The sequence below is a fragment of the Gouania willdenowi genome, chromosome 6 (genome assembly GCF_900634775.1).
Source record: "Gouania willdenowi chromosome 6, fGouWil2.1, whole genome shotgun sequence".
Taxonomy (NCBI): Eukaryota; Metazoa; Chordata; class Actinopteri; order Blenniiformes; family Gobiesocidae; genus Gouania; species Gouania willdenowi.
The window spans coordinates 40,513,844-40,658,022 of NC_041049.1; the positions used below are offsets into that span (position 1 = coordinate 40,513,844).

The 144,179-nt window shown below is 41.0% G+C and overlaps 3 protein-coding genes across 8 annotated transcripts; 1 reads left to right on the top strand and 2 right to left on the bottom strand.

Annotated features, from left to right (window-relative positions):
- Positions 1-43,584: 43,584 nt before the first annotated feature.
- On the bottom strand, positions 43,585-50,967 carry LOC114464187 (MOB kinase activator 2). 3 transcript variants are annotated; one of them, XM_028448217.1, is made up of 6 exons: positions 50,598-50,967; positions 45,132-45,271; positions 44,963-45,059; positions 44,616-44,740; positions 44,199-44,478; positions 43,585-44,161 (listed from the first exon to the last, which is right to left on the bottom strand). In XM_028448217.1, exons 1-5 carry the CDS (start codon positions 50,678-50,680, stop codon positions 44,234-44,236), a joined length of 690 nt encoding a protein of 229 aa, XP_028304018.1. In that variant the 5' UTR covers positions 50,681-50,967; the 3' UTR covers positions 43,585-44,161; positions 44,199-44,233. The 3 variants fall into 3 exon arrangements, with proteins under 3 accessions (XP_028304018.1, XP_028304017.1, XP_028304016.1); XM_028448216.1 differs by having other exon boundaries at positions 44,195-44,478; XM_028448215.1 differs by having other exon boundaries at positions 43,585-44,478.
- A 1,957-nt stretch (positions 50,968-52,924) lies between these two features.
- On the bottom strand, positions 52,925-110,042 carry ppp6r2b (protein phosphatase 6, regulatory subunit 2b). Of its 4 annotated transcripts, XR_003674255.1 has the most exons (26): positions 109,906-110,042; positions 104,914-105,029; positions 104,657-104,825; positions 104,478-104,576; positions 102,773-102,959; positions 96,182-96,319; positions 95,785-95,850; positions 95,582-95,694; positions 95,389-95,502; positions 92,080-92,200; positions 91,693-91,854; positions 91,393-91,620; positions 91,261-91,325; positions 91,052-91,167; positions 90,411-90,496; positions 90,155-90,232; positions 89,994-90,091; positions 89,863-89,920; positions 89,644-89,768; positions 87,698-87,861; positions 85,158-85,320; positions 84,858-84,937; positions 82,280-82,490; positions 72,779-72,879; positions 58,388-58,509; positions 52,925-56,326 (listed from the first exon to the last, which is right to left on the bottom strand). XR_003674255.1 is itself a non-coding variant. In XM_028449271.1 (25 exons), the coding sequence occupies exons 3-24, from the start codon at positions 104,782-104,784 to the stop codon at positions 72,789-72,791; spliced, it is 2,691 nt and encodes an 896-aa protein (XP_028305072.1). In that variant the 5' UTR covers positions 104,785-104,821; positions 104,914-105,029; positions 109,906-110,042; the 3' UTR covers positions 57,465-58,509; positions 72,779-72,788. The 4 variants fall into 4 exon arrangements, 3 of the variants coding, with proteins under 3 accessions (XP_028305072.1, XP_028305074.1, XP_028305071.1); XM_028449271.1 differs by lacking the exon at positions 52,925-56,326 and having other exon boundaries at positions 57,465-58,509; positions 104,657-104,821; XM_028449273.1 differs by lacking the exon at positions 52,925-56,326 and having other exon boundaries at positions 57,465-58,509; positions 89,644-89,765.
- A 20,315-nt stretch (positions 110,043-130,357) lies between these two features.
- On the top strand, positions 130,358-144,043 carry dnaja2b (DnaJ heat shock protein family (Hsp40) member A2b). Its single transcript, XM_028450515.1, has 9 exons — positions 130,358-130,502; positions 134,596-134,655; positions 134,954-135,180; positions 135,280-135,360; positions 135,872-136,005; positions 136,067-136,263; positions 136,339-136,483; positions 142,769-142,896; positions 142,974-144,043. Exons 1-9 carry the CDS (start codon positions 130,425-130,427, stop codon positions 143,160-143,162), a joined length of 1,239 nt encoding a protein of 412 aa, XP_028306316.1. The 5' UTR covers positions 130,358-130,424; the 3' UTR covers positions 143,163-144,043.
- The last annotated feature ends 136 nt before the right edge of the window (positions 144,044-144,179 follow it).

The window sequence follows — 144,179 nt, forward strand, 5'->3', positions numbered from 1 at the left end:
AGTACATAGCAGTCACGTACTGAGATTTTAATAGGAACTCAGTACGATGTGAACTCAGACCGTGACACCGGTATACAGCACGCGAACCCAATTTTTTGTAAAATAAATTATTCTTTTTTGTATTGAGTTTTATTATAATCATGTTTTTTTGGAAAATAAACTATTCCTGTTCGTTTTGAGATTGCTGCATGAGACACTATTACTTTACTCAAGTTGTTGACTGAGATAGTGCACATGCTCATAATCGATCTCAGTATGAAGTAAACTCAGTCCGTGACACCGGATTTCCAAGTGTGAAAGGTACATATTGTCTCGCTTATTCGTTGATGAGTGTAGATGTTCAGGGGGCTAACTGTTTTTTTTTTTTTTAAATGCAATTGGCCACTGCTGCTCAATAAGTTCTCAATTCGCCTGATCATGTCAAAATAGGTCAGTTTCTTCTAAACATACATATTTTTTGATTGATTGTGTCCAAAATAGCTCTGTTTGCTCTAAACAATGTTTAGAATCATGACATTTTTACCCTAAACGTAGCAGTATTTTAACCGAATAAGTTGAGGTTTAGCTTATTAGTTTGGTTTGATTAACTTTTTTTAATGTTTGGTTTGTTTTTGGTTGATTTACTAACCTTAAGTTTAAGTTTGTTAATATTTTTGTTTTTTAAACCACATTGTTTGCAGAGTTTTGTTGGTGTTTAAAGTTTTATTATTATTTGTGTCACGCTTTTAAAAACATCTCATTAATAAAAGTAGTATTTTTAATATTGCTAAGATTAATAAAAGAATACATATTATGCTACCACTCCTGCCTCAGTCCCTATTTTCTCCAGGTTTGCATAGTGCAGTGATATCTAACACATAAAAAGGGAACCCCTGCCTTCCCTCTGGTTACATAGTGGCATAATTGGTTTTGTAGTTTTAGTGTATCGAAGAGCTATTTAATGAGATAAAACATATATTGGTCCGAGACCTTTGGCTGCCAACGTCCATCCCACTAATCATGGCGGAAGAACTACAGCAGCTCCGAGACTGGGTCCTCGAGTTGGAGGCTGAGTGGGACCAGAAACAAGAGGAGCGGGATGCCACCCGGCAGATCCTAGTCAAAGAGGAGCAGAAAACACAGGCACGATGGACCGGATCATCTACCTGCCTCGAGAAAGAAAGTGCCCCATGTTCCAAGGATTGATGAGTGGGTTGAGGAAATCCGTGCAAGCATGTATGTTGGACTGCCAGATCAGCCTGGATTTATTTTTGACCATCTGGACGGTGAAGCGCGGGATGAGATCAAGTACAGAACTTTTGGAGAACATGAGAACCCTGAGACTGTTTTCAAAATTGTAAAAGAGCTTTATGGGTGTCAGAAACCTTACATTTTCTCACACAGCAAAGGAGGGTTCCCTCATTGTCATCTTACACAAAAAGGATGGCAGCCTGTGCCTCCATGTGGTCTATAGGTAACTCAATAGGAAAACCAGAAAGGACGCATTTCCGCTGCCCCAAATTGCGGAGTCTCTGGACTCGTTGTCTGGAACTTGGTGGTTTACCACCATGGACTTATCCTGTGGCTATAATCAGGTGCCAGTGGCAGAGGGCAACAAACAAGACTGCTTTCTGCACCAAATTTGGGTTATTTGAATTGAACCGAATGCCCTTTTAGTTATGTGATGCACCAGGGACTTTCCAGAGGCTCATGGAGTGAATGTTTGGTGCACAGCATGGCCAGTCACTGTTACTCTACTTGGATGATAAAGTAGTTTTCTCTTCAAGGCCACCGCTGTGTCATATGAATGGATAACAATCTGCTGAGCCACCTGGACAATGCCAAGGTCGGAGCAACGGAGCAGTGCTGGTTTGTCGAGCTGTCTGCATTCGACTACTGTGTGAGGTATCGGCTAGGAGAGATTAACCAGAAAGCGGACGCCCTCCCCAGGCAACATAATCTCATTGGCGGTGATGGGGTCGAGTTGGAGCGCTATCTACCTCGCACTCTGGTTCCTGATTCCGTTGCAGAGAACATCTGCTCTAAACATAATTTAGGATCATGATGTTTTTACCCTAAACGTAGCACAATGGCACTTTAACCGAATAAGGTGAGGTTTAGCTTATTAGTTTGGTTTGGTTAACTTTTTCTAATGTTTGGTTTGTTTTGGCTGGTGACGTGCTGGTGGCTGGTGACGTGCTGACGTGGTGACGTATCGATCATTTCCTGTTTATGCTCTACCGCTGCTTGCAGCGCTCTACTACTGTGTTCTGCTAACTCTAATCAAACTTGTTGTCATTGATATTTTAGCCTTGAAAACACTTGTTTTAATTTTTTACCGTACAGTTAAACGTACGAAGGTTAAGTAAAAAGCAATCTCGCCTCTTATAGGCAGTGTAATCTCCTTTAAACTTCCTTTTGTCCTTAGCTTAGCTTAGCTTAGCTTAAATTTAGCACCTATGGCTTCTCTCTCCTCCCCTCCGCTCTCCTGCCCGGTGTGTCAGATGTTTAGTTACTCCTCGTCCTCCTTTAGGGACAATGGTAGTTGCATAAAGTGTAGCGTACTGTTAGATATGGAGGCGAGGATCAACAATCTGGAGAAGCGGTTCCGCACCCCTGATACCAAAACCAAAGCTAGCAAGCAGGACCTTGCCGGTGCGGACCGTGCTAGCTCTAGCTTAGCCTCCCCCCCGGCCAGCAATGATTGGTTACTGTCCGTGGTAAGCATAGTCGAAGGTCAAAAAGCCGCTCGGGGACACCACCATGTTCACGTCTCAAACAGGTTCTCCCCCCTCCGTGAGGACAACACACTCACCGGGGAACAAACTCTGATAATTGGCGACTCCATAGTGAGAAACATGAAGCTAGCGAAGTCAGCGGGCATTGTGAGGTGCATCCCAGGGGCCAGAGCGGGCGACATAGAATCAAATCTAAAGTTGCTGGCAAAGAGTAACCGTAAGTTTGATAGGATAGTCCTCCATGTCGGCACTAATGACTCCCGACGTCGTCAGTCGGAAGCAACCAAAGTGAACATTGAATCAGTTTGTGCTTATGCTAAAACAATGTCGGACTCCGTAATTTTCTCTGGTCCCTTACCAAATCTGACCAGTGATGACATGTATAGCCGCATGTCATCATTTAACCGCTGGCTATCGAGGTGGTGTCCAGAAAACGAGGTGGGCTTCATTGATAATTGGAGATCCTTCTGGGGAAAACCGAACCTGATAGGAAGAGATGGAATCCACCCTACTTTGGAGGGAGCATCTCCACTATCAGAAAACATGGCACAGTCACTGTTATGACATCTCATGAATGAGACCATGTTACAGAGGTGGAGTCCTCCACGCCCCTCTGCGCTTGCCTTAGGACAGTTTCCCTCCCATTGCTATTATGATAGCTGTGTTCATCGCCATGACAACTGTTGTGATGGTGATGAATATTATTTTATGGAGATGGTGTCTGTCCCCCGACCCAAATTTCACAATGATTTTAACATAAAATCAAATAAAAGAGCTATCAATTATAAAAATCTGAAAAAAATTAAAATCTCAAATCTAGAAACACCAAAACATAAAACCATTAGATGTGCTCTATTAAATATTAGATCACTGAGATCCAAATCTCTACTAGTAAATGACCTTATCTCAGAAAATAACTTTGATTTATTCTGTTTAACTGAAACATGGCTGTATCAAGATGAATATGTTAGTTTAAATGAAGCCACTCCTCCCAGTCATTTAAATACTCATATGCCACGAGACATAGGCCGTGGAGGTGGTGTAGCAGCTATTTATCATTCCTATCTCCTAATCCATCCTAAACCAAAGGCCAGTTACACTTCCTTTGAAAGCCTGGTTCTAAATTTATCTCATACCAAATCAAAAACCTGCCAGTGTGACAGGTTAAAAATGGTTAAAAATGGTTAATATTGGAAATGGTAAGGTATTGGAATTATTATTCAAATTACTTTGTAAGTATATTCTATACGGTTTAAAAGAATATCTTTCATATTTCTAGAATTGCTGAAATATTACTAATAGGGTAAATACTGTGTAATTTGCAATTTGAGTGTTTGATGGTTTGTAAATCGATTGCTTCTGACGTGCATAGCGGTGTGTTCTTTGCGCCTGCGCAAAAAAGTGTGTGTGCTCTTTGGAATAAAGCAACGAGGAAGTTGGAAGTCGACTGCTTCTCTGTCCATTTATTTGTTCCAAAGCAACCACCTTACCTCTCCCACACTGTTGGAGCGGAGGGCGCAACATTTTGGTGGCCCGTACGGGGATGTTTGGTGAGAGAAGAAGCCAGCTGTAAGTGGAAGCTCAAGCCGAATATCCCCATCGAACCCGTGCATCGAAGACACGAGGCACCTCCGACACTCACCGTGGCTGTCAGCGCATGGAGCAGGTTGTATCTGTAGTGCGCACAACCACCGCTAGAGGGCGCCAGCATACCATAAGCTGATTGAAGCCCACATTGAACTGTCATTTGCCGTGTCACTGATGAAAATGGAGTCAGAACTGGAGGAATTACAGGTAGAAATCAAGGGTGCTTTATATGAACTGAATGTTGAACAACTGACAAAAATATGCAATGAACTACAAATTTATGGACTGGGAAAAGAGCAACTTTCAGATAAAACTAGAGGTCAGCTAATCACATTTGTCACAAGTTATGTTGAAAGAGATGAGTTAGCTGAGCTTGAAGATGAGGGAATGTCTCAATTGCTCAGTATTAAAGATTTGGTTGAAAGTGTAAAAATGGCAAAAGTGGATAAAGAGAGAGAAGACATGCAGAAAGAAGTAAATGTGTTACGAACCACACTTCAAGCCAAAGAAGAAGCTATAAACCAGTTAAAAACCAAAAAACTGAGCTTACAGAGCACACCAATGCAAAAACAATCTTTGGCACCCTCAGAGAACTCCATGTGGCGCAAAGACTTTAAGATATCAGGCCAAATAGGGGAGCCAGGACAAAAAGACAGGCTCACATTCTCTAGTTTGGCCAGGCAGATTGAAAGTGGGCTCAGTAAAGGTTACCAGGAAGATGAAATAATCGATGCAGTGATTCGTGCCATCACACCAGGTCTGCAGCTGAGAAGTTATTTGGAAGGCAAATATGATCTTACTCTTCCTGCCCTGCGGAGGATCCTAAGGTCTCACTACCAGGAGAGAGGGGCAACTGAACTTTATAAGCAGCTCTCATCTGAGGTTCAGAGCAGTAAGGAGACCCCACAAAACTTCCTGTTGAGAGCCATGGACCTTCGTCAGAAGATCCTTTTTGCATCCCAAGAGGCTGAATCGGGTCTAAAATATGATCCCAACCTGGTCCAAAATTTGTTCATGCATACTATCCTAACAGGTTTGCAGAGTGACAATATAAAGAGTGACATGCAACCCTACCTTCTTCAATCCACCACTTCTGATGAAGTTTTGTTAGAGAAAGTGAACATCGCACATGCAAACAAAAAAGAGCGACAAGATAAGAAGAAACATGCTGTCCCACTGCGAGCGGCCACTCTGAACGCTGTCCACCCCAGTGATCCCCCAGCACCAGCAGAGAGAAAGATTCCCCAAAAACAAAACAAATCTACTCCGTCACCTGATCTACTATCTGAGATTGAAGAAATGCGGTCTGGGATGGTGCTTCTAAAAAACCTGCGAGCTGAGGTGTCAGAAATCAGAGAATCTCTGCAGAAGTCTACAGCTACAGCAGCAACCATCAGCGGAAGACCAGAGGACCACTACACAGCACCGACCTTCACGCCATATGCACCGTACCAGCTGGACCCATCTACTCAGCACTACTACACTCAGCGCTCCCCAGCTCAGCCACACTACACAGCACACGGGCCAGCACGGATGAGAGGCACTACCCAGTTCCAGCAGCGCTTCGCCCCCCAGCGGTACTACACACCCCGCCCGCAACCAAGGTGTCATGCTTGTATCCAGGAAGGTGAAGAGTTGTGTCAGCACTGTTTTAGATGTGGGAGCAGTGAGCATTTTAGAGCAGGCTGTAAAGCACAGAGACCATTGAAACCAGCCAGGGGTAACCATTTAAACTAGAAGGGGTCACTCCAATGGGACATGGTGTGACCAATGACATAGGAAGGTCCCAGTGTTGTCATGGTTGTGCTATACGAAGTGAAACTCTGAATTTACAATGTTGTTCAATATGTAAGAGTGCCTTATACTGCTCCAAAAGGTGTCAAGAGAAGCACTGGTCCATACACAAAAATGAATGTAAGCTCTACACATGTGGTAGTATTCAGAAGGAGCGTAAGAAGTCCGCTGAAAGATCAGTCAAAAAAAACCCAAGTGAAAAAAATAAGATACCTACAGTCAGGCAGTTAGTGGGGAGAAAATGTGTTATTAGGTGCTTTTTAGGCAACAAAAAGATTGAAGCACTTTGGGACTCTGGCTCACAGGTTTGTGCTATAGATGAGTCATGGAAAGACACTAACTTACCTCAGGTACAACTTAAAAGTGTAAATGAGCTTATTAACCCGAACGAGCCCCTCCATCTTGAAGCTGCTAATGGTACAGATATGCCATATGTGGGGTGGGTGGAGATACCCTTTAAACTCACAGCCAACGACTCAGAGTTGCATATACCTGTTCTAGTGCTGAAAGGTGACCAGCAGAAGTGTCCAATTATTGGGTTTAATGTTATTGAGCACTTCGTTTCAGAAAGTATGAAAGATGAGACTAATTCAGGAGAAAAAACTAAACTTCTGAGAGCAGTGAAATTGGCTTTTTCACATCTTCGGAAAAACAAAGCTGCGACATTTATACACGCTCTTAGTGTGGGTCAAACATATGAGTGCAACGTAAAAACAACGAAGGAAAGAGTGACTGTGCCTAGCCAGAGTTCGTTGTTTATTGACTGTCGGCTACAGGCTAAGACATTTAAAGAGGATATGACACTGATTTTTGAACCTTGTGAAAATCCACAGTGGCCAGACGGACTCGAGTTTTGTGACACATTGGTTTTAGTGAAAGCAGGATCTATTGGGAAAATTACTGTAAGTGTACAAAACCCGACCAACCATGACATTATACTATCAGGAAGAACAGCAATTGGCACTGTACAGTCAGTGGGGTCTGTCTATCCAGCCAATATTTTCAAGGAGTCCCTGCCTGCTGCTATCAATACTATCCAAACTCAGGACATTACAGAGTACATCCCCACCAGTGAGCAATGGAGCCCTACTGTTGACCTGTCTCATCTGGATGAGAACAGAAGAAAGATTGTTCAGCAGATGCTAAGGGAGGAATCAGAATCGTTTTCAAAAACAGATGATGACATAGGGTGTGTAAAGAACTTACAAATGGACATTTTGTTAAAAGACACAGAGCCAGTCTCAAAAACATATATCTCAGTACCAAAACCACTGTACAGGGAGATGAAAGACTACTTACAAGATTTAATAGCTCAGGGTTGGGTGGAAAAATCTACTTCTTCCTACTCGTCTCCCATAGTTTGTGTAAGAAAGAAAGACGGTTCGTTGCGCTTATGTATTGACTACAGAGAGCTGAACCGCAAAACACATCCAGACCGACACCCGATACCACGAGTACAAGACGTGATGGACAGCCTGGGGGGAAACACCATTTTCTCATTGCTGGATCAGGGTAAGGCATATCACCAGGGGTTCATGTCCAGAGACAGTAGACATCTAACCGCCTTTGTAACCCCCTGGGGCCTTTATGAATGGATTAGGATTCCTTTTGGCCTTATGAACGCGCCAGCTGCATTCCAGCGGTGTATGGAGCAATGCTTAGAAGGACTGCGGGATGAGATATGTGTTCCTTATCTTGATGACATTCTCGTGTTCAGCAGGACTTTTGAGGACCACATAGAGGATGTTAGGAAAGTACTACGATGCCTCAGAGGCAATGGTATTAAACTGAAACCAAGAAAGTGTGACCTGTTTAAATCAGAGGTGAGGTACCTTGGCAGAATTGTCTCTGCTGAGGGAAGCAAAATAGACCTGGCAGATACAGCTGCAGTGCGAGCGTTGAAAACCAAGCAACCAGGTACTGTTGGTGAGCTCAGAGCAATACTAGGACTGTTAAGTTACTATAGGCAATACATCAAGGATTTCTCTCGCATTGCTAATCCTTTGTATGATTTGCTTAAAGCCCCTCCTAATGCACAGAGTCAGTATAACACCAGAAAAAGAACTTTGAAACAGAATAACAGTGTGCCCTCAAGTACACGTATTCGTTGGGGTGATGTGCATCAGTCAGTTTTAGAAAAGTTGATAGACTGTTTAGTCCAGCCTCCTGTTCTCGGTTTCCCAGACTTTACACAGCCCTTTATCTTGCATACAGATGCATCTAACCAGGGATTAGGAGCTGTATTGTATCAAAAACAACTTGGCAAACTCCGTGTGATTGCATATGGCTCTCGAACTCTAACTGCGGCAGAGAAAAATTACAACTTGCACTCGGGCAAGCTAGAATTTTTGTCACTTAAGTGGGCGATCACCGAGAAGTTTCGCGACTATCTGTATTACGCACCTTTCTTCACTGTGTTTAGCGACAATAATCCACTAACGTATGTTTTGTCAACGGCAAAGTTAAATGCTACAGGGTGTAGATGGGTTGCAGAACTTGCCGATTTCCATTTTACCGTGAAGTACCGCCCTGGAAGAGAGAACATAGATGCAGACAGTCTGTCTAGAATGCCTTTGGACATGGAGACTTACATGGATGAATGTTCAAAAGAAATGTCATACGATGTTTTGAGTGCAGCTATACAGGCGGTTAACCAGCAGGACGAGTCTAGTGCAGCCTGGTCTATGGGTATTTCAGCTAAGTGTGCCACGGTGTCTGTGAGAACGGCCATAGCGCCACTTGATGTTGGACAGCTTAAAATAGATCAAGAGACTGATCCCGTTATTGGACAACTGGTGAAATATAAACTAGAAGGGAAAAAACCCTCAGGTTCACAGCTGAAACAACTTAGTCCACCAGTTGTGTGTTCTTTAAGAGAGTGGGAAAAGTTGTACTTTGATGACAGAGGTGTTTTATACAGACAAACAACAAACAGAAAACAACTTGTGCTACCTGAAAAACACAAGTTGACAGTGTTAAAAGAACTGCATGATGAAATGGGTCACCATGGTGTCGAAAGGACTACTTCTCTGGTACGGGACCGTTTTTACTGGCCCTTCATGCAAAAAGAAATCGAGGACTATGTCATGAGGAAATGTGTGTGCCTTAAAAACAAGAGACCAAACCACGAGACAAGAACACCGCTCACAAACATAGTTACTACTCAGCCTTTTGAACTTGTGTCTGTTGACTTTTTACATTTGGACAAATGTAAGGGTGGCTATGAGTATGTACTTGTTCTTGTGGATCATTTTACGCGTTTTGCTCAGGTTTATGCTACCACAAACAAGTCTGGCAAAACAGCAGCAAACAAAATCTTTAATGATTTTGCCTTAAAGTTTGGGTTTCCCCTGCGACTTCACCATGATCAAGGTGGTGAATTCGAGAACCAGCTTTTTGCCCAACTGACAGAGTACTGTGGCGTGGCAGGCTCAAGAACCACTCCATATCACCCACAGGGGAATGGGCAAGTTGAACGTTTTAACCGGACTTTGATTCAAATGTTAAAGACACTCACTGAGAAACAGAAGAGTAACTGGAAAGACTCACTAAACAAGCTTGTCTATGCCTATAATGCGACTAAATCTGAAGTGACTGGATTTTCCCCTTTTTACTTACTTTTTGGACGGTCACCACGATTGCCAGTGGACATGTTGTTCAGTTTATCCCCAAACACAGGTCAGGGTGACAGTAACCATCATGATTACATGCAGAAGTGGAAACAGGGTATGAAAGATGCTTATGAAATCACCAGAGAGAACGCGTGTAAGGCTGCAGTTCGGAGTAAGAGACTGTATGACAAAAAGGTGAAATACTCTACCCTGTCTCCTGGTGATCGTGTTTTAGTCAGGAACTTGACCCCACGTGGGGGCACAGGCAAACTGAGAAACCACTGGGAAGATGTTGTACATACAGTGGTTCGTCAAGTAAGCAAGGAAATTCCTGTTTATGAACTGAAACCTGAGAGGGGTAGGGGCAGGTCCAGAACTTTGCATCGTAATCTTCTGCTGCCGTGTGACCATTTGCCCTTAGAGACTTCTTTGCAGCCTCGGTCGAAGAAAAGACTCACTTCAAGATCAGCGGAGGTACCAGAGATTCACTCGGAAGAGGAAGACAGCGATGATGGAGATGAGTATTATCCAGTGTCTTATCAGTCTGAGGGGACCACAGAACCAGCTTACCAGGATGACAAGCACCATGAAGAGGTACCAGAATCAGATAGGCTGTCAGAGAATGACATGAGTGAGGTGGAGGATCAGCCTGTGGAGGTGCGCCTTCCTTCACCTCATCCACCTCCTTCTCCTACTTACTGTGATCCTAATGATGCAGTCAATCAGAGACCTAGACGTGAATCTAGACGACCAAAGGTATTCACTTATGATAGACTGGGTACACCCGTTTGTTACAACGTTCAGCCGTTACCTTACTATCCGGAACAGACTATGCCATGGGTATACAGTGTGTATCCTTATTTCCAGGAGTTTCATGGTCAGTGTTGATACAATTATTCTGTTATAAGTTGAGAATGTGTACTTACATTACGCTCACTTTAATGGGCTGACATTGAGATTATATATCAATATGCCTGCTCACGGTTATGAAAAATGAATGGAGGAGAACTGTATAGCAGACTTGGACTCTGTTGTTGTGTTACACTGGATTCACTTTTGTGAGTGAAGTGGAAATTTGAGACTATGAATGAGTTCCAACTCGAATAGACTGTATGAAAAGAGTTCCAGTTTGTATTCCTTTTTTTTAATAAGTTTGACTGTTCACTAGAACTTTGCACAAAGCAAGTGATTAGCCAGTGGTTCATGTGCTACAATGCTGATGTTGGGGACAACATATATTTTGAGGGGGAGTATGTGACAGGTTAAAAATGGTTAAAAATGGTTAATATTGGAAATGGTAAGGTATTGGAATTATTATTCAAATTACTTTGTAAGTATATTCTATACGGTTTAAAAGAATATCTTTCATATTTCTAGAATTGCTGAAATATTACTAATAGGGTAAATACTGTGTAATTTGCAATTTGAGTGTTTGATGGTTTGTAAATCGATTGCTTCTGACGTGCATAGCGGTGTGTTCTTTGCGCCTGCGCAAAAAAGTGTGTGTGCTCTTTGGAATAAAGCAACGAGGAAGTTGGAAGTCGACTGCTTCTCTGTCCATTTATTTGTTCCAAAGCAACCACCTTACCTCTCCCACACTGTTGGAGCGGAGGGCGCAACACCAGCCAGTCTTATTTGCGATAATTTACCGTCCTCCAGGCCCTTACTCTGAATTTCTATCAGAATTCTCTGAGTTTATATCAAACTTAGTCCTCAGTTCTGATAAAATACTGATAGTAGGAGATTTTAATATCCATGTTGACAAAGATAGTGATAGCCTGAGCTCAGCCTTTATGTCCCTAATAGACTCAGTTGGCTTTTTTCAAACTATTAATGAAGCTACTCATCGTTTAAATCATACTCTTGATCTTGTTCTAACATATGGCCTTGATATTAATGAACTAAAAGTCTACCCTGAAAATCCTCTGCTATCAGATCACTTTTTGATATCTTTTAACATTATCCTAGAGGATCTCGCACTGTGCAATAAAATAGTTACGAGTAGAAATCTGTCCAATAGTGCTGTGGCTAAATTTAAAGAGGCCATTCCTGCTGCCTTAAACTCAGTGCACCATCCAATAAATAACTATGATATTAATTATAACCCCTCTCAACTGGATCTGCTTGTCGATAGCTCTGCTCGTCTACTAAAATCCACCTTGGACTCAATTGCCCCATTGAGGGAAAAAACTATTAAACGTCAGAGGAAAGCTCCGTGGTTTAGCTCTGAAACTCGCACACTCAAAAAAATAACCTGTAAATTAGAGAGAATGTGGCGCTCCAATAAAACAGAGGAGTCACGAATACTCTGGCAAGAAAGCCATAGTAAATACATGACAGCCTTACGACATAGTCGATCTACATACTATTCCTCACTAATTGAAGAAAATAAAAATAATTTGAGGTACCTTTTCAGCATTGTAGCCAGGCTAACACAAAGTCAGAGCTCTATTGAGCCCATGATTCCTCTAGCCCTCAGCTGTGAGGACTTTATGACATTTTTTAACGATAAAATTCACAAGATTGGAGATAAAATTAGCCACTCCCTGCCTTCACCTGGGCCTGCTGTACCACTAAATGTAAATAGGCCTAACCTAAACTGTTTCACACATATAGGACTTCAGGAACTTAACTCTATTATTTCATCCTCCAAACCATCGACCTGCCTTTCAGATCCGATCCCAACTAAGCTGTTTAAAGAAGTTGTTCCCCTGGTCTGCCCATCTTTGTTGGAGACAATAAATATATCCCTATCAATAGGCTACGTGCCACAGTCCTTTAAAGTAGCTGTAATCAAACCCCTTCTCAAAAAACCTACTCTTGATTCCAGCACTTTAGCAAACTACAGGCCTATATCTAATCTTCCTTTTATTTCAAAGATTCTTGAGAAAGTTGTGGCAGCTCAGCTCTGTGACTTCCTTCAAAACAACAACCTGTTCGCGGACTTCCAGTCAGGTTTTAGAGCTCAACACAGCACAGAGACTGCTTTAGTTAAAGTAACTAATAATCTACTCTGGGCTTCAGATGAAGGACGACTCTCAGTGCTGGTTTTATTAGATCTTAGTGCAGCTTTTGACACTATAGATCACTGTATTCTACTAGAGAGATTAGAGGAATTACTTGGAATCACAGGGACTGCCCTAAACTTGTTATGTTTTTGGCCATATGTGCCTGTTTTTGTCTCCCTCTTGTGGCTCTTTGTTTTTCTTTTAGGCTTGGTCCTGGTGGGGCGTGGACTCCGAGCAGGCACACCTGGTTCCAATTACTCATCACTGCAATACAAAAGCCTCAGACTCACCTCCACTCATCGTTGGATTGTTCCGTCTATGCTGCGGTACTTCTGCTCTAGAGATATCCTGAAGTCTATGCCTTTTGCCAAGTTTTATTTTTGATTCTGGACTTTTATTTCTCTAGTACCCGAGCCTGCTCTGGAGCCACTCCCAGGATCAAGCCAAGCCAAGAGGACACTTTTTGTTAAATAAATTCACGTCGACCCACACTTTGGGTGTTGTGTTTGTTTATGGGTCCAACTTAACAACCCTAACAAAACTGGTTTAAGTCCTACCTATCTGATAGGTACCAGTTTGTACACGTGAATAATAGGTCTTCTGTGTACACTAAAGTAAGCTACGGGGTTCCTCAGGGCTCTGTGCTAGGTCCAATCCTCTTCTGTATCTATATGATCCCCCTTGGTAATGTTATGAGAAAATACTCTGTTAACTTTCACTGCTATGCTGATGATACCCAACTGTATGTATCAATGAAGCCAGGTGAGACAAATCAGCTATCTAAACTTGAGGCCTGTCTAAAGGTCATTAGGGCATGGATGGACCAAAATTTTCTTCTTCTTAACTCAGACAAGACTGAGGTTATTGTACTGGGCCCACGACACCTTAGAGAAACCTATGCTAGCCTAACTGCCCTAGATGGCATTACTCTGGCACGAAGCACAACTGTTAGAAACCTTGGGGTTCTATTTGATCAGGATTTATCCTTCAACTCTCACATAAAACAAACTTCAAGAACTGCCTTCTTTCATCTCCGTAACATTGCTAAAATCAGATCTATCCTGTCTCAGGGCGACGCCGAAAAGCTAGTCCATGCTTTTGTTACCTCTCGACTGGATTATTGTAATTCTCTTTTAGCAGGCTGCCCGAGCAAGTCGCTTAAGACACTTCAGCTGGTTCAAAATGCTGCAGCACGTGTACTGACTAAAAGAGATCACATTACTCCTGTATTAGCCTTTCTGCATTGGCTTCCCATAAAATATAGAATAGAATTCAAGATTCTTCTTCTCACTTATAAAGCCCTAGATGGACAGGCACCAGTCTATCTCAAGGAGCTTGTAGTGCCATACAATCCCCCCAGAACACTACGCTCTCAAAATGCTGGACTACTCGTTGTTCCATTTGTCTCTAGAAGTAGTATAGGAGGAAGAGCTTTCAGTTATCAGGCCCCACTTCTCTGGAACCATCTACCGACCACGGTTCGGGGGGCAGACACCATCTCTACCTTTAAGGTTAGGCTCAAAACATTCTTCTTTGGTAAAGCTTTTAGTTAGGAACCAGCTCATAGTTAAGATGCAATAGGCATAGACTGCCGGTGGGGGGGTCTGGCATGCTCGGTTGGAGAGAGGTTGGAGAGGACGTTAAGAGAGAGGTCATTTAGGTTAGAGAGGGACCGGAGAGGTTCCCATTCCTCTCTCAAACACTCCCTCTATGTCTGCTTCTTCCCTTGTGTGTTTGCTCCTGTACTCCTTCTGGCTTTTGTCTTGCAGGTCCGTGGGATCCTTAGTGTGGAGTTACAGAGTCTCAACAACTCTGTATCCACCCTTTCCTCTGCACACACCCAACACAGCATAACGTGGATGGCTGTTCATCATAGGAATGGGATCCACACAAGGTTCCTGCTGCTTAACAGAAGGTTTTCCTTGCCGCCATGATGAATTCATGTTGGGTGTGGGATACATATGTATGTGTATATACGTATATATGCATATGTGTGTATCCATAAAATGAAGAGTCCGTCCTTAAGACTGCTCTACTGTAAAGTGTCTTGAGATACCATTGGTTATGATTGTGCGCTATACAAATAAAAGATTGATTGATTGATTGATTGATTTACTAACCCTAAGTTTGTTAATATTTTAGTTTTCTAAAGTTCACATTGTTTGGCAGAGTTTTGTTGGTGTTTAAAGATTTATTATTTTTTGTGTCAAGCTTTTAAAAACATATCATTTATAAAAGCAGTATTTTTAGTATTGTTAAAGATTAATAATATATATTTTGCTACCACCTTGCCTCTGTTACTATTTTATCCAGGCTTGCCTAGTGCAGTGATATCTAACACATAAAAAGGGAAACCCTGCCTTCCCTCTGGTTACAACAGCAAAAGGGTCCTGGGTTGAAGCCCTGGGGTGGACAATTGGGTGTTCTCTGTGTGAAGTTTGCATGTTCTCCTCATGCTGCGTAGGTTTCCTCCGGGTATTCCGGCTTCCTCCCACAATCCAAAAACAGGACTGTAAGGTTGATTGGAGTCTCTAAATTGCCCATTGGAGTGAATAGGAGTGGTTGTTTGTGTCTGTGTTGCCCTGCGATGGACTGGCGCCTTGTCTAGGGTGTACTTACGCCTAGTACCCAGTGTGAACTGGAGATATAGGTACCAATAGATCCCCGCGACCCTGAAAAACAGGAACAAGCGGGTCTGAAAATGGATGTGGATGGATAATTAAAAAGCCCCCAAAAGCAAAAACAAAACCAACCGGAACATCAGGAAGTTTTTTGCACTTACAGGGAAGTTGCAAAGTAAAAAATTAAAACTTTTAAAGGGTAACTTTATATAAAAAATAATTAAACAACTTCAGCTGTTTATCAATAACTCACAGCAAGAGTTTGATTAGAAAAAGACTGGCTTCAGAGTTCTGCAAATAAATGACATTTTCATGTCAGTTCAATGTCTTCGTGTGACATTATTAATTTTTACTCTGCTGTCAGCAGCTACTGGTGACATTTAGAAAAGTATTACAAATAATGACAAATGCCTAAAAAAATGTCACTGTCTCTATCAGGTATCAAACACAAGCCTAATAAAAGAAGCCATTCCCAGCTGCTGTTTTATTATTTATTTTATTGGAGTAACTTCCCTTTTCACTGGGGCGACCGTGGCTCAGGTGGTAGCGGGGTTGTCCTCTGATTGAGAGGTTGGAGGTTTGATCCCAGTCTATACCGGTTTATGTGTCGAAGTGTCCTTGGGCAAGACACTGAACCCCAAGTTGCTCCCAGTGGTTAACTAGCGCCTTGCATGGCAGCTCTGTCCCATTGGTGAGTGAATGATCAGATATGTGAAGCACTTTGTGACCTCTGTCTGTGAAAGGTGCTATAAAAATAAACATTACTTACTTTAGGATGAGAATCATGGTTCTGTGTCTGTCATTGTCTTTGCTGCGAAAACCACTTTTCTTTCCAATAAAAGACGAAAAAGGAGAGTAGCCCCATCTTTATTTAAAAACAGGTTCTTTATAACAGAGCTGACTTCACCTTTTAATTAAAGGCACCTGTGTGTGTGTGTGACTCAGCCTTTTCTTACCTTGCATACTTTCAATTCAACTTAGTATATAAAGTCATCTTGAAGCGCTATCAAAACATAGAACTCTTAAGAAAAAAGAAAAAACCCAACAAATCCACATGGACATGCATCAGCGACAGTGGGAAAAAACAACTCCCTTTAACAGGTAGAAATCTCCAGCAGAACCTTCAGAGGTGGCAGCCATCTGCTTCTATTGGTTGGTGGAAAAAAGACAACGGAACAGAATAGAGAGATAGACCATCAGAGTGTCCCAGACTAGTTGAGCCATGAACCGCAGATCACATGAACTGCCAGCTCCAGCATCAGAACACCTGAAACAGAAAAGAGAGATAAGGGCGAGGAGAAGGCACAGACTGCAGAAAAACATGATACACTATTAGCAAGTCTCTCTGCATGGAAACACCTGGTGCTAAACTATGTGTGATGGAATGAGAATGGGTATGGTGTGTAAGCAGTGTGGTGGGTATACAGCGAGGATCAGAAGTGGGGGGTGTCAGGGCAAAATTGTTAGTTATGTTTATTAACATATTTACTCAAAGACCTTATTCTTTTTAAGGCTTTAAGTTGAGACTTTTCATTTCTGCTGTCTCATGTTTTCTGCTCTCTTCTCGAGGTCAGCTTCCCAAAACACATCTTATCCCTCAGACACAGAGACATGACACACTCACATGCCTACACACACTCACATAGTCACACATACACACCCAATACACATCCATTCATACACACAAACACCATACACGCACACACCTCCAACACTCACGACAACCAGGTAATACCAGAGAACTGATTGTTTTGACCTAAAGAAGAAACTGTCTCTTTTCACCCTCTTCTTTCACCCTCTTCTTTCACCTCCACCCTGTCCTCTTTATCTCCTGGGGGGAGGAGGGAGGGGGACTGAGGGGGAATATACGTGATAAGTTAGAACTGTGCCACTCGATCATCGGACGTCCGCCCGGGGCGGTCACTAATTTTGTCCATCTTTGTACTCCTTTTTATTTAGTTTTATAATAAACTTTTTTTTTTATAAAATCATCAATGCCTCGCCTGGACTCCATCACTCAACCAGAGCAATAAATCATGTCTCCAAATGAGGTCAACCGCAAATTTGCCGTGACAAATTGGCGATCACGAACAGGATCCATCTTCTACTCTGGGGGGCTTCTGCCGTGGACCAGCACCGGAGAGTGGACGCACTTAAAACCCCAAAGCCAGTTTTTTATGGCATGGGACTTCCGAGTCTGCCCCTCGGACAGAGACTGGACCACGAACCATCGGTTGATCCTCAAACACCAATTCGGACTATTAAGGTAAAGCTGCCTTTATATATATATATATAAATTTTCATTTACATATATATATTCGCTCTGTGTTGATAGAAAGGCAACCAGTCGAGCACTGTATTGATTTTCATCATTCTGGAGGTTCTCTCCTCCTTCAGCTGTTCTGTGTTTTGACGCAGTGAAGGGACTGCCATGAGAGAGGGTCAAATGGTTGAAGTTCTTTGCTTTTTAATATTATAATTTCCCTATATTTTTCTTTGGGCTCGGATATTTTTGTTCAGGCATCTAGTACGGCTGGTCATTATTTACTTTGGTTTTGTTCAGGCACCTCCACGGACAGCCTGTGAGGTCCTGACTATAGGATAGACAGGCAACCAAAGTTTCCAAAACACCCCGGTGCCATGTACTGAGTTCACCTCTGTACCGATATCAAAATAGATTAAAACCCCAACCCTAACCTAAACTGTAGTGAAGACTACAGGGAGTAAAACACTGATAATGGGAATCAAACAGATGAACAATCCAATAAACAAATAATATATGCATCCGCATATACAATCTTGGTATGATGTGAACTCAGATCATGCTTTCGGTGAGTTTTACTTCTTTTTTATCTTTGTTTTTATTTTGTTTAAACGTGTGAATGGAATCAGATTTCCCCCTTTGGTTGTTTAGCTTAAATGCTTTCATTTTGGACGAGAGTTGGCTGCTGTGTTTTGTTTTTTTTTTTCTCAGCTGAACGTGCGGCACACACACAGAGAGAGAGCCCCACACACATAGAGAGAGATTAAAGATTAAGTCGGGGCTTTCGCCTTTAATTGGCCATGTAATGTTAGTACATTAATGGAATTCGTCCTCTGCATTTAACCCATCCCTGAGGAGCAGTGGGCAGCCATTTTGCAGTGCCTGGGGAGCAGTTTGGGGTTAAGGGACTTGCTCAACATCCCACAGTGACGGCCCACGTGAGGCTTGAACCGGCAACCCTCCCATTACAAGCCCAGCGTCCTTAACCACTAGGCCACCACACACACAGAGAGAGAGAGAGAGAGAGAGAGAGAGAGAGAGAGAGGCACACACACACACACACACACAGAGAGAGAGAGAGAGAGAGAGCGTAGTGCCCCTCATTGGCCAGTTTAGTGAAAGGTCACATGATTAAGACACTACATACTTGATTCCCAAAACAAACAGCGTTAGTGACACAACGTCTCACCTTTCCCTCTGCCTACAGAATAGTGCTAAGCCATTACAACACAGACACTATTTTTATTTTTATTTTAAATTTCATTTGATTTCATGTTTGATATATCTGGGGTCCACTCTAAAATGACTATGAGCAACACACACTCAAACACACACACAGATGAATACAGTATTTCATTTTATTTTATTTTAATATTACTGTTATCATCATTATCATTTTTTATTATTTTATTGTTAGTTTCTGTTGGCTTTGCGGTTGTCCCTGAAGAAACGACATCTTCAATGAAAGCTCTTAATGAATGAAATCAACCCTTATGCTAATGAAATGTCAACATCATTCAAAGGACCAAGCTTCAGAAGAAAATCGACTATCAAAGGACTCAACTCTCCCATTCAGCAAAGCAATGCTGCAACGAAATAACTCGCTCAGTCCCAAGTCAACTCTTCATTGTCTATGGAATGGGTTGCATGCCAATGCTGGGATTAACACATCCTGCCCCATCATCAAAGACTGAGAACCTGTGGGCATCGGAGTTGGTTGGACACTCCCCCACCAATGAGTTGCGGGTTAAACGCCACGATTACTGCCTGAATGATGGGCAGCAACTGCAGACTGATCACAAGTCTGCTGGAACATCTTCACCAAAAAAGACACTGTTTCAAAAGCCACGAGGATACCAAGCCATAAGAAGTCCACCACAGCCTTTGGTGGTAGTGCTATATCACTTTAGCCTTGAACTTTGGCATGGGTGGGGACAACTAGCAAATAGCCAACAAGCTTCACCTTCGATAGGACAATACTAACCCCTCTATTTTCTGACTGTACGCTAGGTTATTTTGTTTTCATTTATTCTCTCACACGCTTTGAGATACACTTAAAAGAAGGTGTGCTCTAAGCAGACAAACCAGACATACAGTCACACACTCACGTTCATAACTATGAGCTGAAACACAGGACCACCATAACTTCACACAGAACCCTTCTGTTTGCCACATGAGACCATGTGTGCCCATCATTTATCTTTGCTTTTATTCATTATGTTGCTCATTTATTTACACTGCTTTTGCCTTTATGAGAAAAAAAAAAAACAAAAGGGAGGAAAATAGTGTTACAAATGGGTTTGTTTTTGTTTGCTTTTCTTTCCTTTTATTTTCTTGTTGAGGGGAGACCCCCACAATGCAAGATATGGTTACATCTGTTGAAGAAAGAGCCCTCTGTTGCCTGAGCTTTTGGAGCTGAAGTTTTTATTTTTTTATTCTTTTATTGGCCATGATTTTTTTGAGCTCACATTTTTTTTCCTCCTTTGTTATTTCTGAACAATTCTTCTTTTACTCTTTTGTTTTTATTCAATTTCAGGAAAATTGAGACGGAGATTGAGGACTGCAGCCTCAACCAAGTTTACATTTTGACATTTTTGACCGATACCCTCGTAAACAATCTGTACCTTACCCTTTTGAAGCTGCTTGCGACAGACAGCCTAGTTCAACATTCATCGTTTTCATTTTTCGCGCTTCCTCCTTACCGCGTCGGACTGTCTTGCCGGCCCGAAGCCACTTGACAGCAGGGGGGGGTACCAAATTTTTCCTGAGAAAACTGTCCCATTAGTTGTTATGAGTGCATAGGCAATTACTCTTCAAACAAGAAGTCCTGGTTTAATGTGCAGAAAAAGGATAAACCTTGCTAGGGGAAACGCTCTTTGGGGGGTCTTTCTTTTCTGATAGGCGGAACAATTCCTGGGGAATGCTTCTCTCTCCTGGACACCATCCTTGACTCGCTGAACATGCGTCACACTGTCTTGCCAGGGGATGGCGGCCCACCTGATTTGATACATGCTTGGTAACCGAATATCATTCTGAACAAATTTCCCAGTCTACGTTCCCTTAGAGTGAGGGTTGTTAGAGGCTGGCTCCGGTCCAGTTAAAGTTGAATAATATTAGAGGTGCCCAAAAGTCCTGGCAGTTGTGTAAAGTTTTCCCCCGGTTGCAGACCAAGGTTGAGTTAAATTCCCAAGCTCTTAATTTTCAAGAGTGGTGGTTGAGGTTCCTGCTGATTCAGAGGTTTTTCTTAAATTTCTGGAATTAATGGTGGTTGAGTTAAATTCCCAAGCTCTTAATTTTCAAGAGTGGTGGTTGAGGTTACTGCTGATTCAGAGGTTTTTCTTTAATTGAGTTTGGTTATTAGTGCATGGCCGTGCCATTCCTGCCTGATCAGCAGATAGCAAACTGTCAGTACTACCATGGGCAATAAACTAAGTGTAGACTCCGCCAAGGCGGAAGTAAAAAGGACCGTACCTCTTATTAATCAGATGATACCAGTGAAAAAGCAATTAATTAACGTTAAAAGGTTGCCAAGCATGGGGGGGCAATAAGAGCTTATTGACCCCGAGAGAGGAGGTGGACTGGCTATCGCCGCTGGTGGGTTAGATGAGACCTATATTCTACTTAGACACTATGCAGCGAAACCTTGTGAATGCATGGACGTGAAAATTGAGGCATGAACGTGTGCGGTGCATGAATGACTGAATGATGACACATTACGTATGCCTGAGAGAACCGCGTTGTGCCGTGGACGTGTCATTGAGTGATTGACCGATGAATGGCTGTTTGACTACACGTGTTCCTCTGTTTCACCTTCCTTTCCTCCTGGGTTTTGATGCACTAGATCTTCTCCCTGTTTTTGCCAATTATGTTGTGGGGTGTTCAGATCTCACTGCTGCTTGTTAATAGAATTATGGTTTTAGGCCTTGGGCCTTCTAAAAAGTTTACCAGGTTTTAAAGGTTATTTTTCTGGGTCTTTAAAAACACCAAATGACGTTTTTAATATATAATACCACTTTCAGTGGAATGACTGGCTTTGACCTTGACTGACCTTACTGTTCATGTTCAGTGTCCATGTTTTTGTTGTTGTATGTGTATACTCGTTGTTGTGTACACTTGTCTATGTCTTCGTCTTAGTTGTTGTTATTGTGTTGTTTTTTCTAATATACAGGTCGCTGGCTGTATACTCAAAGGAGACGAATCAAATCCAACTAAAGAAAAGGGATATTTTAAATTATTCATTTAAGTCTTAATGTTTTCCTCTCTTTCTGTTTCTGAGTGTTTCCTAACAGACAATGCCACCGCCTTTTCGACTCTGATCCTGCCTCCTTCAGCCGTCATGCCTGGTCACTGCTTCTTATGATGAAGGATGAGAATTAAAGGGAAGTATTGTCCATAACTATAACTGGGAAGCAAAGGGGAAATAGATTGAAATAGACACGTGACAATATGACATATTGTGGATGTTCTAACATAATATCTATTCCAGAGACTACAGAGACTTCCAATCCAACTGCGAAAGTGGGGACAGATCTTCAAATTTCCAAAGGGAGCGTACAGTTGACCCTGGCTTTGACCTTTATGGCTGAGGAGGAGGAGGTCGAGGAGGCTGGAGGGCACAAAAGCAGGCGGACACAAGAGAGAGGAAAACGGAGACACATCCAAAATGATCAGATAAGTGATTTTCCAATTTATCATATGGTTTTAAGAATCCAAATGTATTCTTATGTAAAAAAGGGAAGGGAGAGGGCCAACGTCCCTCTGATATTTGATTTATATTTTATCATAGGAAAATGATATACCTCAAAACCCTCCAACCATTTTCTTCTTGTTCCACCAGCACTTAGCGTGCAAGACCATAAAACACCTTCACTGGGTTTAGACACTTTTAAGGGAAAAATTATCAAAAAAAATTCTCAACATTGGGTTGGTGGCCCAATCTGGGTTGCCTGAGATTTAAAAAGGGTCCTCCTGAAATTCTTGATAATTGATTGATATAAGAGATATAACTTCCAAGCATTTAAGGAAGCTCTCCAAACTGTGCTATGGCTCGTCACTCCTACGAATGGGATAAATACAGAGAGCAAAAGACAATATGATTGTTTGACTCAACTTAACTTTAATTCTGTCTAACCTTAAAAGGGCCAATAATCTTGCTTAACTCTGGTTCAGACATAGAATAGGAGACACTTTAGCCACCAATTTACCTTCAAAATTAAGTAAATTACATCTCAAATAATAATTATGAGGGAAAATAATGAAATAAATGAACTGACAAATTCAGCTCTATAAAATAATTAGGTTATGTTATTAGGTGTGGAGTGTTAACATTATTCAGAATAAATAAAGGATAGAATAAGATTTCTCCTTCATAAATAAGAGATAGCAAAGGAAAATAAAACAAACAATTTAAATAAATAAATAACATTATTTATTTATTTGGTTAAACTTATTTAGCTTTCTCACATCTCCATGTCTCCCAATTGTATGTATTCATCTTGAGAAGACATGTAGTCACACTCCACACTTCTCCGTCCGACTTGCATGTCCTTGTAAACAGTGGTTCTCAAATTGTTGCTTCTCACCAGGTATCAGCGTACCACTGGTAGTAGACGTACCACAGTTTGAGAATCACTGCAACTCCAGCTATGCTTCTCCTTGTCCAGGAAAGGAGAATCAAATTAATACTTCCTGCTTTTCTTTCAGCCTCATATTTTCCCACTCACGTGTGAATGGGCTACAGATAACATTGAGCTAGCATGGCTAAAAGCTCATTAACCCACACCTAACCATTGTGTGATTGTGCAGCAGCACCTTTTAGGATCTGAAAAGCTCTCAGATCCTGACCTCTGACCTGTCTCTGCCTTCCTGGAAGCTATAACTGGCACCAGAGCCACACTAACTATTCATTTAGTTAGTTAACTAACCCTAACACCCCTACTCTTTAAACTTTTTATTTTATTTTATTTTATTTTATTTTATTTCCTCCCCCCCCCTTTTCTTCTGTTAAGGTACCAACCGATCCCAAGAGAGGTTGCCAGGTGTGTGGAGACTACCCTTCCTCTGACAACAACTGATCATCTACACGATATTCGGCCTAATGACTTCGTGATCATCTACAACCCGAGACGAAAAGGGTGGACCGACCGAAGGTGGATCGGCCCTTTTCAAGTTCAACTGACGACACACACGGCTGTGAAGGTCGCAGAGCGAGCCACGTGGATTCACGCATCACACTGCAGGAAGGTGCCAACACAAGCCGACCCTGATCTTGAGGCGACTGGTCTAACGGAGGAAGAACCAACATCACCACTGATCAAGGAACCGCAGGAAGAAGGTGCGCCTTCGGGAGCAGTTTCTTCTTTTCGGGAGCAGTGCTTTGATGAGCTTTTGTTTGCTTTGAAAGTTGCAAACGAAAGGAAAAAGGAAAAGACCTCGGGGGGTCACCGGCTGACCTTTCTTACAAGGCATACGGTCTTTTGAAGCATTTGAAATACAACCTTGAGGACATCGGGGGAGAAATACCGATCGCATGCCTTTCTTGCTGTGATTGAAGCTGGTCATCGATTGACGCGATGGTCCTGTCCGCAATTCCAGTACTCCTCTGGCTCCTGGCCTCCAAGGGGGCAATCGAGGACACTGGGCTTGAACCAATAAATGCAAGTGTTGATCCTGATGTGAATGTTTCCTTTTGCAGGGATACTATTGCTAGCAGAAATAAACGTTGGATAGACGACATCGCCCTGCACGGCACTTTAGCTGCGACCAATGTTACTCATCTGTTTTTCACGAACACCTGGTACCGATACGCGCACTATCAAGCTAAAAGTAGAAGCCTATCCAACTGTTATGTTTGCTCTTACATGCCTGTGTCATCAACACCCCCCCCGCTTAACCACGATACCAATGGATGCTTCCGACTCCTTTTGTTATTTGTCTTACTCTAACTTCGGCATGAGGGACCCCAACCGTTGTTCTAAACAGCCAGTAAAAAAAACTGGCTACACTACGCGATGAGACGTCTTCCACTATGTACGTAGATTACACGTGATTCACACTTTTTCCCTTCTGTTTCTCATAAAGGTTAGGCTCAAAACATTCCTCTTTGATAAAGCTTTTAGTTAGGAACCAGCTCATAGCTCATAATTAAGATGCAATAGGCATAGACTGCCGGGGGGGGGGGGGGGGGGTCTGGCATGCTCGGTTGGAGAGAGGTTGGAGAGGGCGTTATGAGAGAGGTCATTTAGGTTAGAGAGGGACCGGAAAGGGTCCCATTCCTCTTTCAAACACTCCCTCTATGTCTGCTTCTTCCCTTGTGTGTTTGCTCCTGTACTCCTTCTGGCTTTTGTCTTGCAGGTCCGTGGGATCCTCAGTGTGGAGTTACAGAGACACAGCGGCTCTGTCTCCACCCTTTTCTCTGCACACACCCAACACAGCATAACGTGGATGGCTGTTCATCATAGGAATGGGATCCACACAAGGTTCCTGCTGCTTAACAGAAGGTTTTCCTTGCCGCCATGATGAATTCATGTTGGGTGTGGGATACATATGTATGTGTATATACGTATATATGCATATGTGTGTATCCATAAAATGAAGAGTCCGTCCTTAAGACTGCTCTACTGTAAAGTGCCTTGAGATACCATTGGTTATGATTTGGCGCTATACAAATAAAGATTGATTGATTGATTGATTGATTGATTGATAAACTAGGCCAGATTCCCGATCACAATTGCAATTATACCCTGGGTCCTGAATGCGACACCGCACATAATTCGCACCCACGTCCATACACCCGGGACTAATGGCACGTTTAATTTAGCAAACGTTTTTTGGCTATGCGGTTACAGACTGTATACACACCTCCCCAACTGGGATGGTGTGTGTGCACCCGTGCATGTAACTGATCACACATACGTAGTCTCAACTATTCCCCTTTCGTCACGACGAAAACGCGAATCCCACACTCCTTTGGGCTTTAATCCACACGACGCGATCTGGGGCACGGACGTTCCCCCCGAACATAAACTGTGGACGACAGGCCAGAAAGTTACTTATTCGCTGTTTCCCTGGGCTGGTGTGGGCAAAACACTGCTGCGCGTCGAAATCTTAGACTACAGGTTTAAGTCCTTCGTTAACGCGTCATTTTTGGCTCTTACTGGCCTCTCGGGGGAAATCACAAATATACGCTTAATGGTCCTACAAAATAGAATGGTCCTAGACCTACAGACCACGGCCAAAGGAGGCGTTTGCGCAATGGTAGGTGCATCTTGTTGCAGTTTTATCCCGAATAATACCGCCGATGGTCAGATTATCGCAGAGGCAGTCAAAAACATTTCCAGGCTACGCGACGCCATGAACAAAGACCGCCACGTCCGTATCACCCTACCGCCGCCCGAAGTCCAGCCTGAAGTGTTTATGATGCGTGTTTTTGATGTCTCAGATGATGACTCTGCTTACTGATGACACCTACATATGTTTTTGTTGCTATGCTGTGCTGATATTTTTACCATGTGTGTTTTTGCTACTAGTGATATATATATATATATATATATATATATTCCATATTCATTGCAGTTACAACATAACTAACAAAATTGTTAGTTATGTTTATTAACATATTTACTCATAGACCTTATTCTTTTTAAGGCTTTAAGTTGAGACTTTTCATTTCTGCTGTCTCATGTTTTCTGCTCTCTTCTCGAGGTCAGCTTCCCAAAACACATCTTATCCCTCAGACACAGTGGCATCACACACTCACATGCCTACACACACTCACATAGTCACACATAAACACCCAATACACATCCATTCATACACACAAACACCATACACGCACACACCTCCAACACTCACGACAATCAGGAGATACCAGAGAACTGGTTGTTTTGACCTAAAGAAGAAACTGTCTCTTTTCACCCTCTTCTTTCACCTCCTCTGTCCTCTTTATCTCCTGGGGGGAGGAGGGAGGGGGACTGAGGGGGAATATACGTGATGAGTTAGAACTGTGCCACTCGATTATCGGACGTCCGCCCGGGGTGGTCACTAATTTTGTCCATCTTTGTACACTTTTTTACTTAGTTTTATAATAAACCTTTTTAATAAAATCATCAATGGATCGCCTGGACTCCATCACTCAACCAGAGCAATAAATCACGTCTCCAAATGAGGTCAACCGCAAATTTGCCGTGACAGGGGTTAGCTACAACCCGGCATGACTGTGTCTGACTGGACATCACCCCATAGAGGACTATGTGTAGATGGTGGATAGTGTTTGAATGTAATGTTGGTGTTCTTCTATATAATCTGAGTTTTTAATTTTTGGTTTAGGGCTTTGTTCCTAGTGGTTAGGTTAACGCTATTTTACGGTATACGCTTTGGCAAATAAGTAGGTTTTGAGTTTCGCCTTAAAGGTGAAGAGAGTAGCAGCCTCCCGTACTAAGATTGGGAGCTGGTTCCAAAGGTGAGGAGCCTGGTAGCTGAATGCTATGCTTCCTGTTCTACTTCTAGACACTTTAGGAACTTCCAGAAGACCAGCAAACTGAGAACTGAGTGTTCTGCCCGGACGATAGGGCACTAACAGGTCTTTAAGATATACAGGAGCTTGATCATGTAGAGCAGAGTTTTTCAACTACTGTGCGTTTGCCGCTGGAGATCGTCGAGTGTGCTGTTTGAAATTATTTAATTTCAACTAATTGTTCTTGTGATGGAGCAGTTGTAAGCGCCTTGTCACGTCCAGTGCTCTTTTCTTTCTCTCTTTCGCTCCGCGCTATGGGTGTGCGCTCAAGCATCGTGAAGGTGACAATGTGCGCTCACATTGAGCGCAGCAGTGTTTGTGAAGCCTGCGCTGACAGACTGTGCCTTGTTTCCCGGCTTTAGTAGTGCAGTTAACGGGCACACTCGATGTCTACTCACCTTACCTACTGCTCTCTTGTGTACCTCCTCCGTGTGTGGGCATGGGGGTTAAACCGGACCATTTCAGGAAAGCCCATTCCCATTATATAGCGTATAGTGGCACGCATGTAAAACTATGTGATGTGGACTGAACTATTTTTCCACGCGTTAATGTAATTATATGATTTATTTGTGCTATTTAGATTTCATTTAAGAGGTATGAAGAGGGTGTTTGTTTCTATTATGTTTTTGTTATTTTATGTCTGACCCATGATGTGTATTTTTTAAAGAATTTATAAATATTTTTCTTTGTGTTTATTTGATTGCTATTCAAGACACTTTGATAAGAATGACTGTATATTGTTAATATCACATTTTTGGTTGGGGGTGTGCCTTGGGATTTTTTTTTCCATGAAAAGATGTACTTTGGCTAAAAAAAGGTTGAGAAATGAGAGGCATATACTGGAGAAATATGCTCTCTCCTGTTTGCACCTGTTAGTACTTTCGTGCTGCAGCATTCTGAATTAACTGGAGACTTTTTAGTGAGTTACTGGGACATCCTGACAGTTAAGATTTACAATAATTCAGTCCAAGATGGTTGTTATTTTGTGTATTTTTTTGTCGTTGTTTTGCATATGTTTTTGTTGTTTAGTGTGTTACAAACTTAGAAGTCGTTTATATACATATATTGTAGTCATTTTCTGTTTTTGGAATCATTTTGTGTATTTTTGTTGTTTTGTGTATTTTTCAGTGTTTTTCTGAGTGATTTTGTGCATTCACCTTGGGGCCACTGAGCTCCACAAATATTTTTAATTTAATGATGATGAAATTATTGGTTTAATACTTAGTCTGTTTTTTGCATTTTATTTGCTCTATAAAAAGTTAAGAATTGGTGTAATGTGTTATTATTTTACTTTTTCATAATCCTATCAAGTTTTTAACTTTTTTGTATTTTCAAGTTTCAGTCACATTTATCTGAACTATTTTTTTTTCTTTTCAAAAATATTGTCTTCTTGCATTACAGTGAAACCAATATTGTGTCCATTGTATCACCTTATTCATTGTGTTGATATTTAGAATAACAAAATAACACACACTGAATTTGAAGTTGAACCTTTTTCTCATAGAAAAGTTACACATTATATTTAAATATATTACAATAGAGTTAGTGAATCTGAAGCTTGTTTAAACATAAAGTAGAGGATTCCAGCGCCCTCATGTGGTTAAAGAAGAAAACTGCTAGTTCACGATGAAAAGAAAAAAAAACCCACAAACGAAGTAATCTTTGAAAACATAATAATTCAAAGTATTTAAAATTGCGCCATTGAGCTCTGAATGATCTTGTCTCGACCATATAAAGTGAATAGATTGCACAGCTTGGCACTTTATGTTCTTGTATTCCTGTCGTCCTGCTCATTTTTGGCAAGTGTTTGGGGAAACAAGTTTGGATGAACTATGGCCGAGCCTGCGTAACACCTCCGCGCCGAATAGCATGTACCACGTTCCCGAGAATTCTGTCAAATGACTCGGTTCCACTGAGTATAAAAATAATAATAATAATAATAATAATAATAATAATAATAATAATAATAATAATAATAATAATAATAATGAATTTTATTTATAATGCACTTTACATTTCAAATAAAATCTCAAAGTGCTACATAGTAAAACAGGCTAAAAATACAATACAATACAACAATAAAAGCAGGACAAGTTAAAATTAGCTATAGGCTTTTTTAAAAAGGAAGATCTTTAGCCTTTTTTCAAAAGCATCCACCGTCTGTGGAGACCTAAGGTGGTCAGGAAGGGCGTTCCACAGACGAGGAGCGGCAGCTTCGAAAGCCCTGTCCCCCATGGTCATGAGCCGCTTCCTGGGCGTGAGCAGACGGTGCTGTTGGCCTGACCGGGTCCTGGTTGAGGTGTGTGGTGTGAGGAGGTCAGTGAGGTAGGTGGGGGCATCACCGTGCAGACAGTGGTGGGTGTGCAGGAGGACCTTGTACTCTATGCGGGCGGAGATGGGGAGCCAGTGGAGTGTGGGGTATCGGGGTGATGTGATCGTATTTCCGCACCCTCATCAGGACCCTGGCAGCACTGTTTTGGACATACTGGAGTTTTTGGATGTTCCTGCCAGGGATCCCGATGAGGAGTGCGTTACAGTAGTCCAACCTGGAGGAGACAAACGCATGGACGAGCCTCTCTGCAGCCGAAAGGGAGAGGAAAGAACGGAGTTTTGAGATGTTACGGAGGTGAAAGAAAGAGGTTTTGCATATGTGGGTGACATGGTTGTCGAAGGAGAGGTGGGGGTCAAACTTCATCCCAAGGTTGGTAATGGAGGGAGAGAGGAAAATGCTGTGGTCAAAAATTTAAACTGAGGCACGGAGTTGTTGAGGGGTACCAGTTTGGATGGCTTCTGTTTTTGAGCCATTCAGCTGCAAGAAGTTTTGTCTCATCCATGCGTTTATCTCCTCCAGGCAGGAGCTGAGACGAGTGAGGGTGGCAGAGGGGGACCCAGAGGGGGAGACTTTGAGGTAGAGTTGTGTGTCGTCAGCATAGCAGTGGAAGTTAATTCCATGCCTGCCGACGACACACCCGAGGGGAAGCGTGTAAATAGTGAAAAGGGTGGGGCCGAGTACGGAGCCCTGGGGGACCCCACAGGTGACAGTGTGGGGGCGGGATTTAGCATTCCCCAGGACCACATACTCAGTCCTGTCAGTGAGGTAGGAACGGAACCAGTGAAGGACGGTGTCAGAGAGGCCAATGTGCTGGAGACGGTGGAGAAGGATGTTGTGGTCGATGGTGTCAAAGGCAGCAGAGAGGTCGAGAAGAATGAGGAGAGATGTGGAACCGGAGTCGGATGTCATCAGCAGGTCATTTGTGACTTTGATGAGCGCTGTTTCTGTACTGTGGGAGGGGCGGAAACCAGATTGGAATTTTTCATGTAGGCTGTTAGTTTTGAGGTGATTGTGGAGCTGAGAGGAGACTACTTTTTCCAGGATTATGGATATGAATGGGAGGTTGGAGATGGGACGGTAATTTGATAAGTTTTCAGGATCAAGAGAAGGTTTTTTCAGGAGTGGTTTGATGAAAGCTATTTTGAGGGGAAAGTGGGACGTTGCCAGTTTTCAAGGAGAGATTGATGATTTTGGTTATGAGGGGGCTAATGATTTGGTTGTGACTTTTCAGCAGAGGAGAGGGAATGGGATCCAGGGAGCAGGTGGATGATTTTGAGGTGCAGACAATCTTCTCGACCTCCTGCTGCGTTGTGGATATGAAGTGTGTGAGATGTTGTTTAACGGGTGTGGTTGAGATGTCATGGACGGAATTTTGAAGAGGTGCGAGAGATGAGTGGATATTGTCAATTTTGGATGTAAAACTATCAAGGAAAATGTTGCAGTTTATTGCTGTAGGTGTGTGATGTGATGGGATCTGTGGTTTGAGGAGATGGCTGACAGTGGAAAATAGTTTTTCTGAGTTTCCTGGGTTGTTATTGATGACTGTTGAATAGTGTTCAGACCTGGCGGTGGAGAGGGCTTTTGCGTATGTGTGTTGATGTTCCCGGTAGGCCAACTTATGCACCGTCAGGCTAGATGTTTTGCTGGCTCGCTCCAGGACGCGGCCCAACCTTTTCATGGCCCTGAGTTTGTCTGTGAACCAGGGAGCTGGACGGGTGAAAGTGACAGTCTGGGTTTTTTGTGGGGCATGAATGTCCAGGATGGAGCTGAGGTTGTCGTTGTTGTAGTCCATAAGATCGCTGACTGATGAGTACAGAGGGGGTGAAAGAAGCTGAAGGTGCTGGGTGAAGGAGGTGTGAGAGTCAATGTTCTTGGTGATCCTGTATGTCATCTGCCGTTTTGGTTTGGTGAGATGGGATGATAAGGGGACTTTGATTGTCACTGCCTGGTGGTCTGAAACCAATGTCCTGAATGTGGAGATCTGTGAGAGGGATGGAGTCTGTGATGATCAAGTCCAGTATGTGGCCCTTATTGTGTGTGGGTCCATCAACAAGCTGCTGTAGGTTTAGGCAATCCAGGACCTGTTAAAAATCGGATGTTTGTCGGGAGGTGTGAGAGTCCATGTGTATATTGAAATCCCCAATAACCAGGATGTTTTTGTGTGATGTGCATAGGGAGATGAGAAAATCATGTATGTCTGAGATGAAGGTTGGTTGTGATTTGGGGGGGGGGTGATTTGAGGGCTATAGTTGCTGAGAGGGGATGTTTGCATTGAAGGACCAAGCTTTCAAATGAAGTGACATTGGGCACAGGCAGAGGAGAAAGGTGAATATTTTCGCGGAATATTACAGCAAGCCCCCCACCACGTCCGGTTGTGCGGGCCTTTCCAGGTACGAGTTCCCAGGGGGGCATGCCTCATTGAGGACTGAGTAGACCCCAGGCTGTTGCCAGGTCTCAGAGAGGCACATAATGTCTGTCTTTATCTAAGATGTGGTCATGCATAAGTCCAGATTTATTTGACAGAGATTGAACGTTTAGTTGTTGTAGTGTGAGATGTGTTTTTGAGTCCAGTTTTTTTAGTGAGCGGAGGAGAGTGAAATCCACTCCGGGTTTTCTGTTAACTGTACCTGGGGCGGCGGCGTTCTGATGACGTAGCTGGTGATGACGTGACTGCTGTGCGACGGGATGTGCTGGAGACCAGAGGGACGCGATGGAGCCGCAACCGCCGTGTCTGTTCACAGTGAACCGGCGGCCGGATCCCCGGTGGATGTAGCGAGGCCTGTATGGCAGACCCAGTTGCAGTGGAGCTCGGGTGTTGAAGAGCCCCCGGATCCGCGCTAGGCCTTCGGACCTCACGATGTGCGGAGAAACACCGGCGCTAGCTGTTAGCCATAGAGCCGGCGAGCAGAGACTGATGACGGCGGCCATGCAGGCGGCGATAATCCCCAGACTCCACAGCAATGCCACTCCACGTATTGAAATCCATTGGGTTAGGGTTATAGAGCCCGGCGGGATCATCCACCACCAGAGCAGCGGCCAACAACAGTAGCCAGTAGCAAACCCACGATGGCACAAGGGCTCGGGGCACACGACCTGAGGGGGCCGCCTGGGTGGTGTCAGCTCTGACCTGACAGGTATGTCATCATCATCATGGGCATTCTGATAAAAATGTCAGGGGAGGACGGATTCTGCAGAGAAGCGGCAAATAGTCAGCGCCAGCGTCCTCTCCGCGTGACCACCCCTCAGCAAAAGGGACTAAAAAGGTCTCGAGAGGCTCTTAACATCCGTTCATAGAATATCCATGTCAAATAACAGCCCGATACAACAAGCATTCACGGAGGCGTACTCATTTGAAAAATAGGGCCCCCGGGGGCCCTCTGGTGCCACGTGGCACATACGGAGTAATGGGCCCCATTCATATATTGGTATGTGTTAATGATTTGGTACCACCAACTGTCGCAATATTCGACTCACAAATGAATGAGACAACGACTTTAGTATAGATTACCAAAAAAGGAGGGTGGGCCCCGGGCCCTTAATCAAATTGTGAGAGGCATAATCGTAATCTACATTGAAATACCTTTGAAACAATATATCACACGACTATGTTCCCATACATTTGGAAATGACCAGAAATGGGGGTGAGCCCCCGAGCGTCTCATTATATTCATTCATAAAGTATTCATACCAAACTGCATTCCGACCATAGTAATATTTGACTCGCAAATAAATAAAAAATCTACTTTCTTTTCTTTTTTGGGGGGGTCCCCTGGGCCCCAAATCAAAGATCAAGCTCTGAGCGTTGATGCATACATATCCATAGATTATTCCTACCAAATTTCAGCCCAATCCGTTCACGTATAACAGAGGAGTAGCGATTTTAACTAGTGTACACAACAAGAAGAAGAACAACAAAGTGAGTGGCTTTTTGAATCCGGTAGCCCGGTATCACAGTCTGAGTTTACCACGTACTGAGATCGATAAAATGAATTTTTGCTAGTTCCGCTCTGAGTTTTGTTACGTTTGCCGTGCTGAGATTGAAAAATCAATTTCAAAGCTAATGTTCAAAGCTAATGTTGAATGGTTCCTTATCTTGGGGAAGATTTTTTTTAGAATGTATTCTTCCTTTTGTGGCGTTGTCCTGAATTGTTAGTGGTGACAACACCACCATGGGAGTCTCACCCAAGGAAATAATAAATCAAAGAAAATAGAGTACTTAATAATTTGCAAACTAAATAATGAATGTATCACCCAAGGCATTCAGGCCCATTAATTAAAGGAGCTTCAGATGTGTTCCCAGTTGGACATGTTTATTACAAAAATATATTTAAAACAGTCTTCATAAAACAGAAGTAAATTAACAAAATGACCAGTGCTGAGGATTACCAGCGTGGGAAAAAATGGTTCAAACTGGGGGATTCCAGGACAATACACACCTAAAATGTGACAAATACACCCAGACACACGTGGAGACGACAAACCAGGGACGGCACAGCACACGACAATGGAAAACCCTCCGCCAGATACCAGGACCACCACTTTTGGCTCTCGGCAACTGAAGATAACAAATCAGAGGTTAAATGAGGATTTTACAAATGAGAAATAACAGCACAGGGGTTGTGGTTTAACACCAACAACAAAAGAATACAATAAATGGTTTGACGACGAGGACAGTCGCACTCTCTCTTTCTCCCTCCCTTCCATTCTTATCTCTCTCCCAGCTGCTGCTTTGTCTGGTCTTGTGAGCCTAACAAGAGCCTCTCTCTGTAACTCATCCAAAACCAGAATAATGGAACTAATTAGTTGGTCTCTCCATGCTATCGATCAGATTTTTTCGACGAAAAGAACCGGGGGTGGTGAACCCGCATGTCCAAGCGGGACGTTTGTGGCTGGATACGCACTTGACCCTTGGAACAAGTGGCGAGTTGTGTGTCTGTCCATCCTTTCCGTGGAAAACGTGGAGGACATCTACATGATTGGAATAATGATAGTAGGCATGCTGCTGATCGGAGCTGGTGGCTTCCTAATCTATCGAAAAGTCTGTACTACGCTGGCGACTGTTTTGGAAAAGCTGCCAGTGATTTCTGAAGGATGTAGCATGGCTCTGAACACTCAGACTCATGTGTTGATCGATATCAAAAGCTGCTTTTGGATCATCTACGCGTTATGGATAACAACTGGGAGAAGTTGGAGACCCGGCTTGGAATTGGAAACTAGGCCACTCATTGGATTACAGCAGAGAGACCCAGGACAGAAGGCTATTGGAAATTGACATAGCCTGTATCAAATCACATTGCTTATCTCCCTTTCGGCTCCCCAGCCAGCCAAGGCTAAAGCCAAGGTTGTCTCAACTCTTATCACCAGGACGTTTCTGCAGACGGCGGCTCTTACCTCCACTCCCTCCCCCCGCCCCTTCCCTACATTCCCACCTGGAACTGTTGATGCTGAACTTTTCCACACGTCATCTGGTTGTCAGTAACGCAGCTACAGGTCTTCAACTTCAAATGCCTCGTTGGCCATCTTTCCCCACCTCCCATCCGCAGCTGCATGGAGGCGTGGTTGCAGCGCCCATTGGCAGCACGCCCATGTCCCCAAACGGCTGGAATCTTGCTGTTCTTCCCACCTGACCCCCCCCCCCCCCAGCCAACCTCCCACCCAACCCTTCCCACATGCCTTGTCTCGAGTTGTTTGACTGTGTCATGCTTACATTTATGCTTGCGGAGGCATTTTTTTTTCCTGGTTTCACACTGCTTTCTCTGTTTAGGGAAATCAGTTTCAAATTGGCAGTTTTTTTTCCCCTCACCCCTCCTCTCCTCCTGTTGTTGATCCCTTATTCACCTAAATATGTGGGCACCGCAAATGGCTGCTCCGGTGTGTTGATGTGTCTTCTTTCACTGCAACTACCAAGTCAAATTCCTTGTATTGTTCTAAACTGTACCTGGTCAATAAAGCTCTTCTGATTCTGATTCTGAAATAAAATACAAGATAAAAACTGAGTAAATGGACAATAAACAGATCAAATTCTATTAAACTTAAAAACATTATAAAGAAAAGTATTAATTGATCTGTAATATCAGTTCAAACTGGTAGCCACAGGTGTGGCGGGAGGCCGGTTAGAGTTTGATACTCGTCAGAATGAGTCACGGGGAAGTCCAGTCCCCCAGCATGGGGACACAAAGAGGGCGGATGGACTCACACACGGTTCCACAGGTATTCAGTCCAGCGACGTGAAGCAAAGCAGCAGCGGTCTCCAACTCACTCCTATAAACAACCCTGTCAGATGCTGAAGGCGGAGAGCGAGGCAGAGAGCGAGGAGGGCGCACACAGCCACAGCTTTCAGGCGATGTCACAAGCACTGAAGGAGAGTGCGCACCAGCGCAGCAGAAAGCAAGGAGAGGCGTACACAGAGCATCAACCCAGAGCTGTCAAAGCTGCTCCGGTGATTAGAGAGCAATACAGATGGGAAACTGGGAAGTGGGTGGGTCCCCAAGCTGACAGTGCAATGAGGAAATGACACCCAACGTTCCCGTTTTATACTGCCCGCCGAACAAGGAGACCAATCAGAAGGGATTTTATCTGCAGACACCCTCGTGCTGCTACAGTCTAACCCCCCTTTCTGCATCGTCGTCCAGATGATGAGACAAGCTAGTAGCAAGGCCAAAAGAGAGCTGAAACAGAGTTTGACCCTACACTTGAGTTTACAGCGTCCATGGTCCTGGGGAGGTGATGGACATTTGAATGTTGTCCAGCAATCGACCGTCCCTTATGTTGCACAGCTGGCGGAACAGAAAATAGGACGGCCAAATGAGCAGGTGGCTGTTCTGTCCTGCCAGCAGGGTCCCTTAATGGACCTGGCACTGCGACAAATGGTAACGGCTGTAAACCAGGTGTCTGAGTCACGGCAAGAGTTTGAAAGGAATTTACAGGTGGAGGCTCTTGCCTCAGAGCAAATATATCCTCTTCACTCAACAGCTAATCCTCTGACTATGGTTGGTCAGACGAGGAGGTAAGGGCCTGGACCTGGGGAGCAATCTCCAATCACGACTTTTAGTAGCGTGCGATGGACATTTCTAGCTCTGGTATGGTCATCTGCTGGTGCAATGGTGTACACTGAGCCACCCTGTTGTGGTGCTTTGAGAATTTGGTACACCACAGAGCTCCAGCGATCCTGGATCTTGTGGCGCCCGCTCCTTCCAAAGTCACGCAGAAGCACCAACTGGCCCTCTTCCAGCAAGACATCCTGAACCTACTGGTCGTGATACTGCTTTCTACACTCTGCAGCTGCCCTCAACCTTTCACAGGCACCTTCAAAGGCTACTTGTAACCGAGTCTGGTGTTCCTGCACCCACCTATTGACTTTCCCTTCAACTGGCTCTTCCACCCTACCCAGCAAGAAGTAAATCGGGATTCTTGGCTCCTGACCAAACATTAAGACATTCTCCAGTTGCTTGATCGGGTGTGGTGTTATAGGAGTAAAGGAAGTGTGGCAGGCAGGAACCCCAATCTTGTTTGTGGGACACTGGCAGAGTGCGGAGCATATTGTGAAGGGCCGATTAAACAGTTCACACTGGCCATTGCCAGCAGGATGGTATGGCGTTTTCCGGGCTGTCTCAATGCCGTGGAGAGCACAAAACTAGCGAATGAGAGAGCTCAATTGGGGCACTGTCTCTGCACCATCAGTGCTGAATATTTTCCTATAGAGGACTCAAACCCTTTCAACCAAGCGGTTCCACTGCTGGAGTATGGACAAGACAGGCTTACTCAGCCGTTTGCGCTCCTTCTGGTTGGGCCGCTGCTTTCTCTTCAAAAATGCCCAGACTGCCCTTAGAACAGGGTCAAGTAGTTGAATTGCAACAAGCTTAGCGGATGACTGGGAGGGCAGAACAAAAACAGTGGATTGACTTGCATTCAGATGTCTGGTACCATGGCCTGTTGTAAGGGCTAGGAGATTGCTGTGCCAGGAAGCATAGTCTCCATGACCAGCAGTCCAGGAGGATGTTGGCAAGATAAGGCATCTGCATTTTTGTTGCTTCTTCCAGATTGATACTTGATCTCAAAGTCAAATGAAGCTAGCTGGGCTGCCCATCACTGCTCAGTGGCACCCAGTTTTGCAGAAGACGTGACGAGAAGAAGTGGCTGAGTGGGTTACTGTCTGTGTAGACATAACACTTGTGGCCAAGCAGATACTGCCTAAATTTTTCTGTCATGGCCCACTTAAGTGCCAAAAACTCCAACTTCATGGAGTTTAAATTAGCACTATTGCGCTCAGTGGGCTTAAGACTTCTGCTGACATAAGCAATAGGCCCCACCTGGCCCCGTTGTTCCTGCGACAGAACAGCTTCATGCCCCCCATAAGAGGCATCTACTTCCAGAATGAACTAGAGGGAGAAGTCGGCATAGGCCAGCACAGGAGCCGTGGTGAGTTTTGCTTTGAGTGCCTCAAAACTACTGCAACACTCATCTGTCCAGCCCTCAGGGAAAATGCGCCTCAATCAATCAATCAATCTTTATTTGTATAGCGCCAAATCATAACCAATGGTATCTCAAGGCACTTTACAGTAGAGCAGTCTTAAGGACGGACTCTTCATTTTATGGATACACACATATGCATATATACGTATATACACATACATATGTATCCCACACCCAACATGAATTCATCATGGCGGCAAGGAAAACCTTCTGTTAAGCAGCAGGAACCTTGTGTGGATCCCATTCCTATGATGAACAGCCATCCACGTTATGCTGTGTTGGGTGTGTGCAGAGGAAAGGGTTGAGACAGAGTTGGTGAGACTCTGTAACTCCACACTGAGGATCCCACGGACCTGCAAGACAAAAGCCAGATGGAGTACAGGAGCAAACACACAAGGGAAGAAGCAGACATAGAGGGAGTGTTTGAGAGAGGAATGGGACCCTCTCCGGTCCCTCTCTAGCCTAAATGACCTCTCTCTTAACGCCCTCTCCAACCTCTCTCCAACCGAGCATGCCAGACCCCCCCCCCCGGCAGTCTATGCCTATTGCATCTTAATTATGAGCTATGAGCTGGTTCCTAACTAAAAGCTTTACCAAAGAGGAATGTTTTGAGCCTAACCTTAAAGGTAGAGAGGGTGTCTGCCCCCCGAACCGTGGTTGGTAGATGGTTCCAGAGAAGTGGGGCCTGATAACTGAAAGCTCTTCCTCCTATACTACTTTTAGAGACAAATGGAACAACGAGTAGTCGAGCATTTTGAGAGCGTAGTGTTCTGGGGGGATTGTATGGCACTACAAGCTCCTTGAGATAGACTGGTGCCTGTCCATTTAGGGCTTTATAAGTGAGAAGAAGAATCTTGAATTCTATTCTATATTTTATGGGAAGCCAATGCAGAGAGGCTAATACAGGAGTAATGTGATCTCTTCTCCTAGTTTTAGTCAGTACACGTGCTGCAGCATTTTGAACCAGCTGAAGTGTCTTAAGCGACTTGCTCGGGCAGCCTGCTAAAAGAGAATTACAATAATCCAGTCTAGAGGTAACAAAAGCATGGACTAGTTTTTCGGCGTCGCCCTGAGACAGGATAGATCCGATTTTAGCAATGTTACGGAGATGAAAGAAGGCAGTTCTTGAAGTTTGTTTTATGTGAGAGTTGAAGGATAAATCCTGATCAAATAGAACCCCAAGGTTTCTAACAGTTGTGCTTCGTGCCAGAGTAATGCCATCTAGGGCAGTTAGGCTAGCATAGGTTTCTCTAAGGTGTCGTGGGCCCAGTACAATGACCTCAGTCTTGTCTGAGTTGAGAAGAAGAAAATTTTGGTCCATCCAGGCCCTAATGTCCTTTAGACAGGCCTCAAGTTTAGATAGCTGATTTGTCTCACCTGGCTTCATTGATACATACAGTTGGGTATCATCAGCATAGCAGTGAAAGTTAACAGAGTATTTTCTCATAACATTACCAAGGGGGAGCATATAGATACAGAAGAGGATTGGACCGAGCACAGAGCCCTGAGGAACCCCGTAGCTTACTTTAGTGTACACAGAAGACCTATTATTCACGTGTACAAACTGGTACCTATCAGATAGGTAGGACTTAAACCAGTTTAGGGCAGTCCCTGTGATTCCAAGTAATTTCTCTAATCTCTCTAGTAGAATATAGTGATCTATAGTGTCAAAAGCTGCACTAAGATCTAATAAAACCAGCACCGAGAGTCGTCCTTCATCTGAAGCCCAGAGTAGATCATTAGTTACTTTAACTAAAGCAGTCTCTGTGCTGTGTTGAGCTCTAAAACCTGACTGGAAGTCCTCGAACAGGTTGTTGTTTTGAAGGAAGTCACAGAGCTGAGCCGCCACAACTTTCTCAAGAATCTTTGAAATAAAAGGAAGATTAGATATAGGCCTGTAGTTTGCTAAAGTGCTGGAATCAAGAGTAGGTTTTTTGAGAAGGGGTTTGATTACAGCTACTTTAAAGGACTGTGGCACGTAGCCTATTGATAGGGATATATTTATTGTCTCCAACAAAGATGGGCAGACCAGGGGAACAACTTCTTTAAACAGCTTAGTAGGGATCGGATCTGAAAGGCAGGTCGATGGTTTGGAGGATGAAATAATAGAGTTAAGTTCCTGAAGTCCTATATGTGTGAAACAGTTTAGGTTAGGCCTATTTACATTTAATGGTACAGCAGGCTCAGGTGAAGGCAGGGAGTGGCTAATTTTATCTCTAATCTTATGAATTTTATCGTTAAAAAATGTCATAAAGTCCTCACAGCTGAGGGCTAAAGGAATCATGGGCTCAATAGAGCTCTGACTTTGTGTTAGCCTGGCAACAGTGCTGAAAAGGTACCTCGGATTATTTTTATTTTCTTCAATTAGTGAGGAATAGTATGTAGATCGACTATGTCGTAAGGCTGTCATGTATTTACTATGGCTTTCTTGCCAGAGTATTCGTGACTCCTCTGTTTTATTGGAGCGCCACATTCTCTCTAATTTACGGGTTGTTTGTTTGAGTGTGTGAGTTTCAGAGCTAAACCACGGAGCTTTCCTCTGACGTTTAATAGTTTTTTCCCTCAATGGGGCAATTGAGTCCAAGGTGGATTTTAGTAGACTAGCAGAGCTATCGACAAGCAGATCCAGTTGAGAGGGGTTATAATTAATATCATAGTTATTTATTGGATGGTGCACTGAGTTTAAGGCAGCAGGAATGGCCTCTTTAAATTTAGCCACAGCACTGTTGGACAGATTTCTACTCCTAACTATTTTATTGCACAGTGCGAGATCCTCTAGGATAATGTTAAAAGATATTAAAAAGTGATCTGATAGCAGAGTATTTTCAGGGTAGACTTTTAGTTCATTAATATCAAGGCCATATGTTAGAACAAGATCAAGAGTATGATTTAAACGATGAGTAGCTTCATTAATAGTTTGAAAAAAGCCAACTGAGTCTATTAGGGACATAAAGGCTGAGCTCAGGCTATCACTATCTTTGTCCACATGGATATTAAAATCTCCTACTATCAGTATTTTATCAGAACTGAGGACTAAGTTTGATATAAACTCAGAGAATTCTGATAGAAATTCAGAATAAGGGCATGGAGGACAGTAAATTATCGCAAATAAGACTGGCTGGCAGGTTTTTGATTTGGTATGAGATAAATTTAGAACCAGGCTTTCAAAGGAAGTGTAACTGGCCTTTGGTTTAGGATAGATTAGGAGATAGGAATGATAAATAGCTGCTACACCACTTCCACGGCCTATGTCTCGTGGCATATGAGTATTTAAATGACTGGGAGGAGTGGCTTCATTTAAACTAACATATTCATCTTGATACAGCCATGTTTCAGTTAAACAGAATAAATCAAAGTTATTTTCTGAGATAAGGTCATTTACTAGTAGAGATTTGGATCTCAGTGATCTAATATTTAATAGAGCACATCTAATGGTTTTATGTTTTGGTGTTTCTAGATTTGAGATTTTAATTTTTTTCAGATTTTTATAATTGATAGCTCTTTTATTTGATTTTATGTTAAAATCATTGTGAAATATGGGTCGAGGGACAGACACCGTCTCCACCTCATCTTCTTTTTGGACCCCCTCGGGTCCAGTGCAGCCACAGGCCTGTGTAGAGGCGCCGCTAACTTAGCAAACCCTTCCACAAAACGCAGATAATAACTGGCAAAGCCAAGGAACAACCGGAGTTCTGCCACAGGAGTGGGAGGCTGCCAGTTAGCCACCATTTCTACTTTGTGTTGGTCAGTGGAGACACCCCTGTGGGAAATCACATGACCCAAGTAGCTCACCTCCTTTTGGAAAAAGGCACACTTCACCAGTTTTGCTTTTAAGTTCTCTTGCTGCAGCCGCCTCAGCACCAAATCTAGCCTTGCTAGGTGTTGTTCCACCGTGGTGGAGAAAACCACATCATCAAGATACAAGAGCAAATACTGGCACTGTTGATCACCAAAGTGCATTAGTCTCTGGAATGTGCTTGGAGCATTGCAACGCCCAAAAGGCATGCGGTTCCACTCAAAGTCTGAAAGGCATACAAAAGGCTGTTTTAGGCCAATCTGCTCCTGCTTATACCTACTGGTAAGGTCCAAAGTGGAGAACCAGCAGGCACCCGTCAGTGCTTTGAGGGTCTCGTCAATGCGAGGAAGGGGGAAAGCATCCTTCTTCGTTTTGTCATTTAACTGTCTGTAATCATCACATATTTGGAGGGAGCCATCTTTCTTTTTAACGAGCACGATAGGAGAAGCATAAGGACTGGAACTGTCCCTGATCACCTGTGACTCAAGAAGTTGGTTAGTGTGCTCTTTGACTATCTCATAGTCCGATGAGGGGACCCCCCGGTAGCGTTGTTGCACCGTAACATTATCTATAAGTGGAATATCATGAGATATTAAGTCAGTGCAGGCCAGATCTCCATCACTGGTGGAAAAGACGCTGGCATACCTCCTCGGAAGTGACCTAACCTCTGCCTGCTCTTCAGTGGACAAGGAGGACAGATCATTGTTCTCGATCTGCTCCTGCACTGAATGTGAGGCCAATTGAGCTGAAACTGTAGCCACCCTAGATGGCACCTCAGAGACACCTGGGGGCAAAAGACCATGTTTACTTCTTCCAAAATGCCTAGGACTATTCGGGATAGTCTCACATTTTCCGAGCATACATTTACAAACAAGCAGCCCTGCCGAAAGGCCAGTCAGGTTCGAACAACACAGTGGTGTCTGAAAACCTCTCAGGACATGTAACTGCCACACCCCTTATTGAGCCTGAAGGGATACCAGTAGTTCCTTTGCCACGCACCTGAACTGTACCCAAGGGCTCCTGAGGGGCCTGCACACTGGCCTGATGGCACTTTTGCAGTGCGTGTAGCATGGTTTCTGGTGCCTTGCACACTACAGGCCGGTCAAAATGCTAATCCATACTTGCCAAACAGCTCTCGATAGCATTTGTAAATAATATTCATCCCTAAAACCGCAGGAACCAGGCCGGACGTGCTACGTAGCGGTCACATACTGAGATTGTAAGGAAATCTCAGTACAGAGGTAAACTCAGACGGTGACATTGGCCTAAAAATTGACTGACTTTGCATAATGTTCTACCAAAATAAAAGGGAGTGTGTATGTGAAGGTTCTCAGGCCTTAATCACATTGAGTCCAGTGCCTTTATTACTAAACAATCCAATCACAAATATTGGATTGGATTGAAACTAAATTAAAAAAAAACATGTCAATTTTGTTAATTTTCAGAAACCTTTTTTAAATCCTGAAAACTAGCAAAGAAGTTAAAATACCTTTATTAAACTTGAGTCGATTCCATTCATTGAACAGCAGGTGGCGCTGCCGTTCAAATACACACTGAAACACAAACCCATGTTGGACTGTGTACAACTTACTTTAATTATTTTATTATATGTAAAAACAAGCAGGCATACATTTGTACATGCACCTAAAACAAGAAGACGTTTATAAGCTGAATATAGACGTAAATTTAAAAAATGCTGTGCGTGTGTAACAGTTGATGTTTGTGTTTATTAAGCATTGTTCTATGAATCTGTGATAAACACATTTATATATTGATCTGAACAATACCCACTGTTATCCAGGACGTTTAGTATTTTTAAATTGGCAAATAATAGGCATGACAAATGGTGAATGTGGTTAAATTGACGGAAAAATTCATGAAATGTGGTGAAAAGTTGTTAAAAGTTACAATGATAGGTCAACATATGACATTTGGTGGAAAAAGTGGTGGAAAGGGTTTAGAAGTGCTGAAAATGTCTTGAAAGTGGAAAAGCATTGTAATTTGATGTGGCATGAGAAATGTAACAAAAATGCTTTAAAAAAACAAAAATATGGCAAAAAAAGTGAAGAAATTAAGTTAAAATATGAGAAGTTTGGTGTAGTTGCAAAAAATGGTAAAAATAAGCAAAAATGGGGTCAAAAAATATTCTTCGTTTCTTGAAGGCATCTGGTGACCCCCTCCCAGTGTCTCTCGCAATGCCAAATGGGGTCCTGACCCTAAGGTTCAGAACCCTGAATTATACAACAATGCTACAATCAGGGCTCAGATGTCTGATTGGACTTTTTTTTAAGAAATGTGGACACTTTTATTCTTCATTTATTCACAGTTACGTGTTTGACGTCCTCGACTAAAGAGAAACATTCACCGTATTTATAAAAACCTTCATAGTCGCATGGATTCACCGTCTAAGGCACAGCAATAAATACCACACTGTGTGTGTGTGTGTTGTGTGTGTGTGTGTGTGTGTGTGTGTGTGTGTGTGTGTGTGTGTGTGTGTGTGTGTGTGTGTGTGTGTCCTTCAGCTCCAGCCTCGTCGTCCTAATGCAGCAATGAGCTCCTTCATGCTGTCCATGTCCTCAGCCTCCAGCAGAGCGTGGTGCTGACAAAAGAGCGTGAGGTGGGTGAAGAGCGTGTTGAGGTGAGGATGAAGACCCATCATCACTGCTTCTCCGTAGTGGGACCAGTAGATGTGAGAAAGAGTCCTGAACAACAGCAGGAACACCTTCTGGATGAGAAAGACAAAGCCTGATGGAAAGACCGCGCCTGAGAAAGGAGGAGGAAGAGAAGAAGAAGGAGACGAAGAAGAAAAAGAAGTAGAAGACGTAAAAGAAGAAGAAAATGTCATGAGCAGCTCATTAATGTGCTGTGAGGAGAACATGTAGAACATGGAGGTTCTTTACCTGCTCTGGTGGGGAACACGTCCTCATCAGTGAGCAAGTCCTGGATGTAGGACATGGCGTAGTCAAAGTAAAGAGGAGCAGAACACTTCAGCTTCCTGCCATGATCATCAGTCCACATATACACACTGAGAACCAAAGAAGAAGAAATCACATCAAAACAATTTTGCAATCCTTTATAATCTAATAGTTTTTAAAGAATCAATAAAAGGCCTGAACTAAAATAAATAAACAATAAATACACTTGTCCGAATTAATAAAGCAGAAGAATAAGTAGAACGCGGAAAATTTAGAAGAAGAAATTGTAAAATATCAGACAAATTATAAAATCATTAAAAGGCATGACTCACGCGTTGCCAGGTCCACAGGCGCTGGGGCAGGTGCTGGGGGTGCAGAACTCTGACAACGCGCTGGAGAACAGGTTTATGTGCTTGAAGAACGCCACGGCTGCAGAACATCGATGAGAGAACCATTTTAATCACAACCATGAGATGACAGGAGGAAGAGGAGGCGACTCACTGTTGCTGGCTAGCCACTCTGCGTGGTCGACGCCCACTGGCAGCGCAGTGAGAGCCATCATGTCTGTGTGTGTGATCCTTTGGCTCACGTTCTGCTCCTGGAGGTAGAGCTGCTTTTCCAGAACGTTGTTATTGATTCCTCTACAGGAAGTAGTAAACAGAAAACATCAGCTCGTAAAACATGGAGGAAGACCTCCTGCTGTGCTCAGTAGATAAGACACACAAAGCTAATTAATGCTAATGAGGCTAATAAAGCTAACACGGTCAACTCAGAGGAGTGAAGTGCAAGCTAGCACAGGAATGTAGTGGTTAGCACGTCAGCTGCAAAGCCAAAGCCTTTGGTATAATTTCCATATTGGTGAACTTATGACCAAGGAGTTTGCATGTTCTCTTCTTACTTGCACAAGTTTCATCCATAGACTGATCGGACAAGCTCCCTGGTGGAGTGAAGCTTTCATTTTTAGAGCTCCCCTTACTGACTGGCTGCAGTATAGGTCATAAACCCCACCTCCTCAATGATAACAGATGGGATGTGGGTCAAACTGTGAACTTAAAATACTCGTCACATCATTTTTTTCCAAACCTAAACTCTGCTGTGATCATTAGTTATTATTACCCTACATTGTGTTCAAGTGCTCATTTTTATGTGAAGTTTGTTTTAAATAAGTTATTTGAGGTTGAAAAATGAGATTTTACATCCTATATGACAATGATTGACAGCCGCGGATCTTGCATAGCTCTCTTTGTTAATAGTAGTTACGTCATGAAGAAAAGCCGAGACGTCATTCAACTAGATATTTGAGTTGAAATATATCGTGGTTTTGTACTAACCTCCATGATCTGAACAAAAACATTGAGTGGGAACAGCTACAGTGCACACCCACTGGTTTCATCTGTCATAGAGGAGCAACTTTTATTACAGGGGGCGGTGCCATATAACTGTGATTTTATCAGATTTGAGGGTCACATGATTAACATTCATTAGATCATTAACATAGGAAAGAATAAAGGGTTTGTGTTTTTGTGCTTGGTTTTGTCTTTTTATGTGTATTTGTAGACAGTTTATGTATTTTTCTGTAATGTATTTTTTGTAGCATTTTGTATTTTCTTTCTTTTTGCATTTGTGTGTTATTGGAGTAATGTGTTTTTTGAGGCATTGTGCATTTTTATTTTGTTTTTCTGTGTTATTGGATACATTTTGTGTATTTATGGAGTCGTTTTGTACAATTTTTCCAGCTGTGTTTATTTTTTATTGTAGCTTTGTGTGTTATTGGAGACATTTTGTGTATTTATGGAGTCATTTTGTGTGTTTTTGTTGCCATCTTGTGCATTTGGGGGTCATCTTTTTTTTTTAAGTCATTTTGTGCATTTTTTATTGTAGCTTTGTGGATTATTGGAGAAATGTTGTGTATTTGTGGAGTCAATGTGGTGTGTTTTGCTGTCATTTTGTGTGTTTTTGGAGTATTTTTTTTGCAATTTTTGAAACAGTGTTTTTTATTGTAGCATTGTGTGTTATTGGAGACATTTGTGTATTTATGGAGTCCTTTGTGTGTTTTTGTTGCCATTTTGTGCATTTGAGGGTAATTTTTGCATTTTGTGCAAATTGTCTGACTGTGTATTTTGTTATTGTAGCTTTGTGCATTATTGGAGAAATGTGTACAGTATTTGTGGAGTCAATGTGTGTGTTCTGTCGCCATTTTGTGTATTGTGGGAGTCATTTTGTGCCTTTTTGTCATTACTTTTTTATGTATTTTGTGCATTTACTATGGGGGGCTGCACAGATCTGAATTGAATTGTTGTCCAATGTGGCGATGCACTCAGTAGTAGCAGTTCAGGTCAAGCCAACTCTCGTTTATAATTTCAGTTTTTTGTCCTATGACAAAGTGAAGAATAAAGCTCCTTTCATTCAAAGAGTCACTGGCACAGTGAACTCACTCTTTCTTTAGATCCTATGAAACCAAAATAGTCAGAATATATATAAATAAAAAAAATGTCATTGAATTTTCTGAGTGGATTAGCTATAAGATAATTATAGCAAAAGAACAAAAACATTAAATAATAAAAAAAAAGATGACATGTTCCTTTAACGGCAGAAAGGGAAGTAACTATGTTTATATCTATGGTCTAACATTACAAACATCAATAGAAATCATGTGACCTTTTCAGACTGCTACAGTTGTGTTTAGTTCACTTTTCTCCTCTTGATTCCAAATTTACAGCAGAATACCTAACCCTAATGACCATCAACTTTATTATGGGATCCCATCTGTAACATCTCATCTCCATCTTTTATACCATCTAATTAACTCTTATCAGATATAGGGAATCTCAAAAAATAACTCAAAAACACACTAAATACACAAAAGAATAAAAATATAAACAACCAAATACACAATATTACTCCAAAAACACACAAATTGACAAAATACACCATTAACTCCAAATACACACAAAATTACAGAAAAATACACTAAAGGAGAATAAAAATACACAAAATGACAACAAAAATACACAAAAATACTGCATATAAACACACAGTGACAAAAAAAATATACAAAAGGGAAATAAAAATACACATGACAACCATATTACACAAAATTACAAAAAATACACAAAAAGAAAGTAAAGATATACAAAACAACAAAAATACACAAAATTACAGCAAATATACAAAATTATTTTCAAAACACACAACAAAAATACACTGAAATAACTCCAAAAACAAAAAAATGACACACAAGGACACAAACCATCTGTGTTAATGCTCAGATCGGTCTTTATTCTAAACACTGACATTAATATTGATATTGTGCATCTTGTTGTGATTAAAGTTGTCGTCCCATCTCTGTTAGACTCGTGTGTGAATCCTGTGTGAGTCCATTATTTGACTTTATTCAAAGTGAGTGTGCTGCAGTGATGAGCGTTCACTTCTTTCACTGTTTGACTACAGTGGATCTTTCACAGTTTGGAACAGCTCAGCCTTTGCTCAGTGTGACCTCGCTCTTAGCGATAAGAAACACACACACACACACACACACACTGGTTTTAATGGTTGTAAATGAAGAACGTAAACAGATACACAAAGAGTAATCTCATGTTTTTGGAGTAATTTTGTGCATTTATGTTGACATTTTATACATTTTTATTTTCCTTTTGTGTATTATTGTCATTTTGTGTGTTTTTGAAACAAATGTATTTTTTTAAATATTATTGTATTGTAATTTTTGTCGGTTTGTACATTTTTATTTTCCTTTTTTGTATTTTTGTTTTTCTGTGTTTTTGAAGTAGTGTTATGCATTTTTGATGTGGTTTTGTATATTTTCATTTCCCTTTTGTGTATTGTTGTTGTCATTTTTGTATATTTGTATTCTCGTTTGGTGTATTTTAAGTAATTTTGTGTGTATTTTGAGTAATTTTGTGTATTTATGTCATCATTTTGTGTAAATACATGACAACAAGAATACACAGAGGGCCTATGTTACGAATGTAGATTGGATTCATCTCCGTTAGCTGGCTTCAACTAACCAAACATTCTCTGTCAGACAGAAACTGTCCTACGACCGTCGATCACAACACGCTTATTTAAGCCAAGTGTTTTCAGCCTCGCTACGTGCGCGTGCACATGAAAGAGGTGGAGAATGCAGCGTCCGACCAATCAATGGAGAGAACTGGCAGAGTGAGTGTCTTTACAATGAATGGATGAACAGCTTATGATATTAAATAAATATAATGAATATAAATCCAAGATGACAGTGAAAAGCAACAGTGATTTAGTGCAGTGTAGCAGGAGGCGGAGCTTTTATACGCGCTCAGATCTGATCCACTTCATAACTTGGTACTGACCAGGATGCTGAAGTTTAAAATGATGAATAATTAAAATTCATAATTTAGACCAAACACAACACTCTTGTTACAGAAAAGGCAGGAATGAGAGAACTTTATGATATATTTTATGATATTAATCCATTGGATGATGAACAGACAGCGCTCTGCGGTTAAACTATATTACAGCACACACGTTTTTCTTTTAAGTTCACCTATTTATCACACAGTGGGATGAGAGATGAGATCACATTGTTTAACTGTAGTATGTCCCTGCTGAGGCGGTCAGCGTATGAATTAATGAATTAATTAAATAATTCATTAATGATTTCACCCGACCGCACGCATGATGACACAGGCTTCATCAGCTGACTGTAAATCAGTCCATCAGATATACATATCTATCTTTCCTAAAGGATGCCATCAGTAAATGAAAGAATTGCATTTATCATTAACAATCTTCTTTATTAACTCAGCTGTCAGATCTGCACCAATCAGGATCATCTATCAATAGGCAGGTCGTTCTCTAAACTATCTGATTGGTCAGGAGGTGGGGCTTTAGGACTTTCCAACATCCAAGCCGGGGCAAAACCTGCTAGCGAGCAGGTTTGTTGTTCAGCATTAATTGCCATAGTGATTAAGCTCTAGCGAGCTTTGTAGTCCAGCACACAATGATAAAATCCCGGAAGTTAGAGCGATAAGAGGTAATGTAGATTTGTAGCATACCCCCAAAGGGACACCATATGTTCTTGGAGTCATTTTGTGTATTTATGTTGTCATTTAGTATATTTTTATTTTCCTTTTGTGTATTTTTGTTGTCATTTTATGTGTTTTTGAAATAATTTTGTATGTTTTTCTGTAATGTTGTGTGTATTTTGAGTAATCTTATGTATTTTTGTAGTCTTTTTAGAGTAATTTTGTGTATTTTTGTTGTAGTTTTGTATATTTGTATTCTCCTTTTGTGTATTTTTCTGTAATTTTTTGTGTATTTTGAATAATTTTGTGCATTTGTGTCATCATTTTACCATAAATGCACTAAATTACACAAAAAATGATAACTACAATACATAGAAATAACTCAAAAAATACAAAAATTACAACAGGAATTCACACAGGGACACAAAAAACACACAAACAGTTGTTTTCTGTGTTGTTGCAAAGTAAAGGCAGTGAATGGAGGGTAAATGTAAACATGAGATTAACAAAGAGTAAACTCATCTAAAGTAAACAGGAACTTCTCCTGTTCACATCCTGTTGGAGGTCAGTTACCGCCTCCTGACTGTCAGTTGTCAGCACACAAACACAACCAACCCTGACCTACTGTCAGGTTGTGTTTGTGTGCAAACACACACACCCACACGGCCTGATTCAAACACTTTCTCTGCAGCGAGTGGCTTCAAAGAACCTTTTTAACATGTGTTCCAACTGTTAGAGGAATCCACTGATGGCATCACACAAATATGCAACACACACACACTTACTTATCTGGGGGAACATTCCATATAAACCATATGCAGCGTCACATTTCCCTCACAGCAGTGAAACTTTTAACTGCTCTCCATGTTTCACTCACTGGGAAACGTTAGTCGTACAAACAATGGATGAAAATGAAGAGTTTTAGCGTTAATTTAAAGAAGTCACTCACAGTTTGTCATCGCTGATGTCAGAAAGCTGAAGAGTCTTTCCGTCTGCCTCTGTCGCCGAGGGGTAACTATGGCAACCCCCCATGGCGTAAAGCTAAGAGCAGCCACACTTTCCCATCCCAGACTAACTTAAGACACACCACAGACCACATAGGGCCCGGCCAGATTCCACAGCACACCTCAGCTCACACACAGATCCATGAAGTGGATCCTGAAGCAGAGTTGAACGATGGCGTCCTGCTGGAGGAGGAAGAGGAAGAAAAAGAAGAGGAAGAAGAAGAAGAGCGAGGCTTTTGCAGCCTTTTAGTTGCAGTGATCCAATGTCAGTGTGTTTATGTCTCCTTTGTCTGGAGTTCCACACCCACAGGCTCCGCCCCCTCTCTGAGCTCCAAGCAGACAGGCAGGTTTCTCCAACACAAACGCCGCCTTCTTTCCTTTTAGTGCTTACACATACTCTGCATACACACAGGCATATGCACAGGCAGGTGCAGGCGGCAAATTAAAAGGGAGGAAAAATCTTAAAATAGGAGTATGGAAGAGGAAAAAAATGTTAATATTCTGAAATTAAACTTGTGTTTCTGACTCTATTCACAGAATTGTGACTTTAATCTCAAATTTCAGATTTCTTTTCTACAAATTCTGACTTTATTTTCAGAATTCATATAATTCTAAATTTAAACTCAGAATTCTGACTTTAAAGTCAGAATTTAATGTCAGAATTCTTAAAATTAAGTTAAAAAAGTTGAATTTAGAATTCTGATTTTATCTCTGAAATCTGACTTTAATATCAGAATTTGGACTTTATTTTCAGAATTTGGACTTTAAAAATGTGACTTAAATTTAGAATTCAGACTTGAATCTCAGAATGCTGACTTTATTCTCAGAATTCTGACTTTATACTCAGATTTCTGACTTTAAACTCAAAATTGTGACTTTACATTTAGAATTCGGACTTGAATCTCAGAATTCTGACTTCAATCTTAGAACACTACCTTTAACAAAAAATATTGGGCCATGTTTTTTTGTGGTTTTTTTCTGTGGCCCTAATCCTCTTCCGTACGAGGCGTGAGTGCCGGGGCAGCCGGTGTGTTCACTATCAGCTGCTCTAACTATCTGGGAATGTGACGAGTACAAATTTAGGCTCAGGAATGAAACCACACATCAACGAGTCAGCAAACAACGGCACAAAGACTGGACCCCGAAGCCGAAACCAGTTCAGAATCCTGTACGAGCACAAAGGGAAGTCCTTCAGGTGTTACAGCAAGCATTGTAAACACTGTCAGCAGGGCAAGAAGATCTATGAGGAGAAAGTATGAAGGCTCAGGTTTCCTCCACTGATTTAGAGACACAACGTAGTGTATGAAGTGAATCACAACCTAATCCACAGGTTCACCCGCCCCCAAGGTAAACACACCTCACAGAGACTGTGTGTGTGTGTGTGTGTGTGTGTGTGTGTGTGTGTGTGTGTGTGTGTGTGTGTGTGTGTGTGTGTGTAAAACAAACACAGGCTCAGGCTTCTTCTCCTTTTACATATTTATTAGTTTATATCTGATGAACGTCGTACAAGCTGATTGGACAACAACACTTTATTACACACGCTGCATTTGAAAGGAAAGAAACAAACTCAGCATCAGTTCACTCAACGTAAAAAGGCATTTATTAAAATTCTCTATTCTCCCATTAGTTTTTATTGATCATGTGCACACACGCAAACACATAATCAAATATTAAATTACATGTAATAGCCTTGGTGTACAAAACAATAAATAAAAAGGATGAGGTATACGAACACACGTTTTTAATTAAAGTTTCAGGCTCCCGCTTTTTCACACAGGCAAATGTGGCTAATGTGCTAACTTAAGATGATTGCAACCATCGTTAAGCTCTACTAGTTCTCAAAAGAGGAGTACATGTTCTCAGTTTAGTACACTTTACTAGTGAAGTAAAAAGTGTTACTAGTACTACTAGTTAGCATTATATGCTAATAAGGGGGTGGAGAAAGCAAATTCAGGTTTGCATTAGGTCTACTAGTACTACTAGTGAATCTTTTGGCTTTACTAGTACTACTAGTAAACTAAAATGTATACTAGCACTAGTATAGCTTTGAATTTCTACTAGCAACGTATCTTGTACTACTACTAGTGACACAAAATTGCAGACGAGTAATGTCTACTAGTGTGCCAAAAACCTTTACTAGTAGAACCGTTTATTGTTTACTACTACTACTAGTATACTCAATATATATATATATATATATAATATATATATTAGATAATATTTAGTAATAAATAATTAGTCTACTAGTAGTACTAGTAAAGCCAAAATATTCACTAGTAGTACTAGTAGACCTAATGCAAATGAAGTAAGAAGGATTAGAACCAAATCCAGCTCTCTGATTGGTTGGAATTCTTTCAAAAGTCAATGGCAATTCTTAAATTGCTTTTCCCGCCCCCTTAGTACCACATGATGCTAACTAGTGACACCTTTTGCGCCGCTAGTATAGTGTACTTGCGCACTTGTAAACCTAAATTGAGTACTAGAAGAGATTAATCATGGTTGATGCCACTGATAACACATTTATGCTCAAACAGATTGCCATAGTAGGAGGGATTAGAACCAAATCAATCTCCCTGATTGGTTGTAATGTTTTCAAAAGCCAATGGCAAACCTGAATTTGCTTTTCCCCACCCACTTATTAGCATATGACGTTCCTAAGTAAAACTAGTGACACTTTTTATTCACTAGTACTAAAGTGTACTTGTGGTCTAATAAACCGAAGTAGACGACATGTACTGTAAATGTGAGTAACTTGTAAAGTTTAACTCATTTATACTCAGCTTCCCAGTCATGACAATAAAACATTAAATCAATTACGCACCAACGCGATGATGCCATAAACATAAAAAGTAAAAGCGCACGCACACACGCACACGCACACACACACACAATGGGTGAGGTCAGATGTGTGGGAAGTTAGCGAGAGAGGAAGTGATGGGACCCTGTACACGCCCTGGATTTCCTCCTGTGACCCTGACACACACACGTGAATCCTGCAGGCAGTTTACTTTTAAAAACTTAAAGTGCCAAAACACAAGCAAGGCTCAAGAAAAAAGGGCTGTGATCTACACGTGTGACATCATCGATCCTGGTCACCAATGCCTTGATACACGCCTTAAAAAACAAGAAGAAGTTGAAAAACTATCCTCAATCAATCTTAACTTGTAAAAAGAAGAAGAAGAAGAAACGAACCCTACTGAACAGATATGATCCCAGTTGGAAAACTGGTGGGAAGACGCACTTTGGCAGAAAGCATCAAAGTACTTTAGTATCTACATGATTTACTCATTCAAGTCAAAGATCCTTGTCCTCTGTGAGAGAGAGACGAACATGGAGGCCTCTGGTGCTGCCCGACGCAAAACAAAAGTGCTTGTTGGAAAAGGAAAGTGCTTTTGAAATAACGACTACAACAATCGAGTTATGTCATTCTTTTTTTGGCATGAAACAGAAGTTAATCCCTGCCCTGAGAAAGAGGACGACGAGGAGGAAGATATCATTGAAGCGCTGGGGTTAGAGTGTCAAAAGATAATTCTGTTAAGGTTTCAACTCTGGTTTAAATTAAGATTTAATATTAACTTTATTTACAAATAAATACCCATTTAAACTTTAGTATTATGTTTAATCTAAGTGAGCTTTGGTTTTCTCTGCCAAGAGTCTGAAAACCAGTGAAAACCATTCTGTTTGAACGAGAATAACAAGGTTAAGCAATGAGCTGGTGTCAAATTACAAACTAGTAAACTCTCAGTACTGCTGCACCTAATCTACAGGCAGCTGACAAAATAGGAATACATAAAAACAACATAAAAAACACAAGAGAAGATTAGACGGATGCATATAATGTATATAAATTACAAATTAAGATGTGATGCTTGTTTTAAAGTTTTGACTTCAAGAAGCCGTAATAAGTCGATAGTCAACCATTAACCTCATTTCTTCCCTAATACGTTTAATGATAAATATTTTATGGGACAGAAAATAAAATGTGTTTGTTTGTAAGTTTGTTTTGATCTCCACTGTAAACACTTTGTTACTGACATTGTGGGAAAGGTTTGGTGCATTGCATTGTGGGATGTTGAGTCCTATAGACTTCATTCATACTCAGATTAAAAATGACATTCTTCTGCAGCTTTAAACTACTTTAAACTAGGGGTGGTCTGAATCTCCTCATACTACTTTTTCACATCATTGCTAATACAGATTCTATATGATGTCAACACATCATATTTTTATCACCTATTTTGTAACGAGACAACAGAGAACAATAATCAGCAACAGCAGGTGTGAGAAAAACGGACCCATTTATTTAACAAATGGGTTACATATAATTTAAAATGTAAACTATTTTACAATGAAATAATAGAAAAATAGCTAAAAATGGATAGAAGTGCAGGAGTCAGAAAAAAACTGTTTTTATTGTAGATTTGAGATGCAGGACAATATAAGGGTAACATTTTTATTAGGGCCACATTTGGGAAATAATTTATCCAGGCCTGATAAATGTTTCCCACTGAAATATCAAGTGTGTATAGCACAAAAAGGTAACAGAGTGGAAAGATCTTCATCATTCAACCCCATGTTAAACAAACATTGGGAAGAATTCAGCACTGCTGCTATGCTGCTCATACAGCACAGCTAACATGCTAACATTAAGTGAGCTACTGACACCTTTACATTCAATCATTTTCAACATCTCAAATGTGCCTCTAATGAAAATTTAACCCAAAAGCCAATACTCATTTCTTCTGCTGATTCCGGACCAATATCGGATACCCTACCTTCAAAAAAAAAAAATCTGTTTTGGTTTATTAATAATTATCATTACTCTAATATTCCTTTTCTAAAATATGTGAATGCACATTTTATGTTGTTTTTATGAGTTTAGAAGTAGAATAGTCACAATTTTCCACTTTCATCAATTATACTACTATTTTAACTGATTAAACTAGCAAAACTAAAAAAAATTGGTGACTTCTTGAGTTTTTTGCTCAAAGACGGTGAAACTGAGAAGATATCATGATTTTTAAACTTAAGCTAAAAACCTATTTATTCAGCTTTTATGTAGTGCTTTATAATGTTTGCGCCATATTTTATTCTTTGAATTATGTGATATGTTAAATCTTTTCTTATTTCGTTTTTATGCTAATTTTAATGTTTCATTTTATAAATTCCTCCCTTCTTTTATTTCTTTTTTTTTTGTGCATTAGTCTCTAAACTTTTTTTTTTCTCCAATCATTTTATCACTTTTGCAAATTTCTGTGAAGCACTTTGGACTTTAATTGAATTTGTAAGAAAGGTGCTTTATAAATAAAGGTTGATTGATTGATTGATTTCTACTTTCTAAGAAGAAAGTGAGTTAGCACATCTATCTGTACCATTGAGTTCACGTCATAGATGCCAAGAAAAAAAGACCAGTGCACCGAGGTTATCTAAACATTAAGTAAAACCTGCTTGTGCATATTATTATCGTTTGCCGTCTTATTAAAAATGATCAAATTCTTCTAAAATCAGGATAAAAAAGACCAAAGTTGGTGTAAAAAAATTATCCTTTCAAAGCAAAGATTGTGCAAGACACACCAAAGGACAACCAATGTGTAGAACAAACACACACACACACACACATGAACCTTTACACACGTAGGCAGCATGTAGCAAAGGGACAGGAACTGATGCTGGCCTGCAAACCAAAAACGGGGACGTCATTATTGCCTCGTTTTATTAACAGAACGTACATAACAAAAACAAAGCGCCATCCCTCCGAGTGGATTTGTTCCACAAATAGATAGAATGTCATATATTGTTTACTGTTATGTTACGTTTACACGTCACCAAGGAGCGCCACGACCTAACACAGATTAAAATGTCACAATATTACATTGAAAACAGCTCTGAGAGGGGGCGTGAACCACATGTGCACGTCGTGTGCCGTTTTTTGCATGGGGTCGAAGATGTTGGTGTGTACACAGGTGGATTTAGTTGTGTGTGTGTGTGTGTGTGTGTGTGTGTGTGTGTGCGTCTCACAGGTGTGCTTTCTTTGTATCTGCATACGTTCCCCTTTGACCTGAGAATCAGAGAGCCTTAAAACCCACACGCACACAAACATGCACACATGTATACAAATGAAGGTTTTACACACACACACACACACACACACTCGCACATGCGTACACACACACACTTCTGACTGACATCTTTGAGTAAAGAAGTGAAACACGGGTAGAAATAAAGCACTTCAGCCCCAAAGTGTTGGAGCAAATTAAAGTGATTCAGGACAACATTAAAACCCTGGCAATTAAGTGATGATTATGGAAAGACAAAATATGAATAAGCCGTTTGAGTACAAATATGATATAAATGACAACCATTATTAAGCTCTACTAGTGCTCAGTTTCAGTTTTACTAGTGAAGCAAAAAGTGTCACTAGTTAGCATCATACAATATTTAAATAAGGGGGCGGGGAAAGGAAATTCAGGCATGCCATTGGCTTTTGAAAATATTCCAACCAATCAGGGAGCTTGATTTGAAGGTGGTTGAATGCAGACATGAACATTCAAGAACAGTCATGTGGAGACATGTATTTTAAAAAGTAGCAATAATTAGTTTAAACTGACAAACAATGGGCATAAAAAAAATCAAGAATGTGGTTAAATTGACAAAATAAAGCATGAAATATGGTGAACAAAGGTTAAAAGTGTCAATAATGGGTCAATATATGCGACATTAGGTGGGAAAAGTGGTGGAAAGGGTTTATAAGTGTCTTGAAAGTGGAAAAATATGCAGAAAAGGCATTGAAATTTGATGGAGAAATGGGAGTAATGTCGTAAAAATGCATTAAAAGGAGCAAAATTATGGCAAGAAAAAATTATGAAAATAGATTCAAATATGGAAAGTTTGGCTCAAAATGTTCATAAAATATTCTTAGTTTCTTGAAGGCATCTGATGACACCTTTCCAGTGTCTCGCGAACCCAAATGGGGTCCTGACCCCAAGGTTGAAAACCCCTTTAATAGTAGATGATTTGGCTTTACTAGTAAAATCTACTAGTGCACCAAAAGCCTTTACTCGTAAAACAGTTTTTTTTTTACTACCAGTAAACTGAAAATATCTCACTAGTAATACTAGTACACTGTTTTTAGTCTACTAGTAATACTCTAATGCAAATGAAACAGGAGGGATTAGAACCATATTCAGCTCTCTGATTGGTTGGAATACTTTTGAAAGCCAATGGCAAGGCTGAACTTAATTTCCTCACCCCTTATTAGCGTATGATGCTAACTAGTGACAACTTTTCCTTTACTTGTCAAGTCTACTCGCACACTAGTAAACCTAACATGAGCACATGTACTCTAAAATTGTAGAGCTTAATAATGGTTGATATCACTGATATCAGATTTATACTCAAACAGCTTTCCATAGCTGGACTCTAAAATCCAACCGTCTTATTCTGACTAATTTTTGCCCTTTCGTAATCTTGGTGGACTGTGGGAGTACAATGTTCTTCATCTGAGTGTAAAGACAAATGTTCTGGTTCAAATAAATACATTTAAACCACAAGTATAAATCTAAATTCTACAGTGTAACTGTGCACATTTAGTTACACTTTGTGAGAGAATAATTTGTCTTTCATATTCCGTCGTCTTCACATCATGAAGATATGGTAAAACATCATGTGGAGTGTGTGGATTCCATTCATCCAACATTAATACTGTTTAACATCAGCACTGAGGACACTCACTCACATGTCTTCTTCAGTCACTAAAGAGAGGTGACAAAGCAGAGGCAACCGGGCTGTGACTGAACCAACAGGATTGTGTCAGTACCATATCTGTAGTTGGATCCATTGCAGAGGGACTGGACGTCTCTGTGAGGTGAAAATAAACCAGGACACACATTAGAAACTATTTGGTTGACACAGACACAGCTGATCAAACTAAAGGCCAGAAACCTACAAAATACTAAAGTAAATGTACAATAATAACCCACATTGTTATTTTTTTTTTTAACAATATGTGCACAATATGTGACGCTTTTGGCTTTTTCTCCTCTAAGGAACAGCACGTGTGAGTGAGTTAGGACGTACTCAGCGAGCATCTAACTGTGCATTTCATGCTGTTCTGAGAAGTAATGAAAACACTGACTCATGAAACAAGTATTTTAATACAAAATAAGATCAAATAACAATATATCGATAGAGGCAAATTGTAATTTTCTATATCGCCAAAACAGAAAACTCAATATATTGCCCAGTGGGGCGGGGCGGGGTAGAGCGCGCTGGGCGCACCGAGCGGATCAAGTGACGGAGCGCATGTGGGGCGTGCTTATTGGACCTGGGGCGTTGGGCGGAGAAGAACACGCAAAGCGGAGTGATAGAGCGTACACGTGCAGCACATACATGATTCCACCCAACATCAGCTGCAGTCTGCGTGAGAGGCTTCTCAACACAATAAATTGTGTTAAAGTGAGATATGAGAGTCTGATACTGTAGAGGACCTCATCAGAATCAGCATTGAGGGTCCAGAACTGATGCACTATGATGCCAGGTAAGAATGTGTGATATTTTATCGTTTATGATTCATCGTCAAAAATATTCTCACTGGTAAGAATATTGTCATCCCACGATATAAACGATAAATTCCCATGGGCCATTTGTCCATCAATTTAGCCAAGAATGCCCCTAAAATCCTTGTTCCACAGGCCAAAACTGCCCCTGTTTGTTGTCAACTTATTATTCTCTGGAGCGGAACGTTGTTTACGGCAGCTCCGTAGTGAAGCCTCCGCGGCAGCGGTGTACACCACCGCCGCTTCCGCCCCTCAACCCTCACACACCACGTCTCAGCTACCTGAAGCTGCCGTGCTGTGATACATCATGGACCAGTATTTGATTAAAACCAGACAAACATCCAACAAAGTGAACCAATTCTAGTTCCTCCATCAGATCCACCCAAAGTTCCACAAACACGGGGACAGAGATGAACCTGTAGCAATGATTATGAACTGGAAACTCAACTAAAGCTAACTATGCTAAGCTAACCCACCGACACAGACTGGGCTAAGAGCTAATGCTAACCACTCCATATAAGGAACAATAGACCAAGTAAAAAGAACGTCTAACTGCCATAAAGCCACCGATTTGTTTATGGTCAGATTTAACACTTGTATGGAAGAATAAAAACTAACATGTCACACATTGTGTGAAATAAATGTTAGCATAATATTAATGTCACTATTAATCCGTCCCAACTTGTGAAACGCAATATTTTTAAATTATATTTCACGTGTTCAGAGACAAAGCTGGTCCCATTAGACTAATGTAACTATGAGATTATTACACCTAAATATACTGAATGATTAAATCATCAGCTTGATCTGGTTTAATTATAGGGAATCAGTTATTTATCAACCATAACTTTATGTAACTCATAAGATAAATAAACAAGATTCAGCAACAGTAAAAACACTAATGGAGTTATTTTTGCTTTTGATGTGCTTTTTTTAAAAAAATTTTTTTAGAAAGTATCATTTTAAGTGAGGAAATAAATGAATTACTTACAATAACACTAATAAAGTGATCCACATGCACTAACATATTCCATAAAATATCAGCTCATGAACTCTTTGAGTCAGCAGTTATTGTAGCCTTTTTTAATGTTGATGTATTCACATTTATTTGTGTTTGTAAGGAACATGTTTACACTGTAAGTTGGGAATAATTTTATTTATTTATAATTTTTTATTTATCGTGATGTTTATCGTTATCGTGATAAATACCAAAAATTATCGGGATAATTTTTTTTAGTCCATATTGCCCATCCCTACTGCCAGGTCAGATGTTCAGCAGTGGTTCTCCCAGGGGAAGAGGGTTAGGAGACCCCACTATAAGAGCTAGACCCTCTGAATTTAATTCCATGGGGTGAAGTAATGCAGATGCTAAGTTAGTTATGCTACTGTTAAGTTAATTCAAGTACAGAATTTCTGCAAAATAAAAAAAAAAAAAACTGAATACATGTAACCTGTTGTTATGCTTTGCTGTTATTTAAAACATTTTTGTTACTTCTTTTAAAATTAATTACATTAAATAAAATAAATGACCTGTTATTTCAGCCACTGTCTGTGTGTGTGTGGTTTTTTTAATGTATTTATTTACAGAATAAAATAACAAAACAGGCTTCCAGCAACCCACCCCATCCCAACCGCTCCCCTATACATTCCTACCATAATCACAACCACAATCATCCACACATTCATAGTGTTGTGATAGGAAAGCAAAATATAAATATACAGTAAATATAATTAAAAAAGGAGCACAAAGCAAACAAAAAAATATAACATAACACAATGAAAAATTAAATCAATAACACTAATCAAAAATCAATAAATAAAATACAACACAATCACCAAAACATTTATAAAATAACAAATGGCACACTTTGAAGAAAAAACACCTAATAACTATATCTCTAACTCAAGTAAGCAGACATTCCATTTCTTTTATTCTGTTATTTGTTGCTAGAATTGTTTCTAACATATACTGATGATAAACTCTATTCTTAAAGGGCTCTATTCTCCCATGTGTGTAAGTCCAAAAAGCTGCACAGCGGCGCTGATTCTGGCTGTGTGCTATTCTCCCCCTGTACTTAAGTCAGTCGATGTGCGTCTTCATCCCAGTTACGTACTGTGGGTGGAGCAGCCCTGAAATGTGGGTGTTCCCATTCAAATCTGGTTTTACGTGCATTCTCCGGTGTGAGCAAGTCCTTTTCCTCTTACGCGCTTCTAACCCTGGAATAAGTGCAGCGCCCCGATAAGGTGAAACATTGCACTACAAATATGGACTGGTTACATTTGAAGTCACAATGCAATAATCTGATCAATGATCTGATCAAATCAACCTGTTACATTGTTTATCAATGAAGGCGTTTCAAATTCAAAAAGTGAACTTTATCATTTTCATGGATTTCAATGACATTTACAAGCGTTGGGAAAACTCCAGGTTCCTTGATTTCTAGACAGCCCAAAAAATGACGTCACTACCTCCTTTCCTTCAGCCCGCCTTCATTCACACATTCGCGCTTTTGGTCTACCTTACGCGCGGTGGTCGCGTCAGCATCCTGGATCAGAGAATACGCATGGGAGAGAGGTGCGTAACTGCAGGCGCGCAAAAAAGCGCTGAAGTCCAGACGGGAGTATAGACCCCAAAGTGTTTTTCTACATAAATTTGATATAGTTTTAGCTTTAAAAAAGACATTTTACCCAGTAGGATTTTCATATTCAAAAAGTGTGCACATTTACCTTCAAAAACACAAAACTAAATATTCTGTGGTGTGATTCGCAAAACAATATCCATAGACCTTAACCATGACTGTACACTGAGCCAAAACTTAGCCATATGTGGACAAAAAACTAAAAAAAATACACTAAAACATTCAAATATTTTGTAAATATCATATCTCGAGTCACTGTCAATCTTTACATCATACAAAACTAACGTATGCCAGTTAAATCAACTATTCATCAGCATCAGCTCAAAAAAAAAAAAAAAAAGTAGTTCTATTTCATCCCTGCTGACCGCCAGAGGCGGTGCTTTAAGCACTGAATATTCCCCTTCGCGCATGCGCAGTGCGAGTATGTACACCAACAATGTCACCCGTGACCCCTGGATGACCCAGAGGAAGTTTATATCTTCTGGTATCACTCCAGGGTACTTTCCTTTTTTTCTTCTCGAGCGCAGTTACTGGAATACTGTGCATACAGCTGCCGTCGCTAGTAGCTCCGTGACCGTGGTAGGTCGGAGCAGCGTGCATTCGCCCTCCAGGAGCTGCGATGGTGAGTGTTTGGGTAGCGGTAGCTTCACCCATTAGCAACCTCTGTTGGCACAGGCCGCGTTAGCGCCGCCTCCCCCCAGCATATGGTTTGTGTTTGGTCCCGACGACACACGCTGACAAGGTAAGTAGCCGCTTATTCGGCAGATCAACGGTTGTCTTTATAAAAATGAAAGAGATGGTCGGTGAAGGCTGCATTTGAGCAGCCTACTCCCGAAATTTAAGTTAGCCGACTTTATTTGTTTGCTGGTGGGTTGTGTGCGCACGCCCGGAGCCCAGCGTGGATTTGTTTACATTAGCATCTCCGGCTAAGCTAGTGTCATCTTCTGTTAAAGAGCCCAGTCTGGGTGAGGACCACAGTACAGTGGTTGTTTTTTGTTTAGTATATTGGGCCTCTACTGTGCAGGCAGCGTGCGCGCTCCCTTCCCCAGTATACGGTCCCTATACTCGCCCAACCTACGGCGTCCGCGCTCAGGCTAAGCCGAGGAGTGCAGGGTGATACCAGACAGGCAGCGTGCGCGCCCCCTCCCTTTGTTGAATACCTGTGTTGAAATCAGTGACTTCTCAGTCAAGCTACGATGGATGGCTCACATATCTGCACATCTTGTGGGGTTTCTTTACAGCCAGAGGATGGCCACGACCTATGCCCCACATGCCTTGGCCCTGAGCACCTGGGGGAGGCGCTGTCAGGCAATCCCTGCAGCTACTTGCCTCGGGCGGCCAGGGTTGCCAGGTTGGCGGGGGTGGAAGGCTCAGTAGCCGTAATCGACCTCCCCCCAGGCCAGCCACCTCCGACCCGTCAGACACGCTCCAAGAGGCGGGCAGAGGCTGCGGCAGCTGCCCCCTCCAGGAAGAGAACGAAGTCTGACCATAGTGGGTTATCATCTATAGTTGAGCAGCTGTCTGCTGAATTGGCTCAGATGAGATCCCTGCTGGCCGACAGCCAGCCGGTTATTCCCCTGGTGGCTGATGCGGCACTCTCTCCCCCAATGCCAAAGCTGCTGCCCGAGGAGGATACACTCTCTTTGGCTGCTTCGGCTAGCCATTTCTGTGATTATGGGGAGAATTTGGATGTTGGATCCCAGGTGTCTGAGCAGGGCTCCCACTCCTCGGATCACAGTTCGGGGGCCGAGGTGGAAGACAACTCCATGCGCGCTGTCATGCGCCTGGCTCTACAGCGGCTGCACACAGTTGTCCCACAGCAGGCAGAGGCAGCATCTGCAAGCGCCTTCTTCAGGCGCAGGCCTGCCCCCACAGCTTTGGCTATTCCTCATTCAGAGGATTATCTGAGAGAGTTGCAGTCCTGGAGGGACAGTAAGGCTTGCTCCCGTCTCTCTGCAGATGGGCGGACCCTGGCAGCCATGCATGATGCAGCGGGGGCCGGCCTGGATCGCACTCCGCCCATCGAGCCTGCCATCGCTTCTCTTATTGTGCCCCCAGATGAAGCACTTCGAAGGGATGCTAGGTGTCCTCGACCCCAGTGTCGAATAACCGATGACCTTCTCACGAGGGCTTATGATGCTGGAGCACATGCTGGTCGCATGGGAAATTCCCTATCACACCTCATGTTGGCCCTCTCAGCCTCACTGCAGGAGGGCGGTGTACATGCCGATGTGGTCACCTTCTGTGATGCCTCATTGGAGGCTTTTGGGCTCATGTCCAGAGAGCTTGGGCGAATAATGTCCATCTTAGTCCAAGCTCGTCGTCAGGTTTGGCTGTCTCAGTCAAACTTAACGGAGGCAGCCAGGAGAATGCTGCGCAGCCTCCCGGTCGAACCAGGGGAGATATTTGGTCCAGCAGCCCAGGAAGCTCTGGAACGGACCATCCAGGCGGGACAGACCAGGCAGCAGCTTGCCGGGCTTAGCCGGATGCCTCCTCCTGATAGACCCCCGGCTGGCAGGCTGAGGGGCCTCCCGGCGGTTTTTCGCAGCCACATGCCGTCGACAACTCACTTCACTGGTCGTCGTGATGCCCAGCGTCCCGCATGGAGACCAGTCCGGGGTTTTCGGAGTTCCGCTCGCCTGCCACCTAGACAATTTCAAGCTCCAGAGCCTTTCCGCCCTCCCACTAGGGCCCCGAGGGGCCGGGGGGGCAGAGATTGAGGCTTTGGGGCCGGCGGTCAGACTTTTTTTCGCATCAGCAGCTCCAACAGTGAGCTACTCATGCTTCAGACCCGTGGGTGGTCGCCACCCTAACCTACGGGTACAATCTTCAATTCCGCCGTAGGCCCCCCACATCTGGCCGGGTCAGAATGACATCCATCAGCGAAGGCTCCCGCATTAGACCAGGAGCTGTCTGCCCTCCTGTAGACCCTGGGTCAGGTCACCGGGGGTTCTATTCAACGTACTTTTTAGTGACAAAAAAAAACTGGCGGATTCCGCCCAATCCTAGACCTCAGAGGGTTGAACAAATTTCTGAAGGTCATACCTTTTCACATGCTGACCACAGCAGATGTCCTCAGAACGGTGGCTCATGGGGACTGGTTCACATCAATAGACCTCAAGGACTTGTACTTTCACGTCCCAATTGCTCAGCAACACAGGCAGTTTCTGCGCTTCGCATCTCTCTCCCCAAGGGTCTTCACAAGGTGTGTGTCTGCGGCCCTAGCACCTCTACAGTCTCGGGGCTTGAAGGTTCTCCCATACCTGGACGACTGGCTGATCTGTGCTCCATCCCGGGTCCAGGCGTCACAAGACACAGAGCGTCTCCTGTCCCATGTGGCTCGACTTGGACTCAAGGTGAATGTGGAAAAAAGTTGCCTGGTGCCATCCCGGGTCACAACTTTGATTGGGGTTTTAATGAACAGTGTAACTATGACGGCAAAACCCTCCCCCCACCGTGTGGACGGTATTTTTCGCCAGCTCGCCTTATTCAGGGAGGGCCGCTGGCTGACCTATGTTTCTTTCCTCCGTCTTTTGGGCAAGCTAACGTCAGTCTCGGGGGTAGTTCCTCTGGGCTTGCTGTCGTTGCGCCCGCTGCAGAGGTGGCTGAACAGTATTCACTTGGATGCCAAGCGGCACAGGAGCAGGAGGCTCAAGGTCTCACAACAGTGTCTTTGCGCCCTGGCTCCGTGGAGGGACAGGGCTTACTTGCTCAGAGGCGTTCCTATAGGCTCCGTTCCATCTCGCAGGGAGGCCGTTACCACAGACGTATGCCCTTCGGGATGGGGTGCGGTGTGGCAGAGCAGGACGGCCCAGGGGCATTGGCCTGTGGAAGACCAAGGTGCACACATCAATGTGTTGGAGCTGCGTGCGGTTCACCTAGCTCTCAAGCACTTCTTGCCGCATCTGAGTGACAAGCATATCCTTTTGCGGTCAGACAACACATCTACAGTGTATCACATAAACCATCAGGGCGGTACCAAGTCTGCACGGCTGCTGGAAGTGGCAAGGGAGCTCCTCACATGGGCAGCCCCCCGCTTGATCAGTATACGAGTAATGCATATACCGGGAGAGCAGAACCACTTGGCGGACTTCCTCTCCCGTCGGAAACCTCCGTCAGGGGAGTGGCACCTCCAGCCGGAGGAAACGAACATTATATGGAGCATATTCGGCAGGGCAGAGGTGGACCTCTTTGCTTCGGAGCAGTCGACCCACTGCCCTCTGTGGTTCTCCTTAGCCGAGACAACCAGTCCTCTCGGCCGGGACGCATTGGCTCATCCTTGGCCGGATGGCCTCCTGTATGCCTTCCCTTCGTTTTCTCTGATTCAGCTGGTACTCCACAGGGTCCTTCAGGGGGGCCACAGGATCCTGCTTGTAGCTCCCTTCTGGCCAGGAAGGAGCTGGTTCCCGCTGCTGCACAGCCTCTGTCACGGCGCACCGTGGCGCCTTCCCGACAGGAGGGATCTCCTGTCCCAACTGGCCGGGCAGATTTGACACCCCAATCCGCAACTCCTTCAACTGTGCGTTTGGCCACTGGGGGGCCCGAGACGCTCCTGAGCGTCTGTGCCGACCCAGTTAGATATACTATAATGAATGCAAGAGCGCCGTCTACTCGCCTCCAGTATGAGAACAGATGGAAACTGTTTTCCGACTGGTGTACAAGGCGGGAGGTGGACCCTGTGCACTGCCCTGTGCCAGCTATTCTGGACTTTCTCCAGTCCCTTCTGGACAAAGGGCTTTCTCATTCAACGCTGAGAGTCTATGTCGCAGCAATATCTTGCAGACATGTAATGGTCGACAATGGCACGATTGGTAGCCACAAGCTGGTGTCCTTTTTTTTGAGAGGAGCTTGGAGGTTGCATCCTCCGAGAGCCACAAGGACTCCAGCATTGGATCTTCCCCTGGTGCTGGAGGCATTGCGCCTTCCACCGTTTGAGCCTTTGGCACAAGCAGCGCTTTGTGAGGTGCATCCCAGGGGCCAGAGCGGGCGACATAGAATCAAATCTAAAGTTGCTGGCAAAGAGTAATCGTAAGTTTGATAGGATAGTCCTCCATGTCGGCACTAATGACTCCCGACGTCGCCAGTCGGAAGCAACCAAAGTGAACATTGAATCAGTTTGTGCTTATGCTAAAACAATGTCGGACTCCGTAATTTTCTCTGGTCCTTTACCAAATCTGACCAGTGATGACATGTATAGCCGCATGTCATCATTTAACCGCTGGCTATCGAGGTGGTGTCCAGAAAACGAGGTGGGCTTCATTGATAATTGGAGATCCTTCTGGGGAAAACCGAACCTGATAGGAAGAGATGGAATCCATCCTACTTTGGAGGGAGCATCTCTACTATCAGAAAACATGGCACATTTATGACATCTCATGAATGAGACCATGTTACAGAGGGGGAGTCCTCCACGCCCCTCTGCGCTTGCCTTAGGACAGTTTCCCTCCCATTGCTATCAGGATAGCTGTGTTCATCGCCATGACAACTGTTGTGATGGTGATGAATATTATTTTATGGAGACGGTGTCAGTCCCCCGACCCATATTTCACAATGATTTTAACATAAAATCAAATAAAAGAGCTATCAATTATAAAAATCTGAAAAAAATTAAAATCTCAAATCTAGAAACACCAAAACATAAAACCATTAGATGTGCTCTATTAAATATTAGATCACTGAGATCCAAATCTCTACTAGTAAATGACCTTATCTCAGAAAATAACTTTGATTTATTCTGTTTAACTGAAACATGGCTGTATCAAGATGAATATGTTAGTTTAAATGAAGCCACTCCTCCCAGTCATTTAAATACTCATATGCCACGAGACATAGGCCGTGGAGGTGGTGTAGCAGCTATTTATCATTCCTCTCTCCTAATCTATCCTAAACCAAAGGCCAATTACACTTCCTTTGAAAGCCTGGTTCTAAATTTATCTCATATCGAATCAAAAACCTGCCAGCCAGTCTTATTTGCGATAATTTACCGTCCTCCAGGCCCTTATTCTGAATTTCTATCAGAATTCTCTGAGTTTATATCAAACTTAGTCCTCAGTTCTGATAAAATACTGATAGTAGGAGATTTTAATATCCATGTGGACAAAGATAGTGATAGCCTGAGCTCAGCCTTTATGTCCCTAATAGACTCAGTTGGCTTTTTTTCAAACTATTAATGAAGCTACTCATCGTTTAAATCATACTCTTGATCTTGTTCTAACATATGGCCTTGATATTAATGAACTAAAAGTCTACCCTGAAAATCCTCTGCTATCAGATCACTTTTTAATATCTTTTAACATTATCCTAGAGGATCTCGCACTGTGCAATAAAATAGTTACAAGTAGAAATCTATCCAACAGTGCTGTGGCTAAATTTAAAGAGGCCATTCCTGCTGCCTTAAACTCAGTGCACCATCCAATAAATAACTATGACATTAATTATAGTCCCTCTCAACTGGATCTGCTTGTCGATAGCTCTGCTAGTCTACTAAAATCCACCTTGGACTCAATTGCCCCATTGAGGGAAAAAACTATTAAACGTCAGAGGAAAGCTCCGTGGTTTAGCTCTGAAACTCACACACTCAAACAAACAACCCGTAAATTAGAGAGAATGTGGTGCTCCAATAAAACAGAGGAGTCACGAATACTTTGGCAAGAAAGCCATAGTAAATACATGACAGCCTTACGACATAGTCGATCTACATACTACTCCTCACTAATTGAAGAAAATAAAAATAATCCGAGGTACCTTTTCAGCACTGTAGCCAGGCTAACACAAAGTCAGAGCTCTATTGAGCCCATGATTCCTCTAGCCCTCAGCTGTGAGGACTTTATGACATTTTTTAACGATAAAATTCACAAGATTAGAGATAAAATTAGCCACTCCCTGCCTTCACCTGGGCCTGCTGTACCATTAAATGTAAATAGGCCTAACCTAAACTGTTTCACACATATAGGACTTCAGGAACTTAACTCTATTATTTCATCCTCCAAACCATCGACCTGCCTTTCAGATCCGATCCCAACTAAGCTGTTTAAAGAAGTTATTCCCCTAGTCTGCCCATCTTTGTTGGAGACAATAAATATATCCCTATCAATAGGCTACGTGCCACAGTCCTTTAAAGTAGCTGTAATCAAACCCCTTCTCAAAAAACCTACTCTTGATTCCAGCACTTTAGCAAACTACAGGCCTATATCTAATCTTCCTTTTATTTCAAAGATTCTTGAGAAAGTTGTGGCAGCTCAGCTCTGTGAATTTCTTCAAAACAACAGCCTGTTCGAGGACTTCCAGTCAGGCTTTAGAGCTCAACACAGCACAGAGACTGCTTTAGTTAAAGTAACTAATGATCTACTCTGGGCTTCAGATGAAGGACGACTCTCAGTGCTGGTTTTATTAGATCTTAGTGCAGCTTTTGACACTATAGATCACTATATTCTACTAGAGAGATTAGAGAAATTACTTGGAATCACAGGGACTGCCCTAAACTGGTTTAAGTCCTACCTATCTGATAGGTACCAGTTTGTACACGTGAATAATAAGTCTTCTGTGTACACTAAAGTAAGCTACGGGGTTCCTCAGGGCTCTGTGCTAGGTCCAATCCTCTTCTGTATCTATATGATCCCCCTTGGTAATGTTATGAGAAAATACTCTGTTAACTTCCACTGCTATGCTGATGATACCCAACTGTATGTATCAATGAAGCCAGGTGAGACAAATCAGCTATCTAAACTTGAGGCCTGTCTAAAGGACATTAGGGCCTGGATGGACCAAAATTTTCTTCTTCTCAACTCAGACAAGACTGAGGTCATTGTACTGGGCCCGCGACACCTTAGAGAAACCTATGCTAGCCTAACTGCCCTAGATGGCATTACTCTGGCACAAAGCACAACTGTTAGAAACCTTGGGGTTCTATTTGATCAGGACTTATCCTTCAACTCTCACATAAAACAAAATTCAAGAACTGCCTTCTTTCATCTCCGTAACATTGCTAAAATCAGATCTATCCTGTCTCAGGGCGACGCCGAAAAACTAGTCCATGCTTTTGTTACCTCTAGACTGGATTATTGTAATTCTCTTTAGCAGGCTGCCCGAGCAAGTCGCTTAAGACACTTCAGCTGGTTCAAAATGCTGCAGCACGTGTACTGACTAAAACTAGGAGAAGAGATCACATTACTCCTGTATTAGCCTCTCTGCATTGGCTTCCCATAAAATATAGAATAGAATTCAAGATTCTTCTTCTCACTTATAAAGCCCTAAATGGACAGGCACCAGTCTATCTCAAGGAGCTTGTAGTGCCATACAATCCCCCCAGAACACTACGCTCTCAAAATGCTGGACTACTCGTTGTTCCATTCATCTCTAAAAGTAGTATAGGAGGAAGAGCTTTCAGTTATCAGGCCCCACTTCTCTGGAACCATCTACCAACCACGGTTCGGGGGGCAGACACCCTCTCTACCTTTAAGGTTAGGCTCAAAACATTCCTCTTTGATAAAGCTTTTAGTTAGGAACCAGCTCACAGCTCATAATTAAGATGCAATAGGCATAGACTGCCGGGGGGGGGGGGGGGGGGGTCTGGCATGCTCGGTTGGAGAGAGGTTGGAGAGGGCGTTAAGAGAGAGGTCATTTAGGTTAGAGAGGGACCGGAGAGGGTCCCATTCCTCTTTCAAACACTCCCTCTATGTCTGCTTCTTCCCTTGTGTGTTTGCTCCTGTACTCCTTCTGGCTTTTGTCTTGCAGGTCCGTGGGATCCTCAGTGTGGAGTTACAGAGACTCAGCGGCTCTGTCTCCACCCTTTTCTCTGCACACACCCAACACAGCATAACGTGGATGGCTGTTCATCATAGGAATGGGATCCACACAAGGTTCCTGCTGCTTAACAGAAGGTTTTCCTTGCCGCCATGATGAATTCATGTTGGGTGTGGGATACATATGTATGTGTATATACGTATATATGCATATGTGTGTATCCATAAAATGAAGAGTCCATCCTTAAGACTGCTCTACTGTAAAGTGCCTTGAGATACCATTGGTTATGATTTGGCGCTATACAAATAAAGATTGATTGATTGATTGATTGAAGTGGGTTACCCTTAAGACTGCGTTCCTTCTGGCCATTTCCTCCGCAAAGCGTGTCGGTGAGCTGCACGCCCTGTCAATCAGCGACACATGTCTGAGGTGAAATTCGGACGGCTCGGGAGTCACTCTGTGGCCGAACACAGCTTTTCTCCCTAAAGTGCTGTCCCGCGCTCACCTCAACCAGCCCATTCGGCTGGCACAGTTCAACCCTTCTTCCGTGGAGCCAGAGGCTCAGTCCGACCTGTTGTGCCCAGTGCGCGCCCTGGAAGCCTACATTGCAGCTACTGTAGGTTTTCGGGGGTCTGATCAGCTCTTTCTTTGTTATGGTGGCCCTAACAGGGGTGGTGCTGTCTCCAAGCAGCGCCTGTCCAACTGGATTGTCGATGTGATTGCCCATGCATATCGGGAAAGTAACCGTCTCATCCCATCTGGTGTGCGGTGCCACTCTGCCAGGAGTGTTGCTACGTCATGGGCTGCCCATAGGGGAGTGCCCCTGGAGGACATCTGTGCTGCGGCCTCATGGGCGTTGCCAGGCACTTTCTCCAGATTCTACAGGGTGAATGGAGCCACACCCCATCCATTGGCTGTGGTCCTTCGGCCAGAGTCCTCTGACCCTACACACTGAAGGGTGGTAAGCAGGATTCTTCGTGACTTTTCTGGTATAAGTCATTCAGTGCTTAAAGCACCGCCTCTGGCGGTCAGCAGGGATGAAATCCCGAATGACCGCCAGAGCTCTTTGTCACTCAGAACCCTCGTGTGCTCGCGAGAAGATTCTGTAGGAAAGTACCCTGGAGTGATACCGGAAGATATAAACTTCCTCTGGGTCATCCAGGGGTCACGGGTGACATTGTTGGTATACATACTCGCACTGCGCATGCGCGAAGGGGAATATTCAGTGCTTAAAGCACCGCATACATTCGTAACTCTTCGTTACTTACATATACAGTCCATGCACTCAACTTTGGTTTAGGACATCATATGCTAATAAGAATACAGTATACTACTTCATTTACTAGTACTAGTTGTAGACTAAAAACCTTCTATCGGTACTACTAGTGGGATATTTTGAGTGTACTAGTAGTACTAGTAAACAATCTATATTTTACTAGCAAAGGTTTTTAGTGTACTAGTGTACTAGTCGACTTTACCAGTAAAGCAAAATCATCTACAAGTAGACTTAAAAAATCTGTTACTAGTTAAAATTCAAAGCTTTACTAGTACTACTAGTACACTCAAAATAGCTCACTAGTAGACTGTTTTTAGTTTAATAGTAGTATTAGTAAAACCAACAGATTCACTATTAGTACCAGCAAACCTCATGTAAATGAAATAGCAGGGATTAGAACCAAATCCAGCTCCCTGATAGATTGGAATACTTTCTAAAGCCAATGGCAGCCTGAATTTACTTTCCCCACCCCCTCATTAGCATATGATGCTAACTAGTGACACTTTTTACTTCACTAGTAAAGTCTTCTTGCATACTAGTAAACCACAGTTGTGTATGTGAGTAACTATTGCTTGAGATCAAACAACATTCTATGTAAACAAATACAAAAGATGAACTAGTTTCTGTTTGGACCAAAGCCTTCAGTTATTTGATGTTCATTGTGTGATTACATTTACCAGAATAATAAATGAACCTTTCTTTTGAGTCAACTATAGTCAGCTGCATTGATTAAATGTTGCACTTGAGTCTCTTTTGAACAAATATTTGAGTAAAACTGAAGATTTCACTGACATTAGAGCAAAGAAAATGTACAAATTTTAATACTTTTTAAGTGAATAAATAACTTTTAACTACAGTTCTGCTGCACACAGATGATACAGGATATACGTTTTGCTAAACAAATGGTCACTTACCATAAAACACCTAATGAGTGGTCATTGGGCCGAGACAGTGTTCATGTTTCTGTTCATTGTCTATGATGGAGGCTCCCTCTGCTGGCACGTTTCCCTCTTCACTAAAAAGGAAACAAAATGCACAACTTTGAGTCACAAATGAACCAAAAACAAAGTAACGTGGTTGGTTTGCTCTCCGTCCTCACAGAAAGTGTTCCCCTCACTGTTAGTAACTTGATAACACTGCATTCAGTTATTAAGAAGGTGGTTGGTCACATCCTCATTCACAGCATGCTTGTTAGCAGATTGTTAGTAGTGACTCTCAAACTTTACCAGGTTCAGGACATGTAAACCTGAACCTGAAGAAGAATATCAACAAATCCACAGTGTCAAGTGAAGCTTTTCTGTCATTGGTTAGAAAAAGAAAGGTTTCACTCCTCATTTCACTTCCTCCCAAAGCTAAATCTATAAATTATCTAAAAATTCCTAAATGTGTGGACCACAATCTCTCAATCGGTCAAGATTACCAAGTATGAGACTTTAGGGAGCAAAAAACTTCATTATTTTTACATTAAAACTAAGAATGTATTTGACAGCAAAAAAAAGGTCCACCTTAATCCATGTACTGTTCATTCTTTGGTTATTCCATTTAAAACCAAATCCAAATGACAAATAAAAGGTGTGGTTATTTTGTTTTACTGACTTAGAACCTAAACATAAACAGAAAAAAAATCAAAAACCAGATAAGCAATGTTTTTCTGTTTTAAAATAAAATTTTGTTCTGTTTGGGTGATATTTGGATATTTACGGGGAAACTAGGACGAGAGCTTCATGTTAAGCTCACCACACAGAGGGGACCCACAGACGGGGGCAGACTTTTACTCCCGGACAAAAAAAAAAAAGGAGCAACGTATAAGCCACATTACTGAGGAACTAGTGAAGTGAAACATTATCAATACATAAATGAATCAAAACAAATAATGGATGTTATGAAAAGCGTGCATGTGATATGTGACTAAAGGAATCAGAGGTGGTGTAATGAATCTACTGGTGCTCCTCGTTTCTCGTGATCAACTTCCGTGTGTGTTAACGGCTGCTGTTAGTGGCTCATGGAATTATAACGTGCAAAAATATATAACTGTGTAATTGTTTTTTGGGGCGACCGTGGTAGTGGGTCGTCTTCTGATCGAGAGGTTGGGGGTTCGATCCCAGTACCTGACTATGTGTCGAAGTGTCCTTGGGCAAGACACTGAACGATAAATTGCTCCCAGTGGTCGACTAGCGCCTTGCATGGCAGTCCTGTCCCACTGGTGTGTGAATGTGAGAGTGATTGGGTGAATGAGCTGATATGTAAAGCGCTTTGAGACTGCTTCAGTGTGGTGATAAAGCGCTATATAAAATCAAGTCCATTTACCATTTGTTTTTGCACAAGTGTCAAATGGTAGAAGTTCTAACATCTATTGTTCCTCACAGTCGATAGTCAGTCACCAGTTTATTTGGATACTAATTGGACTGTAACACCACCAAAAAAAAAACCTTAAAATGTGAGCAGCTTCTCACAAGCTCAAACATCCACAGACTGCATGAAAACAGGAGCAAGACCAGAAAACTGCCAAAATAAATCCTAAACAGTCCTATTGTGTGCGGCCACAGAACATTCATATCTGTATTATATACCTCAGTTGCTGTGAAAATTATAAGTGTTACCACTATATTTTTCTTTCTTTCCAGTTATATGAAGAGTTTACTGTGTGCATAAATGGGTAGTTATAACAAGACATGACCAGTGGTTATTTTGAGTTTACATAATAGGGTTAATCGTATATTATACGTTAACGTGGTGCAGGTTGACTGACTCTACCTGGGAGTTTTTTCTTCTTCTTCTTGTTAGCTTTTAAGGTAAACTTGCATAGTTTAGCCATTTCCCCTTAAGGTGGACCAGCACAAACCCCACATTTGTATCTGAATAAGGGAGTAATGGAGGGTTATTGTTTACAGTTTGTCGTTTATTTTATTTTTATGTATTGCACGCTCGGCATCTATTTATTCTGTTAATAATATGAAACAAAGGGACTGCAAATAAAAAAAAATGTTAGCTGGAATGTCAGGGGACTTAAACAATTTATAACACTGAAGCAAGTCATGACCAGAATTAAAGAACTCAAATCAAAGATAATTTTCCTTCAGGAAACTCACTTAACAACCCCTGAAGTAAAACATATACAGAATAGATGGGTTGGTAGAGTTATACATGCAGCATGTAGCAACGATGCAAGAGGAGTACTTATCCTCATTCATAAAACAGTACCATTATGTCTGTTGAAACTATCCATGACCCTCTAGGAAGATGTTATCGTTCAAGGCAATATTTCATCATTTATCTTCAACTTTGTTAGTGTATATGGCCCAAACAAAGATAAACCCAATTTTTTGAGGACCTTTTCCTTACCCTATCCACTATGTGGGGTGCCTATATTATTGGTGGGAATTTTAATTGCACACTGGACCCATCTTTGGATCGTTCAACATGCTCTGATACCTATAAGGTACAAAGTAGGAAAATGTTAAAGCAATATATGGCAGATCTGAACCTGGTTGAAATATTGAGGGGCGCAAAATCCAAATAAAATGAAATATTCAGGCAACTCAGGTATAAACAGATCTTGTTCATGTATTGATTACTTTCCTATTTCAAGAGAAATTGTATCAAAAGTTAAAGATTGCCAGTATGGAAGTATAGTATTATTGACCATGTTACGAAATGTTTGCCTAAATAAATGTGTTTATAACCAGCCCAATTGGCGATTCCAAGTAAGATGGCTGCATAACACGGAATTCATTAAATTTATTGAAGAAAAAATAACTACTTTGAAATAAATACTGAGCAAACCAATGCCTGTACAAGATGGGAGGCATTTAAGGCCTACATTAGAGGAGAAATAATTAGCATTTCAAGCTCTAAAACCAAACAGCAAAAAGCAGAGATGGAGACCTTAGAAGAACAAATCAAAGCTTTAGAAATAGACTTAAATCAGAGAGATGATCCGTTAAAACAGAGAGATTTGCTGCTTTTGAGAACTAAATCTATATGCTAGTGTTGTGGTAGTCAAGACCGGTCTTGGTCTCGTGACCAAATTTTAAAGGTCTCAGTCTCGTCTCGGACTCTGAAGCATTTTGACTCGGTCTTGTCTTGGACTCGGGCTGCCCGGACTCGGGATTTTCTCTCAAGACCGTTCAAGACCAGCACTAATTCCTGCTATTTTTAACCTTTCTTATAATGTGATAACACGGAGAAGAACGGGATAAAACAATCCTTTATTCATTATTTAATCCACCCCGTATAATGACCGCAACGTTCCCTAATGTGACTGAGTGACGTGTGTGACACACTCGTGTGTGTACGTCTGGCTACAGTGTCAGATTGGACCGCGGAGCGCAAGGGAGATATGAACTAATCACCGGTAAAAATCTCAGTAAAACTCCAGAAAACAATCACCATGAATAAATATTATCTCCCTGGTAAAGACAGTAGCTCTAACAACAGGTAAAATGATAAACTGGTGATATTACAGCCTGTGCAGCAGTATGAAGATGCATTTACTCCGCCTCTGGGTCTTAGTGTCTGCCGGCCGGTGACGCCTTTTCCGTTTACCGAGGTGTGTGTGTGTTTAATAAGTCCGTGTGTGTCCGTGTGAAAGTCTGCATGTTTATGCCTCTGTCCATCCACTCTTTTCATTATATCCATGTCTTTTAAGGCTTTTATTACATAGTGTCGGCTGTCGTCCAGGCCGCCGCCATCTTGGTTTAAGTCGTCACCAGCGCGACATCACCACAAGTTGCACATGCGCAGAATGAGTCAAATAACTGTAAAAAGGTCTTATATTAGTCTATTATCTTTTTAAAGTGGTGTTTTTTTGTGGCTTTAGACTCCAATTACATTTATGTAATTAATATCTTCCCTTAATATAAACAGGTTCACAATATAATTATTTTTTATAGTTTCTGTTTCTACTGTATCCAGAATAATAATTCTCAACAAGAACTATTGATTGATTTGTCACATGACTGTTCCAGGGTTTGAGTTTGGTTTATTTAGTTTCACATCTACCTGTAGCTCTTTGTTTTTTAGACTGATGACAACTTGTTTGTAGTTTTATTTCAGAAAGTTTCATTTTTACATTTACAGCTGGAAATCTTTGTTAATTGAATATCCTAATTACAGTACAGCAACCAAATTAAACTATATCAACGAAGTGAATTAATAAAAATGGCCTGTGTAAAGGCTTTTTCAAACTAAAAAAATATCTTGTGAAATCTGTGACTTGTTGACCTGCACAACTCAAAGAATCAGAATCAAGAATCAGTATTTATTGGCAGAAATGCTTTTAAACACTTGCTGTACATTCAGCAGACATAAAAATCTTGTTTTCAAATATATAGAATAATTGTGAATATATCAGTAGCAGTAGTAGTCTTAATATTTTAGTAAATTTTTTGCAGGCACCTTTTTTGTCCGTCAAATGTATTTAAAATAAACAAAAATTAAAGAGAGAATGTTATTTAACTGTCGAACCTTGTCATAATTTTATTTATTTATATATTTTTTTAAATTGAAAAAAAAAATGTTTATGGTCTTGGTCTCGGCTTGACTTGGTCTTGGTCTTGACTCAGTCTCGGCTTCCGAAAGTCTTGGTCTTGTCTTGGTCTCGGTGCATTCTGGTCTCGGGCAAGTCTTGGTCTCGGATAGTGTGGTCTTGAACACAACACTACTATATGCTGATAAAGCAGCAAAGAGTTTATTATGGCTCTAACAGTCTACGATCAGAGAGAAAAAGCTGCAAAACATTTGGCATGGAGAATCAAGAAAATGGCGTCCGAAAGAGCCATTAACGGTATACAGACTTCCTCGGAAGAAGTAACAGTGGATCCCTTGGAAATTAATAGTGATTTAAGAGGATTTTATCAACACTTGTACACATCTGAATGTTCGCAAAACATAGGAAAAAGGGACACCTTTCTTAACCAGCTTCAATTCCCCCAAATCACAGATAAGCAAAAAAGGAGTTAGATGATAGTTTAACAACTGAGGAATTATCACAGGCAATCCAAAATATTAATAGTGGTAAAACACCAGGACCTGATGGTCTGCCAATTAAATTTTATAAAACATTTAAAGAAAAACTACTTTTTCCACTTTTGAAAATGTATGATGAATCTTCTGAAAATGGTGTCCTTCCTCAATCACTGAGGCCGGCAACGATAACTATGATTTTAAAACCTGGTAAACCCGCTACAAATTGTGCCTTATATTGACCAATAAGTTTAATTAATTCTGACACTAAAATACTCTGTAAAGCGCTTGCAAAAAGACTAGATACATACATTCCACATTTAATTCATATTGATCAGAACGGATTTGTGAAAAACCAGCAAGGGTTTCACAACATCAGGAGAGCACTTATTATAATCCATGAAAAATATATAGCCAAAGATACAGCTGTGTTATCGCTGGATGCCCGACTTGAACCACCACTGTCGCATATTGAAAATCTCATCATTTCAAACTTAAAGAGACAGAGACAAGCTTATCTGCTTTTTGAAGTTTTGATACGTCATGATAAAGAATCCACCACTGACAGATTAAAAGCGTAAAAAGATATACAAGTGAGCATAATAAACTCTGAAAGGGAAATGGCATGTGTAAGAACCCAGAAACAAACCATTAATACTAGAACAAAGCTATTACAACATAAGTGGTTAATGAGAACGTATATCACACTTGTAAGATTGAACCGCTGGTCCCCTGGCATTCCAGATACCTGCATCAAGTTCCTCCATGAGATGGGGACTCTGCTTCACTGTGTTTGGGAGTGTCCAAAGGTGCAAGGATTTTGGAAAGCAATGGTTCACACAATTTCTGAAATTGTGAAGTTGAATGTGCTTCTTGAAATAAAACTGTGTTTTAGGTATATACCCAGAAAACTTTAAAGTCAATTCAAAACAACTGACTATATAATACAGTTCGTCTCAATGCCGATGACATGGGACGGCGTTGCCAAAGAGATGAGCTTGAGAGTTTGTTAGCCAAGATGTTCCCAGGTGTTCATGGGAAAGTGAGATAAAGGTCAGAGCGTCAAATCAACATACCGTCCATGGAAGAGTGTGGAGAAAAAACAGACCTTGACAACAGGCTGTTCATCTCAAGGAGCCGAATGATTGAAGACAAGTTGTTTTCCGACGGGCTCGTCACAACATTGAGTACGAGCCCTATGGTTCCTGGTCGTTCATATCCAAAATCGCGGCCATTTCCCTTGACACGAACTCTCCACTCCTCCTTAAAAGTTCACCAAGGTCGATTCCGACTGAGCGTTCGGCCCCTTGGGTCGATGACTAGCGGCTTTCCAAAAATGCTGCCAACGTAATCTTGCAATGAATCAGGAAAATGCCAGTTCCAATCAGCAAAAGACCTGTTATCATAATTCCAATCTGGTGGACGTCTTCCACGTCCTCAGGAAATACAGTGGGCAAAAAAGTATTTAGTCAGCCACCAATTGTGAAAGTTCTCCCACTTAAATAGACAAGAGAAGCCTGTAATTTTCATCACAGGTATACCTTAACTATCAAAGACAAAATGAGAACACAAATCCAGAAAATCACATTGTAGGATTAAAAAGAAGAACGTTTGTCATAAAAAGGTCGTTCCCTGGTATAATTCTGAATTGCGTCTTTTAAAACAGTCAATGCAAAAGTTGGAAAGGAAGTGGCTCTCTTCAAACATGGTAGAAGTTCATATTGCCTGGAGAAAGAGTTTAACTTATTAAAAAGCTTTTCGCAAAGCCAGAACTTCCTATTATTCAACTTTAATCGAGGAAAACAAAAATAATCCTCAGTTTCTATTCAACACTGTAGCTAGGCACACCAAAAGCCACAAGTCTGTTGAACCCTCTATTCCTGTTAACCTGAGCAGTGATGACTTTATCAACTTTTTTACTGATAGAATTCTAACAATTAGAAACAAAGCTAATGTCCCCCCTGCAGGGGTGCTGAATAATTTCTTAAACAAAGCAGCTCCTGAACTTACCCCAACATTTAGCTTTTATTTACATAGTTTTACTCCAATTGGTTTATCTGAACTGACCTCAATAGTTAGTGCTTCTAAATCAACAACATGTCTTTTAGATCCAATCTCAACTCCACTATTTAAAGATGTTCTTCCACTAATTAGCACTAATATGGTGAACTGGATTAACACATCTCTAGTAACAGGTTATGTACCACAGGCCTTTAAAACCGCTGTAATCAAACCTCTCCTTAAAAAACCAACCCTTGATCCAAGTGACTTATCCAATTATAGGCCAATATCCAATCTCCCTTTTGTTTCTAAAATTCTTGAAAAAGTAATTGCAGGTCAAATATGCGATCACCTACATAGGAACAATTTATACAAGAGCTTCCGATCTGGCTTTAGAGCCCATCACAGCACAGAGACTGCCTTAGTAAAAGTAACCAATGATCTCCTCTTAGCCTCAGACAGGGTTGGTCTCAGTTCTGGTGCTCTTAGATCTCAGTGCAGCCTTCGATACAGTGGATCATCATTTACTGCTGCAGAGACTGGAAAGTGTTTTTGGGATTAAAGAAACAGTGCTGGGTTGGTGTAAATCCTACCTATCAGACAGAACTCAATTTGTTCATGTTAATTATCTCACCTCAGTGCACGCCAGAGTTAATCATAAAGTTCCGAAAGGTTCAGTTTTAGGACCAATACTCTTTACATTATATATGCTTCCATTAGGTAACATTATCAGAGAACATGATATAAATTTCCATTGCTATGCAGATGATACACAGCTTTATCTCTCAATGAAATCAGATGAAACTCATCAGTTATTAAAACTCCAGACCTGTCTTAAAGACATCACATTCTGGATGAGCCGTAACTTTCTCCTTCTTAACCAGGATGAAACCGAAGTGATTTTATTTGGTCCAAAGCACTTCAGAGAGAAATCAGAGCAAGTAGTGTCTCTGGATGGCATTACTCTGTCACCCAGCACCACCGTAAAAAAAACTTAGGCATTATCTTTGATACTGACTTATCCTTTAATTCTCATATTAAACAAATCTCAAGAACAGCCTTCTACCATCTCCGTAAAATCTCTAAAATCAGGAATATCTTGGCCCAGAGTGATGCTGAAAAACTAATCCATGCATTTGTTTAATCTAAATTAGATTATTGTAATTCCCTGCTTTCAGGATGTCCTAGTAACTCATTAAAAAGTCTCCATTATTTCCACTTTTAACATCTTTTCACCATATTTCATGCTTATTTTTGCCAATTTAACCACACTCACCATTTGCCATGTCCATTATTTGCCAGTTTAAACTAATTGTTCCTACAATTTTCTGCCACTTTTAAGCCAATATTGTCACTTTGAACCCTGACCCTTTTTACCTCTCTCTCTCTCTCTCTCTCTCTCTCTGTCTCTCTGTCTGTCTGTCTGTTTGGCCACACTAAATTGCAGTTTTGAAATAATTTCTGTGGTTTTAAAAATCCCATTTCCCCACCATTTCTGGTCACTTTTAATCCATTTTACTTCTGATTAAAACAAGGATTTACATTTTCTATATTCTCAAATATTACTAAACTTCCTGGATAACAGGATTCATATTATTCAAATCAATAAATAAATGTGGTTATCACAGATTCATTAAACAATGGACCATCATTTTGCAGACTTTATGGGTGAGCCCCAAAAATCTCTCCCCTTTATTCCCCCTTATAGATGGCCCCGTCTCCACAACTGTTCTTCAATGTTAATGTTTTTGTTCAACCACCTTCAGCTACAGCAGGGTCCCCGGTCTCTGGAACCTTTATTTTGGGGGTCACGGGCTGAAAAGGTTGAGAACCACTGCTCTCGCCTACACACCACTTTACAAGGTTTTAATTTCAAATTTTAGATCCAAATTAAAGGCACTCTTTTTCTCAACTGTGTATGACTGAGAGGGAGATTTTTGGCCATGATGTTGATTTATTGTGTTTGTTGTTGATTTCAAATGTTTTTACTGATGATTTTAAAAGTTTTTAGTGATGATTTTAAATGTTTTTGTTGCTGATTTTAATGTTGTAATTGATTTTAAGCTGTTGAATGTTTTCTGTTGCACTTTTTGATCATGTAAAGCACATCGAGTTGCCTTGTGTACGAAATGCGCTGTACAAATAAATTTGCCTTGCCTTGCCTATATTTTATTGAAAAACCACTGCACGTGATAACCTGTTATATATTAGAATCAATCGACACTTCCTTAATCCCTCGGACGATTTTTAGGAAAAGCATTCCACACTTCAGACCAGACATTCTCAGGCACAACATACCATCTGACCACAGGGGTGAAAAGTCTGGAGTTGGAGAGAGATTAGGAAGGAAGAGAACAAACATGGAGGCATCAGACAAATAGGAAGGAAGGAGGAGCTTAAAGGAGGGAGGAGCAATAAATTGTCACATTGCAACGTTTCACTCTACGTACCTGGAGAAGACAGCTCTTTCATTTTTGGCGTCCACGGTGAGCCGAATGGTCTCCCTGCCCTCGCCGGTGGTGATGGTTTCCGTGGTGACCGTCTCACCGGATGGCGGCTCCGCCTTTTTTTCTTCTTCCTCACTGTCCGAGCCGCTGGAGGAGGCACTGTCTGAGGCAACCAGCGGAGCTTTTCTGGCCACACAGACACTCCACACGCAGGCTGTGCAGAATGAGGAATTAGACACAGTGGTTTCCATGACGAAAAGATTAAAAGTCAACTTCTCAAAGTGATAACCAAAGAGTTAATGGGTGTTGTTGACACATTCATGTGGATTAATATCAGCCAATATCTAGAGAGAAACTACAACATATCCGGATTAAATATTTGGCAAAAACTAACCTATGTCATGAGTTACTCTAATGCAGGGGTTCTCAACCTTGCGGTCAGGACCCAATTTGCAGTCGCGAAACACTGGGAGGGGGTCATGAGATGCCTTCAAGAAACTAAGAATTTTTTCAGAACAATGTGTGCCCATTTATGCTTATTTGACCCTCTTTCTGCAACTACACCAAACATGTCATATTTTAACCAATTTTTGTCACTTTTTCTTGCCATAGTTTTGCTCCATTTAAAGCATTTTTGCTACATTACTCCCATTTCTGCAACTTCATCATGTCTGCACATTTTTTCCACTTTCAAGATATTTTGGGCACATATAAACTCTACACCTAATGTCACATACAGTGGGGCAAAAAAGTATTTAGTCAGCCACCAATTGTGCAAGTTCTCCCACTTAAAATGATGACAGAGGTCTGTAATTTTCATCATAGGTACACTTCAACTGTGAGAGACAGAATGTGAAAAAAAAAATCCAGGAATTCACATTGTAGGAATTTTAAAGAATTTATTTGTAAATTATGGTGGAAACTAAGTATTTGGTCACTTCAAACAAGAAAGATCTCTGGCTCTCACAGACCTGTAACTTCTTTAAGAAGCTCTTCTGTCCTCCACTCGTTACCTGTATTAATGGCACCTGTTTGAACTCGTTATCTGTATAAAAGACACCTCTCCACAACCTCAAACAGTCAGACTCCAAACTCCACTATGGCCAAGACCAAAGAGCTGTCGAAGGACACCAGGAAAAGAATTGTAGACCGGCACCAGACTGGGAAGACTGAATCTGACAATAGGTAAGCAGCTTGGTGTGAAAAAATCAACTGTGGGAGCAATTATCAGAAAATGGAAGACATACAAGACCACTGATAATCTCCCTCGATCTGGGGCTCCACGCAAGATCTCATCCCGTGGGGTCAAAATGATCATGAGAACAATGAGCAAAAATCCCAGAACCACACGGGGGGACCTGGTGAATGACCTGCAGAGAGCTGGGAAAACTCCTTCCATCAGTGAGAGCTTTGAAGATGAAACGTGGCTGGGTCTTCCAGCATGACAATGATCCCAAACACACCGCCCGGGCAACGAAGGAGTGGCTCCGTAAGAAGCATTTGAAAGTCCTGGAGTGGCCTAGCCAGTCTCCAGACCTCAACCCCATAGAAAATCTGTGGAGGGAGTTGAAAGTCCGTGTTGCTCGGCGACAGCCCCAAAACATCACTGCTCTCGAGAAGATCTGCATGGAGGAATGGGCCAAAATACCAGCTACTGTGTGTGCAAACCTGGTAAAGACCTATAGTAATCGTTTGACCTCTGTTATTGCCAACAAAGGTTATATTACAAAGTGTTGAGTTGAATTTTTGTTATTGACCAAAAACTTATTTTCCACCATAATTTACAAATAAATTCTTTAAAAATCCTACAATGTGAATTCCTGGATTTTTTTTTCACATTCTGTCTCTCACAGTTGAAGTGTACCTATGATGAAAATTACAGACCTCTGTCATCATTTTAAGTGGGAGAACTTGCACAATTGGTGGCTGACTAAATACTTTTTTGCCCCACTGTATATTGACCCATTATTGTTACTTTTAACCTTTTACCATATTTAATGCTTATTTTTGCCTATTTAACCACATTCTCGATTTGTCCTGCCCATTATTTGCCAGTTTAAACTAATTGTTCCTACTTTTTAAATTTTAAAACCACTTTCAGGTTCAGAGCAGGTCCCAGGTCTCTGACACCTTTATTTTGGGGGTGACAGGCTGAAAAGGTTGAGAACCACTGATCTAATTAATCATTTTTCTTCCAAGGAAATACTTAAATTTTTCTCCTTTTTCAGGACAGACAACAAATATAACATCACATTAAATAACCTCAAATAAAGACAAAGGTTTGGTGTCAACAAAATTGAGTGAAGTCTTTTACTAAAGGGTTAGTAAAACTTTCTTTTCATTATACTATTTGACTATAAACACAAAACATTTTTAACACAAATAAAACTTAACTTTAGGTTTACGTTGAATAACGAGAATGAAAACAAGGAATACATTTCCACAAACACTAAAGTTTTAGCTCTGAAATTTAATGGTTTAGCAGCATCTCTTTAAGTAGAGCTTCACTTCCCTCCCCATGCTAAAAGTCCCAATAATCTAATAGTACAGATTCACAATGCATTATTCTGGAAGCACTTACGGTTGGGGTTTGGTTTGTTGCAGTCTGATGCACTGAGATCTGAGTCCACTGGGGAGCTGCACCGTAGGCCTGTTTCAGAACTGCAACACATCGTATACTTAGAAAACCATTGAAATATACTGAAAGATGTGACTTGTACCATACTAAACAACACAATCACATTTCTGTGCTTGCTTTTATGTCAATGTCCATCTCTAGGGACAGACGTTTAAATCAAAGGGAAGGCATTATCATTCCACAATGACTGAAATTATGCTTTTTTCCCCCCAGTGATTAGGTCAAATAAAGTCCTGCACGTACCAACAGAAAGGCTGGAAGTCAGTGAACTTGGCCCATCCCTTCTCCTCGGCCTCCTTTGTAGCTGGTTGAGTCGCAGCATTGCCCCAAGTGGCAAAGCCGCCACCGCCGCCTGCTACGGGAGCCTTTGAGTTCACCTCTCCAAAATCTGCCACCCAGCCGGAGCCTGAGAGCAAACAGAACTAGGCTTTACACGATCAGGATTTATGGGCCAATCACCGATGAGTTAAAAAAAATGCTTTAGCAAATAAGTAGGTTTTGAGTTTAATGGTCGCACGTAATGGTCTGAGGTACGTAAGTAAGTAATTTATTTATAAAGTGCTTTTTGCAGATGAAATCACTAAGTGCTGAACAAAGCAGTGAATAAATTAATACAACAGGTGCAACATCATAAAAGAATAATAAAACATGGGTGCATTTACATCACAGGAGCAGCATCATGAAAGGATAATAAAAAAAAATAAAACAGTTAACTAAAAGCTTTTCTAAAAAGTGAAGGCTTTGACCATTACGTGTAATGGTCTATGATTGGGACCATTACAGACAAGACTGTCTATTTTAGGTTAATGTCATTATACGATACACACTTTAGCAAATAAGTACTGTAGGTTTGAGTTTAGTTTTAAGGAGGAGGAGTGGCAGCCTTCCGTACTAAGACTGGGAGCTGGTTCCAAAGGAGCGGAGCCTGGTAGCAGAACACTCTGCCTCTTGTTCCACTTCTAGACACTTTCATATGAATTCAGTTAATTTTTTTTTTAGGTACTGACCAAATTTCTTCGGTACTACCTGATACAGATTCACGGAAAATCTAACAGTACCATTTTTCGGGGCCTAAAGGCAGCCTTGTGACTGTGAGGGAGTTGAAGAATTTCCATGCAGGACATGAACATAACATTTGTTGTCAGAGCGTGTGTATGTGTATGTCTGTGTGGCCCTTTAACTGTGAATGAATGCCCAAGTCGCTCGACCATGTGCGGAGTGAGGGAGTGTGTGTGAACTGAGCAAATCAATTATAAGCTGTATGTCGTTTTTAGTGATTGGTTTAATTCAACAGCTGAAACATTTATTTTGCCATACTCAATAACTGCTATGAAGCAACTACAAAAGAGTTGAGATGAAGCTGCGGAGGCAGACCACACTGCAACTATGTGAAGCCTCGATTATAATTGGCATTAGGAGCAAATACATTTTTACTGACTGTGGCATCGCAAAACCTGCTGTTGCTTATAGTCCATATTCACTGGTGCACATCTGGGGTGGGGCGCACATACACATGCTTCTGTGTCCACCACCACCCTGAAACGGACAGAAGTGTCCACTATGAAAGTGAAAGTAACGAGAGGCATCGCTCTGCTTTAGGACTCACTTTTAACATGCTTGGGCTGAATAAACAAAACAAACGCGCACACACATACAAACACACACACACATCAGACGCTGCCCCTGCTTTCAAAGCCAGTAGACTGAGAAAGAAGTCCAGTGCTCAGCCACTTCCCTCCAACCGATTGACATTTTTGCAGTTTGCGCATAGGTTTTCACCTTTGTGCACAAATATGAGTGAAATAAAGCCATGTCACGTACAGCAAACAACTCTTCCGTGTAAATAAAACCAATAAAACAATGCAATGGGAGCATCTACAGAAAGTATCATCAATGATCATTGATCGGATCGGCAATTTAAGAAATTACAGCCGACATTAATTGCATAAAATATCGTCCGATCCGATACAGCCGATCAGATCGGCGTAAAGCCTCAACACAACACATGCTGAGTGACAATGTGACAAAACTGCAGAGTCATGAAATGCGAATCACATACTGCTTTACTCGGGACTCCGAATTTCCATCTCAAAAATTCCGTTACACGTTAAACTTTAATGTTTCTTTTCCGTTTCATCGTCTTTCCCCGTTTAGATACTACACTGCTATTGAACTTCCTGAAATTAAATCAAAACATGCTAAATATGGTAAAAAGAGTCAAATATTGTTATTAATTTAACATTTTATAATGTTACAATGAATGATTTTGTGAGAGCGACAATAACCACACTGCTAGACCCTCAGCCACATGTTTAAGAGGAAAAATCCCACAGGAATATGTATTGTCCCAAAAAAAAATTTTTTCCTACCTTAACTTTATTCACCTTATGTTTTACATGAAAAAAACGCAGTCAGAAAAATCTGAACCATTTGTTCTTTAAAACACATTAAAAACATACTTTAGATGAAGCTTTGCAGTCATTTTCCATCCCAGGATGACATGATGACTAGTTGAACCGTTACACGGAGCAAAAGATTTTGCACAGGATTATGGGCTGAATTCCACATATTGCACTTCCTTAACATTTAAACATAGAAAAAAATAGCACGTAATGCATGACATCTTCCTAAAACAAGCATGTGAGGCATTCCCGTGTCATGTTGAAAAGTAGAGGAAAAAAAAGGAAAAGGGTCGGGAATTCTGTTTTTTCCCGAACTGTTTTTTCTGCGACCACAGAAAATCGGAGTCCCTTCTTTACGTAAACATTTTAATTAAATCTCACACTTTGTCGCCTCGGTCGGTTCCTGACTTAAGAAAGGATCCATGTTGGTTTTGGAGTGGTCTCCTTCTTCTGAGTCAGAGTCTGAGTCTGCTGCTGATCCAAACAACTCTGTGCTGGAGGCTGCCATCTTGTCACTGGTCACGGGGGATTGAGAGCCGCCAAACCTTAAGAATCACACGAAATGTAAGTGACAAACGTAGACGCGGAGCAGTTCTCTTTACAAATGTGGCTTAAAATCTTTTAAATGTACTTCAAAAAGATGACATAGATCAAAAGATCTATGTCTAACAAAACACATTATTATGCACCTTAATAATTGTATTCCTCTTTTAACATATCGGATGAACTACGACCGGCCCGCGGAACTTCTCCGTGCTGAATAGCACGTACCCGAGAATTCAATGACTCAGTTCCACCGAGTAAAAAAGGTCTGAGAGGCTCTTGACATCCGCTGATAGAATATCCATGTCAAATTAAAGCCCAATTCAACGAGCATACGGAGTAATGAGTCCCATTCATATATTGGTATGTGCCAATAGAGGAGTGGTGGCCTAGTGGTTAAGGATGCTGGGCTTGTAATCGGAGGGTTGCCAGTTCAAGCCTCACCTGGGCCATCAATGTGGGATGTTGAGCAAGTCCCTTAACCCCGAACTGCTCCCCAGGCGCTGCAAAAATGGCTGCCCACTGAATGCAGAGGACAAATTCCATGTATGTAATAACATTACATGGCCAATTAAAGGCGAAAACCCCGATTAATCTTTAATGATTCGGTACCACTAACTGTAACAATATTTGACTCAAAAATAAATGAGAAAACAACTTTAAAGGAAATTTGCGTAAAAAGGGGGCCCCTACTCGAATTGTGCGAGACATAATTGTAATCTACATTGAAATATCTTTGAAATGATACGATGATCACACAACTACCAAATAAAAATCATAACAATTCATAAAGTTCGGTTCATTTTAAAAAAGCTGTTTGCCCCTGAGTGATAGTGTCTGTAGGGCTGTGTATGAGCTTCACTTCGTGATTGTGTGTGCCTGTGATTGTAGTGCCACATCTTAGCTGTGAACTCGCTGCGCAGCTTTGACCGGCTGCCTGATTGGGCACGTCTTACTGCTTCAGGAGTAAGGTCCATGATCAAATACCTGGCCTGCAAGATGGATTCTCCTGGTGTTCACAAAAACCAGAATCCATCTTGTGCTGTTCCCGCCTTCGCCTTTCGATACCGAACTGAACCAATTAGAACCAATCATGAGACAGTGGTTTAGGGCGGGATATCCGGGTGTGACGAAGGCAGAAGCGCAGAAGCAAAACTGGCGCATGCGCAGTTGAGCTGGGAAGAACTGGGCTACCACTATTAGCATAGCTCCGAATTAAAATAGAAAGATGTTGATGCAGGAGTTTGGCAAAGGTGCCCGTAACTCACATACTTGTGTTGCAAAAACAGCAAAAGTCACTCAATGACATAATGACCGCAGCATTACTATCCCAAAAGAAAGTTTTCACCAGCTGTTGTTGTAGAACCAAAAGCAGCACAAGTTGTCATTTTGACTGAAAAAGCTGCTAAATTTACCTAAAAAGCTGATAAATTTACCTAAAAAGCTGCTAAATGATCTAAAAAGCTGCTCAATGATCTAGCCTGAATGCTTTACTCCAATAGAAAACAATGGGATGTTTACAGGCAGTGGGGCCGTGTGACATCATCAGTCACGTAATTTCAAGATGGAGGAACACAGGCTCTTAAACTGTAAAGTAGTTCCATTTTTAAAAGGCCATTAAATGAATATGGTGCATAATAATATGTTTTGTTAGACATAGATCTTCTAATAAGTACATTTAAAAGAAATTGGGCCATATTTGTAAAAACGGTGGAGGATCCCTATAATAAATGAAGAATACATGACTAAACTAAACAAGTGGTCAGAACTTTGATCGTCTCCACCTGTTTCGAGACTTGATTTGTGTTGCATAGTTGATCTCCTTCTCCTCCCAGATGTCTTCCTCGTCATCATCGAAAGGTTGAATTCTTTCCTTGGAACAGGCCTCAAACACAGCTGTGTTGGCCTGCTGCAGATATTTTAAACAAGAGATGACATTCAACTATAAAAGACAGCCTGAATGACTAAAAACAAAAGTACAACATAACGATAAGGATGCTCACACTTTCCTGTCCAGCGTCAATGTTGATGTTGATCTCTGCAATTCGAGCAAACGTTGCCCTGAAATTAAGAAAAAGGATTCAGTCACAAACTGCGCCTCCTGAAACCACACAGAGCAGAGTCTGTCGTTTACCCGATGCCGTCATCGTGATCAGTAAACTCCTCGTCGTTGAAGCCGAACTGATCCACAAAATTAGCGGTCATCTGCTGGATTTGATAATCTGAAAAGGCCTGAAGAAGAACAACAACATGAGAGGATGTCAGTTATGGTGTTTGTTTGTGATCCATGTCTACCTGTTGGATGGTCAGTTCTTTGGGGAAAGGGCTTTCCGTATCATCGTCTGAGGAAGGACGAGGGTTTCCAGAACCAATCTGTAGATTAACCGTAGAGAAAAGGTCAAAGTCCGTATGTCACTGAATCACAAACTAACAAAAAAAACTGAAGGTCAAAACTGAAGTAAAGAGACAAACATTTATAAACTTTTGCTTCCCTCAAAGAGAACTGCCACTCTGAACCAAAAATGGTAGCGTGTTTTTTTTGTTTTTTTACCAGGTCGATGGTGTTCTTCCTGTTGGTTTCAGACAGAGTCTGGTCCACAAACGTCTCCCAACGTCCTCTGTAATCCTCCGGTAGCTCTGCACCCCCCCACAAAAAATATAATTTTATCACAGAGGCAGCACCAAAAACTAGAGCAATGACCAAGGCTCAACATTAAAACATAAAAGAACAAAGGGTTCGTGTTATAGGGATCATTGTTAGGTTTTAAATGTGTATTTGTCTTCGTTTATTTTTGTTCTGCACATTTTATTCTTGTGTTATAGGATTATGGAATCATTTTGTTCATTTTAAATTAGTTTTTTTCTTATTTTGTTTGTTTTAAGAGTCATTTTGTATGATTGTGCATTCCATTTTGTAGGTTTTAAAAGTGTATTTTTCTTGTTTTGTGTGTTTTTGGAGTAATTTAGTAGGTTTTAAATGTGTACTCTTGTTGTTTTGTGTAATTTAGGATTAATTTTGTAGGTTTTAGATGTTGTTTTTCTTGTTCTGTGTTTTTTTGGAGTAATTTTGTACAATTGTGCAGTAATTTAGTATTTTTTTGAAGTAAATTTGTACATTTGTTTTGGGGGTGCGTGTGGCCTGTGGCTTTCCTCCTGTGGAAACTATCAACATTTTGTCAGTGAAAACTGTACCTAAGATGAGGCGACAGATTTGGGTGTGTACGGGGCCTTTCTCCAGGTTGTGGACCACCGTGTTGGCAATCCTGGTCAGGTGACCCATGTAGCCTCTTCTCATACCACCATCAGACCTGAGCAAAAACACAGCACACAGAGGGTAGTGCATGTGTCACACTGTCACACATTCCTGCTGTAGATCCATTTAGGATGTGGGTTGTACTCACTGGATCTTATTGTTCTCTTCCCAAGCTTCCAGAATCCTCTGGACCAGGTGGCAGTGCTTAAACATCTACTCAAGTACAAAGAACATGCTCTAGCTTTCTTTCCATAAAATCAAAAGTCAGTGAGACACCTACATGAGTAACCATTAGGTTATGTGCTGAGCTCTCAGAAGTGTTCAACTGTTCAGAAGAAGCGGTTTGCTCCTCCTCCTCCTGCGTAGCGCCTTCTTCATGTTTGGTTTTTTCCAGCATCCCGTCAGGCTGAAGTCTCATTTCATGCGCACATGGTCGCAGGATGGCAGCGACGCAGAGCTCCACTTGAAGATGCAGGAAGTTGTTCCATGTGTATTTGAAGAACAGGTCCTGAAGGGCACATGTGTTCATTCATCCACTTACAGTACAAAACACTGACAGATGTGTGTGAGGTCATATCACCAGCAGAAGGTCCATGGTGTTGAGTCGGCACAGTTCCTGCGCTATGACGGCGTGGCTGGACGAGCTGGTGTACAGTAGGGAAGCCACCAGTCTGGACACGTGGAGACGAGTGTTCCCCAGAGGTTCCTCTAGCACGCCCAGGGTTGTCAGCATGGGCTCCTTCTGAAAAACGTAGAGACACAAAGCAGCGTTCCTTCTTTAGTGTCCATATACTGACCAGGAAAGCTACGTGAACTGCAGGAAACGAGTTAAGAAAAGGGTTTCTAACAACGTTCTCTGACTCATTTACATTCAATTGACCACTTTGACTCTCATAGATTAATACCATGCATGACTAAGCATAAGTAAGTAATGCAAATGAAAACAATGATTGTTTTCCGTGTATACCTTGGGGGGCTTGAGTAGAAGTTGGTGGAAATGAGTAAGGTGAGGCTGTATGGCGAGTAAAATACTGCTGTTAACAGTAAAACTTCTCTCAAATCCCTGAGCGTCCATTACACCGTCCACCCTGTTAGAAACACAGAGGACACGCCCATCATTTAGCTACACATAAAGTAAGCTGTTTTCCTGTGAAAAGGCAAATAACAGTTTTGTTTACTTCCAGTGCTGACTCACCCCCAACCTTTGGTGGAGTGTGCAGCCAAAGACAGAGACCAGACTAGGTTATGCTACAGGAGTGAGCTACTCAAGGGTAAATATCCAAACCCCTCAGTGACATTTGGTGATGATTTGTATCAGTGGATATTACAGTATCTCATTGAACCTTTGTCCATGTAACAAGTTTAAAACTTCTTTTACTGAAATATTCATTTTCAAAATGGTCAGTCTGCACTTTAATATGAAATATAGCTCTGAGTTTGTTTTTTTCTTTTTGGTAAACTTTGAATCTGAGTTTATTAATTAAATGGTGTTTAAAGTTAAATATACTTTATATGTACAGTGGGGCAAAAAAGTATTTAGTCAGCCACCAATTGTGCAAGTACTCCCTCTTAAAGAGATGAGAGAGGCCTGTAATTTTCATCATAGATATACCTCAACTATGAGAGACAAAATGAGAAAAAAAAATCCAGAAAATCACATTGTAGGATTTTTAATGAATTAATTGGTAAATCCCTCAGGATAATAAGTATTTGGTCACCTACACACAAGCAAGATTTCTGGCTCTCACAGACCTGTAACTTCTTCTTTAAGAGGCTCCTCTGTCCTCCACTTGTTACCTGTATTAATGGCACCTGTTTCAACTTGTTATCAGTATAAAAGACACCTGTCCACAACCTCAAACACTCACACTCCAAATGGGAAGACTGAATCTGTAATAGGCAAGCAGCTTGGTGTGAAGAAATCATTTGTGGGAGCAATTATTAGAAAATGGAAGACATAGGGGGACCTAGTGAATAACCTGCAGAGCTGGGACCAAAGTAACAAAGGCTACCATCAGTAACACACTACGCCGCCAGGGACTCAAATCCTGCAGTGCCAGACGTGTGCCCCTGCTTAAGCCAGTACATGTCCAGGTATGTCTGAAGTTTGCTAGAGAGCATTTGGATGATCAAGCAGAGGATTGGGTGAATGCTTTGGGGCTGTTTCTCTGCAAGGAAACAAGAACGACTGATCCGTGTAAAGGAAAGAATGAATGGGGCCATGTATTGTGAGATTTTGAGTGAAAACCTCCTTCCATCAGCAAGGGCATTGAAGATGAAACGTGGCTGGGTCTTTCAGCACGACAATGATCACAAACACACCGCCCGGGCAACAAAGGAGTGGCTTCGTAAGAAGCATTTCAAGGTCCTGGAGTGGCCTAGCCAGTCTCCAGATCTCAACCCCATAGAAAATCTTTGGAGGGAAGTTGAAAGTCTGTGTTGCCCAGCGACAGCTCCAAAACATCACTGCTCTAAAGGAGATCTGCATGGAGGAATGGGCCAAAATACCAGCAACAGTGTGTGAAAACCTTGTGAAGACTTACAGAAAACATTTGACCTCCATCATTGATGAACTTTTGTTATTGACCAAATACTTATTTTCCACCATAATTTGCAAATAAATTAATTGAAAATCCTACAAAGCAATTTTCTGGATCATTTTGTCTCTCACAGTTGAGGTATACCTATGATGAAAATTACAGGCCTCGCTCATCTTTTTAAGTGGGAGAACTTGCATGATTTTTAATAATTACAAGCTTCCGTCTTAAGTAGAAAAATGCAATTTGTCGCACTTATCCATCCATCTTCTCCCGCTTAGCCGTTTCCGGGTCGCAGGGGCAGCATCCTCAGTAGGGAGGCCCAGACTTCCCTCTCCCCGGCCACTTCCTCCAGCTCTTCCGGGGGGACCCCGAGACGTTCCCAGGCCAGCCGAGAGACATAGTCTCTCCAGCGTGTCCTGGGTCTTCCCCGGGGCCTCCTTCCGGAGGGACGTGCCCTGAACGCCTCACTAGGGAGGCGTTCAGGGGGCATCCTAATTAGGTGCCCAAACCACCTCATCTGGCTCTTTTCGATGCGGAGGAGCAGCGACTCTACTTTGAGCCCCTCCCGAATGACTGAGCTTCTCACCCTATCTCTAAGGGAGAGCCCAGCCACCCTACGGAGGAAACTCATTTCGGCCGCTTGTACCCGTGATCTTGTTCTTTTGGTCATGACCCAAAGTTCATGACCATAGGTGAGGGTTGGAACGTAGACCGACCTGTAAATCGAGAGCTTCGCTTTTTGGCTCAGCTCCCTTTTTACAATGACGGACCGGTGCAGACTCCGCATCACTGCAGACGCCGCACCAATCCGCCTGTCGATCTCTCGCTCCATCCTTCCCTCACTCGTGAACAAGACCCGAGGTACTTGAACTCCTCCACCTGGGGCAGAACCTCATCTCCAACCCGGAGAAGGGACTCCACCTTTTTCCGGTCGAGAACCATGGACTCAGATTTGGAGGTGCTGATTCTCATTCCGGCCGCTTCACACTCGGCTGCGAACCGATCCAGTGAGAGTTGAAGGTCATGGTATGTTGGAGCCAACAGGACCACATCATCTGCAAAAAGCAGTGATGCAATACTGAGGCCCCCGAACCGGACCCCCTCAACGCCCTGACTGCGCCTAGAAATTCTGTCCATAAAAGTTATGAACAGAATCGGCGGAGTCCAACCCTCACCGGAAACGATTTCGACTTACTGCCGGCAATGCAGACCAGACTCTGACTCCGGTCATACAGGGAACGAACAGCTCCTATCAGGAGGTTCGATACCCCATACTCCCGGAGGACCCCATACAGGAATCCCCGAGGGACACGGTCAAATGCCTTTTCCAGGTCCACAAAACACATGTGGACTGGATGGGCAAATTCCCATGACCCCTCAAGGACCCTGCTGAGGGTGTAGAGCTGGTCCACAGTTCCACGGCCAGGACGAAAACCACATTGCTCCTCCTGAATCCGAGGTTCAACTATCCGGCGGACTCTCCTCTCAATTTATCGCACTTAATTACAGAAAAATGTTTTTAATCGATTGACAGCGCTAGTTTAAATGTGTAATATTGTCCCAAAACATGCATGTGAGTTATTTCCGTGTCATGTTGGGGCCTGATTTTAAATAAAGAGAGAGAAATAATAATAATGATATTAGTCATACTAATAATATTAATAATAAAGGAGTGCTTTTTTTGTTTTGTACGTCCAGGATCACAGAAAATTAGGTAAGTTGTAGTCGTCACTCACACAGGCCTCCTAATTTCCAGGAGGGTGAGAAGGACTTGAATTCCGTTAACGATGCAACTCTCGGTTCCTTCTCCAGAAAACATGTTCTGCAACAACTGTTCCACACACTCCTGTCTGTAGAAACACACAGGACTGCCTCATCGCTTCTGCATCACATCATCTGTGTGAACGTACGGGCGTTTCTCAGACTTACGACTCGAGTACAGTCAACAGAGGGTCGGGCTGTGAAATCTCTTGCAGCTGACCGGCCTGGTCTCTGCTCAGACGTATGATGTCGCACACAGTCTGTGATGCATTGGACTGCCTCTGTGAGGGAAGGAAGGAATAAGAAAGGGGAAAAATATGACAAAACCCAAATCACACATTTATATAAAAAAGAGTAGAAATCTAACTTACCTCTTCATCTCTCTCTGGGTGAATGAGTTCAATGAGTCTCTGTGCCAGTTTCTGTTCGTTCAGCCACTGAAAGAAAAAACAAACAAAAAAAAAAAAAACATCTTTCTTTATCAGAACTTTATCTCCGGTAGCTCTACGCCATCATTTAGTAGGTTTTAAATGAGTATTATTCTTGTTTTGGGTGTTTTAGGAGTCATTTTGCATCTGTGTATTATTGTTTTGTGTGTTTTTGAAGTCAATTTGTTGAATTTAAATATGTACTTTTCTTGTTTTATGCGTTTTTGAAGTCATTTTGTTCGATTGTGCTTTCATTTTGTAGGTTTTAAATGTTTATTTTTCTTGTTTTGTGAGTTTTTGGAGTAATTTTGTGACAAACATTTGATTCTGGGATTCTTACTGTTAGAGTTTCAAGTCGAAGCGGTGGTGGTTCTACGCAGCTGATGAGACGTAGGAGGACGTCCATCATGGCTGATGTATCAATATGCTTTAGGACCAAAGAAAGGAATCCTTCTTTCCGTTGCAGGAAACTGATCACCTAAACAGAGCAGAAAGCAGAGAAACAACCATTTTTAGAAGATTGAAAACTGTGGTTAGCTAACTGTGCGCTAACTGCTGTTCATGATTTATATTTATCATAATCTCAAGCTGCATATATTCCCCTCTAATATGGTCTATTAGAGCAGAGAAATGTTTTAAAATATGTACAGACTTAAGCACAAATGAATTGAAAGCAATTCCACTCAGTCTACTTTGGTTTGGTCCATGATCTCTGATAAAACAGGGCTCCAGGTTCACTTGTGCACGTGTGGCAACTTCTGCTAAATGGAACTACTCCAACAAACTGTTAGCATGTGGGGGGGATCATGTTTTTCTCAGGCACATAGTACCATTCTATAGCATACTCAAATAACTATGCTACCCAAATTTTTTGGGAAAATGCAGCATATATTAATTATTATATATATATTATAATTATATATTAATAAAAAAAACTTCCCTCTGTAACACACATTTCATGATGCCTCAATTTTGCCTCTGTCTCTTTAAGAAACTCCAAGCTTATCTGACATGCCCATGAACACCCCTTCAGTACTCATACAAACACACATGGATGTTGCTTACTTCTATTTTCTGTGCGCTGTATTTGGATACTTTCTACATTGCTACAATACATTATAATGATTATCAAAGTGAGGAATGCTAATGTGCAGACGGACGGGCACGCACGCACGCGCACGCACACACGCACACACACACAGTCTGTGTACTTATTAATCCACTTTCAAATAAGCTCTTGTTTTAAAGCAGTCATCTGAAAAGGCAGGCAGCTACTACGATGAGCAGAGTAAACCGATCGACACACAGTTATCTTTCAGCTGTTTGCTGCTACAGCTGATATGACGGAGCTGGAAGCGGGGGAGGGGTACGAGTTTTATTTACATTTTCATTTCATTTTTATTTTAATGTGTACATTAATGAGCACAGACAACATAAGCCATGGGGTTCTTACAAATGTATTTAAAATAAGTAAATGAAAAGCTAAATCTGCGGAGGCGGGTGCTGTGGGCTGAACTAAGGAAGAGAACACAGGAGGGGGAGGGGCTCTGCTGTGGAGAGGTGGGCGGTAACTCGGCTGGTGACGAAAGGTCTGAGGTGTCTCTAGGAGGTGAGGGCATTCCTAGGAAGACTCGGGCATATTTACACCTAAAATGGATGTCATCAGAGTTTTTAAATATTACTCAAATAGGTAAAAGGTTTCACCTTGCTTCTCTCGACGAGGACAGTCGCACTCTCTGTTTCTCCCTCCCTTCCATTCTTATCTCTCTCCCAGCTGCTGCTTTGTCTGGTCTTGTGAGCCTAACAAGAGCCTCTCTCTGTAACTCATCCAAAACCGGAATAATGGAATTAATTAGTTGGTCTCTCAGTGCTATCGATCAGATTTTTTTGACGAAAAGAACCGGGGGTGGTGAACCCGCATGTCCAAGCGGGATGTTTGCGGCTGGATACACACTTGACCCTTAGAACAAGTGGCGAGTTGTGTGTCTGTCCATCCTTTCCGTGGAAGACGTGGAGGACATCTACATGATTGGAATAATGATAGTAGGCATGCTGCTGATCGGTTGGTGCCTTCCTAATCTATCGAAAAGTCTGTACTACGCTGGCGACTGTTTTGGAAAAGCTGCCAGTGATTTCTGAAGGATGTAGCATGGCTCTGAACACTCAGACTCATGTGTTGATCGATATCAAAAGCTTTTGGATCGTCTACGAGTTATGATAACAACTTGCAGAAGTTGGAGACCTGGCTTGGAAGTGGAAACTAGGCCACTCATTGGATTACATCAGAGAGACCCAGGACAGAAGGCTATTGGAAATTGACATAGCCTGTATCAAATCACATTGCTTATCTCCCTTTCGGCTCCCCAGCCAGCCAAGGCTAAAGCCAAGGTTGTCTCAACTCTTATCACCAGGAAGTTTCTGCAGACGGCGGCTCTTACCCCCACTCCCTCCCCCCGCTCCTTCCCTACAATCCCACCTGGAACTGTTGATGCTGAACTTTTCCACACGTCATCTGGCTGTCAGTAACGCAGCGACAGGTCTTCAACTTCAAATGCCTCGTTGGCCATCTTTCCCCACCTCCCATCCGCAGCTGCATGGAGGCGTGGTTGCAGCGCCCATTGGCAGCACGCCCATGTCCCCAAACGGCTGGAATCCTGCTGTTCTTCCCACCTGACTCCCTCCCCCAGCCAACCTCCCACCCAACCCTTCCCACATGCCTTGTCTCGAGTTGTTTGACTGTGTCATGCTTACATTTATGTTTGCGGAGGCATTTTTTTTCCTGGTTTCACACTGCTTTCTCTGTTTAGGGAAATCAGTTTCAAACTGGCAGGTTTTTTTTCCCCTCACCCCTCCTCTCCTCCTGTTGTTGATCCCTTTTTCACCTAAATATGTGGGCGCCGCAAATGGCTGCTCCGGTGTGTTGATGTGTCTTCTTTCACTGCAACTACCAAGTCAAATTCCTTGTATTGTTCTAAACTGTACCTGGTCAATAAAGCTGATTCTAATTCTGAAACATACATGAATGAGCCAAGGCAACACAGGCATGTTTTTAATGAGGGAATGACATAGTAACATGTCAAAGTGTTTATTGTCATCTGTACAGTTAGAAACACGTTTCCCTGTACAATGAAATTCTTGCTTTGCCGACCGCCAGTGAATGCCTACGTAATAAAGGAATAAATAATAAAGGACTAAATCGAGATAAAAGAACTATAATAAATAACAGTGGCATGCAACACTGTTATTCAACAAAAAAACCTGAACATTAAATACAAAACACCTGTACAATTAAAAATACAAATATATTAGCTATACAGAGGAGAGGTGATATATACAATGGTATGTGCAAAAAAGCTGTTTCATAATAGAGAGACATGGTGTTAGCTGTGCATGGGCGCATCTAAAGTACGAATGCAGGTGGTGTGCAAAGTACAGTGGAGAAGGGGGGGGGGGGGGGGGGGGGTGAATGAATAGTTCATTAGACTCCAATCACTTATTTAGGAGTCTAATGGCCGAGGGGAAGAAGGAGTTTTTGAGTCTGCTGGTCCTGCATTTCACACTTCTGTACCTCCGGCCTGAGGGTAGAAGTGTGAACAGTCCGTGTTGGGGGTGAGTGGAGTCCTTGATGATGGCGGCAGCTCTCCTGTGGACTCTGCGCTTGTAGATGCTCTGCAGAGAGGGCAGAGGAGACCTGGTGATCTTCGTAGCAGTCTTCACTACTCTCTGCAAGCGTTTGCGGTCCATGACAGTGGTGTTGCCGTACCACACGGTGATGCAGCTGGTCAGGATGGGCTCAACAATGCAGCTGTAGAAGTTGCTGAGGATCTTTGAGGACATCCCAAATTTCCTCAGCCTCCTCAGGAAGTACAGCCACTGTTGAGCTTTCTTCACCAGCTGTGTGGTGTTGAGGGTCCAGGTGAGGTCGTCTCTGATGTGGACCCCAAGATATTTGAAACTGCTCACCCTTTCCACTTCCAGCTCCTGGATAGACAGTGGCTGATGAGGACGCCTCTCCTTCCTCATGTCCATGATATAACATGATATAAATCTTGAAAAAGTCGATTTTACATAATACTCACACAGGGCTCGAGACTGCGACCAAAATGGTCGCATATGCGAGTATATTTTCAATGTGTGCGAGTGAAAATTTTATCTGGTCGCATCCGTGCGAGTGCATATGGATAACCTCAGGAGCTGCTGGGCTGTTGATTTGACTCCCCTGCTCCAATTATCTCTGGAGGCAGTCATTATAAAGGACTGCCAGATTTTTTTTCTCTCTCTCTCTTTTTTTTTTAACAGAGACTATTAATGATTAATGACAAATAAAATCAAGATATAACAATTTGTTAACCAAGGAATAAATCACGTCCAATGACTCAGCACCTTCCTACTTCACCTCCTGCAACATCTACAGACCATCAACTTTCCTGCACCTGTGGCTAACCTTAAGTTTGAAATCCCAACTAAAACAACAAAAACACTATTCTGGAAGAAAATAGAGATTTTAATTGTGTGGGATCAGATTAATTTAACCACCAATGTGCTGGTTAAATATGCATGTTTTATGTGTGGCAAGAAATGAGTAATTAGCATGTGTTGATCACATGATCATATGTTATCAAATTCAAGTTACTTTTTGTAGCCTTTCAAATACATTAACTAAAAACATCTTTGCATAGCATTGTGTTATTTCTTGATGTCAATTTATTTTATTTTAAACTGTTTTTAAGTTTCCATTTACATGATCAATATAAATCAAATCAAATTAAATCAAACATTATTCTATATAAATTTAACTGTATAGAATATCATACGCTGTATTGTCTTCATTGAGAAGGTATTTTTGCCTCCAGGAGGACTTTAATCCAGGTGAGATGAGGTTAAATGGTTCCTTGTAGAGTAAAGGTTGCAGACCCTTGACCAGGGGAAGAGGGTTAGGAGACCCCACTATAAGAGCTGGACCCTCTGAATTTAATTCTATGGGGTGAAGCAATGCAGATGCTAAGTTGGTTATGCTACTGTTAAGTTAAATCAAGTACAGCATTTCTGAAAATTAAAAAAAAACAGAATACATGTAACCTGTTGTTATGCTTTGCTGTTATTTAAAAAACTGCTTGTTGCAGAAAAACTTAATATTGACACTAAAAAAGCGACCAAATTCTGTGCTGGTGTGACCAACTTTTTCAGTTAGTCGCACCAGTGCTACCACTGGAAAAGTTAGTGTAGAGCCCTGCCACAGTTTAAAAGATATCAAAGTTAAAGTCAAAGTGTTAATGATATTTATTATATGAAAATGTTGCTGAGAAGTTTGTTTTAATCTCCACTATAAACAGTCAATGTGTTGGCAAAGTTTGGCTCATTGCATTATGGGATGTAAAGTCCCGTACGCGGATGTGTTAAAGTTTTAGAGTTTACAAGGAAAGATTCAAATGTCTGCTATACTGAGGTGATATCACGAGGAACCCCGAGAACAAAGTAGAACAAAAATGGAGTCAAACCAATTTCTGTCAAATGAAGAAACACAAACACTTCTATGTATCCATGTACAGGATCTATGAGGCCTACACTATGTCTTTATCTGATTTAAAAAAAAGAGCAGCTTATAACAAAGTCCTGATCCAACTACAAGTTGCTAACTTTTAGAGCAGCAATTACCATGTATTCAAGAAAGCCACATGTCACAGAAGCTCAATGAGAATGGCTTTCAGAATAGAAAAAGTCACAGAATTGTTTATTTTATTAGAAATGTAAAAAAATTCAATTGATAACTAACATAATTTAAAATATTGCTGAAAAATGACATTTTATCGACTACTGGTCCTCAAACTTTTCAGCCCGTGACCCCCAAAATAAAGTTTCCAGAGACCGGAGACCCCCACTGTAGCTGAAGGTGGTTGAACACAGGCATGAACATTGAAGAACAGTCATGTGGAGACAGGGTCATCTATAAGGGGGAATAAAGAGGAAATTTATTTGGGGCCAATTATAAAGTCAGTAAAATGATGGTCCATTGTTCTATGAATCTGTGATAACCACATTTATTTATTCATCTGAATAATATAAACTGTTATTCAGTAAGTTTATTACTATTTTGGCCATAGTATCTTAAAGATGCACAGTAAATCCTTATTTTAATCTAAAACAAAATGTGTGAAATGGGATTATAAAAACCACAGAAATTGTTTAAAAGTTGCAAATTAGCGCAGCCAAAAACAGACAGAAAAAGTGGTAAAAAGGGTTCAAAGTGTCAATAGTACTTTAAAAGTGGCAGAAAGAAAGTTGGGGTAATTTAATTTAAAAAGTAGGAACAATTAGTTTAAACACAAATAATGGACATAACAAATGGTGAATGTGGTTAAATTGGCAAAAATAAAAATAAAATATGGTGAAAAGAGGTTAAAAGTGACAGTATTGGGTCAACATACAGTATGATAAGACAGTGACATTAGGTGGAAAAGTGATAAAGGGTTTATAAGTGCTGAAAATGTCTTGAAAGTGGAAAAAATGTGCGGAAAAGACATTGAAATTTGATGAAGAAGTGGCAGAAATGGGAGTAATGTAGCAAAAATGCATTAAAAGGAGCAAAAATATGGCAAGAAAAACTGATGAAACTAGTTAAAAAATGTAAAGTTTGGTGTAGTTGCAGAAAAAGGGTAAAAATAAGCAAAAATGGCCTGAAATTGTTTTTTTACGGCTTTTGGCGACCCCCTTCCAGTGTCTCGTGACCCCAAATGGGGTCCTGACCCCAAGGTTGACAACCCCAGTTTAATGGTGCACACCTCAGGAATCGCAACTTTGGAGTTCAAATGATGTGAAAAGAGTTTCTCTCAAACATATTTTATAATTTTTGTTGTTGTTAATTAACATCCAGACGACAAAAGTAACCGTCTGTGTTAGAAAACCAAGGTACCTAAAGATGTGTGTGCGTTACCTGTTCGGTCTTCCTTGCGATAAGGTTCCCGATGGTCTTGCTAAAGAATGATGCCAGGAGGGGGTTAAGAGGAGACGGCTGCTCCAGGAAAGCATACAGTGTTTCCAGCAGAGGTTCCTCATTACCCAGCTTATCATTGATCACTCCCACATCACTTGTCAGCAGCTCACATGCTATATTTGGATACCTGACACCGGTGCAAGTAGCATAAAAGTAAAAGAAAGTCAGTAAACTATAGACATCATGCATAGGACAAAGTAAAAAAAAAATCGTAACAAAAGTTAGCTAATTCTTCCAGTATATTAAACCAGTTTAAATTTTTTTTTATTCATTTTTGGGAATTAAATCATGATTAAATGCTTTCTTCTTTTGTTTTTTGAAGTTATAGTTACTACTCGAAGGTGTTCTAAATGCTAACATATGCATGTAAAATATAACATATTTTCTTAATTCCACATCCAAGCACCTACTTGAAGCGTGATGAATGTCACCTTTGTAAAACTCAACATAAAGACATGAAAGCACGCTTTTTAAAAATGCACAACAGTTCAAAATCTGTAGAAAGCAATACACCAATGGCTGTTTGCCAAATCCGTGAACATTATTTTTTTTTCTCTGTCTGAATTATACAGATTGGTAATTTCATGGAAAACCAAACATTAAATTTCTGGTAAATAACATTATCATTATAGCCAAAATTTTACATACATAAATTGCAGATGGGGCAAAATTCCCACCCCCATTTTTACCATGCCTTAAAAAACACATAAAAACACATTTTTTTTGTTGTTACAAAGCATGAAAAAGATCAACACAGCTCTTTTTGGTTTGCCTTCTTCTGAATACAATTTATAATATTCCCCTTGCTCGTTTATCTTTGAAAGGATGTTAATATTCTCCTTTGCTTCTGTTATTTCTACTGTCTACTGGATATCTTTTGTTCATTTTGGCCCTTTGGTTTATTTTCTTATTAATAGCTAATACTGGTATTTTCAGATTCAGAATATTTTGCAACTATGCACTATAATATATTAAAAGTCTTTTAATAATCTTGATGCAATGATGTAGAGCAATTTGAAAACATTTTTTGAGATATAAATATCACCATGTTTCTGTTTGTTATATCATTTTCTGCGATTTGTCATTGTATTATTATTTTTATTTCTGATTAAAATGTTAATGAAAATGTATCGTACATATAATTTTGTAAATTGGCACACATTGGTACGTTATGACTGGCATGGTTGTTGATTAAGTTGTTTACCATCTGACGTATACCAACTTTTATTTTATTTATTTAGTTAGATTTAAATATAGGTAGGTGTTTAATTTTATTCTGTGTATTTTATTTAATTTTTTTATGTAGTTTGTACGTGTATATATCAGTGGGTACGTGTGTCTTTATACATATATATATATATATAAATACACACACACACCGGTATATGCATACATTCTAATTTTGTGTAACCCTTTTTTTTTTTTATCTTATGGGTCTTATCTAAAATCGATTGCTTTGCTTGACTATTTGTTTAACACTATTGTTGCAATTACTATCATTGCTACTGTTGTTTCTTTGTTGTTGTTTTTTTTTCTATGCATGTAATTACTGTACCAAATGTGGAAAACTTTGCTAATTAAGTGCCAAAAATGTGCATTAAAAAGAAGAAAAAAAGTCATAATAAAAATAAATAAATAAACCTACTTGAAGCGCCGGGTTTCCTCTACACCAGCAGGGGGCTCTGTGGTGATCATCTGAACCAGTTCCTGCATGCACTGGTCCTGGCACAGAAACAGGAGAAGTCTACCAGAGGAGAAACGCTGGGTTACCACAGTGCTTTTTTCATCTGTAACGTCAGCGTGTGGCTGCAGTAATCACCATACCTCCTGTTCTGGGCTTTGCACTCCTGCAGCACGTCTTCCTCGTCCATGAGCTCTCCCAGTGTGACATCGTCCTTGTCCAGTAACGACTCCAGATGAGACGACGTGTGTAAATCGAACTTCCAAAACATGTCTGATGTCAACCCAAAGCCCAGCTTGATTCAGCTACTGGCTGGATTGAAATTCAGACGTGTGATATCTGATCACGCGACAGGAAATGCAGAGATGTGATGGTAAATGTAGGAGTGTGAGAAACTTACATTCAGATAAGGAAAGACATTGTCGATAGGACGCCGTTTGCCTGTGTGAGAGTGAGCAGCAGCGTCTGATTCACACAGCAGACAATTCACTGAACCCTGAAGAAACCGCCTTTAACCTGGAGATGAACAACACAAAGAAACGCATCACGTTTAGAGCAAGGAATACCAACCTTGGGTCAGGAGGACCCCATTTAGGTTCACCAGAGGCCTTCAAAAATCTAAGAATATTTTTTGAACAATTTGAGCCAATTTTTGCTTATTTTTACCCTTTTTCTGCAATTACTCCAAACCTTCCATTTCTGCAACGCATTTTCATCACTTTTTCTTGCCATATTTTTGCTCCTTTTAATGATTTTGCTGCATTACTCCCATTTCTCCATCAAATTTCAATGCCTGCTGCCCTTTTTCACACATACTTTCTACTTTTTTGACATTTTCAGGCCTTATAAATCCTTTCCACTTTTGACCCATTATTGTCACTTTTAACTTTATTTCACCAAATTTCATACTTATTTTTGACCAATTTAACCACATTCATGACTTGTTGAGCCCATTATTTGCAATAGTTCCAATATTGACACTTTGAACCCCTTTTCTCTCACTTTTGGGCCACTCTCCTTTACAACTTTTAACCAATTTCTGTGGTTCTAAAAATCTCATTTCAGCACCTTTGCCACCATTTTTGATCACTTTTAACCATTTTATTTCAGATTAAAACAAGGCAAGGCAAATATATTTGTATAGCGCAGTTCATACACAAGGCAATACATGTGCTTTACATGAACAAAAAGTTCAACAGAAAACATTAAACACCTTAAAAACCATTAATAACAGTAAAATCAGCAGTAAAAACATTTAAAATCAACAATAATATGATTAAAAATCTTCCTCTCAGTCATACATAGTAGGAAAAATAAGTGCCTTTAACTTGGATTTAAAAATGTTCACATTGGATGCTGACTTCAGTTCTGCCAGCATTAGGGATGGGTGATATTGACAAAAAAAATTATCCCGATAATTTCTGGTATTTATCACGATAACAATAAAAATTTTGATAAATAAAAACTATAAATAAAAAATTCACAACTTAGTGTAAACAGGTTCTTTACAAACACAAATAAATGTGAATACATCAACACATTTAAAAAGGCTACAATAACTGCTGACTCAAAGAGTTCATGAGCTGATATTTTATGGAATATGTTAGTGCATGTGGATCACTTTATTAGTGTTATTGTAAGTAATTCATTTATTTCCTCATTTGAAAAATAAATATTTTCTAAAAAAAATAGCACATGAAAAGTACAAAAAACTCCATTAGTGTTTTTACTGTTGCTGAATCTTGTTTATTTATCTTATGAGTTACATAAAGTTATGGTTGATAAATAGCTGATTTCCTATAATTAAACCAGATCAAGCTGATGATTTAATCATTCAGTATATTTAGGTGTAATAATCTCATAGTTACATTAGTCTAATGGGACCAGCTTTGTCTCTGAACACAAAAAAATATTGCATTTCACAAACTGGGATGGATTAATAGTGACATTAGGTATTATGCTAACATTTATTTCACACAACGTGTGACATGTTTAGCTTTAATTCTTCCATACAATTGCACGTCAGAGCTTCCGTAAACAACGTTCCGCTCCAGAGAATAATAAGTTGTTAACAAACGGGCAGTTCTGGCCCGTGGAACATGTTTTTTTGGTGGGCATTCTTAGCTGTATTGAGGGACAAATGGCCCGTGGCCCTCGCTAATTTCCGACATGGGAATTTATCGTTTATATCGTGGGATGACAAATTCTTACCGGTGAGAATGTTTTTGACGATAAATCATAAACAATAAAATATCACACATTCCTACTGCTGCCAGTTTCTTCCGCTTTTTTGTATCATAACTAGAGGCAATTTATTTATTTATTTTTTAGCACTTAGTAGCCATTAAAGGAAAAACAACAACAAAAAAAGTAAAAATAATAAGAGCAAGTGCATGGGAGGGGTAGAAGCCAATAGGATTACCAATAAAAAGCTGACATAATAGGATAAAGATATAATATAATAGTGCCTGATCAAATATCCTTATCCTATTATATCCTTAATAGGATAAGGATTTTTGTGTTACTTGGTTGTGTACAGGTATATTTAGAGTTCAATAAATGTTAATCAGTATCTGCATCGGCCTTTGAAAATCCCATATCGGTCAACCTCTAAACATAACTAAAAGCAGCGTCACAAGGATTTATATCTTTAAGATAACTATATACTATGGCCCAAATAATACTAAACTTACTGGATAACAGTGGATATTATTCAGATAAATAAATAAATGTGGTTATCACCGATTCATAGAACAATGGACCACCATTTTGCTGACTTTATGGATGGGCCATATAGATGACTGTTCTCAATGTTCATGTCTGTGTTCAACAGTGGGGGTCCCTGGTCTCTGTAATCTTTATTTTGGGGGTCACTGGCTGAAAAGGTTGAGAACTACTGCCTTAGAGAAGAAAAGTTTGAGATCTTCTGTAAATAGTTTTTTTTTTTTTGTATAATGTTTGAACTTGAGCACCCAATTTCATTACATAACTGTGTAATGATGACAATAAATGTCTATTCTATTCTGAGAGACTGAGCTGGAAAGAGCAGAAGGTGATGCATCTGTTATTGCATTAGTGCTGCACATCTGTTGAAATCATCCAGCTCGAATTGAGGCTACGCTAACATTAGCAACAAATAAATAGGACACAAAACTAACAGAAAAAGGCTGCTTGCGTTATTACATGTGTTACATCAAAGAAACAAGTGGACAGATATGTGAGCGAGAGCAGCATTCTCTCATCCCACTCAAAGCCAATCTAACCGCACACACAATGAGAGATGTTTAGAACAGCATCCATTAGAGGAAGGACTCAGTCCTGCAGCAGTCAGCAGTTACACAACCACTACACAAATGAATGTGCAATGTAATATTAGACAGCAGACATGAGGCTGCAGCTCACAGGTGTTAACACACATTTGTTTCGTGAGTCCAAAGTTTTATCATGCAGACGCCAATATTTTGATACATTGTCATTTATAAGGAGGGAACCCGTGAACAACACGTTTTGGTTTTACTACTACTCATACTGACACTTCAAATTCTAATGCTTCCCAAATCATTTCAGCTGTGCAAAAGCACCTTTAACACCCTTTTCATTTTGTGTATTTTTGTCTATTAGAGTCAATATGTTAATGTTTTTGGTCGTTTTGCAAGTAAGTTTATGTTGTTAAATTGTTTGTGTGTGTGTGTGTGTCATGTATATGATGAGAAGCTGTAAAACAACTAATGTTGAATGAACTAAAAATCAGAACCAAATATGAAGTCAATCCCATGTGAACATGTGCCATACATTAGATATAAGCTGTTTATTTTACCTGTCAACAGTAAAAAAAATATAAATATACATAATGTATATATAGATACAGTATATATTTGAACACAGTGATTGTGGACCTGAAGGTGGTTGAACACAGACATGTACATTGTAGAACAGTCACGTGGAGACAGGGTCATCTATAAGGGGGAATAAAGGGGAGAGATTTTTGGGGTCCATCCATAAAGTCAGTAAAATGATGGTTCATTGTTCTATGAACCTGTGATAACCACATTTATTTATTCATCTGAATAATATCCACTGTTATCCAGTAAGTTTATTACTAATTGGGCCATAGTATATAGTTATCTTAAAGATCCTTGTTTTAAGCGGAAATAAAATGGGTTAAAAGTGACCAAAAATGGTTGAAAAGGTGGTGAAATGGGATTTTAAAAACCACAGAAATTGGTTGAAATTTGCAAATTACAGTGGGCAAAAACAGACAGAAAAATTGGTAAAAGGATTCAAAGTGTCAATATTGGAACATTTTGTAGGAGCAATTAGTTAAACTGGCACACATGGGGCATGACAAATCATGAATGTGGTTAAATTGGCAAAAACAAGCATGAAATATGATGAAAAAAAGTTAAAAGTGATAATAATGGGTCAACATATGCAACATTAGGTGGAAAAGTGATGGAAAGTGCTGAAAATGTGCAGAAATGGCATTGAAATTTGATGGAAAAGGGACCGAAATGGGAGTAATGTGGCAACAATGCATTAAAAGGAGCAAAAATATGACAAGAAGTGATGAAAATAGGTTGAAATATGGTAAGTTTGGTGTAGTTGCAGAAAAAGGATAAAAATAAGCAAAAATTGGATAAAAATGTGTTTCTTGGAGGCGTCTGGCGACCCCCTCCCAGTGTCTCGTGACCCCAAATAGGGTCCCAAACCACCTGAACTAGACTACAAGTGAATTAATAAATGATGTCAAATGACAGAGAGTATTCCCACAGACGTAGTGATGTTTTTCAGCTGTGCTATTAGCTGCAAGTGCTGGATCATAACTTCCTCATTCATGGGCGTCCTTTTCATTGATCCAATCACATTATTATCGATCAGTGGGCACGTTGTGTAGTGAGTGTGTGCTTCAGGGAAAGCATGTCATATGATGTTTCCAAAGCTTGTTATGGATGTAATAGTTCCTTAAAGAGCAAACATGGGCCAGCTTTAACACAGGCCTGTCAGCTGGGAAGGCTTTATGATGCAGGAAGGATGCTGAATGTTATTTAGCACAGCTCAGAAATCACTACGCCATCATGTTTCTATGCGGTTTATCTACATTAATACACACAGACGTCCTTTATGAACGTGTAGCTTTTAGCTTAAACTGGTGTATAAAGCTGCGGCTGGAGAAGCCTCACAGCGTTGCTAACGTTACGGAAACTATAGCAACACTGAGCCGGAAACCCGCGAGCTGATGATTAAAGGTTGAACCGCGAGTGTAGGGTTTGGATACCAACCTGACCCTCACAGTTCAACCTACAGTAGGTGACCCTCCAGACCACCTGACAGCACGGTCTGGGTTCAGTCAGTGACACGTCCCTCCAAAAGAGCAGAACCAGCAGTTAGTTACCTTTGCTTAATCATGAACGCGTCCTCATCCTGAGAGCGGCCGACTTTGGCTGCCAGGTCACCGGGAGGATGTCCGCATCTGCAGCCCACCCATGACTCTACGCCCCCTCCTTCTTTCCTGGACCGGAGAGAGGCAGTTTGACACCAGTTTCAAAGTGCAATATTGACCCCTAGCGGTCAGGAGCGGGAAGGAAAAATCAAGCGAAACGCTCGTTCAGTAAATCAAATCAAACGTTATTTATAAAAGGCGCTTTTCATACAAAAACATGCAGATCAAAGTGTTTTTACAAAGTTAAGTATCTGCTCTAGCTCAGTGGTTCTTAAACTTATTGGAAGTACTGAACCATGCAAGGTTCATTAGTGCATTTACCCAAACCATTGTAATTAGACAAATAAAATATCATTTATTTTTCAAAACATAGGACATAATATATTTTAATAGGACACACGTAAGCCTGGGCCAATTTTCCTGCTTTGTTCAAAGCACATTGTAATTTCAAATATGAATTTATAGAAATAAAAGAGCAACATTGTTTTAGTAATTTACCTTTTAATAAATTAGTGAATCATGGGAATGTATTTTGTATAACACGTTTTTATTGTTTAAAAAAAAAAAAAATGGATGGATAGATATTTCTACAATGTGTCTTGACCCCTGCTGAACCCCAGGGGTCAACCCAGGTTAAAAACCACTGATCTTTTTGTTTGTAATTAGAATCATAATGTTCATTTTGTTTGGTCGTTTTGTGAGTTTTTGGAGACATTTTCTGTTTGTTGTTTTCCCCCGCAGTGTATTTTTGTTATCATTTTGTGAATTCTTTGTAATTTTGTTTGTGAATTATTTTGTTCTCGTATCATTTATGTTTCTGTTATATTTGTATTTGTCTTAGGTGTCTGGAGTAAGTTTGTGTTTTTTTTTCTTTTCTTTTCTTTGTACTTTGCATGTTTTGTGTTGTGTGTATTTTTCTGTAATTTTGTGCATTTACTTTAGAGGGCACATAAAATTAAACTAAGCCATCAGTTGTCAATGTCTGAGCAAGTGCAACACAAACTGTAAGCATACTCATTTTGCAATAGAATGCACTTTTATTTTATTGATGAATTTTATATCCAAGTGCCCTTTCTCTGTAATATTACAAGATCTAATCTCTAAATCAATTCTTTGAGGGTAATTTAGTCAAGAATATTTTTGGTTAAGGAAAAACTAGTTTCTGCTCATTTTTGCCCTAAACATTAGTCACCTAAACAAGAATTTTCAGCTTACAATACATCTTGATCTTACACTAGCCAATTCTAAATTTAAAAATAAAGATACCAGTATTGCAATTCACATATAAATACCATATTCAATTCCAATGTTTTGATTTGAAACATTCTCCAGAACAGGGGTGTTTAACGTATTTTATAAATAGAACTTTCTCTTTGTTTTAGAATAAAATACAAAATTCAATTCAACTTTATTTTTATTGCGCAAATTACAACAAAGTCATCTCAAAGCACCACAAAAAATAGAATCCAAAGTAAGAAAGAAAAAACCCAACAAGATCTACATGAACAAGCATTTAGTGACAGTGGGAAGAAAAAAACTCCCTTTTTTAAAGGAAGAAATCTCCAGCGAAACCAGGTTCAGAGGTGGCAGCCATCCGCTTTGACTGGTTGGGGTTAGTGAACAGAATGGCAAACAGAATAGGGTAGAAGGATAGACCATCCAAGTGTCCCAGACAAGTTGAGCTGTGAACCAATGATCAGTCCATCCAAGTGTCCCAGACTATTTGAGCCGAAAACCAATGATCAGTCCATCCAAGTGTCCCAGCTGAGCCGCAAGCCATCGATCAGGAACCACCAACTCCAGCATCAAGTTACCTGAAACAGAAAAGAGAGCCCTCGGAGGGCAAGAAGGCATAGATTGCAGGAAAAACATTCCTAGTGGTTGGGTTAACATTGAACGTTTTTCGGCATCCTCCATGCTCTGAAATGCTATCACTACAGACGAGGTTTCATCTTGTACTGGTCGCACGTATTGATATATGAGGTGGACAAGAGTGTAGATGGTGTGAAGCAATGTGAGCAGTATGATGGGTTATGCAACGAGGAACAGAAGAGAGTTGTTGTCTACAACCCGGCACAACTATGTCTGACTGGACATCATCCCATTGCAGCCCATTAGAGCTATGTGTAGATGGTTGATCGTGTTTGAATATAATGTTGGTGTTCTACGATATAATCTTAGTTTTTAGTTCCTTTTTTTAGGCTTAAAGCTTTGTTGCTAGTGGTTAGGTTAATGCTATTATACGGTATACTCTTTAGCAAAAGGGTAGGTTTTGAGTTTAGCCTTAAAGGTACAGGTACAGCCTCCTGTACGAAGACTGGGAGCTGGTTCCAAAGGTGAGGAGCCTGGTAGCTGAATACTCTGCCTCCTGTTCTACGTCTAGACACTTTAGGAACTTCCTGAAGACCAGCAAACTGAGAGCGGAGTGTTCTGCCCGGACGATAGGGCACTAACAGGTCTCGATCATGTAGAGCTTACTATGATTTTAAACTTTATTCTAGATTTTACAAGAAGTCGATGAAGGGAAGCCAATACTGGAGAAATATGCTCTCTCCTGTTAGTACCTGTTAGTATTCTAGTTGCAACATTCTGACTTAACTGGAGACTTTTGTGGGTGACAGAGTAATGCCATCCAGAGACACTATTTGCTCTGATTATTTCTCTCTTAGGTGTTTTGAACAAAATAAAATCACTTCGGTTTTATCTTGGTTAAGAAGGAGAAAGTTACGGCTCATCCAAGATGTGATGTCTTTAAGACAAGCCTGGAGTTTTAATAACTGATGAGTTTCATCTGATTTCATTGAAAGATAAAGCTGTGTATCAACCGCATAGCAATGGAAATTTATATTATGTTCTTTGATAATGTTATCAAGTGGAAGCATATATAATGTAAAGAGTATTGGTCCCAAAACTGAACCTTGTGCAACTCCATGGTTAACTTTGGCGTGCACTGAGGAGAGATTATTAACATGAACAAAGTGGGTACTGTCTGCTAGATAGGATTTAAACCAACCCCGCACTGTTTTTTTAATCTCAAAAAATCCTTTCCAGTCTCTGCAGCAGTAAATGATGATCCACTGTATCAAAGGCTGCACTGAGATCTAAGAGCACCAGAATTGAGACCAACCCTTTGTCTGAGGCTTAGAGGAGATCATTGGTTACTTTTACTACGGCAGTCTCTGTGCTGTGATGGGCTCTAAAGCCAGACTGAGAGCTCACGTATAGAATGTTCCTATGTAGGTGATCACATACTTTTTTTTTTTTTATTGTGCTTATTATGTTGTGTAATCCAGCCAGTATGGTGACAAGTGTGAGGCTTAGCTATAATGGTGGTGGCTGTGAACAGGGGGAATGAGTGAATGGTAGTACCTAAAGCAGGTATTTGGGATTAACGTGTCTAAGGTTAAGCCCAGTATGAGTTTTATCCCACATCCCAAGGCGTGCCAGTGCATCGTAGACCAGTGTATGTGCAAAAAAAAAAAAAAAAAACGCTACTGCAATCCCAGGAACTGCCCTGGGCCCGCAGATGCAGCCAGGCCAGCAGAAAGAGCGGAGGCCAGGGAGCCCCAGGCAACCCCCCAGATGCCCCCAAGATCCCAGGCCGAGAGGCAGCCTCTGCCCCCCATACACACATCCGAGGAAGCCCCAAGCAGCCGAGCACCCAGCGCATCCCCCCACCGACCCCAACCCCCAACCCCAAGGTGATCACATACTTGACCTGCGATTACTTTTTCAAGAATTTTGGAAACAAAAGATTGGATATACTGTATGTCAATGAATTAACAATTCCACCAAACCAAGTTATCAGTTGGATTCTACTGCAAGGTTCCAACAGAAGACAGTTAGCAGAATGGTTCTACTGTAAGGTTCCTTCCTAGGACAATTGCATGAATTACTAGGAGCAGTTGGTAGGGTTCAAGCCAGTGCTCAAATTCCCAGGACTTCATCTTGAAAATCTTTTTCTCGACAAAAACACCAAAGTAGATGTCATGTAGGAATGCCTTAACCTGTAAGCTTATATCAGCTACCAGAAACATAGCATTTGCGCAGCAGGTAGGGTCAAGAACAGAATCTCAAAAAGACCTGGGTTATGGGTCAGATCAATGGAAAAACAACAACTTGGGTTGTACACTGGCACAAATTCAAACATCAGAGGAGGATTCACCAGCAAAACCAGCATGTCCAGGACCTGTTTCAGCAACATCTACAAAGAGAAGATTGAAGTTAGCAAAGGGATTGTAAGTCAAGTTAGGTCTGAAAGTCCATGTAAGCACAAGTTAGGCCACTCAGTCCTGAGGAAGTGGCAGGATTTAAGGTGATGCACTTTTCCACCTCTGAGGTAAAGCTAAGACAAAGGGTTAGAGGTCATCTGCTCAAGCAGAAAGAGAAAGTGCATGTGGGACATGCAAGGTGGAATGGGAATAACCTACAAGCTCTCCAGACATGCAAAGAGCCTGTTCAGTTTTGACGATGAAGACACTAGTGTTGTGGTGGTCAAGACCGGTCTTGGTCTCGAGACCGGTCTCGAGACCAAATTTTAAAGGTCTTGGTCTTGTCTCGGACTCTGAAGCATTTTGACTCGGTCTTGTCTTGGACTCGGGCTGCCCGGACTCGGCATTTTCCGTCAAGACCGTTCGAGACCAGCACTAATTCCTGCTATTTTTAAACATTTTTATAATATGATAATAACACGGAGAAGAACGGGATAAAACAATCCTTTATTCATTAATTAATCCACCCCGTATAATGACCACAACCTTCCTTATTGTGACTGAGTGACGTGTGTGACACACTCATACTGTGTGGCTCCGGTGTCAGTTTGGACCGCGGAGCGCAAGGGAGAAATGAACTAATCACCGGTAAAAATCCCAGTAAAACTCCTGAAAACAATCACCAGTAATAAATATTATCTCCCTGGTAAAGACAGTAGCTCTAACAACTGGTAAAATGATAAACTGATGATATTACAGCCTGTGAATGCTGGATAGGGGACGCACTTACTCTGCCTCTGGGTCCTAGTGCCAGCCGAGCGGTGAAGCCTGTTCCGTTTACCGTGTTTACTGAGGTCTGTGTGTGTTTAATAAGTCCGTGTGTGTTTAATAAGTTTGTGTGTGTTTAATAAGTCCGTGTGTGTTTAATAAGTTTGTGTGTGTTTAATAAGTCCGTGTGTGTCCGTGTGAAAGTCTGCATGTTTATGCATCTGTCCATCCACTCTTTTCATTATATCCATGTCTTTTAAGGCTTTATTACATAATGTCGGCTGTAGTCCGGGCCGCCGCCATCTTGGTTTATGTCGTCACCAGCGCGTCATCGCCGCAGAGTTGCACGCAAATAATATTAAATATTTTTAAAGTGGTGGTTTTTTTGTGACTTTAGACTCCAATTACATGTATGTATATAATATGTTCCCCACAATATAAACAGGTTCAAAATATAATTATTTTTTATAGTTTCTGTTTCCACTGTATCCAGAATAATAATAATTATATATATATATATATATATATATATATATATATATATATATATATATATATATATATATATATATATATATATATAATAACTATTGATTAATTTGTTACATGACTTTTCCAGGGTTTGAGTTTGTTTTATTTAGTTTCACATCTACCTGTAGCTCTATGTTTTTTACACTGCTGACAACTTGTTTTTAGTTTTATTTCAGAAAGTTTCACTTTTACAGTTACAGTTGGAAATCTTTGTGAATTGAATATCCAGTTATATTACAGCAACCAAATTAAACTATATCAACTAAGTGAATTAATAAAAATAACCTGTGTAAAGGCTTTTTCAAACTAAAAAATTATCTTGTGAAATCTGTGACCTGTTAAACCTGAACAACTGAAAGAATCAGAATAAAGAATCATTATTTCTTGGCAGAAATGCTTTTAAACACTTGCTGTACATTCAGCTGACATAAAAATCTTGTTTTCAAATATGTAGAATAATTGTGAATGTATCAGTAGCAGTAGTAGTTTTAATATTTTAGTTAATTTTTTGCAGGCACCCTTTTTGTCCGTCAAATGTATTTAAAATAAACTAAAATTAAAGAGAGATGTTATTTAACTGTTGAACCTTGTCATAATTTTATTTATTTATTTATTTTTTTAAATTGAAAAAAAATATGTTTATGGTCTTGGTCTTGGTCTTGGTCTCGGTTTGTCTCGGTCTTGGTCTTGACTCGGTCTCGGCTCCCGAAAGTCTTGGTCTTGTCTTGGTCTCGGTGCATTCTGGTCTCGGGCAAGTCTTGGTCTCGGATAGTGCGGTCTTGAACACAACACTAGAAGACACACAGGAACAGAATGCAACAAATACACATAAACATACAATAACAAAGAGTACAACACATTATAGACATGTAATCAATGTATAACACAAATTCTATAAAGTATAAAGGAACCAAACTAGAATAATTACACTATACAAAAAAAGAGTGTTTTTCTCAAAACTTTCTCATCAGTGCGATTGTGCTCACCTGCGTAGAGAATCATGCACGCACACAGAGCAGTGTACACGGCTGTACATACACGGAGCATGCGCTTGGAGCGGGACGTTGCAAGGTGCCAAAAATGATGTCGCCGCGCACCCTGCGCTTGGAGCACTCAGGCAGATTGCCTTAACAGTATGGTTATCACGAAATCCCACGGCACTCATGGACTTCCCTCACGGCACACTAGTGTTCCATGGCACACCATTTGGGAACCACTGGGCTGGGGTTTAATGTTGTTAATTACATTGATTTAGCACAATCTATGGGTTCCTACCTTCCTCAAATTTTTGTTTAAAAGTGCTCTGCTGATAAATAAAAGGCTTGTTTGCACAATCTCTTTGTTGTGGTCTTTCAGTTGTGACGTTGTTTGTTTAGTTACGGTCTACCTTTTTGTGGCCGTAATAACTGGAGCTTGTCGGGGATAGTTTATCTATCCACTGAACAGACAAATTACATTCTGATTGATTACAGGTGGGTTTAAGATGTCTTTAATTTTAGAAGACTGTGAGAGATCTGAAAGTGCATAAACTAGATGTATGTCATAAGGATGACCTGATTATTGTTGCAGCCTAGTTTGACATTCCTGTATTTAGATTCAGTGTAAAGAGGGAGATAAAGGCCAAGTTGATTGAAGGTTTGGTGGGATTAAATGTGTTAGTGGTTCAGGAAAATCCTGGTTCTGATGATGAGCCACAGAATGAGGGTTCTTTAGCAGAACACAGAACTCCCAAGGAAGAAAAATATGAACCAGCTACTCCTCCAAGGTTGTTAATTAAGGAAGTTCCTTGTCCTTACACCTTACCTCATATTGAACCCTTCTCTCCTAATAGTCAGCGTTCTAATCTCAATGCTAAGTCAAAGGTTTGTTAGGTTCGCCGTCAGTTAGAAGCACAGGAGAAAGAGAGGATGAGGCAGGCAGAGCATCAGTTACAAATGAGAAAGTTGGAAATTGAAGCTGACAAGATTGAAAGAACTTGAAGTAGAGGTGTTGAGGATCACCTCCCAGCAAAAAATTAAAGCAATTGTCAAAGGAGAGTGCATTGAGTCAAAGTGGTCACAAACCTTCTTTTGATCCAAGTAAACAAATTGCTCTTGTTCCAGCCTTTCGTGAGTCAGAAGTTGATTTATGTTTTAGTGCATTTGAAAGAATTGCTACCACACTAGACTGGCCTAAAGACATGTGGCATATTTTGCTGCAATGTAGGCTTGTAGGTAAAGCACAGGAAGTTTTGTCCTTCTTGCCACTGCAAGACGGCTTGAACTATGACCTATGAGCTTGTGCCAGAGGCCTACAGACAACAATTTAGGAACCACAGTAAGTTGTCAGGATAGACCTTTGTTGAGTTTAAGCGAGAAAAGTGTGTTCTCTTTGATAAGTGGTGTGCGGCTAGTGATGTTAAGGAGAGTTTTGCATCCCTCCGCCAGTTAATGCTTCTGGAGGAGTTTAAGAATTCTCTCCCAGAGAGAGTGGTGACACACTTGAATCAGCAGAAAGTTACTTCTGTGGCTAAAGCAGCTGTTCTAGCTGGTGAGTTTATTCTCACGCTCAGAAATGTGTTTGTATTTTTCCTGTCCAGACGAACCACCTGCTTCACATTCTGCGAGGCCGGATCCTGTTTGTGGCCCACAATCTTCTCTACGTGGTGAATGGGAGTGCTTTTATTGTCACAGGACAGGTCACCTCGTTGCTGAATGCTTGGCTCTGAAAGCAACAAAGCCCAGGCAGTGGGACACAGCCAAAAGGTGTGGGTCTCGTGAAAGCTGTTTCTGCCCCAGTCACTGACTGTGAAGGTAATGAGCCTGACCCCTGCTTCAAACCTTTCATCTTGAAAGGCTTTGTATTGCTTTCAGCTGGCCAAAATGACCTGAAACCTGTAACAATTTTGAGAGACACAAGAGACTCTCAGTCTATTATCAGAACAGGGATCTTACCATTGTCATTGTCTTCATCATGCAATTGTAGTGCAATTGTGCAAGGTGTTAGGATGAATTAAATTCCCGCTCCTTTACATAATGTGCGTGTCCAGTCTGCGCTAATCAGCGGGCCATTTAAAGTTGCAGTGCTGCCTGCATTACCAATTCAAGGCAAAGATTCCATACTAGGTAATGATTTAGCTGGTGGAAAGGTTACTCCAGTTCCTGAGGTAGTTGAGAGCTCTTTTGCTGCTTCAGAGAATGGTCAATCAGAAGACCTAGCCGCTGATGTCTTCCCAGCCTGTGTGGTGACTAGGGCACAATCAAATAAATATGGGATGGACTTGTCTAACACCATCTTTGTTAATGACCAAGTTCCTGACACTGCTGAAGTTGAGCCTGAGGTGACTGAGGGACATTCAGAAGGTGTGCTCCCTAGTGCCCCTACTGAGGTCAAGTTTCCAGCCATTGGGGAGGGTAAGATGTCCTCCACTGTGGAGATACCTAATCTCCCAGTGAGTCGAGGTCACTTTGTCACAGCACAGAAATGTTATCCTTCACTTTCAAAGTGTCTGTCATCCGTCCTTGATAAGGTAGAAGCAGTGAAAAAAAAGCCCTATCTTTGGCATGATGGTTTGCTGATGCGTCGCTGGACGAGTGATGTCTTAGACAAGGCCTGAGATTGGAACGCAGTTTATCAGGTTGTTGTTCCTTCCACATTTTGTAAACATGTTCTGTCCTTGGCTCATGATCACCATTGGTCAGGCCACATGTTAGTCAGGAAGACTTATGACAGTCCTACATTTTTTTCTGGCCAGGACTTAGATCTGATGTTGTTTGGTACTGCAGCACCTGCCATGTGTTATGCTTCAGGAAAACCAAATCAGGTGATTGCTCCTGCTGCTCTTTGCCCAGTTTCAGCGAAGGGGGAGCAATTTGAAAAAGGGATTGTTGACTGTCTGGGCCCATTTCCCAGAATGAGAAATGGCAATCCGTTTTTAGCTATAGTGATGTGCTCAGCAATTAGGTTCCCCGAAGCTATCCCCTTAGAAAAATCACTGCTCTAGTAGTTACTGTCACGGCAAATTTGCGGTTGACCTCATTTGGAGACATGATTTATTGCTCTGGTTGAGTGATGGAGTCCAGGCGAGGCATTGATGATTTTATAAAAAAGGTTTATTATAAAACTAAATAAAAAAAGAGTACAAAGATGGACAAAATTAGTGACCGCCCGGGCGGACGTCCGATGATCGAGTGGCCCACAGTTCTAACTCATCACGTATATTCCCCCACAGTCCCCCTCCCTCCTCCCCCCAGGAGATAAAGAGGACAGAGGAGGTGAAAGAAGAGGGTGAAAAGAGACAATTTCTTCTTTAGGTCAAAACAACCACTTCTCTGGTATCTCCTGATTGTCGTGAGTGTTGGAGGTGTGTGCGTGTATGGTGTTTGTGTGTATGAATGGATGTGTATTAGGTGTTTATGTGTGTTTTGGGAAGCTGACCTCGAGAAGAGAGCAGAAAACATGAGACAGCAGAAATGAAAAGTCTCAACTTAAAGCCTTAAAAAGAATAAGGTCTATGAGTAAATATGTTAATAAACATAACTAACAATTTTTGCCCTGACATTACTAAGGCTCTAGAAAAGTTTTTCCACTATGTTTGGTCTACCTCGTGAGGTCCAGACAGATCAAGGAACACATTTTAAATAAAATAAAAGGCTCTGAAATTCTTAGGGATAAAGCATGTGACTTCTAGTCCTTACCACCCCGACAGTCAGTCATTAGAGAGATTTCACCAGACTTTAAAATCCATGCTGTGGAAACTCTGCAGTGAGTCTCAAAGGGATTGGGATGAAGGGGTTCCATCTGTGATATTTGCTGCTCAAGGAGCTGTTCAAGAATCATTAGGTTTCAGTCCTACTCAGTTGGTGTTTGGCCATGAAGTGAGGAGACCTTTGTAAATTTTGAGAGAGCAACTTGTGTCTCCAACAAAAAAGGTGACTAGAGTGTTTGAGTAGTATGTTGTAAAGCTTAGGGACCGCCTGCAGCAGGCCTGCTCATTGGCAAGAGAGGCCCTGACATTGTCCAAGGTTAAAATGAAGAGGCACTTAACAAATTATTCCAACAGGGTGACAAGGTTTTACTACTTCTGCCTGTGTCTGGGTCATCCCTCAGTTCAAAGTTCTCTGGTCCCTATAATGTGGAGAAGAAACTAGGTGAGACAAATTACATCATACACACACCTGACGGAAGGCGACACAATAGTGTCATGTCAACAAGATGAAGTTCTACCACCCCCGGGATGAGCGTAGTGAGTCACCTCTGTATCCTGAGATCAAAACTGTTTTTTCTTTTTCAGGAGTTTGTAGTGATAGTGATGAGGATGGGTTGGTAATACCAAGTGCAACATCACAGGGGGTGAGATTGAGCAACTCTGAAGTACTGTCTGATTTGCCTCACTTTCTATCCCACCTCTCTCCAGACCAAAGTAAGAACATTGAACAGTTGATTTGTGAGTATCCATGTCTCTTTGTTGATGTTCCCTCCCAGACACCTGTTGTCAGCCATGACATTGCCTTGACCTGCCCTCGGCCAATCAAGCAAAATGCTTATCCAGCTCCCCATGTCTCTTTGACATGACTGATGGCAGTCCTAGATTTTGGACTGATTATCGCAAGGTGAATGCCTCGTATTGATGACTGTATTGATGTAATTGGTCCTGCAATGTTTGTGTCAAAGCTAGATATGTTAAAAGGGTACTGGCAAGTCCCTTTAAATCCACATGATTCAAACATTTCTGATTTTGTCACCATAGATCATTTTCTTCAATACACAATAATGCCCTTTGGCATGTGCAACGCTCCGGCTACGTTCCAGCGACTGATCAACAAGGTTCTTGGACACGCTCCGTGCTGTAGAGCTTATTTGGATGACATTGTCATCTATCCAGATGACTGTGAGGAGCACAAAGAGATTTTAAGGGAGGTCTTCTGCCACCTTCCAGCATCCTCTTTGACCCTCAACCTTGCCAAGTGTGAGTTTGGTCGTGAAACTATTCAGTATCTTGGTCAACAGGTTGGTCAAGGGTGGGTGTGTCCTGAAAATGCAAAGGTAGCTGCCATTGCTGCCTTCCCTTTAGCCACCACCAGAAGGGAGCTGCACAAATACCTCGGAATGACTGGCTTCTTCCGCCAGTTCTGCAGTAACTTTTGCTCGGTGGCGACTCCACTGACTTCCTTGACCTACCCCATCATTTGATAATTTGAAAGCTCTACTGTTTTGTGGCCCTGTGTTGTCTACTCCAAAATTTTCTAGGCCTTTCAAGTTGGAAATTGACGCCAGTGCTGTCGAAACTGAGGCTGTACTTCTACAGGAGGATGAGCTGGGGATTGACCATCCCTTGAGTTACTTCTCACGTAAGTTTAGCAAGCAACAGCTTGCTTATTCAAATATTGAAAAGGAGACCCTTGCTTTATTGTTGGCACTACAACACTTTGAAGTGTATTTAGTATCCAGTGATTCCCCCTTCAAGGTCTACACTGACCATAACCCGATTGTCTTCCTCTCAAAGATGTACAACCACAACCAGTGCTTGATGCGTTGGTCTTTGATGGTCCAGGGGTTCAACTTACAAATTGTAAACACAAAGGGCTTTCAGAACGTAATAGCTGATGCATTGTCATGGAGTGTTACAAGCAGGCTAGGCCTGACAGACCTGTAGGTTTTTTCTGTTTTCTCTCCCTGTCTTTCAGTGACTAACAAGGGATTGGAGCAACTGGATCAGGAGCTGCTGGGCTGCTGATTTGACTCCCCTGCTCCAATTGTCTCTGGAGGCAGTCATTATAAAGGACTGCCAGATTCTCTCTCTCTCTCTCTCTCTGTCTCTCTCTCTCTCTCTCGACACTGCAAGTGCTGGTTCAAGAATCCACTTCTGTTGCTCATTGTAAGGAGACCGGGAGTCAGGCAAGTTGGGTAGCCTACATTTGCAGTACATAAGTAACTTTGTGTCTATAAACATTGGGTAAGAGGTTGGTGCCATCCGCTATACTTTTACTTAAAATATTTTTGTAGATTAGTTAGTCAGCCTTTTTAAGTTCTTTTGTTTCTGCTTAGATTAGAGAGGTTGATAGGCTGTGGTTTTGTTAACCTCCTCCAAATATTAAAAGTGCTCTGCCGATAAATAAAAGGCTTGTTTGCACAATCTCTTTGTTGTGGTCTTTCAGTTGTTCTTTGATATTTAAGTTACAGTATGGTCTACCTTTTTGTGGCTGTAACACTCACTTAACTGATTTAACCCATCCTTCTTTCTCTGCCAGGGTCTTATGAGTTCCTGTGGTATAACTTGATCCCATCCATAATGTGTGGATTTACAGAGCTCTTGGTGTATTTGTTTGGTTTTCAGGACCAAAGGCAAACTTAATGGGCCTTAAAGAGAGGTCACTGTTGATAGTGAATCTATTCAGCTCAACTGTATTTTGTTTGTTTTGTTTTTCAGCTTTTCTGGGTTCAATCCTTTGACTGATTTTGCTCAATGATTCTCAGGAATGTTTGCCAATACCTTAGTTATTGCTGAACTGTTTGGTCAATGTAAAGCTTCACTCAGATTAGTTTTCACTTCATTTGATTTGTGTTTTTTTCTACTTTAGAGTCCTGGCTACAGTTGCCACCAGAACTCAAATTTGCAGTTGGAAATTCTACAAAATTAAATTCCTTTTGGAATAAGTTTTGATTTAGTTATATTAAATCCAAACTTTGAGTTTTGTTTTCATTTTGTGTTGTGTTTGTTCTACTTTGGAGTCCTGGCTACAGTTGCCACCAGAACTAAAATTTGCAGTTGCAAAATCTACAAGATATAACTTCTTTTGGAATACGTTTTTGTGTTATATTGAGTCCAAGCTTTGAGTTTTGTTAACTACTGTTCACTATTCATTTGCTTTTTCTTCTGGTTTGTTGATTCTTTAATTCCACTTACCAGGAGGTAGGATATGGGCATGAATGGATCACATTGAGAAATGTAAAGTCCAGAAAAAGTTGTTGCATATGAATGTTTACTCTGAATACGGTGCAATAATTTAAATTAATTCAGCGTTTTAAATATTTTGTGTATGGAATTAAGTTACTTTTATTCCTCTACTGCAGTGGTTCCCAAACTTTTCACAGTAGCGTACCCCTTCAGACCTTTAAATTGAAGCCATGTATCCCCTACTCCTTAACTTATTTAAAAACATCTAAATACGGGGCATCCCCTTGTGGCGAACCACAGTCCTCCCACTCCTGTTCTTCCTTGTTATGTTAAGTGTTATATGTGATTGTCTTTTCATGTTTTCTTGGACGAGATGAAACTGAAATGAAATCGCGCTGCTCTGTAACGTGAAAACATCTGCAAGCACACATGCGAACGTGACTTGTGCATTGTGCCCGTGTACCCATTATAAGTCTATGGAAAATGTAGATCAGACGTGCAGGCGCAGGGTACGCATTCGTTTACGCATTCGTTGGACTGGTGCACATGATTTTAGAATGGATTCACCCTCCATAAAAAAGTGATAGTTGAGAGTTTTGCTAGTATATCAGTGTGAGTGCGGCTGCTCAGACGGCCCTCCCCCTCTCCGGTCTAAACTATCTTCCTCTCTCGTGTGTTTACAGTCCGTGTCAGCTTGGCTGTGTGTGCAGCGATTGGCTCTGGCTGCACACGTGACTGTATCTCGCCACTTTGAGGAGCTGTGCAGTGAAATAGCTATAGATTGCGCGCTAGCGCCCCCTCAGACACTGAGGTCAAAAGCTGAATAGGTTTCACTTCTGGACAAACTTGAATGTGCCGTCCAGGTGAAATAAAATTAAAATAAACATTTGGAAATGACCAAATTACTCCAACATAACAGATGCACAAATTTGGGGTATTTGGAAGCCGTTGACAAAGTTTTAGGTCGAACAGGCACCACGTCGGTGAGATATTTGCTCCACACACACGCACACAGAACATTCTAGCTTTTAAAGGGAGATGTCTTCTGCAGTTGCCCTTTTTTCTCCAGAGGTTTACAGAAGAGCATGTCCTCCTTAATTGTCCCTTCATAAATATACCGCACATACTGTACCTCAGGACGTGCGCATGGCCTGCTACGTCTCTTGACTAATCCAGTTGAAATTTGTAAAATTCACTGGCTTGTATGCATTGCAGCAGCTGTTGTAAAACATCCTGTGCCATGTCATAGATCCGCCGAGAAACAGTGTTTGAAGAAGGTATGGTCTGTATAGTTTTTCAGGCCTTTTCTGATTGCAGGGAGGATCAGGTCCTACACAATAGTGTGCGGCTTGCCAGTTTTAACCACTCGGTTACTCACCAACAGTGTTTGGAATAACGGCTTTTAAAATAACGGCGTTAGGTAACGGTGTTTGTTTTTCAGTAACGGGGTAATCTAACTAATTACTTTTTGTGCCGTTAATGTTACTGAATGTTCAATGCGGTGCGTTACATGCATTGATTGAATAATAGGTGGGTTAGAGACAAGGTGAGCGATTATGATTGGCTAAGACTGCATCATGTTTCATGGTAGCCAATCAGAGCCAGTGTTTTTACTCATGTGCCAGCACATGTGCCACACACACACACACACACTACAGATTTGATGAAGCAGCAGAGATGGTGAGCATGGAGCAGTCCGATGAAAAGTTGTCATTTTTAAGGTGACGATACAAACACTACTTTAAAATAATTGTTGTCAAAGGCATGAACGTGCATGTGAAGTGTACATTATATCAAAGAGCGAAGACTTTGTTGACATTCGTTGTAAGCGACTCAAATTTAATGAAGCACCTCATGAGACACGCATCTAAAAAATCTGAATTCTTTGACATATAGCAACTTTTTTTTAATTTTTAACAGTAACGCAAATAGTTACTTTACTTGGTATTGAGTTACTTTCAATATAGAGTAATTAAGTTACTAACTCAGTTACATTTTGGAACAAGTAGTGAGTAACTAGAACTAATTGCTTTTTTAAAGTAACGTTCCCAACACTGCTCACCATATACAATCTTATTAATGCTATTTAGCTCCAAAAATGGTTTGGGGCTCTGCCTCCAAGTCCTCGTCGCTGTCCATGGCCATGCTAGATAGGCTATCCACAGGTGTACTGCTGCATATATCTTGGTCCGCTGCACACCGTGAATATTGGGACTTGCTATCGCTGGCAGGCCAACTGTCGGCCAACTAGTTGGAGTAGTGACAGTCAACGTGGAAGGACAATTGATGTTTTAATAACTTAATTTTCAACAGTTCACCGAGCATGGTGAAATGAGCACCAGTCACTCATGGGCGTAATCAATGAGATTTACATAAGTCTGTGAGAGCAGGGCGTCTGGCTATGTAATTAATTTGTTCACCACTAGAGTGTAGTCTTACCAAGGCATGGAGGCTCCTAACGGCTGATCTATTTATATTATAGTTTCCAATGTTGTGATGCTGTTTTTAATTTATTATCCACATACCCCTTGTCACAATTTGCATAGCCCTGGAGGTATACACATACCCCAATTTGGGAACCTAGGCTGCACTGTACAGCCTTCCATGGACAGTTTTTTTAGACTTACCTTTCTGCATCAGAGCAATTGTATAACAAAAAGCTACTCATTATATTTATAATGAATACAATTACAGAACTACCGTAACGTTCAAATATTTTACAAAGCGCACGCTTACTTTTAGCTTGCACTTTTATAGAAGTCTTTGGTCTGTGTACGTTGTCTGCTCCTATGGCAGCCTCCACAGCATGTTGGTCATTGTTTACTGTTAATGAAACACACAAACACTCTGTTGGTACAGAGATGAGGCAGTAGTAGTGATAACAGTAAACACACACCTTTTGTCTGTGATTGACTCTGTTTGGCAGTGCTTCACGTGCTGCAGCCATGAAAGGAACTAAAACTCTGGCACTTTCTGTCCGTTTCTGTTCTCTCTGTGACTCAATCCACTGTAGAAATAACTCCTGTATCGCTACACAAAAAGGTGAAACATTGCGGTGTGACTGGAAAAGGCAGTTACTGAGGCTGAGGCTTGGAGCTGACCAATCACTGCCCTAGCTGACAACACGTCAAGGCGTCGACTTGACGGGTAGTTAGGATTTTTGGGAGGTGCACGTAAGGTTACGGGGGAGGGGGTCTACGGTGGGGGATTTTTTGCAGAACCTTAAATTAGGCTTAAGTCCCCTCCCAGCCCTCCTCCTCCTCCTCCCGACATGCTGAGTCGACCCATTTGGTCCGGGTTGTTGATCATTTTTTCTCACGACCACAACAATCTCAATATGTTCACTTAGGTCCACACATGCTCTGCTTGAGTGTGCGCTGCTGAGAGATGCCGGATACTTCTCATAATCCCCTCGCAGCGCCATTTTCTGCCTCGTAAACTAATTTCCTCTCCCTCTGACCTTTGCCCATCATTGCTAATCTCTCATCCAAAGGTGCACTGCTGCCACCTACATGGCACCAGTTGGTCACTACATCATAGTACAAAGCTGATATTCAAAAGAGAACTCCGCCATAGTGTATCCTAGCAACCCCCGTTGAAAAACACGATTGATATACAAATGCGTCAATGACAGCGAGAGTTTGGATTTGAAATGACGCATATCAATGGCAGTGATTAATCAAAATGTGTGTGAATGTGCTGTTTAAATTATGACAAACTATACCATTCTCACACTATGTCAATAATACTGCCCCCAAACTATGACAAAACAAGAATGCAGCCCTCAAACTATGACAGAGCAAGAATATAGCCATCAAACTATGCAGGGACGTTTCTAGACCCCCTGGGGGCCCTAGGCAAGAAGGACTATGGGGCCTCCAGGTCCCAGAATGATGATGAATGAAGTCCAGGACAACAGATGAGTAAAGAAATACTTTATTGAATAATTATAAAATAAGTAATAAATAACATAACTATCTAAACTAAATGCAATCTTTTTAAAGAATATATACAGTAAATGCCAGAAAAACAAACAACTGAAATGTGCAAAATTATGTATGATAAAAATGCAACCAAGCAAAAAAAAAAAAAAAAGTACACCATAAACATTGTATTTTCTAACCATTTCTTATTAAAATTTTGTAATTTTCTTTGGTGAATCTCCAAGGTGGGTTTTCAGAATTTTGGGGAAGTCCATGTCTGTTATTTGGAGTGGTTCTTTTCTCACAATTTGTCACCTTCTGGTGATGTGGTGTCACGGAGTGATGAAGAGGTGGTGATGGAATGCTGTGCTGCCATGCTGCTGCTGCAGGAAGGTGCCATCATGTCCTACTCTTCTTCTTCAAGACTCCCCTCATGATCTGAGGTTGATATTGCTAGAAAGAAAATAGTATAAGAAACAATTATTTAAGACAAATATTTGTATTATATTTTAAACTTTAAAATGTATTTTAAAAAGTTAAACTAAATAAGTTCCTACTTTCATGTAGAGAGGTCTGCTGTTGCTGCTGCTGCTGATGTTGTTGTGGTGGTGGTACAAAAAACTTCAACAAAGCACCTCGAGGAAGAAAACAGAAAAGAACACAATCTATTTGGTTGGCTTGCATAAAGTTAAGTAAATAAATGTGCATGCTCTACAAACACTAAACATTTGAGATATGAATGGAATAATTAATGAACATTAATTTGCAGTAACAACTTTAATGCTTCATGTTAACTTCATTTTATTTATTGTAACATTTAGGCTATAGCAGAACATTTATGAATGTATCAGTTTTAGCATTTGACAGCAAATACTTTATTCTGGGAGAAAATATCATTGGCAGCAAAGGACTGACTTATTGTGTGGCTATAAATGTACAGTTTGTACACAGTCATTGGCAACAAGAGATGTGTAAGCAAAGCTGCACTACTTCTTAACATAAAGCTGTTAAAATTGGTGTAAAGTAAGAATAAGTATCTGCTCTAAGTTTGTCATACCACAGAAGTGTGTTGTTAACCACACTGTCAAATTTGAATGATTAACATAAACATATAAACACACTTTATGAATGTGTTTAGAAGAAAATGGCTGAATTCACTTTACACAGACTTAAATGTGCAGTTAACTTTTCTGGTGCTGGGTGGATGACTGGGAGTTTGGGACAAAGTGCCAGGGACTAACTGGGACAAACTTTTTTTATAATGTAACACACAGTTTACACATTCTCACTTACCACTATCACGTTTTTTCTTTTCATCCTCTTCTGGTTTTTATCTTCTTTTCATGAGCCCTGAGGGATATGTCCGCTTCTTTTTTCCATGTGTGTTTGATAACATCAGCACGTTGATGCAGGGACTGGTAGTAGTGGGGCCCCATTAGGGAGGTTCCTGACGTATCACTGTAATGTGTTTCCGGAGGGTTTCAAGTTGTGTCACTGATATCTGCCGTCTGTCGGTGGCCCCTACTAGTAACTAACCAGTGACTACTCAGGAAGGGCCCCGTGCAGGGGATTTTTAATGTGCTGTTGTTGCAGCGTCTCAAAGCAGTTTCATTATTTTGTCATTGAACTTGACTGTCGGCCGTCCCTCGGGGGGCCCCTTTCAGCTCAGGGCCCTAGGCAGTTGCCTGTGTTGCCTACCCTGTTGCAACGCCTCTGAAACTATGACAAAACAATAGTGCAGAGCAGCCAAAATACAAAGCATGACACAGCAAAAACACAGACGTCGAAGTGTGACAAAACAAAAACATTGGGATCGAAGCGTGACACAGCAAAAAACATGGCATCAAAAGCTGGTGTTTGAACCGTGAATCAGCATTGGTTGGCATGTTGTTTAGTCATTTAACTAGAGCAAGGAACGTCTGTCTGTCTGTGCGTCTGTCTGTGTGTTCCTCAAATATCTCTGCGAGTCAGGCTCAGATTTACCTGAGACTTTCAACATGGCTGCTGCTTGTTCCACTGGGAGCAGGCAATTTTATCATATATATATATATATATATATAAAAAAAAAATCTCTTCCTCACCCTCCGTGGGCGGTCTCTTTTTTCCTCCAAGCTCGGGTCCTCTACCAGAGGCCTGGGAGCTTGAGGGTTCTGCGCAGTATCTTTGCTGTTCCTAGAACTGCACTTTTCTGGACCGAGATGTCTGATGTATTTCCTGGGATCTGCTGGAGCCACTCCTCCAGTCTGGGGGTCACTGCCCCGAGTGCCCCAATGACCACGGGCACCACTGATGCCTTCACCCTCCAGGTTTTCTCCAACTTGCTGTTTATTGCCCGGGTCTTGTTCTTGCCATTGAGCTGGCTTCTTACGACCTGTCTTACTCGTTGGAGGTATTTGGCCGTAGCCGCTTTCCTTGTCACCTCTTCGAGGTTGCCATTTGCTTGTGGGATTCCGAGGTACTTGTAACTGTCCTCAATGTCTGCTATTGTTCCTTCTGGGAGTGAGACCCCTTCTGTGTGGACTACCTTCCCTCTCTTAGTCACCATCCGAACACACTTCTCTCGTCCGAATGACATCCCAATGTCTGCACTGTATATCTGGGTGGTATGGATCAGTGAGTCGATGTCTCGCTCATTCTTAGCGTACAGCTTGATGTCATCCATGTAGAGGAGGTGACTGATGGTGGCCCCGTTCCTATATATATATATATATATATATATATATATATATATATATATATATATATATATATATATATATATATATATATATGAGCTGGCACAAATCTTGTCACTAATCCTGGCCACTCTGTATTTTCAATACAGTATATCAAACATGATCGAAAAACTAATTCTAGAAAAAAATGCATAATAATAATAATGATAATAATAATAAATAATAATAATATGTCTTTGGCTTGTGGGAAATTGACAAAATTACATAAATTCTCAATTAAAGGCTCTTTAGTTTTTCAAAAAGGAAACTCCAAACGGCAAACAGTCGATTTTGTTTGCAGTGCTAGTGGGTTTGAGGCTACGGTTGCCGTCCATGGTCCATGTTTGTGTGGTGTTTTGAATCAGGCAGAGCCGCGGACAGCCCTGGCTCAGCTAAACCTCCGCAGAAGGTCTCTCCCTCTCTCTCTCCTCAGTAGCCGGTTAGCATCATGGCGAACGTAGCGGATACCAAGTTATACGACATCCTCGGAGTGTCGCCTTCTGCGTCCGAAAACGAACTCAAGAAGGTAGGTGTCTTCTGAAACGACACTGCTGTTATGTTTGTGTGAAGGGGGATAAACATTTATGAGAAAGGTCACCATTGCACTGTGGCCTACAAACATGCTAGTAGCGCTAGCTAACTCATTGCACTCACCGCGTTAGCTTCGCCACTTAAATCAGCTCAACAGAGGCCCTCGCACCCACTTTTTCCACATTTCACTGACAAATGAAACCCAACATGGAGTCATTAATTCACATTTTTGTTGTTTATTTACATTATCTAATCGGTGAATTTGCCTGTGTTAAATTAACGGGCAACCACGAGAAAGAGCTAACGCATCAGTGTTACGGATTAACCGGTTTCCTGGTTGACTGGGGAAAGCTTTCTACTAATAATAATTTAAATTTTTGTTGCTGGATTTTGTGTCATATTTAAATTACACAATACAGACATCTCTAATAATCTGCTATTTTAACTATCTACTGTTGTTCACAAGTTAAACCACGAGCCAAACATTATCTGTGCTGATTGGTTCCTTTCATAAAGTAATTTACTGATTACTGTTCTTTCCTAATCATTGCAAAGGTAAGAGCACATGGGGCTAATCAAAAATCTTTAATCTGGATTAAAACCATCCTGATTTGGAAATCCCATTTTCTGTCATCTGGGATCAGGTGATCCCTACTTTTACTTTCTCGCAAACATCGGATTGGATCTTTCAGATCCAGATAAAGTTTTACAGATTTACACATCCAGATTACAAGTCCTATGAATGGGCCAATACATCATATTGTAGCAAACAGAATGAAGACTCCTCAGTATTCATCTCAGTGGGAGATGATTTTTGATGAGTTCATTTCAGGATTTTAATTTTTTAATTAATATTCAGTGAATGACTGAGTTAGTTTTGTTTCAGAGAATAGATTCACAAGGACTAATGCTGCAACAACAAATCGATGTAATTGATTATCAAACGCATCGACAACGAATTGCGTCATCGATTCGTTGTGTTGCGCAAAGATGTCGCGGAACTGTGACGCCACTGTCATGGAGACGGTGCAGAGCAAGAGGAGAAGAGGAGCATGGGATATCTGCAGAAGCAGACAAAAGGAATAAAAGCAAAGTGTAGGAGCGCTTTACGTTAAACGATAAAAAGACGCAGGTAAATTGCAACATTTGCAAGTCGGACCTGGTATGGCACGTGAGTACGACCGCAATGATGCAGCACCTGAGACGTAGGCATGTCGGAGTGGGGAGCTCAAAGGAGAGCTCAGTGCCCGGGTAAGTGACAAAACTTTGTTAGGTTTTAATTGTGAAAGGTAGTTCCAGCTTATAAAACAAGTCCTGGTAACAGTTTTTGATTTGGATTTAATGTTTGTTGTTATTGCTCTAAAATCTCAGGTCCCTTTAAGCAACAAAATACCTGATTTTTATGCACTTCTTTAAAAACTTTTTAAAAATTATTTATGATTTGATGTCTCTGGGACATTTCAAATGAGAACATGTGCACTTTTTGCACTGTTGTCTTTTTTAACAGTGATGTTAAATAAAGAGATGGAAGGGAAAAAAAACATGTTTCCCTTTATTCACATTTTTTAAAATGTTCCCAGTTAATCCGATTAATCGATTAGAAAAAGTTAAATTAATCGATTACTAAAATAGTTTGTTGCAGCCCTAACAAGGACAAGATCATTTTAATTAGATTTTTTTCTTTACTGTGCTTCATCACTCTAATGGTTAAATAATAAACAAGTGCAAAATGTATATAACATGCATTTAATTTTATATAGCGCTTTTCATAAACACTTTACATTGATTTGCATCATTTTTTCACTCCACACACAATGGTGGTAAGCTACTATTGTAGCCACAGCTGCCCTGGGGCAGACTGATAGAAGCGAGGTTGCTGCTCCTCCGTTCTCTTGTTCCTGTCCCCCCATTTTATGTGATTGTCTTTTCATGTTTCTTGGTCGGAATGTAACTGAAACTTAATTTCCCCTCGGGATCAATAAAGTATAATCAATCGGTCCCACCAGCCAACACTCACTCATATGAGGCAATGTAGGTTAAGTGCCTTGCCCAAGGATACAATGACTTAGCTAAGGTGGGATTCAATCCCCTAACCCTCTGGGTTTTGGACAACCCACTACCACTGAGTCGTGGCTACGGGTACGTTAAACGTATCCGTAGACTGCCACTCTATGGATATGCAACCCTTTTATTCTAGCCCTCACTGTAACTCTAACCCTAAAATGTTTATTTTTGTCAGATATGTATTTTTAAAGGTGGAATTTGCCGTGTTAAATATGTTAAAATGGAGAGGGAAAAAAAAAAATTGTCAAATGTCGGATTCGATCCCACTTTAGCGAAATCCACGTTAGTGGTGAGTGCGGCGCCTTAGACCACTCAGCTATGAAATGTACCCATAGTCCCAGGGGCTATGGCATTGAACATATCTCCAGACACTTTCTTCTTAATTAGTCGCTCAGCCAACCATATTGACTCAGTCAACATGCCTGTATAAGTATCGTTGTATTAAATTTAATCTGTAGACTCTGAATAATCTTAGTCATTAGTACGGCACTTGTAAATATTGAAGTTGATTTTTAGACTCTTTTCAAACCTAAGTAACTTGATAATGAAGTCAAAATTTAAATGAATGAACATAGTTAAATTATAGCTCAGAAGCTAGTTGATATATAAGTAACCTTAAATATGTAGTTTTCTGCTATTTGTTTAAAGATGTTCGGCTACCTAAAGACATTTCAGGTAGGGGTGTCCCGATCCGATATTGATATTGGTCCGATATTAGCCAGAAAACAAATATTGGATTTTTATCGGACTGCATCAAGAATCTTCAATATATATTTTATATTTGTTCAATTGTAGAATACTGTTGTTGGTTATATTTTATGTAACAAATTGGTTAATAATAAATGGGTCCGTTTTTCTCATACCTACTGTTGCTGACTATTGTTCTGTTTGAGCAACATCACTTGATCAAGCTTTTTTTTTTTAACATTCCACACTACAAACTTAAGTCATAAAAGTATGTATGATTCGTGCTGATATCGCATCGGATTGATAAAGGTATCGACCAGTACTCAAGGCTGCAATATTTGTATCGTATTGGTCGTGAAAAAGTTGTATTAGGACATCCCTAATTTCAGGAAAAAAACAACCACCACGGCAAATTACCTTTTAGATGAATAATTTATTCTTACTGTTATTCCCCTTATTAATTATTACTTTGCTTTACACTTTAACGTATGGCTGGGTGATTTTGGCCTTTAAAAAAAATAAAATCTCAGATTTTTTTTAAAGGAAAATTTTATTTTTTATTTTATTTTTTTTAAAGCACTTAAAAATGACTGCAAATATCAGATATATTGTCAAAAGTGCAACTTTATTGCTGTAATTGTCCTCAAGAGCTAAAATGCATAGAACAGGGGCGGTGTTTAGCTCAGTGGGTAGAGCGCCCGCCCCATGTACAGAGGCTATAGTTCCTCACCTGCAGCGGGTCCAGGTTCGATTCCCGGCCTGGGACCCTTTCCTGCGTGTCATTCCCTGCTCTCTCTGACCCCTTTCCTGTCAAGCAACTGTCATATAAAGGCCACTAGAGCCAAAAAAAAAAAAAAAAATTTGCATAGAACAATCCCAAAATAAAAAGTAAATGAGATCTGTCATTCAACAATTTCAAGCTTTAATCCAGGTTTAAACAAAAGTGTTACAGCAACTTCACAGTAGCTTCAATTTTCTGATTAAGAAATCAGATAACTGCATATTTTATAATGTATAACATTACAATTAAAAAAAATAATAAACTCTTCCCTTAGCATCTCAGCATTGTGCGAATAAAAGATTAAACATGTCTGTGGCACACATAGCCTACTCAAAGGGTACCATTTACCAAATAAAATAAATGATGCAGTAGGATAAATCATCAACAGAATTGACCTAATTTCATTTTTTTATGTACATGTTTAAAAATTTGTATTACAGTGAGAAGTTTTCTTTGTCTGTAAAAGCTAACATTGTGAATTGCTAGATTACCTTTGTCTCAGGCTCACTCAGCTTTATTCACACTGATTGTTTTTTACCTCTTCTGTTTATTCCAGGCCTACCGTAAACTGGCCAAAGAGTATCATCCTGACAAAAATCCTGATGCTGGAGATAAGGTATGAAAGCAACAACATCATCATGTTTAGCTACAGGCAAAAAGCTGCAGATTGAGGCTTTCAAATTCCCGTCAATGTGTTATCGCATCATGCAGCACTTTGGTTTTTGTCGTTTTAATCTTCAGAGGGAAGGATTTCCGATGGTTTTCCTCTCTGAAAACTTCTCAGCGTTTGATGTTTATTTCTGTGATTTCATGAAGATGTAATACTTCACTCTTTAATTAGAAATATTGGACTTTGTTAAAGTATCTCTTTGATGTGAATACGTGCTGATTAATAGTTACTTTTATTTCTACAGTTTAAAGAGATAAGCTTTGCATACGAGGTGTTAACCAATCCAGAGAAGAAAGAACTCTATGATCGCTATGGAGAACAAGGTCTCCGGGAGGGAGGCGGCGGAGGGCCCGGCATGGACGACATCTTCTCTCACATCTTCGGTGGAGGCTTGTTCGGATTCATGGGCGGACAAGGTAGAGGACGTAACGGAGGCAGGAGGAGAGGAGAAGACATGGTGCACCCTCTGAAGTCAGTCCCTGAAATCTTTATTTATACATGAGTACTAGTTTGTGTTCACTTTAAGATCACAGACATCTTTTTACTCTCCTTTTTTTTTTTACGTCGCAGAGTGTCTCTGGAGGATCTTTACAATGGAAAAACCACCAAACTGCAGCTCAGTAAAAATGTGCTGTGTGGTGCTTGTAATGGGTGAGTGTGCTCATAACGTCTCTTTTTTGGCTAAGCCAGTGGTTCTCAACCTTTTCGGCCCACGACCCCCAAAATAAAGGTTCCAGAGACCGGGGACCCCTACTGTAGCTGAAGGTGATTGAACTCAGACATGAACATTGAAGAACAGTCATGTGGAGACAGGGTCATCTATAAGGGGGAATAAAGGGCAGAGATTTTTATGGTCTATCCATAAAGTCAGTAAAATGATGGTCCATTGTTCTATGAATCTGTGATAACCACATTTATTTATTCATCTGAATAATATCCACTGTTATCCAGGAAGTTTAGTATTGTTTGTGCCATAGTATATAGTCATCTTAAAGATGTAAATCCTTGTTTTAATCAAAAATAAAATTGGTTAAAAGTGACCAAAAATGGTGGAAAAGGTGGTGAAATGGGATTTTTAAAACCACAGAAATTGATTAAACTACAGTTTTAAAAGACAATCTCAAATGTTTGTTGTTCATCATCTGTCCCTTGGTGCTCTCAGTCAGGGGGGAAAGGCTGGAGCGGTACAGAAGTGTGTGCCTTGCAGAGGGCGGGGCATGAGAATCATGATCAGACAGCTTGCTCCAGGCATGGTTCAACAGATGCAGTCCGTCTGCACGGACTGCAATGGAGAAGGTAATTCACCGTACTTGTGAAAAAAAAAAGACTGTGATTTGACGTATGTTGTGTTGTGAAGGCGAGGTGATCAACGAGAAGGACCGCTGCAAAAAGTGTGAAGGCCACAAAGTGTCAAAAGAGACGAAGCTCCTGGAGGTTCACGTGGACAAAGGGATGCGACATGGACAGAAGATCACATTCTCTGGTGAAGCCGACCAGGCACCGGGCGTGGAACCAGGAGACATTGTTCTGGTGTTACAAGAGAAAGAACACGACGTATGTTTGAGACTGCTAACGATAAGCACCCGTGTAGCATCACTAACAAACTTTTTTTTATTTCAAACCTTGCAGGAGTTTCGCCGCGATGGCAGCGACCTGCACATTGTCCAGCGTATCGGCCTGGTTGAAGCTCTGTGTGGCTTTCAGATCACTGTCACTCACCTGGACGGACGCCAACTGCTCGTCAAATACCCGCCGGGCAAAATTATTGAGCCAGGTAAACGAGCTGAAATTCCTAAAACGTGTTTAGGCAGCTTAGACAAGGAAGTAGAGCTTCAACATCAGGTCTGATTACATGTTTGGGAAGTTTGCCCTCTGGAATTATTTTTTTAATTGTATTTTTTTTTTTTTACTTTATAGTTTTTCACATTTTACAGAGCAACAGTGTGCTGAAACATACATACAATACAAAACACACCCCATCCCAACCTTCATCCTGACACCTGGGAAAAACAAGAAACAAAGAAAAAGAGAGACAAATGGAGGGGCAACTGTTTGCATAGGGCACGACTCATTTGCCACGTTTACATGGGAGCTTTAAGTCCTCTTTGAAGCGGAATAAGTTAATTCCTCTTTAACCTGACCTTGTAAACATAATTCCTAATGCTAATTGAATTCCGAATTATGTGGCTGGTTTATTCCATTTTAATTCCGAATTAGATAATTCCTCTCTCTTGTAAACACTTAACTTGGTTAAAGCCGCTTTAAGTTAATTCGTATCGTTTAGCGCATGTGCGACTTGCGGCGATGACGCGCTGGTGACGACATAATCCAAGATGATAGCGGCCCGGACTCCAGCCGAGAATATTTAGTAACATGCAAACTTTCACACGGACCCCGGCTGGCACTAGGACCCCGAGGCGGAGTAAATGCGTCCCTGTATTGCATTCACAGGCTGTAATATCACCAGTTTATCATTTTACCTGTTCTTAGAGCTACTGTCTTTACAAGTGAGCAAATATTTATTCCTGGTGATTGTTTTCCAGACTTTTACTGGGCTTTTTACTGGTAATTAGCTCCTATCTCCCTTCCGCTCCGCGGTCCAAACTGAAACCGTGTGTTATTGTCGAGCTGCTGCTTCAAAACTACAATGAAAATAACAGTGAAAACAGTTCTCATGTGTGGTCTTCTGTGTTATAGCCGACAATAAAAGGTTTGTGTTTTTTTCCTGATAGACGTGATACGTCTCGTTCTCCCCCTGTCCTATCAGAGCCTTCCCAACCCCAAGAACTAAAGCGGAAAAAATTAAAGCAGAACAAACCAGTTTTCCATGTAAACCTTGTTTGGGAATTACCATTTCCATGTAAACACGAAGCAAAACACTTTAATTCCGAATGATTTCATTCGGAATAAATAATTCCGAATTAAGAAACATCATGTAGCCGTGGCAATTGATCATTTGACACACTGAAATGTAGCAGAGGTTTAGATTTACAGCATCAAGAATATATATATGAATGATGGAGGCTTGTCCGATTTTGTTACGTAGAATAAGCCTCCGAGTTTGAAGTGAGCCAAATGCCACAAAATTTGCTTGGGGGATGTTTATATAGTCTTCATCTTCATTAGCCGGCTGGATTTAACTGTCGACTGGAAAACGCTTAAATACTGCTCCAAAAAGAGTGTAGTGATGTTCATTCATAAAGCGTATGTTCAGTTGCTGCAGATTTTTGGCGACATCTTTCGCATGGAGGATCTGTATTAGCGTAAAACCTGAAATGCAGTCTATGCAGTATCTTAAACTGGATTAGGTTATGTCTTAGACAGAATGAAGATATGCAAATGCATTTTATTGTAAAACATTGAACATTACCTGTGAAACAATACAAACTTGTTTTAACTGCACATGAGGTAGTTATCTCAAATATAAATTTAAAGTTTAGAACAGTGCTGTCCAAAATACTAAATTATCACTTTCTTTAGTCTTTCATTTTTCACATTTTAAAAACAGACTAAACGTGTCCAACAGGTTCCACTGCAGGCCTGTTTTCAGGTTTTTGCCAAAAAATAAAGTGCACAGCAGTATTTTGGTTTAACAAAAAAAGAAAATCACAGGGTTCGGGGTAGATATTACAATAATCTACTGGTCAAACTAACAAAACATCTTAAACTACCAATAAAGTGTCCTGAGTTTTAATTTTCCTTGTAGAGAAAAAATAAAAAATGTCCAAATGTAGCAGCTTTGTAGATATTTAAATGTAAAAAATAACTAAAAACTAAAAGTCAAACATTCTACAGAAATAATAAAGTGCAGCATGTGTAACAAGTCAACGTGTCTTTTTTACAGTCAATGTGTAATGACAGAATGAACATAGCACAGGTTAGTTGTTCTCACTTTATAACAGTCATTTGATCGTTAGTGGAAGGTTTTTATTCAAGTACAAAGCCATGATTGCCATTGTTTTCTTCATAGTAGCTTTACTCTTTTCACTGCTCATCAGCACTAACAGCAGCCCACTGGCTGTTTGCTCCTTTAGCTTTAGCATTAGCTTGATTGCTAACTTCAAATGCTGCATACTGAGGTGGCATCTTAGGGTAAATGAGGTAGGGTTTTGTTTGCAGCTGTACCAAGACTTATTTCTGCGTTACAGGAATTACAAATTGCGATCCTTGGCTCTTTTTGTGTACTACTGCGGAAATTCTAAGCTAACCGTGCCTCTGACCCTCCCTGACTGTTGTTTATATCGTGTGTAGCAGAGGCACATGCACACATGAACTGGTAGACGGGTCTGTCAGTCATCACACAGCAGAAGGAGACAGTGGCTGACTTTATGATCGACTTTAAGACGTTTGTGGATGTAGAAAAAAAACGGCGAAAAAGATTGGTTTCACATGCAAGGATTGGCCGATCGCCGATCCCCCAAAATAAGGGAAATCGGCGCCGAACGATTGTAGTTAGTGTAATTGTGGCTTTTCTTCTGTCTATTTTGTAGCACTTTTCTTAGCACGATGCATTTACAAGTTACAATCTGGTATTCATGATAATGATGACAGAATTGAGCATCATTATCAGTTTAACTCTTTCCAGTTGAAAATGTACCAACTTATAGTATACCAGTAGTATGAGTGGTTTATCTCTTTGTAGTCTTCTGTAGAATGTTTTCTGGCACTGTAACATATCTGCATGATGAACATACTTTTTGTGTGGTTTACTTGTCATTGGTTTTGGTAATATATTTAGTTGTATCAATGTACATTAATATTCATAATATATCTAACACAAGCACATTAATATTCATATATCTTACATATATTATCCTTACATGTGATTTTCGTAACCCAGTACCCTGGACGCAGGACTTTTTATTCATGGTTCATGATAATATTGATCATGAATGTTTATATTCAATTTAGAGCTGCATTTAACGATTATTTTGGTAGTCGACTAATCTATTCATTATATTTTTTGATTAATCAACTAGTCACGATTATTTTTCTGTTTTGCATCACATATTTTGGATTGCTTTTTTAGTGCACCTGGTTAAATCCTTCCACCTGTGAAAGTGTCCCTGTTGTACTGACAGCATGTTTTACAGAGGAATTAAAACAATGACATAAAACATGTATTTTTAGTGTAGTCGTTATATTTAACTCATTCAGTGCCAGTCAATTACAGAATTTCTACCCCCCTCAGTGCCAGGTGTTTTTGAGCATTTTGACTGATTTTTAATGACCCACAGAATATTTTCTTCAAAAACAAAATTGTTTCTGGCTTGTTTAATTCTCCCATAATCAGCCGTTGAATAGAGCAAGTTTTACACAAATCTTCAGTTTCAGAGCAAAAAGCTGAGAATACAGCCTTTTTCGAAAAAAAAAAAAAACCCTGTCACTTTAAAGCTATTTTTTGCTTTATTGACAACTCTAACATCTGAACATTGTTTCCTTATATATGAAAAAAAAAAAAAAAAACACTGAGACCGGGCTTTTGATGGCAAAATTATTATTATTTTGCTATCTGGGTCAGAGTTGAATGGATTTCTTACTGTATTTTGGTGTTCCTCCAAGTTTCTCTCCCATCAGTCTGTACACACGCAACTTCCTCTTCGTCCCAGACATGCAGAGTGTCACTGCGTTCCCTGTTTTTTTTATACTGTTATCTCACCATCGCCACACTATCCATGAGTTCTACACATGCTCTGGTAGAGTGTGTGCTGCTGGGAACGTCAACTCTCATTCGTAGTACCATTTTTTTGTCTCGTAAACGCCTTTCCTCCTCTCCCTCTTAGCTCTGCTTAGCATGGATGATCTCTCATCCAAAGGTGTGCTGCTACCTCTTATGTGTCACCTATTATTTTGCTATCTGGCTGACAGGCTGGGGGTATTTTGTATGCTCCTCCCGATTAGCCCCTTTAGTTGATGGTTATATCTCACCATCGCAACATTATCAATAATCTACTCATGTCCATACATGTTCTGTGTTAGTATGTGGAGCTGTGAGCTGCTGCATACGTCATAATCTCACTTGTTCCTGCTTCTTCATTCATTGCGGGGTAGCATCAGTGGCTAATCTCTGATCTTAAGGTGTACTTCTGTCATCTTCAGGGCACAGTTGGTCACTACAACACCCCACAGCTTAGATATTGATGAGGGACCTCCGCCAGGGTGTTTTCTAGTAATCCCCGTGAAAAAATGCAAATGACGAGTTATCTCGTCAATGGCACTGAGTGAGTTAATTTATTCATGATTTTATTGAAATTTCAATGATATTTTATATCACAAAGAAAATAGTAGTAGTATTAGTAGTAAACAGAGTGTAACTTTAAAAAGCTGGAGTTAACTTGGCAGCAAGTTGTGGAGATATTGAGGTTTAAACCAGTCACAGAGTTCCTTTTACTCTAATCAAGTCCATAAAATAATAGATAACATTTTGTTTGAAAGAATCCTCACAAGTTAAGAAATGTGTAATTAATGTTATCCAAATCACATAGATCATAGAAAATTAAACAGGTTTACTGCTCAGAAGAAATGTGTAATTAATGTTATCCAAATCACATAGATCATAGAAAATTAAACAGGTTTACTGCTCAGAATAAACAATAATCAGCAGAAAAACATATTTCAAAGTGGGTACGTCACTAACTGATGAGTGCAGTGTTAAACATGCTTTCAGATGTACACACAGATCTAATACCTATTATTAATTAATACCTATTTGAATTACTGTTTGTTAACAAACACATTTGCATGTCAATATAAGATACTGCTGCTGGGAAGCGGCCGCGAGCTGGATTTGATAATTTGTTTTCAAGATTAAACTCATCAATGCTATAACATTTGTTGATATTTTGTAGTTGACATTATCGTTTATGTTGACTAATATGAATGTTAGGATTTATTACATTATTGGGCAAATGTTAAGAGTGAATAATTGTTTTCCATCAGTTGCAGCTGCCAGATATTTGCTTTCGACCAGCAGAGGGCGCTGGTAACATAACTATTCTTGAAAATGTATTATTTTTTCTAATTATCTTGATGTTTTGAGACCATTGCGATAATGAGATTTTTTTTTTTTGACTTTTTTTGTAAAATATGTTCTAAAAGGTGCTAAATTGTCAGTAAATATTTTAAAATTAATGCCCACAAACTCTTAAGACCTTGTTAATAATGCCTGAAAAAATGTTTATTCTTGTCTTTTTAAAATTTCATGTTGTAACTCAATGAAACAAAATTTTCATGAGAATCACCCAAATACATCCACATACCGTGTGTGCCTTCTGCTCAAACATTTGCGAGTGGTTAAATGTTTTTGAATCCATTACTTTTTCTTATACTACTGTCTCTTCAGCATGTCCATGACTCTGCAAACTCTTCTGAGCCCTTGGCCAATCAACACACGTGTGCGCTAATCACCATTTAACCTCCCGGGTCAACAGCAGATTTTATATCTTAAATTACCAATATTATAATGAAAAGAAATGTACTTCACTGCAAAGGCCACACTATTGACTAATAAAATGTGCTTGTAGAACTGTTGCATTAAAAATAAATCACACTGGAGGGATTGCGTACGACTCAATCACAGCAGAGCTGATATTTCAGCACAACAGCATGACCTCCAGTGTGATATTGCATAAATGGAAAATCATGGAATTAATGTAGATTTAAAAGCAAAGACCATTTTAGTAACTTTCTTTTAGCTCTGAATTAACTTAGTTTCCAAGTTTAGCAAAAAGAAAAAATGTTTTTTTTTTTTTTTTTTTTTTAAAAAAAAAAAAGTGAATCTCATTCTCCCATTGTCACGTGCACACTCAGGATTAGGGGTCAGTCAACACTGGAAGTAAACAGAACTGGTAATTGCTTTCATGTTTTTTTATTGAATTTTAATTTAATCTACTAAGTTAACACGTTAGTTATGCCAACATAACTAATAATGATGCACAAATAACTTTGACTTTTTGACTTTTTCCCCCCATGTAGTTTCCTACAATAAAGCACTAGGAAAATGCATGTCATGTTTCCTGATGATTCGTTATTCCCACACATTGTTTGTGTTTGTGTGCAGGTTGCATTCGAATGGTGAAGGGAGAGGGAATGCCTCAGTACAGAAATCCCTTTGAGAAAGGAGATCTTTACATTAAGTTTGATGTTCAGTTCCCTGAAAACAATTGGATCAGCCCTGAAAAACTGAACGTGAGTTGGGATTTCTAAAGTAGATTTGTTTACAATTTGAATGACTGTGATTTATATTCGTGTCTGATGGATTTCAGGAACTGGAATGCTTGTTGCCCGCCCGTGCCGAGAACCCTGTGATCTCTGCCGAGGCGGAGGAGGTAGACCTCATCAATTTTGACAAGAGTCAAGGCTCAGGGGGCGGAGCCAGACGAGAAGCTTACAACGACAGTTCTGACGAGGAAGGAGGCCAACACGGGCCGGGGGTGCAGTGTGCACACCAATAGAAAGACTTGCATACGTTTAGAACATACCTCATTGCTTTCAACACACACATATTCTCTGCTTTCAAGATTGACGTGACAAAATGATACTCAAATACACACACACACACACACACACACACACACACAAACATTAGCCTCTTCCCCAGTTTGATGGAACCCGTTTGAGAAATGTCAGTTTTTCCTGTTGGTTTCCATTGAAAACTACCTAAACCTCCTTGTTTTTATCGCAGGTGTAAAATTTTTTTAGTCCATTGTACAAAATGCTAATATTTTGAATTGAATTAAATTAATTAATAAGGTAGTTTAGTCTGTCACAAACCAGTGCATGCTTCGTACTCGAGCTCTTGGCCTTCTTTTTTTTATCCAGAGAAATCTGACACCTTTAGAGGTTTCAGTCCCAAAAACTAAAAGCTGAAATCATCTCTTGAAGTTTGTCCAGAGCATGAAACACTGGCCTCAGTTGTCTTTGTTTGAACTCTCAGAAATGGGTCGCACACATTGTATGAGACTGTTTCAGGCTTCAATAAATGTTCTTTTTGTCTGAAAAGTAAACCTGTTTCTTGGCTGTGTGCGTATGAGTGCGTAGAGCCTGAACTCGTGAGACTCCTGATTCGATTCAACAACACGTGTGTGTGTGTGTATTTCTGTGTGTGTAATGATTAGCAGCGGCTGAGGAATGTTTTTCTCTTTACATCAATAATCATGCTTTGTGTTGGACTGCTGTGCAAATGGACACGTGATAAGAAAACAAATGTTTGATCTGTTGACAGTTGTTTTCCTTTCTTCAAAAAGCAGCCCCCTCTGTACTATACATCTCTCCCCATTGTAGTGAAATGTTCTTTCATTTTCATATCCTTGTAAATATAATGGAGTCACGCTAATTTCAGACAGTTTATCCTTCTATCAGTGAGTAATTGCCATGTTCTGTTTTCATGAACCCTGTAGACTGCAAACACACACCTCTCTGCGACTCGTGTATGTAATTTAGGGCCACTGGAGGACGTCGTGTACACAATT

Coding starts and splice junctions, on each gene's coding strand:
- ppp6r2b (XM_028449271.1), bottom strand. CDS start 104,784: ATGTTTTGGAAGTTCGATTTACACACGTCGTCTCATCTGGAGTCGTTA. Junction 95,503..95,581: donor CTGTTGACTGTACTCGAGTC/GTAAGTCTGAGA, acceptor GTGTTTCTACAG/ACAGGAGTGTGTGGAACAGT. Junction 89,921..89,993: donor GATCACGATGACGGCATCGG/GTAAACGACAGA, acceptor TCTTAATTTCAG/GGCAACGTTTGCTCGAATTG.
- dnaja2b (XM_028450515.1), top strand. CDS start 130,425: ATGGCGAACGTAGCGGATACCAAGTTATACGACATCCTCGGAGTGTCG. Junction 135,181..135,279: donor GACATGGTGCACCCTCTGAA/GTCAGTCCCTGA, acceptor TTTACGTCGCAG/AGTGTCTCTGGAGGATCTTT. Junction 136,484..142,768: donor GGGCAAAATTATTGAGCCAG/GTAAACGAGCTG, acceptor GTTTGTGTGCAG/GTTGCATTCGAATGGTGAAG.
- LOC114464187 (XM_028448217.1), bottom strand. CDS start 50,680: ATGGGGGGTTGCCATAGTTACCCCTCGGCGACAGAGGCAGACGGAAAG. Junction 45,060..45,131: donor AGAGTGGCTAGCCAGCAACA/GTGAGTCGCCTC, acceptor GATGTTCTGCAG/CCGTGGCGTTCTTCAAGCAC. Junction 44,479..44,615: donor CGTGTTCCCCACCAGAGCAG/GTAAAGAACCTC, acceptor CTCCTTTCTCAG/GCGCGGTCTTTCCATCAGGC.